This window comes from Terrapene carolina, unplaced genomic scaffold (genome assembly GCF_002925995.2).
Source record: "Terrapene carolina triunguis isolate 2854851 unplaced genomic scaffold, T_m_triunguis-2.0 Scaffold137, whole genome shotgun sequence".
Classification (NCBI taxonomy): Eukaryota; Metazoa; Chordata; order Testudines; family Emydidae; genus Terrapene; species Terrapene triunguis.
In genome coordinates this window covers 2,042,377-2,146,956 of record NW_020664488.1, presented here as the reverse complement: position 1 = coordinate 2,146,956, position 104,580 = coordinate 2,042,377, and the positions used below count along the sequence as shown (strand labels likewise).

At 48.9% G+C, this 104,580-nt stretch overlaps 4 protein-coding genes across 8 annotated transcripts in view; 3 read left to right on the top strand and 1 right to left on the bottom strand.

Annotated features, from left to right (window-relative positions):
* Window positions 1–38,055: 38,055 nt before the first annotated feature.
* AIFM1 (apoptosis inducing factor mitochondria associated 1) lies at window positions 38,056–75,960 on the bottom strand. Of its 5 annotated transcripts, none has more exons than XM_024197259.1 (18): window positions 75,824–75,960; window positions 62,676–62,818; window positions 56,761–56,851; window positions 55,671–55,700; window positions 54,752–54,784; window positions 54,026–54,150; window positions 53,753–53,883; window positions 52,783–52,873; window positions 52,095–52,179; window positions 49,443–49,519; window positions 46,613–46,721; window positions 44,773–44,880; window positions 42,678–42,766; window positions 42,446–42,586; window positions 41,704–41,846; window positions 40,166–40,290; window positions 38,788–38,984; window positions 38,056–38,313 (listed from the first exon to the last, which is right to left on the bottom strand). In XM_024197259.1, the coding sequence occupies exons 1-18, from the start codon at window positions 75,912–75,914 to the stop codon at window positions 38,242–38,244; spliced, it is 1,881 nt and encodes a 626-aa protein (XP_024053027.1). In that variant the 5' UTR covers window positions 75,915–75,960; the 3' UTR covers window positions 38,056–38,241. The 5 variants fall into 5 exon arrangements, with proteins under 5 accessions (XP_024053027.1, XP_024053035.1, XP_024053043.1 ...); XM_024197267.1 differs by having other exon boundaries at window positions 54,752–54,781; XM_024197275.1 differs by lacking the exon at window positions 62,676–62,818 and adding an exon at window positions 61,020–61,147.
* A 162-nt stretch (window positions 75,961–76,122) lies between these two features.
* MARS2 (methionyl-tRNA synthetase 2, mitochondrial) lies at window positions 76,123–79,596 on the top strand. Its single transcript, XM_024197028.1, has 3 exons — window positions 76,123–76,374; window positions 76,607–76,941; window positions 78,371–79,596. Exons 1-3 carry the CDS (start codon window positions 76,149–76,151, stop codon window positions 79,553–79,555), a joined length of 1,746 nt encoding a protein of 581 aa, XP_024052796.1. The 5' UTR covers window positions 76,123–76,148; the 3' UTR covers window positions 79,556–79,596.
* Window positions 79,597–89,759: 10,163 nt separating this feature from the next.
* RAB33A (RAB33A, member RAS oncogene family) lies at window positions 89,760–95,701 on the top strand. The gene is given in 3 exon segments (XM_024197305.3): window positions 89,760–90,091; window positions 90,093–90,179; window positions 95,131–95,701. Coding segments are annotated over 3 exon segments (759 nt in total). The 5' UTR covers window positions 89,760–89,872; the 3' UTR covers window positions 95,584–95,701.
* Window positions 95,702–104,329: 8,628 nt separating this feature from the next.
* Window positions 104,330–104,580, top strand: part of RBMX2 (RNA binding motif protein X-linked 2) — a 12,759-nt gene continuing 12,508 nt past the window's right edge. The window contains exon 1 of the mRNA XM_024197318.1: window positions 104,330–104,402. Coding sequence (XP_024053086.1) covers window positions 104,398–104,402 — 5 coding nt within the window. The 5' untranslated portion in view covers window positions 104,330–104,397. The remainder of the gene's footprint in view (window positions 104,403–104,580) is intronic.

Here is a 104,580-nt window from a genome sequence, read left to right as displayed (position 1 = left end):
CCCCCCCCCCCCCCCACAAACCCCCCCCCCCCCCCCCCCCCCCCCCCACCCCCCAACAAAGCCCCCCCCCCCCCCCCCCCAAACCCCCCCCCCCCCCCCCCCAGTGCCGCCTGCCCCGCAGAAACACAAACCCTCCTTCCCCAGCATCACCCCACCGAAACAGCAGTATTGGACCTCGGTAGTATGTTATAGCGGGCCCCTAAGGTAATATAATTAAGGTAAAAGAAAAATGTCTTTTTGCTAGAAGTAGAATAAGATCCTCCCCGCACTTTGTAATCAATTGCCCTGTTGACTGAATGAGGTAGGCATGGAAGGCAGGCACCTCCAGACAGCTGCAACCCTTGGAGAGGGGATGGGAGCCAGACCAGATCAGTAGAACAGGTCAGCCACCGATTCGCCGCTCGCCTCCTGAGCCCCCCACCCCCACGGCTCGCCTACTTACCCCCCGCCACTGCCCGCCCACTCGCCTCCTCGGTCCCCTCCCCCCCCGCCGCCGGCTCACCTGCCCCCCCCCGCCACTGCCTGCCCGCTCACCTCCTCAGCCCCCCACTCCCCCTGCTCACCTACTCACTCCCCGCCACTGCCTGCCCGCTCGCCTACTCAGCCCCCCTCCCTCACCCACCGTTTGCCTACTCACCCCCCGCGGGCCGCACAGTGAGCCCACGCGGGCCGCATGCGGCCCCCGGGCCGCATGTTGTGCAGGCCTGCCCTAGATGCATGGTCAGCCAGGGTGGCCCTATGTGCTGCCCCCGCCCTGAGGGCTGGGTCCACAGCTCCCATTGGCTGGGAACCACGACCAATGGGAGCTGCGGGGGCGGCGCCTGCGGGTGCAAGGGCAGTGCGCGGAGCCTCCCTGGCCACCCTCGCAGCTCCCATTGGTCGCCGTTCCCAGCCAATGGGAGCTGCGGAGCCAGCCCTTGGGGTAGGGGCAGCGCGCGGAGCCTCCCTGGCCACCCATGCTTCTAGGGGCTGCAGGGACCTGGCGGCTGCTTCCCAGGAGATGTGGTAAGTGCCCCTGGACCCTGCACCCCGAATCCTCTCTCAGACCCCAATCCCCTCTCTCGCCCCCTCCTACACCCCAAACCCCTCATAACCAGCTCCACCCCAGAGCCCACCCCCCCCGCCAGAGCCCTCACCCCCCCCGCACTCCAACCCCCTGCCTCAGCCCGATGCCCCCTCCTTCACTCCAAACCCCTCATACCTGGCCCCACCCCAGAGTCCACACCCCTAGCCAGAGCCCTCACCCCCCCTCCCACACACCAGCCCTCTTCCGAGAGGGAGGGGGATGGAGCGAGAGGGCGCAGGGCCTCAGAGAAGGGGCGGGACAGGGCTGCGGGGCAGGGGTGTTCGGTTTTGTGCGATTAGAAAGTTGGCAAGCCTAGGGGAGAGGTGCAAGGAAGGAAGACATGCAAAGCATACCCTCTGCAGCTAGGGTTGCCAGGTGTCCGGTTTTCAATCAGAATGCCCGGTCGAAAAGGGACCCTGGTGGATCCAGTCAGCACCACTAACCGAACTGCTAAAAGTCTGGTTGGCGGTGCAGTGGGGCTGAGGCGGCTCCCAGCAGCAGCTGGCATGTCCGGGAATGGTGGCCAATGGGAGCTGCAGGGGCGGTGCCTCCACTTAGGGGCCGGACATGCCGGCCACTTCTGGGAGCAGTGCGGAGCCAGGGCAGGCAGGCAGCCTGCCTTAGCCCTGCTGGGCCATTGACTGGGAGCCGCCTGAGGTAAGTGCCGCCCGGCCGGAGTCTGCACCCCGAATCCCCTGCCTCATGTTGGAACCCCCTCCCACACCCTAACTCCCTCCCAGACCCCGCACTCCAACCTGCACCCCAACCCTCCTGCCCCAGGTCAGAACCCCCTCCCACCAGGGCCGCCCAGAGGATTCAGGGGGCCTGGGGCAAAGCGGAGGAGCTGTGGCGCTTGTATTCACCCGGCGGCAGTCCGGGTCTTCGGCAGCATTTCGGCGGCGGGGGGCCCTTCAGTCGCTCTGCGTCTTTGGCAGCACTGAAGGACCCGCCGCCAAAATGCCGCCGAAGACCTGGAGCAACTGAAGGGCCCCCCGCCACCGAAATGCCACCGAAGACCCGGACCACCGCCGGGCCAGGGCTCGTGGGGCCCCTGTGAGGCCTGGGGCAAATTGCCCCACTTGCCCCCCCCCGGGCGGCCCTGCCTCCCACAGCCTAACTGCCTCCCAGACGCCACATGCCGTTCCGCATCCCAACCCCCTGCCCCAGGTCGGAACACCCTCCCGCACCCTAACTCCCTCCCTGAGCCCACACCCCACACCCCTCCTGCACCCCAACCCCCTGCCCCAGCCCTGAGTCCCCTCCCGCACCCAAACTCCCTCCCAGAGCCTGCACCCCACACCCCCTCCCACACGCCAACCCCCTGCCCCAGTCCTGAACCCACTCCCCCACTCCAAACCCCTTGGTCCCAGCCCAGAGCCCCCTTCTGCACCCCCAACCCTTCAAACCGAGCCCCAGCCCGGAGCCCTCATCCCCTCCTGCACCCTGAACCCCTCATTTCTGGCCCCATCCCAGAGCCCACAATCCCAGCTGGAGCCCTCACCCCCTCCCACACTCCAACCCCCTACCCCAGCCCAGTGAAAGTGAGTGAGGGTGGGAGAGAGTGAGTGACAGAGGGAGGGGGCTGGAGTGAGTGGGGGTGGGGCCTCAGAAGGGGCAGGGCAGAGGATGGGGCAAGTTTTGTGCAATGAGAAAGTTGGCAGCCCTATCTGCAGTGTGGATCTCATGGGGGGGCAAGGAAGGGAGACACATGATACATGCCCTCTGCAGCATGCATTTCATGGCGGAGAGGGAGCAAGGAAGGGATTTGGCTAATGCAGAGGTTCAGGTAACAGAGGAGAGACCCCAGCCAGGACTGCAAGGAGGAGGAGAAGGACAAGCCACCAGCCAGGGGGAGACCACCCTGCTGCTGAATGGCTCCTCCAGCAGCACAGGGAGCCCTCTGCAGCCCTGCTCTTATGGGAGTGAGTGAGCAGAACTGTGTAACAGTAGAGCTGCAGAGGTTTCCTGTGCTGCTGCAGGATGGATGACACCAGATCCCTGCAGGTACAAGGTGCAGGGAAGCCTGCAGTCCTGATGGGCAGAGCAGAGTCCTGGCCAGGGGTCTTTCCTCTGCCGCACCAGAAGCACAACTTCCTTTTTCACCTTGAGCTGGCAGGGATCAGGTGCCACTGGCTCTGCAGGGAGGGAGTCCTCTGCAGTCCTGCTGTCACAGGAATGAATGAGCAGGGTAGAGCGGAGACTCCTAGCCAGGACTGCGGGAAAGGCCACCCTATGGTTGAGTGGCTCCTACTGTCTTGATTAGCAGAACTCCCGATTAGCCAAATAAAATCAGTGTCCCCCAGACTATTTGGACACCTGGGAGTGTATCGTATACCTTATCTGAGCACAGAACCGCTCTAGCTGGCAGTGCATTAAAGTCTCTTAAAGAGGGTACATCTTCAAGTATCTCTCTGGGGTGGAAGCTCTGTAACCAGTCACTATCTGATACATGATATGCATCAAAGGTAAAGGCAGCCTAGCCAGTGCCAGAGAACAGAAACAGAACGAAAGCAGCAACAAAGGCTGCAGGGTCGCTCTCACCAACATGCCAGAGAACTTCAACTTCAGGAAACTTCAGCTTTGACAGACCTTCACAATGGACAGACTGGAAGCAATATTTTGCAAAATTTCACGTTGAAACCAAACTCCACAAGAACACTGGAGACATCCAGGTATGCTCCGTAAAGTATGTTATGAGGGAGCTGGCAGAGCATTTACCTCTACCAAAGACAGTCACAAAGATGACTGGGAAAGGGTTCTGGTTATGTTTGATGCACACCTTGCGCCTCAGAGAAATGTGGTTTATAAAGGGGCACGTTTTCATCACAGAATTCCACAACTGGGGAATCTGTTGAATCTTTTATCAGAGCTTCACGTGCATTGGCTGAAAACTGTGATTTGAGGCCTGTAAAATATGAAAATATTAAAGATAGATTGGTTATTGGCTTTACAAATGATAGTCGGTCACAGCAGTTACAATTAAAAACAGACATAACAGACATTACAATTAAAAACAGACACACAGCTATTCAAATAGCAAAGCAAACTATGAACTTGTGGCAGCAAAACAAACTTGACAAACCAGAAACTAGCTTAGAAGCAGAAAACAAGCAGCTAGAAGTGCTAGAAGTCATTATCATAAAACCCCTGAGGCAAGGAGGGAGAAATTCCAGGCTAACTACAAAGACTTTCAGACTAAATGCACAAACTGTGAGAAAATTCATAGCCCAAGAGATGTATGTCTAGCCAAAGGTGCAAAATGTCATAAATGCATAAAATATGGACATTTTGCAGCTGTTCCCCATACTAAGGTAGTCAGGAAGATATTGTTCCCGGGCTCTATCATGTGTGATGACACAGAGCCTACCTGGAGAGTGAAACTAAATATTCATGGCAAGACTATTGACTTTAAAATTGACTCAGGAGCACATGTCACAGTCATCTCAGAACGGACTTCCAATCACCTTCAACCCCTCCCAGAGCTGAAGTCACCTGACACAGCTCTGACTAGCCCTGGAGATATTCTGAACTGCATGGGCCAGTTCACCACAGAAACAACTTAGAAGATAAAAGCTTTACATTCAGAATGCATGTGATCAAAGGATCAAAGACCAACAACCTTCTCAGCATGGCAACCAGGATGAAGAACTCAACGGAGTTCTTCAATATTTGATGATATTGGACTTTTGAAATTAGATCCAGTACAAATAACCTTAGTAGACAATGCTGAACCATAGAGTGGACTATTTTTCCAGGTATGTAGAAATAATGTACATGAAATACAAAATATGTTGCAATGGTATCAAAAATCTGAAGGGCACTTTTACTCACTTCAGTATTCCAGAACAACTAGTGACAGTCAATGGAGCACAATTCACTGCAGCAGAATTTGTCATTCCAAATGAAATGTCATTTTGATTGTATTACTAGCAGCCCACATTACCCGCAAGTGAATGGAGCGGCTGAGAGAGCTGTACAGACTGCCAAGAAAATCCTACTGCAGGACGATCCATTCCTTGCTCTTCTGATACCAGCTACTGGATATAGTCCAGCACAACTCCTAATGGGGAGACAACTCAGAACTACGGCACTGACTTCGGAAAAAGACCTAGCTGCAAAGTGCCCAGACATGAAGAGAGTAGCCGCATCAGCTAAAAGGGCAACAAGAGTTTCTGAACACGTTAATAACACGTCACTCAGCAACCTGCCAAGTCTAGAACCTGGTGACCATGTTCGTGTCAAACTAGAAGGAGAAAAAGGATGGACAAGTCCAGCTGTCATAAAGAAAAATAATCACTCAGATTATGTGTGATTGAGACAAACAGTGAAGAGTTCAACAGAAACCATTGACATCTACAGTTTGTTCCTCCTAAAGAACCATCAACAGAGCAAACGCTTCCGATGGCGGGTACAGAACAAGAAAAAGAGGACTCAAAGATTCCAAATCGACCAGAGCCAGTCGTTACAACTAATGGACAGACAGAGGACCAAGTTGTTATTCGTTCAGGTCTTGTCATTAGAAAACCCTTACGATTCAGAGACACTTAGACTGATACCTCCTGAACTTCAAAGCCAGCGAGAGAGTGTAAATTTTGAAAATGGTGGGGATGTAGAACTTAAAGGGGAAGATGGAAGGGAATGTTTAACTGTGGCGCTGTGTGTCATATATGTTATCTGAGCAGAGAACAGCCAGAGTAGGCAGCCCATTCAAGTTTCTTAAAGAGAACACGTCTTTATTTCTCTCTCTGGGGTGGAATGTCTGTAACCAGTCCACATCATGACACCAAGCACACCTGTGTAAGCAGGTAAGCCAGTACTCACAGCATGCTCCCTCCAGAGGCCTTCAGCTGTGACATGCTGAGCTTTGTCCCCTTGGGAAAGTCACAAAGCCTAAAGAGCCCCAGGCCCAGCTGTCTGGAGCTCTCACCCCCTATGATGCCCGCATGCTTCTCTTAGGAGTCTCTTGCACACACACCTGTTGCACATTATACACCAGTATTACATAAAAACACCGCTACTGCCCCCTGCTCAGCCCTCATGGTGCACGCGCCCTGAGCCCCCTGCTCAGCCCTCGTGGCGCATGCGCCCTGAGCCCCCTGCACAGCCATCGTGGTGCACGTGCCCTGAGCCCCCTGCTCAGCCCTCATGGTGCACGCGCCCTGAGCCCCCTGCACAAGCCCTGAGGCCCCTGCTTTGCCCTCATGGTGCACGTGCCCTGAGCCCTCTGTTCAGCCCTGGTGGTGCACGTGCCCTGAGCCCCCTGCTCAGCCCTCGTGGTGCACGCGCCCTGAGCCCCCTGCTTAGCCCTTGTGGTGCACATGCCCTGAGCCCCCTGCACATGCCCTTGTGGTGCACACGCCCTGAGCCTCCTGCACACACCACTGCCCATTGATATTTTTCTCTATTTTTAATAGATTCCTGATTTTCCGGCTTGCTTTTCCTTGCAGGATCTGTGCCCCACAGCTCCAACACTATGGCTGAGAGGAGCCCCGGAGGAGAGCTGACTCTGTGCAGTGCAGGCTGGCATTGTAGGGTTCCTCTCCTGTTGGAAATGTAAGTGCAGTCCCCAAGTCTGTGCTGTAGGAGTGTTTAAGGCAACTGCCCCCAGCACTCTGCTGCCTGCACCCCGTGCACCAGATATCACCAGGGCACCCAACACGCAGACCCGAGAGACAACGGCAGGACCTGCCAGACAGGCCTCAGCCATGCTAGTAGGGCCCAAGCTTGGCGTTTGGCACCATTTAATAGAAATCAAAGCTCTCTGGGCCCAGAGCAGGGAGCAGGGACTGCACAGGTCAGGTTCTACCACACTTCCATTCTAAGCCTGCTCTCGCCGGGTCTCCTGGGACACTTCAGGGACTGCAGCTCCAGGGGGTCCCTGGGGAAAGCTGCCATTCACTGACAAGCCGGGGTTTGAGTTCTAGAGCTTAAAAAATGGCAGCATCTCTTTCTGGGAACGGCTCTACCACAAGGCCTGGAAATGGCTGGGAACAAACTTCACTGACCCTGCAGGGGCCTCACTCAGCACTTCTGGAGCCACTGGTCCTGTCCATGTGAAAACCATCGTCTCTTCCAAAGCTCATGTGACCCATGTGCAGCACCTGGCTGCAGCTCATTTCTATGGCAGGGCCATTCCTCAGACCACTCGGTGACATTTCTTGATGTTCTTTAGAAAGCACCAGTAGGGGGTGACAGTTTTCCATGACCCACACCTCGGGAGCTGTGCCAATCAGAGCTCATGGGTGCGGTTAGAAATGCAGGAGTGACACTTGCTCTGTGCTATACCCCATGGAACAGCTTCAACAGAGAGAGACCTGCCCACGAGTGCCCCATTGGGCAAGGGGCTCACCTAGGAGACAGGAGACCTAAGTTACTGTCCCCGCTCTGACTCGGGCAGACTGGGAATTTGAACCTGGGTCTCCCACATCCCAGCATGGCTTGCAGAGGGGCTTGGTGCAGGGGCTGATTCTGTAGGTGTGCCCCAAGGAAGCCTCCTTGCTACTGGCTGGGGCTCTGCAAGCCAGCTAGGCAGAGGAACCTCTAGTTTGAGGATCCCACCAGGGCTTAAACACTGGGCAGCTCAGTGGCAGCAGAATTTAGGTAGCTTTGTGCATGCCACCAACAGAAACGTAGGTGCCATGGGAATTTACACACCTCTAGGGCAAAGCAGCAGCTGAGCAGGGGTTGTGAGGATCTACATTTTGGACTTAGGCTCCTAACATGGCAATTAGGCCCCTAAATCCTTTTGTGGATCTAGCCTTGGTGGCAGAACAGTGGTGTGAGACCAGAAGAGAGGTTTGCAGATGTTCCCCGCCGTGCATTTAGCCAGAGTGTTACAAAGAGTCTTTTCCATCAGAGAATCAAACTGAAAAAATTATCAGTGAGCACTGCTTTGGGACACTGCTGTAATAAAGATGTGGCTAGGCCACACCGCAGGAACAACAATTCTTTTGTGTGAGTGAGGATCACGTCATTGGAATACCTAGCTCCTCGGTGGTTGAGATGAGAGGCAGAGTTAAGGCTGATATAGGAACTTTAACTTCAACAATCTAATGGTTTCCTAGATAGACTGTTTGGGTTATGTTGCGATTTTTTCTGAGGGAAATAGATTGTCCCGCCTAACTGACAGTATTTGTCTCTGAATAGTTTCCAGTTTTAAAAAGCCAAAACAGTGGGGCTTCTATCCCACTCTCCCAAGCAGGAAGCCTCCCCTTGAGATTCAGCGGCATGTTCATTTTCTTGATTTCGTCTCCTTGCTCCTAATTCTGGCACCTACTTACTGTAGTGATGGGTCCATTAGAAACACTACTGCCCAACTGCCTTGTATTGCTTCCTTTTCCGCATTGATAGCCTTTGGGTAGCCAGGTTGAATTCGCTTAGTCTCTCTGCACAGATCAGAGAAACTAGGAGTTCGTCACCCTCGCATTCCCACTAATTCGCATGGGTTGGTTTCTGGTTCTGAGAGGGGCAGTGACACCCCAGCTGGGACTCTGGCCACCCTGCTCCACGGTAGGCAGTCTCTGTGTTCAGCATGCAGCCTAGAACCACAGTGATCTACCTTAGCACCCACACTCACACCATGGATTTGTGTCCAGCTCTCCTGCCACTCCTGTTCCCCCCTTTTCTGCCCTGCTGAATAGCTGGGTCTCGGGTTACTTTTCTCCCAGGCGGATGGTAACAAGTTGCATTTGTCTAGGATCAAGCATTTAAAACACATGTTGTGAGGAGTGGGTGCTGCAAGAGATGAGGGCTGGGCCTTTCACCTCCACAGGGCCCTTCAACTCAGCCTGGCTCAGGGGCAGCTCAGAGATGGGGTAAGAGCCTTTCACCTCTAGGTCAGCCATTCAGGGGCCTGATTCAGGGACCTAGGCTGGTGCAGAGGGCTATTCTCCCATCCTGTGAAGGGCTCTACCTCTGACCATTGTCCTTTGCAGCTCCTTCAAGACAACCCCACATGTACCATTGTTATATGCAGGAGATCCATGCCCCCAGCCCATCTCTCATGTCAGGGACATGCATTAATGGAGGGAAGGGCTGGAAGCTCCATGGCTGGGTTTAAAAGAGGGTTTACACGAGAGACACTAGAAAATGTACCGTGAAGAGCAATGCTGCCATGGCCACTGGAGAATGGGCTGGATGTCTCCCTAGACAAGGGCTTTTCCAGCTCTAATTTCTGTGATTCTGGGGGCTTGCCCTGACCACCTGTGGGACTGAACTCATCCTTGGGGGGCAGGATGCAAAGTGCCTGGCAGGACCTTACATCGCTGCTGCAGAGAGGGTCCCAGGGGCTGTGCAGCTGTTTGAGTGCAGCCCTAAGGCATCCAAGCACCAAGCCAACCCATTGCTTCTGTCAGCGGCGGGCATGACCATGTGTGAAGTTCTGTGCCAAGCCTCCAGCTGACAGCACTCACCTATGCCTCAGCTGCGGGATGTCTCCCCTGCTGACCACACACACGACGGCAAACTCCTTACGATGATGCGCTGTGTTCCTGTTGGGGAGCCTTCAGACAGGGCTGTGCAGACCAGGCAGGAAGAGGCTCAGAAAGAGGCTCAGCCACAGCCCTTTCCTCCTGCACAGCCTGTGCCGTGCAAGCTCCACTTCTTGTGTGGGAGAGGAGGGCCTGTGCAATGAAATCCCCATTTGGGGGGGCCAGACTGTCTCTCAGCTGGGAGAACTCCCAGCAGATCTCACCCCAGAACATGCGGCATGCGTAGGGCCATGGTAACTTTACAGATTGTCAGTGGTAGATGGGCTGGGGGGGGACGACACGTGGCTGTTTCTCACAGAAACATGTGGCTCTTCCATCCACTGAGTCTTGGATGTAACACAGCAGTGAGATCTCTGCATGGGGCACCCTCGCACCCCAAGAATCCTCCCTGCTTTGGGAACAGCTCTTCCAGCCTGGGGGTCAGACCCCCTCCCCAGTCTGGGAGAAACCTCCCATCTCAGAGCATACATTGACCAACCCCAAATTAACTTTGCCACTGTCTGTACCTGAGACATGTGAGATGTGCATCTAAGGCAGTAGAAAAGCGTGCATCTAAAATAATCTGTGCCCCTGTAATTACAGACTGTACTATACTGCGTACACAGAGTAAGGTTGTGTGTTCAACCTTAACTTTGCTATCTCCTGATTTCTGAGTACCCAGTTGTACAGCCTTAAATCTCATAGTGTGAGATCCTGGCCTCATTGAAGTCAATGGAAACCCCCCATGAATTTCCAAAAGGTCAGGAATTCACCTAGAGATTTTAAGGCCAGAAGGGCTCATTATGATCATCTAGTCAGACTTGTCTATCACAGGCTAGAGAAGTACACCAAGGGATTCCCGCAACAAGCCCCTCATGTTGGGTTGAACTAGAGCAGAGCTTTCAGAAAGAGACACTCAGGCTTGATGACAAGACTTCAAGTGATGGAAGATCTACCACATCTTTAGATGAGTTGTTCCAGTGGTTGATTCCTCTTATTGTTAAACATTTGCTATGCCCCATTCTAGTCTGAATCTGACTAGCTTCAGTTTGCAGCCACTGGATCTTATTCTGCCTTTGTCTGCTACATTGAAGAGTCCTCTGCTCTCAGAGATCTCCTCCATATTTAGATACTTATGGATCAGGATCAATGTCAGGCTAACTCATCTGTAGTTACGCAGATCATCCCATTTACCCTGTTTACATACAGGCATGACATTAACATTTTTCCAGTCCTCTGGCACTTACCAATATTCCAAGAATTGTTAAATATCACTATCGATGTCTCAGATGCTCCTTTGCCAATTCTTTTAAAACTCTTGAGTGTAAGTTATCTGATCCTGCAGATTTAAAAATGTTTTAAGTTCAGTAGTTGCTGTTTAACATCCTGCCTAGTTGCAATTGGAATGGAAAGTAATTCATTGTCACTGTAAGGTGTACATCATCTTGCTTCTTTCTATAGACAGAACTATTTATTGAACTCTTCTGCCTTTTCTGCACCATTAGTGACAATTTTAATGGCCTTGTCCAGTAACAGTTCTATAGCATTTCTTAGGTTTCTTTTGTTCCTGATGGATTCCAGAAGTTCTTTCTTATTGTCCTTCAACCCACTGGCTGTAGATTTTTCACTGATTCCTTTGGTGTTCTTTGTCAATTATCTGCATTTCCTAACTGCTGATTTGTACTCATTGCTATCAGAGTCCTCATTTTTCCATTTGTTGTATTTTATTTGTATTTGTTATTGTTGCTTTCACGTTCTTTCTTAATGAGGACTTTTTTTAATGGAAGAGGCTTTATGTGATAGCAGAATTGTGATCTTTTTGGGCATCTAAAAATTGTTTTATACAATTCCTAATTATAATTCATATTGTTTTGTCTAATTTTTTCCCTCACATTTGAGTGACAAGGCCAACCTTGGTAAACCTCCTGGACTTAGGTCCTATTTACATTTTGATATGAATCATGTATTTTTAAGTGATCCTTGGTCAGTTTTGACCACTTTGTTTCTTTTTCCTATCTGTTTCCCACATCACACCTAATCTTTTACCTTTCCTGGTCTTCCCTACCTCGCCCTTTTCCCCTCTCCCTCATGTCCCTGGGATGGAGAGAGGGAACCCAGATATACCATGCCTAGACATGGAGCTAACAATGGCCCAAGCAAGGACACAATTCAGGCACTTGAGAAAGAAATATTTGACCTAATCACTCCTTCTGGCTAATATTATAAATTGTGTTTCGTGGACCATCTAAGGGGTGAATCACCTGATAAAAAGAAAAAGAATTATCACCCACCTAAAGACACTAAAAGCAGATATGATCATCCTCCAAGAAAGCCACTTTAATGACTGGGAGGCAGAGAAATTTAAGAGCGGGTGGATGGGGGTAGCAGTGTTTAACAATTTCTCCTCTGCAGCCAAAGGTGTGGCAATATCGTTTCACAAAAGACTCACTATACAAATTCTATATGTAAATAAAGATGAAGAAGGTAGATTTTTGCTGATGAGAGCTAAGATCTCTGACTCTGTGTATACCCTGATTAATATAGAAGGACCCAATAAAGAGGATCCAAATTTTTTAAAACAAGTTTTTGCCAAATTAATTAATATCCCACTAGAATCACTCATCATAGCAGCAGATTTTAATAAGATGTTGGACCATTTTTTAGATAAGTGAGGCAGACTCTAGCATACACAATCCCATGCTAGAAACATACAAGATACATTATGCAATAATTAGGGTTTAAAAACGTATAGCTGTTGCAGAACCCTGCAACAAAGGCTTTTACTGGTTTTCCTTCCTACATTCCACATATTCATTAATAGATTTCTATGAATCTGGTGGACTCAGTACTTAATAATGAAATCAAGTGTATCATGGTTTCTGATCATGCAACAATTATACTAAATTTTTCCACTGCCAAGACAAATTGGACTTGTAAAAGCTGGAGACTGAACTCCTTTCTTTTGAAAGATAAACATTTATGTGTGATGGAACACCCCTGTATTCACATCCTCCTCACTACTGTAATAATCTTTGTACAAAGTATGCCTTGTAAGGTATCATTTGAAAACTGATAATTTGCTGGATGTATTGTCCTGGTAAAACATATGTGGCAACATTGTATGTGAAGTTATAGGATTCCCCTGCATGATGTTATTAACACATGTTCCAAACCCCACAGCCCTGCCCAAACACAAGTCAGCAAACAGGTCTGCCCTAAAGAAAGGAAGGTGTGCTTGCCTTAATTTGCATTTATGCAGTAAGCAGAGACTTCAAGCAGGAAGGGAAGACAAAGGCAGCTCAAACAGGTGAAGAAGAAACAGCAGGGAACATCCTTCCACATACATTCTTTGTCTCCTGGATCTCATCTGGAAATGTTTTTCAAGAGGGGGACTGAAACTATAAAAAGGAGGGACAAACACCCCAAGGCACCCCTCTTTCTCTCCCCACCTATTGCATTCCCTGCACCTCAAGAGACAAAGGAAGCAGCTGTTGGACTCTGGGGGAAGGGTCCTGACCTACAGAGTTTAGTCAGTAAGACTGTTGAAAGCATGTGGTGAGAAACCTTTGCTTTGAATTTCATGTAGTTTGTTAAGTTAGGCATGAGTGTTTTATCTTTATTTTTCTTGTAATCATTTAAGAACATAAGAACAACCATACTGGGTCAGTCCAAAGGTCCATCTAGCTCAGTATCCTGTCTTCCGACAGTGGCCAATGCCAGGTGCCCCAGAGGGAATGAACAGAACAGGTAATCATCAAGTGATCCATTCCCTGTTGCTCATTCCCAGCTTCTGGCAAACAGAGCCTAGGGACACCATCCCTGCCCATCCTGGCTAATAGCCATTGATGGACCTATCCTCCGTGAATTTATCTAGTTCTTCTTTGAACCCTGTTATAGTCTTCGCTTTCACAACATCCTCTGGCAAAGAGTTCCACAGGTTGACTGTGCGTTGTGTGAAGAAATACTTCCTTTTGTTTGTTTTAAACTTGCTGCCTATTAATTTCATTTGGTGACCCGTATTTCTTGTGTTATGAGAAGGAGTAAATAACACTTCCTTATTTACTTTCTCCAGGCTAGTCATGATTTTGTAGACCTCAATCATATCCCCCCTTACTCATCTCTTTTCCAAGCTGAACAGTCCCAGTTTTATTAATCTCTCCTCATACGAAAGCCGTTCCATACCCCTAATAATTTTTGTTGCCTTTTTCTGAACCTTTTCCAATTCCAGTATATTTTTTATGAGATGGGGCGACCACATCTGCATGCAGTCTTCAAGATCTGGGTGTACCATGGATTTATAGGTGTATCATGGATTTATTTCTGGCTTTTATGTCTCATTACTTGTACTCACTTGAAATCTCTCTCTTTGTAGTTAATAAATTTGTTTTACTGTTTTGTCTAATCCGTTGTGTTCAAGCTGAAGTGTCTGGTTAACTCCATTTGGGGTAACAAGTTGTGTGCATATTATTCCCTTAAAGGAATAATGGATTTAACATGTTTGTACTGTCCAGGAGAGGACTGGGCAGTACAGGACATACATTTATGGGGGGAAGATCTGGGACTGGGGATGTGTTGGGGTCACCCTGTAGCATAACCCAGGCTGATAAGAGCCAAGGTTTGGCTGTCTGGCTGCCGCACACACACAGACATGGCTGGGAGTGACTTACATGCTGGAGACTGTTTGTGAGCAGTCCAGGTTGGAGGCTTCAGCAGCAAGGCATGGTAAATGGCACTCCAGGTTAGAGGGCAGGGGTGACACAGCTATTCCTTAATCTGGATTGTCACACCCACTAACAGCTTTTATTAGGGGCAGGACCGCTGCCTACTCAGCTGACAGGAAGAGGGCTAGCCAGCCAGGCTAACCAAACAACTCCAGCTCTGGTTTTAGAATGTGCAAACTGCCCCACCCAAGGAAATCTTAAACAATTCACCTTCGGCAGCAAGGAAATAGATCGACTTCAACACAAGCCGAATTTGCTCTTGTTAGACTCACACAAACATACTGGGAGTCCGGGGAGAGAGCAGGGAGCTTTCTCATATACAGATTACAAGTGAGAGGTCAAAGGTCACAAATAGTATGACTCAAAATCAGCACCAGGGCAGGTTACTACTAATCAAAAAAAGATCAGTGATCAGTTTTTGAAATTCTACCAGGCTCTTTACTGTAATGATTTACCACCTGACCCAGAAGAACTGAATACTTGTGTTAAACCTGTTATACTCCCACAAACCTCAGAAGAGGAGTAGGCCAGACTAGCCTCTCCCTTGCAATCAGAGGAAATAATTAAGGCCATGGAGTTAATGAGTCTGAGCAAGACCCTCAGCCCTCGTTCCTACCAACAGAATTCTATCAAAGTCTCAAAGAAATGCTGGCTCGTAAGCTATTCTATATGGTCAAAGATGCATAAAAAGAAAGGTATGGTGCTGCCTTCTGTGAAGGAAGCCCTAATTAGCACTACTTAAAGAGAGTAACAATGTGGGAAAGTGTAATAGCTACAGATCCATCTCTCTAATCAGTACCTATACAAAAATGCTTTCACAAATACCTGTATTGGCTAAGAGACTTGAAAAAGTAATGAATGATGTGGTTCACCCCAATCAAGTGGGATTTATTTTAAAAAGGCCTGGTTTAGGTAACAAACGTCAGTTGATTAACGTTATGGCATTCCACCGGCATTCTAGAAATTCCCACCCAATCATTTAACTCCATGCAGAGAAAGCCTTTGACAGAGTGAAGTGGCAATACCTGTTGCTTAACCTGGATAAATTTGGGTTGGGGAAATTCTTTATTTCCTGGATAAAGGTGTTATATTCCAATCCCAATTCTTGTACTCAAACAAATAGCATAGCGCCCCCGCCCCCCCGCCGCCGCCTTGATCTGTTTCAGGGAACCAGATATGGATGTCCCCTCTTCCCCTCCTTTTCAATTTAGCATTAGAATCACTTGCAGTACTAATTAGGGAATGCCAAGGGATCAAATAAGGGTCTCAGGAGACAAAAATCCTTCTATATGCAGACGACATCTGGATCAATCTATTCCAAATATCCTAAAAACAATACATAACTTTGGAAAATTCTCTGGCTACCAGATCACTTGGGATAAGTTGAAAGTAATGAAGATCTCATTGGATTTAGTTGGAAGTGGATCTCCTATAGGGACATTTAGGTGGCAACAAACAAACATCAGCTATATTGGCATCTGTTCCCTAAGGAAATTAAAAACATAGTCCAGGTTAATCTAGCCCCATTAATCATGCAGTTAGCAAATGATTTCAGCAGGTGGCAGGTACTGCATCTCCCCTTTTGGGGACAAACCAACATCATTACAATGAATGGCCTGCCCAGGATCCTTGTGATTCTGACCTCCCTCCATAGCCATATTCCCTCCTTTTATTTTACCAAAATCCACACCAGGTCCAGGCCCTTCTTTATGGGGTGCTGGCAACAAGCCCAGAATTTCCTTACACAGATTACAGCTCCCTGTCAATACAGGTGGGTTCAGATTTCCCAACTTTACACTTCACCATCAGGCAATAATTCTTATCCAAGCAGCACAGCACCTCATTCCCTCGTACTGTGGAGCCCCCGATGGGCTCCAGCTGGAAATTGAATTGGTCACTCCTTAACCCCTTTCCAGTGCACTGCACTAGGATTATGACCGATTCCCTAAAGAGCAACTATTACCAACCAGATTACAGCAGCCAGAAACACTTGGTGTATGATGTCTGCTGAAGTTAAAGATCACCCCCTTCTACACACCAAGGCCTCTATCAGGGGTAACTCAAAACTCTGCCTAGCAGGCAACCCCATCATTCAACCAGATTGGATTAGGAAAGGGATTTTGACCATCAGCCAATTTATAGAAAATGATACCTCCCTCCCTCCCTTTGACAATATGAATGGCAATACATCCATGCAATCTCTCATTTGTTTGGCCCCCATCCCTACGCTACCCCTAAGCCACCTGAACGGCTTTCATTTCTCCAAATATTGTCCATATTGCCAAGTCCTATGGCAGGGGTAGGCAACCTATGGCACACGTGCCGAAGGCGGCACACGAGCTGATTTTCAGTGGCACTCATACTGCCCGGGTCCTGGCCACCAGTCTGGGGGGCTCTGCATTTTAATTTAATTTAATTTTAAATGAAGCTTCTTAAACATTTTAAAAACCTTATTTATTTTACATACAACAATAGTTTAGTTATATATTATAGACATATAGAAAGAGACCTTCTAAAAACGTTTAAATGTATTACTGGCACGCGAAACCTTAAATCAGAGTGAATAAATGAAGACTCGGCACACCACTTCTGAAAGGTTGCCGACCCCTGTCCTATGGTAACACTATGTATAAACTTGGCCAGCAAATCTGAGTTAAACCCAGATTCTCTAAAAAAGAAATGGGAGGAGCAACGAGGCCAATTGTTCTTTCCTAATCAATGGAAACAAATTTTAGCCAATGCTCTGACCTATTCCTTGGATCTCCGTTTAAGCTTAATCCAGCACAAAATCATATAGAGGCTGCATTGCACCCATCTCTGACTGTTCAAAACCGGCGCCACTAAGCCAGGCAAATGTTGGCGCTGGTTCAGCAGGTGCTAACGTATCCCATATGTTCTGGGAATGCTCCTGCATCTGTATGTTTTGGGCAGAAATTAATTGCAGTTAATTTTTTCCTATCAAATAAAATTGCCTTATAAATTAAACTTGTTATTTTAAATCTAATGGATGTTAATGGGAAGCTGAATAAATCTGAAAAACTTTGGCTAAAAATTGCTTAAGGACTAGTACTACAAAAATAGAAATCCAAAAAGCAACCAACAATTGAGGACTGGATCATAGGCCTAAGATAGGCCGCCATGGAAAGCATCGTATACCGTAACAGAAATACCCAAGAAAAATTCTCAGAGACATGGGATGCTTCCCTGGAAGTATCTGAATGACCCTATTAAATGCATGCCACCCCCCTCGCTTCACCCTCCTCTCAGTCCACTTTATTTCCTCCTCGGTTCTATCTCCTTCTGAATGTTGCTTCTATTTTTTATCTTGATTTAATAATTTTTCTTTAATTAGCTGGCTTTTTATAAACAAATTTTGTTCATGTGCAATACAAATAACTGATTTATATTTTAACCTTTCATATTACAGATATAATTAACTGTTTCAAATATAGCTAAGGTTAGTTAGCAAATGGTTAATATATTATGAGACATTTCTGTATAGTTTACCTTTGAGGTTTTTTTTATATATATATATTTTAAAAAATTGAATAAAAAGTTAATAGAAAATGTTTTTCCTCTCACACTCAATTTTGCTTCCAGCATTTGAAAACTGGCTCTTTTCAAAGATCCAATATATATATATATTGCCTTAACACAGTTCTTTGCATTTGATTTCTTAGGTTTCAGAAGGAAGAATCCAGTCTCCAGTCCCAGGACTGAGCCCTAGGGAAACACGCAGACATCAACAGAGTGTCCACACTAGCCTTTACCAACATGTTACCTGCCTCAACTTAACTGGCAAACGCTTAACCAGAGGTAGAAAAGGCCAGCGTAGACAAACCTTGGGAACTTAGGGGCTCTGCTCTGTTCTATTCAGTACAGACACTCCATCTCTCTGAGCACCAGCCAAGAGTGCATTGCATCCCATGACTGGCATCTGCCATGTGTGGTTCTCTTCAAGGAGAAGTTGGGGGCAGAGGTTAATATATTCTGTGTACTCTGTGCCATGTCGCCAATCCCAAGTGATCAAACATCAAGAATTAGGCCCCAAAAACTCATGAGCCTGTCTTTAAAATAATAAATGTTGCGTATTTCTCTTTGCCTTCTGGTATGTGAGCTTCAGGCTGCTCTTGGGTCACGGTTTCCAGCTTTTCTCTGCAATCACCAGGACTAGAAACTGACTTTCTAATGCAAGCTGAGATTTTTAGTTTCACCTGAACCCAGGAGCTGGGACTTTAAAAAAAACATTCCGTGTTCCTGCCTGTGCTATGTGTTTATATTACCCAATGTCAGAGCCCAGCAGAGCAGTTCACCTTTGGCAGGAAAGGTGCTGAGGTGAGGGTTGTGGGGATTCTTAAGGTTGCCCTGTTTTTGATCTGGAAAATGTGGGCCAAGATGTGAATGACAGCACAGAGGTAGAGGAGGACCAGCTCTAAAGGACGGGAGAGGAGGGCAGCCAGTGTGTGCTGTCAGAAGAACCTTGCTCTAAGCACGGTTCTAGCTAGGCTATTTACAGAAGGGCAGGCAGCCACGTGTTTTTCCTCACCGATGGGGCTGGTTTCGGGTTTGCATTTTGTGGTAGAAGAGGAGCATGGTTGGTTTCATTTCTCTTTATGGTCACTTGGAGCCAGACTTTCACAAGAGCTCAGCTTGGCTGCCCACGGGTGCTGAGCTCTTCTGCCTTGGGACTTTCTGGCCTAGCACAATGCTGCGGCATCTGGGCTGCAAGCCCCACAAAGGGAGATATTTTCCCCTAAACACAGAGCTGTGTGCACTGCTGTCGCTGAAAATCAGCAGCCCAGCTATTTCTATTGCTCTCAGACTCCACCTTGGGGGCTTCGCCTGCCAGGCTGCAACCCCAGAGGCGGCAAGTTTCACAGCAGCCAGAGGGAGGGATGCGTCCGCGATGGCAGGTTTGAGAGTGTCTGGACGCTGGTGCATGGCCATATGGGGCAGGAGCATGTCAAGGTGTTAGTAAATGCACCGTATGCAGGCAGTCTGGGCATGTGCTCTGTGACTCCCTCACACACCCCAGAGAATATCCAGGGGGCAGAGGGCCCAGCAACCACTGATTAACAGAATTCCAATTAGGGTTCCAGAAGAATTACAAGGGGTGCACAAGAGACTATTCAGTGAGTCTGCTACCCTGCTACCCTAAAGCCCCTGCCTGCTCTGGCACCATAACGGGGCCTTTGAGGTAGCAGGTCTCGCCCTCCCACTCAGGAGAGCCCAGGCATAAGGGACTCCTCAGCGAGCACGTGACTGGCAGCTGGTCTCTACACTGCCCCCTTCTACTCCCAGGAACCGCGGACCAGACTGAGCACAAGGTAGAGCCGCTCGGAGGCTGAGCAAGCTCTGGCTGCCCAAGAACAGAGGCAGCCCAAAGGTGGCTTGGGCAGCCAAGGAGCCTGCAGAAGGACTGGCTCAGGGGCTGCATGTGGCACATGGGGATTCCCAGCTCACTCTGGACGTGCAGGCAGCATTGCCTTCCATTGCTCCTGACCTGTCACTGCTCCAGCTGCCCAGTGCGTTTGAGCAGAGTGGAGAGCGCCTCCTGGTGGCATTTAACATCAGCACAGTGTGGAGCTCCTTGCCCTCCCTCTTTTCCCCCTCCTTGCTACTCTGCACAAACCTGATCGGCTGTGAGGGCAGTGCCAGCCAACCCCGCAGAATTAACTCTGACCCGTGGGGGGTGGCACCAAGGAGCAGACTGGGCGGGACGGGGAAGGGTTGAAAGAGGAGACACAGGAACAGGAGGGAAAGAAGCTGGCGCCCTGAGCAAGGGCAGGAAGGGAGCGGCTGGCAAATGGGGACTTTCATAAACTCATCCTGGAGATGAGGGAATGTAACCAACCCACCATCCTGAACTCAGCCCACCAAGCAGCACCTGGCTTGGACTGACCCGGGACGGGAGGCATTTGCATTGGTGCGGGGCAGAGAGTCCATGTGTGTCTAGCTGGGGGCGAGGGAGTCTGTGTAACCTTTCTAGAGATCCTGACCTGGCTCTGCTCCTGGCGTGGTCTGAGTTAGATAAAAGGGTGGTGCTTGTTCCCAGGGCTACCACTGCCCCCCTAGGAGGGAGGGCTGGGGTTTGAGCAGAGGTGCATGGCTAAGAGCTGGGACCCCATGGAAAGGCTGCTAGGCCTGGGAGCCCCATTCTGAGGGATACTGTGTTCCCACAGAGCGGCTTGTGAGATGGCCTAGAAGGGGAGATGCTCTCAGAGTAACAGACTCTCAGATCTCCAGGGAGCTGCAGGCCAACCTAACAGCAGAGACTGGCTCCTCTTGCGGCCAAGTTATGGTGACGGTGAGCGTGTGTGGACAGGAGCAGCCACCGCACATACAACACAGGGGAAATCCTGAGTAGGCCGGACCTGCTGGCGTTCCAGCTGCTTTGTGCTGCCGGAGTGCACCTGGGAACTGGGCCCCTGCCATAAGAGCTGAGTGCCTAGATTGGCAGCTGATGTGGATGGCTGGGCTCATGGACAGCTTAGGCCATACCATCTGCAAAGGTCCATGCACAGAGGGGAGCGACTGCATATTGTGGTCTGCGCCGAGGGCAACAGCAAACCTCGGAGCCGGGCTGTGAGAAAGCCCCTGCCCCATGCAGTCAAAGTGAGCAAGCTCAGCCAAGACGCTGGTGCTAGTGGCCACGTTTGGTGGGGGATTTGGAGTAGCTGTACACTTGGTATGGCACTGTGGATGCAGCACACTGCTATACCTGTAGGGGCGGCTCTGAGACCCAGGGCAATGAGCTCTCAGCTACTTTGCGGAGCACAAGTGAGGGCTCCTCCCACGCCTCCCCTTAGCTGCTGCACCGGGGCTCGGAGCAGTGTTGAGCTGGGAGTTTGCTGCTGCAGGACTGTTGCCTCACGTCACAGCTGTGGGATTTCAGACAGACAGTGCTAACGAAGGAGGAATTGATCACGCACTCAGCGCCGCCAGCACTGCCTCACATGGGCTGGACTCGACCACACAGGAAAAGGAACGATTCCAATCGGGCAGCAGCTCCGCTGCCTCCAAACAGCAGAGCCAAGCCAATGTCTCCATCCTAGAGCCAGGAGTTCAGAGCCCAGCTCCTGTACGGATGGCGAGGAGTGAGCAGGGACTGGCCCTGTGTTCTGCCCTCCACAGCCAGCATTAGGGGAGTGGAGGAAGCAGGATAGTGGTGACCCTGCGACTGTGCTGGGGACACTCCAGGCATTTGCTGTGTGTTAGCAGCGGGCGGCGGCTGAGACAGCGCCTAAGGCCGAGGAGTGTGAAGAGCACACCGTGCCTGGCTGGGAGGGTGTTCCCATTGTGCTCTGCGGGGAATGTGGAGTCGTTACAGACAGCGCCTCCCTCTGGGGAGAGGGTCACAGAGTGGGAGTGAAGGAGCGGGCTGGGGAGCAGCCAGCCCTGTTTAGAGATGAGCCCAGCAGGCAGGTGCTGGGAATCAGCCCCCGCAGCAGGACAGCATTGGGATAGTTCAGTCCAAAGCAGGCTGTGAAGCGCTACAAAACGATCTCACAGAACTGGGTGACTGGGCAACCAAATGGCAGGTGAAATTCAGTGTTGATAAATGCAAAGTAATGCCCATTGAAAAACACAATCCCAACTATACATCTAAAATGATGGGGTCTAAATTAGCTGTTTCCACTCAAGAAAGATCTTGGAGTTATTGTGGGTAGTTCTCTGAAAACATCTACTCAATGTGCAGCAGCAGTCAAAAAAGCGAACAGAATGTTGGGAATCATTAGGAAAGAGATAGATAATAATACAGAAAATATCATAATGCCACTATATAATGCCATGGGAGTGGGGGGCTGCACGAGGCAGAGTGGGGGTGGGGGGCTGAACGGGGCAGAGTGTTAATCATGGTGGGGGGATGGGGAGCTGCACGGGACACAGTGTTAATGGGGGTGGAGGGGAGCCATCTACGCTAGGGCTCCTATCGGTGCTGGCAGCAGTAGGCTGCTGTCAGCACCTCCCTGCTCAAACCACAGCAAGGCATGAGTGATGCTAGCTGCTGTAGGGGGCTGGCTGCAAGATGTTGACACTGCCTGGAAGCCATTACTAGGAGGTACCTGCCTTTGTTATGTTCGGGCCTTTCCAGGGGCTGGCTGGAGGGAGTCCTTCTTGCTATCAGATGGAGGAGAAGGCTCGTGTGCAGCAGAACTGCTGTTGCTGCTCCCATCCAAGGATTTCTGGCTAAGAAGGCTCTGGAGCCAGAGCCACTCTGCCCTTGAGTGACGGCTCCTACCCTCCCAGCTGCTCACGAGCTCCAGGCTGGGCTCAAAGCTAGGCCCGGTGCAGCTAGGGTGACCAGATGTCCCGATTTTATAGGGCAGTCCCGATTTTTGGGTCTTTTTCTTATATAGACTCCTATTACCTCCCACCCCCTGTCCCAGTTTTTCACATTTGCTATCTGGTCACCCTAGGTGCAGCCCCAAACTCAGCTCTGAAAGCAGTTGCGTCCAGTGCCTGGGACCGGAACAGCTGGTGCTGGGCTGGGCTGCTGTGCAGGTGGTCAGTGAAGGCTCCGGCCATGTTCGCTGGGAGGGTGCTCAGCAGCCCCTCAAACAAACAAGGGACCCTAGCAATGCCAAGAACAGCTGCAACAAGCCACTCCCTTAGACAACAATGGCAGGGCCCTGCCCGGGCAGCCCCAGCCCAAGCCCTGCTGGGCCCAAACAACTGAGTGCATATAGCCCTCGCTGGGCTCTGAGGGGCAGAAACACGGCACTTGGTTCCCATACAACTGCACGAGGAGGAGAGGCTGAGGCAGGCCTCAGCCAGACTCGTTCATCCTCTACCCCGCTCCAGAGCCGGCTCACTGCATGGGGAAGGGACTCCCCAGCTCCCAAATACAAGGTGAACGGCCCTCCCGCCTGGGGCGCTGATTACAGTGACTGACTCAATGTATTGTCAAACATTAACCCACAGGAGGGGCAGGCTGGGTGCTCCAGCCAAGCAGTGTCCCTGTGAACATACAGGCCAGCTAATGAGGCTGCAGCATGTGTGGTGGGGAGCGCAGGTGAGCACAGGGGTGGGGGAGCAAGGCTGGCAGGTGCCCGGGGGGTGAGGAGGGAGCATGCCCATACCCCTGGGTGTAGGGAGTGAGACTAGGACAGTGAACCCAGGTGTGTGGCTGTCCTGGGGGGAGGTGGCCTGCTCTGAGGTGAGTTTCCTCAGGGCTGGAGATGGGTGAGGACCCACATGCTAATGTTCTGAGTGCCAGAGGCTGCAGGGCGGGTTGTGTCACTTCCTGGTTAATAGCAGGCTCTGCCCCAGGCAGGGCACATGAGCAAAGGATCCCAGCCACATTTGCTATACTTGGCCAAGTGCCCCCAAGAAAGCCCTGCTGGCCGCCCACGCTCCCAGCCTGTCCCCACCTCAGCACCTGCCCCCATGGCACCCTTCACACCCAGCAAGGTCTCAGTGGAGCAAATCCCGCCCGCCTAGCGCTGTCTCCCAGCCATGTACCTGAGGGCACGCGGCCATGCTCCTGTGCGCAGTCCCTGGAGCCCCAGAAGCTGTGCAGGAAGCGAGGGCTTCCCTGAGCAATCCTGTCCGAGCAGGATGGGGAAGTGGTGACATTCAAAAAGGAGAAGTACAACTTGGGCTTGTGCAAGTGAGTCAGCGAGCCGGGCGTGTCCCCGGGGCCCGCCTCCGGCTCCCCTCGCCAATGACAAGCACTGCAGACATGCAAATACCAGGTGAGCCGGATGACTGTAATCCACAGCGAGGGAAGGAGAGTGCAATGGGGAAGCAGCCCTAGTCACCCAGCTGCAGCTGTCATCATGCCCAAGAGCTAGTGCCCTTAAGCTGCAAACTGAGTGTGGGGGACCAAGTGTGCAAAACAGAGGGGTGGGGGACTCAGCATGCACAGTGAGTGAGAGGGCAGAATGTGCACAATGCACCCGGCCCCCTCACAGAATCTCTGCACACAGCAGCACAAAACCCAGGGCTAAAGCAGAGCTCCAGCCGAGTCAGAGCCGGAGGCCAGAACTCTGAGCTACGTCCTGCACACGCTGCAGGGCCCTGTCCTCTTGAAGCAGGAATGTGCCCAGGTGAGCCCCTAGGGTGTGATTAGAGGGCAGACCCTCTCTTCACATCACTAACATCTCCACCTGGCTGGGTTCAACTCCATCCCAGTGTGACTCTGACTAGTTCTCGGAGGCGTCCATGCTGCTGTAGTAGGGGCCATGACGTCTCATGGGCCCCATGGAGGTTGCAGGGAGATGCTAACGTGGCTGGGGCAAAGGAGACAGCCTTGTTGGACCCCACCAGTGACAGCCCTACAGCCACTGCCCAGCTTGATCCCCAGGGGTTGTTTGGATGCTGGATTTGAAGCAACCCAGTGCCCAGCTACCAACTCTCTGAGACGTATCAGTAGCAGCGCCTGGCCAGCTGTAGGGGCAGAATGCACACTCATATCTGACTACCAGCACACGGGAGCCCACATCAAGTATTGCTCTGTTCAATGCAGTAGCACTGGATCCTGTCAGCCCGACTCCTGCCCTCTTCGCTGCTGAGAGCCAAGGCCTTTAAGCCATGTGCCTTTCTTCCCCGCTCCTGCACCCCACCCAATTCCCCACTCTGACCAGCAAAGGCTATTGCAAAGAGTAGCAGCATGTGAGCAACACGGGCAGCCAGAGCACCTAGAGCACGATTGCGAGGGGGGAGCAGACACGAACCAGGGCAGCAAGGGAGCCGGAGAAAGTAACCTCAGCGAGAAGGGCATGAATGTCACCAAGAGCATTAATGGGCAAAGGGAGCTGGAGCAAATCCACAGTCTGGGCTCCTATGTGGAGCAGGCACTGGCATGAGTAGCTGACAGATTCTGTGCAGGCATATCAGAGAGATGCTCTCTGTGGGGCCATAGAGGGGAGAGTCCCAGTCAGGGCAGGAAGACAGCAGGTAGCAGGCTCTGTCCATGCTGTTTGCACTGGGCCAGGCCTTGCGTGTGTGGCAGGGGGAACACGACCTTGGCCATACCAGAACACCACAGAAAGAAGTGTCAGGGTCGAACTAACCACACACTGCAGTGTGGCTCCCACCTGTCCCCCCCTTCCCTTACAGGTCCACATTCCTACTTAGCCCCCAGCCCCTGTTCATGGCTGTCCAAGCCCATGGAGCTGCTACAATGAGGGGAAGTGGGTTTACTGGTGTGGGCTGGCTGGAAGTGGGCACTGCCCAGGTGAGCTGGATTATGGGAGCCTAATAAAGTGCCAAGCCAATGCTGTTTTCAGGGTTTCCGCTGCTGCTGCTGCCTCTGGTCCCTGCAGGAGCCCATCTACCTTAGGATCTGCCTCACCAGTCACAGGATCTGAGCACCTTCCTGGAACATAGAGCGACAACAGGGAAGGCCTGCGTGGGCTTCCTGGAGGCTGGGGCGGGTGGGGTCGGCCTGTGCTGGGTGAGGGGTGAAACCTCCGGCTACTGCTGCCAAGGCTCTATCAAAGAGGGAGGCCTTGCAGTGTTCCTCGAATGCCAAGACGCCTGTTTCCCTCTGGAGGTTGGCTCCAGAGCCGGCTCCCCTCTGGAGAGAATGCTTTGCCCTCACAGCTAGGCCTCGGTTCCCCTTGTGCTGCTGGCTGGTGTGCTACCGGTAGAGAGCTGGGGCTGTGCCAACAGAACCTGCAGCTGGGGGGCCTCTCAATGGGTAGCCGGCTCGGCTAGTGAGTGAAGTGTCCCACCTAGAGGTGAAACGCGGCACCCCTCATGACAGCACTGCCCCAGGGAAACCCAGCCTGAGGCCCTGCTCCAGCCACAGGACAGTCTGGTTCATTCCCCGGAGCTGCTGGCATACAGCTCCTGGGCATGCGGGCTCATTATATTTGCACTGCTTCCCGGGCCCTGGGGCATTATGGGGTCCCATTAGTGGGGGGGAGCTGGGTATTTTGGGGCCCCTCCCACCACCCTAGGCACTCCCCTTACGCTCCCTGCTGGCCAGCCAAGGCCCTCAGTTGATGGGTCCATCCAGCTTCCCCGCCCAGTCCCCGGTGCTGAGGAGCAACCACTGCCATGGTACACGGCCTACCACAGAGCAGGTCCTGGCTCCTGGTCACAATGCACTCCCCCTCCCGGGCGTGTTAAGGACTCAGGGTCTGAAGTGCAGGTTTTTAAAAGTGGGAGGGCAGGGCCCCTCCTCCCTTGTCTCCAGCACCTATGAGTTCAGGGCCCCTTGAGAATAATTTGGGGTGGCAAGTGCCAGGGGGAAGCTCACCCAACATCATCTTTGCTTTTCTGCAGCCTCGGCTCTACCAGCTTTGGAAGCAGATCCCAGCTCCAGGGGCACGTGGCCAAGTGGCTTCCTGACCAACACCCCCTGTGGTGTTGTCCTGAACTTGACAAATGAAGTCCCCTTAGACTCATCAAAGCTGCTGCAGGCATGGCTAAGCTCCACACTCCTGCGTCACTCTAGGACCTCACCCTCCTCTTGCTCTGACTGGGGATGGTACACACCATACAGAGCAGCTGAGTCACACATGGCAGCTCTATTGGACAAGCCTGTGGCTGCAAAGCCCCTCCTTGCTGGGCTGCACAGCATACAGCCAGCACTCTAGCTGTGTCTACATTGCAAGCAAAGTGGTGTTCTTCACTTGGGTTAAAATAGCAGTTAGCTTTTCATTTAGGTTAGCAGCTCCTGTTCAACCCCAGGCTTCCTCATAGGCAAACTTGGGTTGCAAACTGTAGCCCATAGAGCTAGCTGTGGTATTTATTTTATTTAGCAGTAACACAAGGAACTTACAGGCCTGTACTCTGTAAAACATCGGCTTCAGCAGTTAGCGTAAGGCTTGAGGCCTATGAAGTCTGGCACAGGTAAATGGCCTAACGGTCACCCCTAAGTTTTGGGGAACTGGAAACAGTGTGTGTAAGGGGGAAGTTTGTCCATAACGACACCAGCCAACTACAGGCACATGAGCCAACACCAGCTTTTAGATATTTTAGAATGGGAACATCTGCAGATGTTTGACCACAAGAGTGCCATGGCAACAAACTGACATATATGAGATCATTAATATACTAACCTATAGAAGGGCACCCCAACATTAGTAGGGTGAGGAAATACAAACAAGGAAGAGGGGAGAAACCCCTACTGAATATGCATTACATAGAGTGGCATCAGCATAACATATTATACAAGTTGTAGCCCATCCTATGTGCAGGGTGAGAGAGAGATGGGAGGTGCCAGGACGATGGCCACTGGTGATGGTGATGAGGAAGATAATGGCTAACGTTTCAGGTTGTTCTGCAAGGGAAGGTGTGAGTCTGTGGATGTTCAGATGGACATTCTGTATTATCTCTACCTACCTTGCTGGGTTAGAGAGTTTGGGACTTTGCTAAATGTATTAAACTACTGTAAATATAGAGGGACTCCTAAAGTGTGAGTGTTGGAGCTGTGCACAGCAGGACTCCCCACTGAACATTGAGTTAAAGAATACTGATGTTGGGCCAAGAACCTGTCAAACCTCAGAGCGATAAAATGGGGAATTCTTAAGTAATCAATAGAATTAATACATAATCTGTAGATTGGGTCACAAGACAGCCCCTCTGCTGCAAGCTGGGGCTTTTCACAGCTGATTGACTTAGGGGCCAGAGATTTCACAACTTTGGACTAACAGCACTTAGGGATCCTCTCTAAATTACAGCACAGCAGCAAACTGAAAATGCAGTGACCTGCAGCTGGAGAGTCCCTGGAAAAATACACCCAAGAGCAACAACCCAATGAGCCCTGCAAAGCACGCACAGTCGCATTTGAGCATCTGCACAATCTACTGTGAGGAGCATCTCCTTCTGGGCTGTCATGGGGTGAGGTTGGGGACAGTATCGCTGCTCCCGCTCTCCCCTCCTCCAAGCCCTGGTTAATTTCCCTGGTTTAGTTTGTAACACTGCTCGGGGCAGAGGACTCCACTATCCTGTCTGCATTCCACTCCATCTACCTCACCAGCAGCTCCTGCCTCCCACAGCCGGGCCAGGGGTAAGGGGGAACTTAGCTGCGCAATCACCCCGAGGTTTAAGGGGAGGTGGGGTGGGCAAAGCCATCCACCCACCCCTCTTGCCTAGGGCAATGGGAACACAACATGCCAGGCTGCTCCAGCAGGTGTCACTCTAGCTCAGCATTTCTCAAATGCAGCCACCAGAGCCTTTTCTTGCAGCCACAGCCTCCTGGGCTGTGACGGGGGGGGGGGGGGGGGGGGAGGGCAAAGCAGCGGCCCCACCCCTTCTCTGTTGTTCCTGGATGCACTTCCTTGGTGTTGGCTGCTGGGGGTGCAAGCTGGGGTTGGGCTAGCAATAAATAAATTACTATGATTTGGACATGTATATGTGTACATTTATTTGTTTCTCCTAAAGCTAATTAAGTATTTTAGGAAAAAGTGTGAGAGTGGCTACCAGCAAGAGTTGGTGGCCTCACTCTGAGGCTACCAAAAAATTTGTCCTGAGAACCCCTTCTCTAGCTACAGGCCTGGGGTGGCAGACTGTCTTGAGTGGCCTCTGGCTGTAGCAGCACTTTGCTGCCTGCCTGCTGGTGCCCTGGGCATGGTGCATGCAGAACCCGTGCCAGTTGCAGCATGGCAGATTCTTTTACATGTAAAGTGAAAAACAACTCAGTACGTTGCACCTGGCAAGACAAAAAGTGGTTGGACCCTAAACCAGGAGGCCCCGTAGCTCCGCAGTCTATGTCCCCACTCCACAGTTCTGTCAGTTTCTAGGGCTAGCTGCCAGCCGGCTCTAGCCAGGATCACACTGCTTCCCTTTTCTGAGAATCAGAACAGCTGCTTTCCTCGAGTTAGCTGCCACCTCCCCTCTGGCTCAGGAGCTTTCACAGAGCGGTTCTAAGAATTTGGCAGCTAATTCCCTCCATGACCAAACATCCCTGTGTGATGTTACACCCCATAATGCTTTATAGAAATATGCTTATGAGTGTGAATATAATGTAACTGGAATATTCTTCATGCAAAATGTCTCTTGTAAGGTATCATTACAAAGCTTATAATCTACTGAGCTTGGTCATCCTATTTGTATAAATGTATAATTCTTGTATCTGAAACTAGAAATATGAAGTATAACTCTGAGGTCTTATTGTAATTATGCGAAGTGTGGGCCATTAATAGTGGCTTGGAATCTTGATGGCTCCCATTAACCAGGACAATTGATTGTAAATGGTCTGTTTACTTGTAAATTCCCATATACCTGTGTGCTGGCAAGCGGATAATGAAGTCTTACAGTGACATGGGATCATGTCACCTGAACTGGAATCCATCTTTAACCTGGTGCTTTTCCATTAAGAAGGAGAGGTGGGAACCCAGAGAGGGACAAAGGATTCCCGCCTTGCGCAAAAGATATACAAGGGGGCGGAACAGAACAAAGGGGGCAGCAGTCATGAGAAATCCCCTAGCTACCACCTGAGCTAGAACAAGGACTGTACCTGGGAAAGGATTGGGTCCAGAGCAGAAAGGAGTCTAGTCTGTAAAAGAAGCTTATTGGAACATCTCTGAGGGTGAGGTTTCATCTATAACCAGTTTCTTACTGTATTGGGCTTAGGCCTGTGTGTTTTTGTTTTATTTTGCTTGGTAATTTACTTTGCTCTGTCTGTTTTTACTTGGAACCACTTAAATCCTACTTTCTGTATTTAATAAAATCACTTTTTACTTATTAATTAACCCAGAGCAAGTAATTAATTCCTAGGGGAGCGAACAGCTGTGCATATCTATCAGTGGTATAGAGGGCAAACAATTTATGAGTTTACCCTGTATAAGCTTTATACAAAGTAAAATGGATTTATTTGGGGTTTGGATCCCACTGGGAGCTGGGTGTCTGGGTGCTAGAGACAGAAGCACTTCTTAAGCTGTTTTCTGTTAAGGCTGAAGCTTTTGGGGGATGTGGTTCAGACCTGGGTCTGTGTTTGCAGCAGGCTAGTGTGTCTGGCTCAACAAGATAGGGTACTGAAGTCCCAAGCTGGCAGGGAAAACGGGCTCAGAGGTAGTCTCAGCACATCAGGTGGCAGTCCCAAGGTGGTTTCTGTGACCCAACCCATCACACCCTGTGAACCAGACACGCTCCTGTCTGACATTCCTCCTTCCCAGGTACCCAGTACCTGCTCTCTCTCACTAACGTAGCATCTCCCTTCCTTACCAAGCTGGTTATGTTGCTTGTCCAGCTTGCTGTGGAAGAGTATGCTGAAGAGTTCAATAGCTCAGCTGTCCTGGGTCATTAACGACAATGACAGTGACAAAATCTGCAGGTTCCCTTCAGTCTAAAACCAGAAAAATCACCAACCAGAGAGGAGATTAAACTGAAGCTACAACTCCTCAGCCCTAATTACACCCCAGCCTCCCCCAGCAACTGGGTACAGCGAGAACAGGCTGAGACTTTGGGTGTCGTAGACCAGGCAGGGAAGTGAATTGGTAAATTGAGGGTCCCTGGCAGCGAGGGCCCTGCCAGCAGAGCAAAGGGATTCCAGCTCAAGCTCCTGTATAGCAACACATACATTCAAAAGGGGGCAAATGAAGGTTAAACAGGCAGCCTTAATTCCAGCATTTCCTACCTTGCAGGTGCTTGACTTTGCAACCTGAATGTTCTTTTAATGTAGAGCTTTTGTTTGGCTTGTGTGGGGAAATTCCTAGGTTTTTAAAAAGCAAACTGAAAAAATAAATTCCTTCAACAGGGTTGGAACCTTTAGATCCACCACATTGACATGTGAGCTAAAGCAGTGGTTCTCACCAGGGGTACGCGTAACCCCTGGGGGGGTACGCAGAGGTCTGCTAGGGGGTACGTCAACTCATCTAGATATTTGCCTAGTTTTACAACAGGCTACAGAAAAAGCACTAGCGAAGTCAGTGCAGACTAAAATTTCATACAGACAATGACTTGTTTATACTGCTCTATATACTATTTACACCGAAATGTAAGTACAAGATTTATATTCCAATTGATTTAGTTTATAATTATATGGTAAAAATGAGAAAGTCAGCAATTTTTCAGTAGCACCATACCATGACACTTTTGTCCTTTTATGTCTGATTTTGTAAGCAAGTAGTTTTAAGTGAGGTAAAACTTGGGGGTACGCAAGACAAATCTGTCTCCCGAAAGGGGTACAGTAGTCTAGAAAGGTTGAGAGCCACTGAGCTAATGGAGCAACTGGGTAAAAGGGTAAACAGGATGACCTGGGTAATTATAGTCTTGTCTGTCTGACATCAATAGCTGGCAAGATAATGACATGGCTGATACAGGGCTTGATTAATAAAGAATTTGAGAGTAATATAATTACTGCCAATCATCATGGGTTTATTGAAAATAGATCCTGTCAAACTAACTTGATTTTTTTTTTTTTTTAATGAGATTACAAATTTGGTTGATAAAGGTAATAGGGTTTATGTCATTTACTTGGACTTCTGTAAGGCATTTGACTTGGTACCACAACATTTTGATTAAAAAATTAGAATATAAAGTTAACAAGGCACATATTAAATGGATTAAAAGCCGACTAACTGATAGGTCTCAAAATGTAATTGTGAATGGGGAATCATCATTGAGTGGGCATGTTTCTAGTGCAGTCTTACAGGGGTCGGGTCTTGGTCCTACGCTATTTAACAACTGTGTCAACGACCTGGAAGAAAACACAATCACAACTGAAGTAGTTTGCAGACAACACAAAGAGTGGGGGAGTGGTAAATTATGAGGATAGGTCGCTTAGTAATCTGGGAAAGCAAACAATATGCATTTTAATGGCTAAATGTAGATGTATATATCTAGGAACAAAGAAAAAATTGTTACCTACCTTTCTGTGATTGTTGTTCTTCCAGATGTGATACCCAGGTCCAATCCACTGTAAGTGTACACGTGCCTCATGCAGAGTTAGAGAACTTTTCCCCTCAGCGGCAGCTGTCAGGGTGGCTTGGCGCAGATATAAGAGGATAGAGCCACCCCAACTCCCCTCAGTTCCTTCTTACAGGATAGATTCAATAGAGAAGGGAAGGAGGGTGGGTCGTGGAATGGACATTTGCAACACACCTCAAAGAACAGTTATGGAAAGGAAGGTAGCCACTTTTAGTTTGCGTGATTGCATATGTCCATTAAACTGTAGGTGACACATGAGCAGCTACACATGGAGGCAGGCTTAGAGTCTACCTGAACAGCAATTGTTGCTCTCTGAAATGCTGCCGGAAACTGGTGGTGTTGCTGGACTGATGGGAAATGGCATAATGAGCAGCAAAAGGATACACTAATGACCAAGTCACCGTTTTGCCAATGTCTCAAATAGGTACGTGCACCAGGAAAGCTGCCGAAGCTGCTTCCAATCTAGTGAGATGACCCTAGCAGATGGTGCGACGTTAATTAGTAACACATACAAATGCAAGAAGAAATCTAGGAGGAAATCCTCCGAGTGGAAACCAGTTGGCCTTTCACTCTGTCGGCAACTGCAATAACTGTGTTGAGAATCTAAAGGACCTGGTGCAGTCCAAGTAGAAGGCTAAAGCTCTTCTCACATCCAACAAATAAAGTTTCTCCTCATCTGTGTGTGTGTGAGGCTTTGGGAAGAAAGTTTGCAAATAAACTGCCCAGTTATTGTGGGAAAAGGAAACCATAGTTGTCAGGAATTTTGAGTGAGGGCAGAAGTAAACTTTATCCTTACGGAGAACTGTATAAGGAGGATTTGAGAAAAGGGTCTTTACTCACTCACTCTCCTTGCTGAGGTTATTGCAACCAGAAATGGTACTTTCACAGAGAAATGGAGTAGGGAGCAAAACGCAAGAGTTTCCAAAGTCCCGTTAATTTTGCTAGCACCAGGTGGAGATCCCATGGGGGAACAGGTTCTTGCACCTGTAGGTATAACGTGTCTAACCCTTTTAGAAATCTGATAGCTATGGGGTTGGAAAAAAGCAGTCTATTACCTACTGAAGGGTGGAAAGCTGAAATAGCTGCTAACTGTACTTTAATAGAAGTGTCAGACCTTGATGTTTTAGGTGCAACAGACAGCCCAAAATGTGGGTGATGGAAGCTTGCACTGGAGAGACCAGACAGAAAAATGTTTCCCTTTGGCCAGGTACGTATGCCTAGCTGAAAGCTTTATGCTACTCAGAAGCATTTCTTAACGGCTTTTGAGCAATCCCTTTCTAATTGGGTTAGCCGTGAAGCATTCACACTATCAAGTGAAGGGCTTGCAGGGTGGGGTGGAGCAGATGGCCATGGTTCTGAGAATCACATTTGGAGCCAACAGGAGAGGCAGCGGAGCTCTCACTGACAACACTAGAAGGGTTGCCAAGGCCACGCTGGTGCTATTAGTATGAGGTAATTATGGTCCTGTTTGGTCTTGAACAAGACTCTGTACAGTGATGGTAATGGAGGAAAGGCATACAGCAGGGAGTTCTTCTATGGTAGCAGGAAAGTTTCTGCCCACGACCCAGGCTGTGTCCCCTGCCCCCTGACAGCAGAACTGATGGCATTTTCTTTTGGCCTTTGTTGCAAACAGCTCCATTTGGGGAGTCCCCCACAGCTAGAAGGGGCTGGCCACATCTGGACATAGTGATTATTCCAGCTGAGTGGAGAAGGACCTGCTCAGGTGATCTGCCGTGTTCTGCTCTCCTGGGAGGTGTAAGCAGCTTTGAGGTGAATAGAGCTGGTGATGCAGAACTCCCACAGTAGAATTGCCTCCTGGCACAGTTGCGATGAACGCGCCCCTCCTTGACTGTTTACATAGAACATAGTTGCTGTGTTGTCCGTTAACACTAGCAGCTTCTCTCTCACAATAGGTGGACGGAAAGCCGAGCAGGCTAGATGGACAGCATGTAGCTTCCTGATGTTTATGAGAGTCCTCAGATCCTGTGAAGACCACAAACCTTGAGTTTGCTGAGTTCCCATGGTTGCATGGAAAGGAAGGGAACTCCCGTACAAACTTTCCAAGTCTGCCAATCCAGGGAGGACAAAACTGGATGATGTCTGCCTAGATAATGTTGATTGGGACCATACACCAATGCTAGCCATTCCTGAAGCCTCCTGAGGCGTAGTCTGGGGTGCTGTACTACGTAGGTACATGCTGCCAGCTGCCCCAGGAGTCTGAGGCAAGTGTGCACTGTGGTAACGGACTGTGCTTTTAGTTCCATGCCCAGGCTATGGAGCGCTTGGAACCTTGACTGAGGCAGAAATGCTTTGGCTTTCGTAGAACCCGGGAGACCTCTGATAAATTCTAATTTTTTGCACAGGTTCCAGAATTGATTTGTCCAGACTGAGCAATCGAAGGTGGATTGGATGATGGTCATGCTAGACACTACTTGAGACTCAAACTAGCCTCTCTTGAACCAGTCGTCCAGATAGGAGAATACGTGATTCCCCAACATCCCAAAGGTACGCAGCTACTACCACCATGCATTTTGTGAAAACGTGAGGGGCTCCTGATGGGCTGAACGGCAGCAGTGTGAATTGGTAGTAGGCTCTATGAACTTGAGAAACTGCTGGTGCCTGGACAGATCACTATATGCAAATAAACATCTTAAGTCGAGGGCAGCATACCAGTCCCCGTGTTCCAAGGATGGAAGCTAGGGTAACCATGCAGAACTTAATTTTCTTCAGATGCTTGTTAAACTCTCTTAGATCTAAGATAGGCTTAAGACAGCCTTTTGCTTTGGGAATAAGGAAATAGAGGTAATAAAACCCTCCCACTGAGGAACATAGGAACTTGCTCTATGGCCCCTGCTAGAAGGAGAGATTGGACTCCTGCTGAAGAATGGTCTCGGGAGTGTGGCCCCTCACGAGGGATAGGGCGGGAACGGGGGATAGAAAGGAAAGGAGCATCTCAGATCCACCATGCTTAGGACCCACTGTACTCCTATCTGGTGAGAGTCCAAGTATGGAGGAAGTGGAATAGACAATTGGTCTGTAAGAGCTGGTATGTTGCCCTCAACAAACTGTCAAAATGTGTGTTTAAACTGGGCCGGTGGTCGAGAGGAACCTGCTGTAGCCGAGGAGAGGGGAGGTCATCGCCTCCTGTAATTCCTGCACCTTTTTCTTGGCAGGTCTTGGGGCCAAGGTATAAAACTCTGATATCTGAGAGCCTGCTGGGGCCAGAACTGCTTCCTCTGTCGCCCATGTACAGATTCCAAGAGATTTCAGAGTTACCCTGGAATCCTTTATGCTATGTAGCCTCTCACTTTCAAAGGGCAGATGATCTTGGATGGTCTGCTGTACTTCAGGAGGGAGACCAGAAGATCGCAGCCATGAACATCTACTCAGAAATATGGTAGATGCCATAGATTGAGTCCGTCGCATCCAAGCTGCCCTGGCCACTAGCTTGCCCTCCTCCACCATCACACTGAACTCCTGCGTGGAGTCCTCCAGTAGCCTGTCTTTAAACTTCATGATGTTTTCCCACAGAGTGAAGTCACAGTGATGTAGAAGAACTTGCTGGCTGGCAATTCTAAGTTGCAGCCCCCATCAAATAAAAAGTTTACGATCAAGCAAGTCCAGTCTCTTCAACTCCTTCCCCTTTGATGTCGATGCTCAATGCCCCTGCCTCTCCCATTCATTAGCTGCCGCCACCACTAAAGAACCTGTGGGAGGGTGAGAGTAGAGGTATTTGAAATCCTTAGAAGGGACATAGTATCTCCTCTCTGCCCATTTTGCCATAGGAGGGAGGGAAGAAGGGGTCTTTCAGAGTGTTTTGATCAGCTCCAGAATTGCTCTGTTAATTGGGAGTGCCGCTCTGGAGAGCCCCATCAAAGTTAATACGTCCACTAGCTTGTGGGATTTCTTGCAGACCTCTTCCGAGTGAATGTCTAACAATAAGGTCAACCTTTTAAGCAGTTCTTGGTGAGCCATGCAATCCTCTAGTGCTGGTGAATCACTCACCATTTCCATAACCTCATCTGGCGATGAAGAAGACACATCATGATGCTGAGGCAATGTCTGATCTGCCTCTTGTGGTGGAGGAGCTGTCTGAGTAAATTCCAGCTGCTCAGTCCTGGTCATCGGAGAATGCTGTCTGCAGAGCTGATGATATTGGTGCACCCTCAAGTAAGTCAATTGATATGGGTGAGTGGAGGTCCTAGCAGGGAGGGAGACACTCCAGTGCCCAGAAACACTGGTACTGAAAGGTTGAGTAGTTCTCTTAGCAGCTACATACACCTCTGCCATAGTCAGTACTGGAATTGGGTCTTGGGTTTGATATCTTGCATAGGAACGTCAGGGGTCGGCCTTGACGGACCTGGCACATGTTCCAGCATCTACTATTCCCTTTCTAGATGAGGAATGCTTCCCCTCAGTCTCTTCCAGAGTCTGTGTTTCTAGATGGCCTCGGTACCATTGATTTTGCTGAATGGGGTACTGAGTCCTGGGATGATTTGTGTCTTTTCTCAGTACCAGAGACACAGAACGAGGTGCTGAAGACATCTCGGGTGGTGTGTGCTGTACCAAAGGTGCAGCATTTGGAGTACGTTCTGAACCTGACAGCTCTGATGGAGAGCAGAATGACACCTCCATAAGGAGACACTTAAATCTTGCTGCTCTCTCTTTTTTTAGAGAGATGTGGGACTTTTGTCACAGATGTGGGACTTCTCCAAACATTTTAGGCAGCTGGGGTGGGGGTCGCTGACCAGCACTGGCTTAGCACAAAGCTGGCAGAATTTAAACCCCCCAGAAAGTGAAGCATGGCTCCAGTACTGATCCTGGTACCAAGATTCTAATTTGGTCCAAATTGGACCTAAAATTAAAACCTATCACAAGCACTAACTGTGCTCTTTACCTAGCTAACTACTAAGAGAACAAAAACAATATACAAAGGGTGAGGGAAAAACTCGCAATAGCAAGACCAGAAGTGCTCCAACAACCATCACTGGTGGTCAGAAGGAACTGAAGGAGAGGAGAGGGTGGCTCTGTCCTCTTATACTTGCAAACAGTGGTGCAGAATGGCAGAGGGCACTTGAGCTGCCCCAACAAGTACCACTGAGGGAAAGAAGTTCTACAATAACTGTGCATGAGGGGCGTACATACCTACAGTGGAATGGACATGTGCAATTACTCCAAGAAGAATGTAGGCCATACTTACAGGATGGTGGACTCTATCCTGGGAAGCAGTGACTCCAAAAAAGATTATCCATCATGGCCCAAATCAGCTGAACATGAGCTACTAGTGCAATCCAAAAGGGCTAATGTGGTTCTTGGATGCATAAACAGCGAAATCTCAAGTAGTAGAGAGGTTATTTTACTCTGTATTTGGCACGGGCGTGGCTGCTGCAGGAATACTATGTCCAGTTCTGGTGTCCACAATTCAAGGAGGATGTTGATAAACTGGAGAGGGTTCCGAGAAGAACCATGAGAATGATTAATGGAAAACATGCATTAGTGTGAAAGATGCAAGGAGCTCAATCTATTTAGCTTAAAAGAGGTTAAAGGATGACTTGTTCCCAGCCTATAAGTACTTGCCTGGGGAGCACATATTTGATAATGGGTGCAGTTACATGATCAGAACTCTATGTTGTGATTTTTAAGTACACATCTGAGATTCTTCTCCCCCTCTCTTACTGCATAAATTCCTCCATCTGAATTTGCAGTAGTTTAGCCAGCATCTCAGGATGGTAGCCTGGAGTTCTAGAAACACAAGAATTGAAGAACTGCCCTCCTAAAGCAAGCGAAGGATGGAAGTGCCAGGCACCCAGGGTAATACTGTGTGAACGTGTACACTCAATCCCAGGTGGTACCTCTGCAGGCTGCTAGAATGTGAACGTTAGGGGAGCAGACAACAACACTGCCTTCACCCTAGTGGAGCAAACAACAAGTGACTAATTTTTCCACAACAACTCAGATCTTTAGGAAAAAGGCCTTGAATTTAGAAGAATCTGGTTTTATTTACTGGTGCAAATGTTAGAGTTCTAGATTACTGGAAATATCCACAAAGTACTCGGAACACAGAGTCAGCGCTCCGAGGCGGGGCGAGCTCTCAGTCTGCAGCATGTGCGTCCCCACTTACACCGATGCATCCCAGCCAGACGGGTCTTGGAGCAGGGGCTCAATCTTCATGGATGTTGAAGAGCTTCGCTACTTCATTGAGGTCAGCATGCTCCTCTCCATCTTTAATTATCTGAGGAGACAGAAGAGGGCGTTGAGGGCTGCACACGCTATGTATGTGGAGTCCACATTTCTAGTCGCCAATAGGGGGTTTCCTACACTTCCTCTGAACCACCTCTTACTGGCCACTGCTGGAAACACTATAACTAGGTTAGATGGACCAATGGTCTGGTCTGCTGTGGCAATTCCTATGATCCATTCAAAAAGACAGTCCCCTGGCAAGAAAGAATGTCTGGCAAGGGATAAAGATAGGGTTACTCTCCCTACAAAAATAGCCTGTCTACCTATTTCCCAGCTGGCTTTAAAGACAGGACAAGACATCGCAGGTGAAGGTACATTAGATTCTAGTACTTAGTCACAATTTCCTACTATGAAAATGTATTCTGCTGCTCTGATATGTACGGTTGCTGCCAACACATGCTGCATACATGACACTTGGTGAACTCAAGTGCCCCAACCACTCATCAATAGAGAGGAAACATCTGACCTTTCGAGCAATTGGCATCCTGTTGAAGATGTTCCATAAGACAATTCCCACCACAACTTTATCCCTGATGTAGAAGATGACTCCTTTGCCATAGTCTTCTCCTTGCTTTGGAACTTGAGGTGTTGAGGGAGAGCTGGCAGAGATTGTAATCTCAGAGGCTTCTGCTTCTGTTTCACTTTCTGAGCGGATGCCAGTCCCTACAGCAAAAAAAAAAAAAAAAAAACCCAGGGGAGAGTCACACACTGGAAATGTCATACAAGAGTGCAGCTTTTAGACTGCAAGGCAAAGCCTGCTATAAGAGCTCTGAATTGCCTATCCAGACCATGCCAATAGCTGCAATGTTGCAAAATACAATGCACCACTGTGAAGAGGAGACATGTCCTGGGTGAAATAAGCTTCTTTACACAAGAGAGTCACTTGTTCGTTAAGTGTAGTCTCTAGAAAGTGCCATACGATTTTGTTTGATATGTAACCATTTGTTTCCGAGACCCTTACTCACTATCTCTGGAATTTTTAGTCTTTAGTGATAAACTTATTCTTGTTTTCAAAGTGCTGTGATGTTAAGCAAAGGGCTGATCCTGAGTGGAATCATGCACACTGGGGTGTACCGTGTTCCTTTGGGAACAGCAGACCTGGTAATTCTGTGAACAGCCAGAGTCAGGGGCTGGCTATCACAGGGGAATGCTTCAAAGGGACTCAGATGCACCTATTGTTACCCTGCAAGCTAAAGGGCTGGCAGAGCCCAGAGGAAAGTGCTTGGATGGCTAGCAGGGAGCTGGCACCCAGCCAAGCACAAGCAAGGCTCCTTGACATTGGAGGCAGGGGTAACAAGGTGGTTCTCAGTCCTGGGTATCCCAAGAGCCGTCACAGCAGCATCCCCAGTATTGCTATCCAACAATTTTTATACCAAGGTGAGCCACTAAACTGCATTCCTACATCTCCCCTCCACCCCCAAAACCTTTGGTCGGAGCTCATCCCCTGCAGCAAAATGACCTGCCTTGTGGTGGACGAAGGTTGGACACTGCTTCCTGCATGAGGCAGAGGAGATTCAAGCTGAAGCTCTCTATTCTTTGTTTAGACTGAGAATGCCGTCCCCAGATGCACAGATCACTGATCTCAACCTGACCAGAGGAGCACCGACATTGCCTAGAACTCACCCACAAGGGTGCTGCTCCCCTCTCCAGAGTGGTGTGGCCAGAAGCACTCTCAAGGCGAGCCAAGTTCAAAGGGCAGGTGTCTCCTGATGCTCAGCCACCCTGCACAGTTCTGAAACCCCTGCCACAGGGGAGTGGAGTGACTGCCTTCAATACAAGACATCCTTCAAAGTATTACCACTCTACAGGCAGCTGTACAACCTCCAGCAACACCGTTCCCCTACCTGACTGCTCCGTTGCAGACTTCGGTGTGTCTTTTGCAGTTGCTTTCGCAAAAACTCCTACAGTGGGCAAGCTACTGTCTACAAGGCCAATGGCTTCATATCCGACGTCAGGGCCCAGGTCACTCCTACCAATAAACAGAAACAGACCGTTGCAGTGTCCCAGTTTGAAACCTTAACTAGCCATTTAACAATCTGATTGATTTAAAAGAAACATGAGGCCACAGAACACTCAATTTCTCCAGAACAGCTTTGTGCCGAGATGGGTTACCTGGTGGGCAGAATACTAGAGGTGCCAGCCAGCACCTGCTGGGTGCTCTGGCTGCACAGCTCTCAATGGACAAGTGTAGATCTAACCCAACAGGGGAGGGAGAGATGACCTAGCAAACTTGCCTGTTACCTCACAGTGAAATATTGCAATGCACCATCCCCCACAGAGCTGCTCAGCAATCAAATGTGCTTCTGGATGGCCAAATACACAGGATCTACACAGTGAGCGCTATGCCATGGTACGCCATGGTACCTGGTCTGGCAACACAGCAAGGGACTGGAGAGTAACTTTTAGCCACCACACTCTGACAAATGCCAAGCAAGACCCAGTCTGGCTCGCCCGTGGGTTAGTACAGTTAAAATAGAATGCTTGTAGGATGCTGCATGTATTAATCCTACTTAGAACAGCTGCTCCCATGGTACAAGGTAATGTTTAAACATTTGCTCAGACTGTAAATCCTCCCAGCCAGGGGAGAAGCATTGCCCAGTGTGAATTACTCATTCACCACAAGAGGTGTTATCCCCTGCCCATCAGGAAGGATTACTGTGTCCAAATGTGTCATTGTGGAATAAGGACTTTGTTGATTGTTTCCCCCACAGCTCTGAGGAGGGGACATGCCCAAGCCCTCATCCCATCGCAGCTTGAATGCTGGGGGAAGGGAATAAAGAGGCTTGTTAAGGAGAACTGATTATTCCTTTGCTGCTTGAACTCTGAGGGGCGAGTTTCTTAGCCTAGGCAAGGAGTCCCCAACAGCTGAGCTTGGGTGAGCCCTAAAGGACATCTCAAGTTTTTAATTACAGAAGTTTCTATTATCATTTGGAATGGAAGACTAACTTGTGTGTGTGTATATTACCTGCTTTAACCTTGTAAATAACTCATTTCTTTTTCTTAGTTAATAAATCTTTAGTTAGTTCATTACAGTATTAGCTACAAGGGTGGTCTTTGGTGAGAGATCTGGGTGCAACTGACCTGGGTAAGTCCTTTGGGACTGGGAGTAAACTGAATATTATTATGATTTTTGGTGTAAGGGACTATCTATCCCAAAGGCAAGCTTTAGACTGGCGTGCCCAAGGGGACTGTCTGAGACTCCATGGTAAGACTAGTATGTTGGGAGTTCACACTTGTTACTGGAAATCTAATTAAAGAACATACAACCAATCTGAGGCTTGTGCCCTGCTCTGTGACAGTCTGCCCTGAGACTGACACTCATACTTGTAAGCCACTCCGGACAGCGTGACAAAAGGTATATAGAAAGAGGGAGTAAAACTACCAGAACATTGACTGATGCCAATAAGGCTTAGCAGCTCCTGTCATGTTTTCTCCAGCTAATCTTCCACTCACAACAGCATGATCATGATGCTCCACACGTCTTCTGCCTAGCTTGATATCGTAGAAGCAGGCGGCATCTCCTGCCTTAAAGAGAGATGCACACAATAAAAAATGGACAAGAGAAAAGGCAAGTTAAAGAGAAAAAGAATGATGGGAAATGTTGCCCAATCATAAAGGGAAAGAAAACAAAGGGTTGCAGGATGGCCTCCGATTTAGCAGGTCTCCATGGCTTCAGCACTTCTGCCAGAACCGGGAAAACTAAGATAGTTTTGTGGTCATGCTGATCACACTTCAAGGAGGTTTGGATTCCCTGCCAAAGAGACCTTTGTGTGTCAACACAGGACTCCTCTGGCATTAGACAAAGAGGTGAGGGGTTACTGGGATATGCCAACTCCTCATGCATACAGTGCTCATACTTGTCAAGTAGAAGTTTGCACACAGTTCTGACTACAGGAACAAGGTGTGCCAGCGACTGTGCATTAATGAGCTATCTAAGATTGCCGGTAAGGCCCCAGACAGCTTCATGGCTGAGACGCTGCTGCTCTCTACATCTTACTTGTATTGTCAGCCCACAATTCACCCATTCACCTAAACTGGGTTTGTAATCACAGTTCTACGTACATGCTTATTCACTGCAACATAAACAGCAGATAAAGAAGAATCTTCCACCTGCACACACTTACAACCCAGATGTTGGAGCGTGCCTGCAGCTCTGCATTCACCCTGAACCCTCCAAAATCAGAGTCCACCTCCAGGCCAGCAGACTTTGCTAACTCCACATTGGGCTCCAGGCCCACTGCTGCCACTATGTGATCAGTCTCCACCTGATGGAGAGAGAAATTCAGACTGGTTACATTACTGGTTCCTTCTCCACATTGCTAAGTGTCTGGCTCGCTACCTGCTCCTGGCATTTACCTTTCTTCCATCCTTCAGTTTAATTATCAGCCGGTTCCCACAGACACAGACGGACTTCACCACAGCATTGGGCATGACATTAACACCCTCTGGAAACAAAACATAGAACACTCAACTGGAGGCCGGGGGAGAAGAGCAGAGATTTCAGTGGAAGCCAAACTGTGTGGTGCAGACACGCAAGCAATGTACCACTTCTTGATTGTACCAGGCAGAATTGCAAATGGCTCAGCAGCTAAGGGACACTGGCTTCTCTTTGTTGTACACAGGATCCACAGAGTCCAGAGTAAAAGTGTGAACAGAAAGGAAACCAACTACAGTAGAGCCTCAGAGTTACGAACTGACCGGTCAACCACACACCTCATTTGGAACTGGAAGTACACAATCAGGCAGCAGCAGAGACAAAAAAAAAAAAAAAAAAGGCAAATACAGTACAGTGTTAAACGTACACTACTAAAAAAAAAATAAAGGGAAAGTTAAAAAACATTTGCCAAGGTAATAAAAATGTTTGTGCTTGTTTAATTTAAATTAAGATGGTTAAAAGCAGCGTTTTTCTTCTGCATAGTAAAGTTTCAAAGCTGTATTAAGACAATGTTCAGTTGTAAACTTTTGAAAGAACAACCATAACAAGTTGTTCAGAGTTACAAACCACCTCCATTCCCAAGGTGTTTGTAATGCTGAGGTTCCACTATAACGAGTCTGAAGAGGATTGTTTAGAAACACAGGAACTACAGCAACAAGTGACTGTCTGTAAGGAGATGCAAATTACATGCACAGAAACATGCAGGGATTGGGTCCTCTGTTTTCCAGTCCTCAGGCACTATAATGGATACATAGGTTAGATATTGCTCCATTCCAGCCAGGTCCACAGACTGTACAAGAGATCTTCCAGGACCAGTGGAAGAGAAGCAGACCAGCCCTGTCAGTCACTATGCCCTGTGGCTAAGCCCCACGCCCAAAAGCCCATTAGCTCTATTCTGCCTCCCTAGCGGGTTGGGTGATCAGTCCACTTCCTTCCTCCATCCCAACCCTCGAGAGAACAAGAACTTATTCTCAATGGAAAATGACAAAGAAGAAAAAGGTACTTCAGACCCTATCAGCTCGACCTGCTAATCCCGTCAAGTAGGGACAAACAGGGCCTTGTTTGCTCAAGATGGGAGGCTGTGCAAGATGTGTTCCCTCTTCCACAAGTTTTACTCCAGGCTAGATGGCTGAGGCACAAAACGAGAGGCAGAATCCCAGGCTGTGGACGTTGTGTTCGATGCAGCTCAGGAGAGGGGTAGGATGTCAAGTCTTGAAGCCACACTTTGCTCCCAGAATGCTGGGGCGACCTGGCTGCTAGTATTGTTCCTGCCACAAATTAGAACAGCCTCAGGGCAATTACAGAGATCGCCATGGACAGGGTACCCCGGCCATGCCCCCTGCACAAATGGTTGGGAGGACGGGTGCCATAGGACCCACCATGCCGGCTCTGTGCTACCCAGGGAATCCTCAAGCAGCCAGGTAAGCCAGCTTTAGGGCTGTTTTGTGCCACCTAAACAGACCAGTTGTTCTAGACAAAACATGTCCTGTTCTGCTCATGGGTTGCCTGGCAGCGAACCTGTGCCTCTTCTGCACCAGAAATCCCCTCTCAGCATTAGGCAAATGCTCAAGCAGGACCCCCTCCTCTGGAGGGAAGGGACATTCCTCAGAGGGGACACAGAGAGGGTCAAAAGTCCAGCCATAGCTCCAGAGCTGCATGCAAAGGAGCGTAAGATCAGGTTCAAGTGAGAAGAACCAGCTAAGCCTAAAACCTAATCAGATTAGAGATTCTACAGCACACGCATGAAAGATGGAATCAGTGACACTACCAAAGGTGTCAGTGAGGACATCAATTCCCATGGAAGGAGATGTCTGGCTAAGAGTTCACTGACAAAAAGGTAGAGGCTCTTCGCTGGGGACGAGCTATGAGACAGCAGTGCTCTACCACCAGGAGGGCTGCTGTCATATACTTTACAAGAGTAATACTGGTGAGGATGGATCTACTCTACTGCTCCCACAGGCTACCTTGTAGGAGAAGGAGCTCTGAAGAAAGGAAGGGGTTAAAGAACAGCTTTACCTCTTTTGACTTTGTCTGTTGTCCAGTTGCTCAGATACTCAGGCAGGACCTTGCCCATGTTGCCGTTCTCTGGGAACATCTGAATCACCTCCAGCCCTGTGGCTTGTACTGTGAAGAGACCCAGAGAGCAGCCCCTTTATACCACATGGATAACGAGGAGCTAGGCAAAACTGTTTCTATGCTTGTTTCATGATAGTTTACACGGCTTAGACAAAAGGAGTTCAAGTCCTTTATTACTGCAATTTCCTAGACACAAGTCACTCTAGCCCTGTGTCCTGGCTTCCAGAGTTCGCTTCACAGGTGAGTAACACAGGGACTGTCTCTGGCCTTTGGAGTCAGACACTGTCTGGATCCCTGACTGGCACCAGCGCACTCTGTGGGATCAGACACTGGATTTACACACAGAGACAAGATTGTGTTTGCCTAAAACAGTCTTAGCGGTGTCCATTTAACTGCCCCAAGGGCGAATTACATCCACACAGAGAGGCCTACTCCTTAGGAGACCTGCAGAAGTTAGGTGAGGAAGATATTCAAGAACGTATGCACACTTGCTAGTGAAAACCCAAACCAGCAGTGTTGGGCTTGTGCTCACAGGCCTTTGGGAGAATTACTGGAGCGGGGCTTCATTTACAAGGCAAACTTGACCTTTCCACAAGGAGCACTGATCTCCAAATGTACTCAAACCCGCCTGCTATTCCAGACAGCAAGCCCACGAGAGCCAGGCTCAAAGAACTGGGAAGCACTTCAAAATACTCTGGGGCCCTGGACTACTGGACCATTAGCTAAGGAGATGTGTGTGGGGCAATGGAGAGCCTGACAAGTCTACCCAGCCAGCCAAGAGTTCATGTGATAATGCACCGGACCACTGCAGGCAGACATCAGACATCTGTTCCACTGGCCAACTGCCTTGACTGGCAGGGAACCCGAGCCCCCGCCTTCCCTTCCCAAAATAAGACCAGAAGTGGGGGGAGAAGAGGGAAGGATATAATCTGAGGGCTTGTTCAGACAAATACGTAGTTAGCAGCAAGCTGGGGTGTAAATCTACCCCGCACTAGCCTGTCGCACAATGAGCGTCTATGTCAGGGGTGGCCAACCTGTGGCTCCGGAGCTGCATGTGGCTCTTCAGAAGTTAATATGCGGCTCCTTGCATAGGTGCTGACTCCAGGGCTGGAGCTACAGGTGCCAACTTTCCACTGCTCAACCCCAGGCCACGCCCCACTCCACCCCTTACCCCAAGGCCCCCAGCCCTTTCCGCCCCCTCCCCTAAGCCTGTTGCACCCTTGCTTCTCCCCCCTCCATCCCAGAGGCTCCTGTACACTGCAAAACAGCTGCTTGCGGTAGGCAGGAGAGATGGGGAGGGAAGGGGAGGTGCTGATTGGTAGGGCTGCTGACAGGCAGGAGGTGCTGGGGATGGTGGTGGGGGGGGGACTGATGGGGGCCACTGATGTATTACTGTGGCTCTTTGGCAATGTACATTGGTAAATTCTGGCTCCTTCTCAGGCTCAGGTTGGCCACCCCTGGTCTATGTGAACCCTGCTGCCATGCACTAAAAGTTCCCTAGTGTACTTTCACCTACCTTACTTTGAAACACAAGTAGGCCAAAGTGCACTGAGGAAGCGTTAATTCGCGTCAGCAGGGTCCACACAGAGAGGCAGGCTAGCAAGGGGTAGAGTCACACCCTAGCTTGCTGCAAACTAAGCATTCGAATAGACAAGCCCTCGGATTTTTCTAGCTGGGGTCTCTCAGGGGTTTCTTGACATATGGCAGTCTCACGTGTCAGGCTCACATGTGCTGCCTCGTGCAAGAGACTGAAGCAAGTGGCCTGGTGCAATCCACTCACCCTTTCTTCCCAGAGCACAGGCCAGCTCACTACCCAAGAAGCCGCCGCCAATAATGGTGATGGACTTGACTTCTCTTGAAATTTTTTCTAGAGCTCTGAAGTCCTCAATCTGTAAGAAGATTTATTTCCATTTCAGATGCCCCAGTCAGTGACAACAGCAGATAGCATTTTGCTCTAGGTCCTCCCTCCAAATGATTTGTGAACACGAAGAAATCAGTCCCACACTCTAATTACAGAAAACACTCTCTGGGCTAAGGGTCAGCTGTACATATTTCCCCTTCTGTACTTTCAGCAGTAACTCTTGAATTTCCACTGCAGTCTGATTTGACCCACCTGCAGCAATCCAGAGCACAGAGATCTTTCCCACTCCCGGGGTGAACCATCTCCTCATAACAATTCCCCTCCAGCCAAGAAGCCTAATCCCAATTAACGGTGCTCCAAATGGGCCTCCACATATCACCCTAAAGCAACCAAGAACCATGTTGCTCACGTTCCCCCTTCCCCAGCTGAGCATGCCATCCCCTCCAGGCGCTCAGCAGGAGTTCAGGACTAAAAGCTGGTCTGCCAATCGGTAGCACACAGCACAGCTCCTTATCACTGGTTCAGTGACTGAACTAGAACAGAGCCCCAACTTCCTCCCATTTAGATTTCAAAACAACACCAACACTGCAGACACAATGCACCTAAACCAGCGAGACCAGCAGTCCACTGAGCCCAGCCTTTCGTCCTCCACCATTCCAGTAGCAGGAAGAGGAGGGACTGCAAACAAACATGGGTATTACTTTTGTACTGTCAACTCTCCACTGAACCACAGACTGACGGCCCTTTCAGTCTATGCCTAGCTGTAATTTCACAGAGCACAAGAACACTGGAATTGCATACGGGATCAATCCAAATGTCCAACATCTTGACTTGACTAGTACCAGATGCCAATAATTTCCTTGTGTCTACACAAGGAAATTTTGTACCTGTTTGCTAGCAATGGTGCAACAGCACCCATACTACTAACAAGGTAAAGTGCTGTTATAGACAACACTCAGGCACTTTCATCAGCCTGTCATTAAACCTACAGGTTTAATTCCTTGCTCCATCCTATCCTTTTATTAGTATCCTCTCTGAACTTTTTGATCTCTCCTCTTGAGGAAATCTCTCCATGGTTCTGATCATCTCCATTGCTTTTCCCATCTCTATGAGCTGGGGTGTCCAGAACTGGACAGCATTCCAGGTTGAGGGATGGGGGGTGCATCAGTTTATATACTTGCATTATAGTACCTTCTGTTATTGTAGGGGGTCAATCTAAAGAAATTTCTGTTCTGACAACAGGGCTCTACCAAATTCATGGTCCATTTTGGTCAATTTCATGGCCATAGGATTTTAAAAATCGTAAATTTCATGATTTCAGCTATTTAAATCTGAAATTTCAGGGTGTTGTAATTGTAGGAATCCTGACCCAAAAAGGAGTTTTTGGGAGGGAGGGGGGGCACAAGGTTATTGTAGGGGGGTTGCGGTAGTGTTACCCTTACTTCTGTGCTGCTGTTGGTGGCGACACTGCCTTCAGATCTGGGGAGCTGGAGAGCGGCAGCTGCTAGCCAGAATACTAGCTCTGAAGGCAGAGCCGCCGCCAGCAGCAGCGCAGAAGTAAGGATGACATGGTATGGTATTGCCACTCGTACTTCCGCATTGCTGCTGGCGGTGCTGCCTTCAGAGCTGGGCACCTGGCCAACAGCCGCTGCTCTCTGGCCGCTCAGCTCTGAAGGCAGTGCAGAAGTAAGGGTGGCAATACCGCGACTCCAATTTGAGAAATGCTGGTCTCCCCCATGAAATCTGCATAGTATAGGGTAAAAGCACACAAAAGATCAGATATCATGGTGGGAGACCAGATTTCACAGTCTGTGACGTGTTTTTCATGACTGTGAATTTGATAGGGCCCTACTTATTAATTATGCTGCCCTTAATCAAGGAAGAACAGAACTGTATATAGGAAAGGCCTCTGCAAGCAGGGATGGGATACTACCCAGGAGACATACACCATACTGGGGCTAAGGAGAGGGAAGCAAGAGCCAAGGAGGTAACGTTCCATCCCCCACCCACATTTAGTCACTATTGAAACTGAAATTTCTGTGCACTTGCGACTGTCTACCAAAGATAGCTGGTCATGTGGTTAGTGGAATCTTCCTAGACTTTTAAATCCTCTGCTCTAATCCATCTGGGCCAGAGAAGACAGGGGCAGAATGCTTTTGTGCTTACTGCACTGGACTGGGAATCAACCAATATGGCTGTGGGAAAATAATTTACGCTTACTGTGCCTAATTTGTAGTTCCAATCTAATCTAAGGATAACCCCACCCTTCCCCTCCTGGGGGTTGGAGGGTGCTCAATTCGTTATTGCTTGTGAAATGCTTGGGAGATACGAGAAAGTCCTATGCAAAGGAAGTGTATAATTACTTGCTACTGCAACCCTAATTTATCTCTTTAAAATCCTGAAGCAAGGGCTCTAATTTCCTGGGGACAAGGTGCTGGGATGCTAACACAGCTACCCTGTCAGCTCGCTTGTGGCCAGCAAAGCCGCATGAGGGACCTTCTAGTTACTGACTGAGGCCAGTCTCTGATGGGCAAGATCTGTTAAGAATCCGAGTTAGCGCAGAGTTAGCACAGGCTGAGGGTAACAAACCCCATCATGCGTCTGACGAAGTGGGCATTCACCCACGAAAGCTTATGTTCCAATACATCTGTTAGTCTTTAAGGTGCCACAGGACTCTCTGTTGCTTTTTACAAACCCCATCATGACAGGCTTTGGAGAGCACACAAGGAAAAAAGCCCCTTAGAATTACCTTACGGAACAGCGTCAGCCTTTGTTGCACATCTTTCCCTGCTCTCTCAATTGCAGGAAGATTCCTTGGGGAACCACCTGATAACAGGAAGAGACACAACTAGCAACACAACACTCAGATGAGAGCACTAGCCTTCCAGGCAAAGCTGCAGAATCTGGGCTTGGGCTCCTACGGCCGCAGAACTTATTCCACCCCTTGCTCCTCCCTCCCACCAGACACAGACACACTCGTGTACATCTCAGCTCTGTTCAAAACACAGGGTTCAGAAGAAATCAATATTGTCAAATGGGACAAGGACAATTGACAAACTCATCAGCGGGTATGAAAAACACTAAAGAGCTCAAAATACTGTGCTCTGTTAAGTGTCAAACGTGGCCAAATTTGATGTATTTACACAGCCTTCAGGACATTCAGAACATGCAGAATCTTGGGGTGGGGGGGGGGAGGGTCATAAGTTTTCAGCCCTTCTGTTTGTGAAGAAACTTTTCTAAATGTGCCTCAAGTGTAACCAATACAGGGATGTCTGCCTGAGTCTGCAGACAGCCTGAAACAAGTATTCAGAGGGATGGACTCCCTTGCCCTCCATTAATCTCATTGGGATGTTACCTGTAGCCCATAGAGCAGAGGTCCCCAAACTGTGCGGCACACCACCTGGGGGGGGGCATGGAGGAAGTGCCACCCACCGGCTCCGCTCCTGACCCTAGCCCCACATCCAGGGCTCCACTCCTGGCCCCGTCCCTGCCCCCAGATGTAGCCCCAGCCTCGACCCTCTTACCCCGTATGTATTCCTCCGTCCCGGAGCCACGTCACCACAAGGTGGGGGGTGGACACAGGTAAGGGGTGGTGTGAGGTAAAAAGTTTGGGGACCTCTGCCAAAGAGCTAGCTGTGGTATTTATTTTATTCAGCAGTAACACAAGGAACCTACAGACCTGTCCCCTGTAAAACATCGGCTTCAGCAGTTAGCGTAAGGTTTGAGGCCTATGAAGTTTGGCACAGGTCAATGGCCTAATGGTCACCCCTAAGTTTTGGGGAACTGGGAACAGAGTGTGTCAGGGGGAAGTTTGTCCATAATGACACCAGCCAACCACAGGAACATGAGCTAACACCAGCTGTAGAGGATGGGAACATCTGCAGATGTCTGACCACAAAAGTGCCATGACAACGAACTGACATATATGATAATGAGATCATTAATATACTAACCTATAGGAGAAGGGCACCCCAACATCAGTAGGGTGAGGAAATACAAACAAGGAAGAGGGGAGAAACCCCTACTGAATATGCATTACACAGAGTGGCATCAGCATACCATATTATACAAGTTGTAGCCCATCCTATGTGCGGGGTGAGAAAGAGATGGGAGGTGCCAGGATGATGGCCACTGGAGATGGTGAGGAAGGTGATGGTGATGAGGAAGATAATGGCTAACATTTCAGGTTGTTCTGCAAGGGAAGGTGTGAGTCTGTGGATGTTCAGATGAACATTCTGTATTATCTCTACCTACCTTGCTGGGTTAGAGAGTTTGGGACTTTGCTAAATGTATTAACAAACTACTGTAAACATAGAGGGGCTCCTAAAGTGTGAGTGTTGGAGCTGTGCACATCGGGGCTCCCCCCTGAACAGTAATTTTAATAATACTGGGGCTGATTTTGGGACAAGAACCTGTCAAACCTCAGAGTGATAACTGAGAATTCTTAAGTAACCAATATAATACATACATCATCTGTAGATGGGTCTATCTAACTCTAAACCTTTACAATGGCACCCTGAATGTCAACATTTAGCCATTTCAGTGCTACCCATTTTAGCGGAAGGGAGTGGAACAGGTTCAGGGAGGAAATTGAAGGGGGAGAAAAAAGAAGGAAAACCAGGAAAGAGGTAGAGAAACTCAGGAAGGAGGATTGGGAAAGAAGAGAACACAGGGCAAACAGATGATTTTCCCACTAAGTAACACTAAAGATGGCAAGGTACTGAACAAATAATAGGTAAGGTAACAACAAACAGTTTAGTTACCACGTTAAGGTCAGTATTCTACACTTACCATGAGGGGTGGGGGGTTGCACAATCATGGTTGATCTGCCATGAACTGTGTCCTAATGTCACACCCTGGCCCACTGACCATGATTAAAAAGGGAATCCAGCCCTCTCCATCAGATGAGTTTGGCAGCCTGGACTAAGAATCATAGGCTATAGCAGCAATGCCCCACTACACTACAGAGGGGATCGGAGTTAGATCCTCCCCCTCACTCCTCAGGTAGGCAGGACCTTGAGCCTTGCTTGGCACTCAGCCTCATGTCAGATTTCAAACAAGAACCTCCTTCCCCATATCTTCTCGAGAGTCTCTTCTCAGCGTGCTGGGCATGGCTTAGCATGCCTCCTCTGCTGTCCTGTGGCACAGTCAGCGGAGAACGGAGACATCCCATGGTTTCCATGGGATGAGCTGGACTGCACTGGACCAGACAGATTCCCATCAGGCACATCCTTGTCCATGTAACTGTCCTAGACAAGGTTGCTCGGTTCAAGTCCCCATCAGCTGAAGGGTTCTGTATTACCGTCCCAGAGAACAAAGAACCTCCCCAACATGGTGTGTGACATTACTGGCAGCCCAAGAATTAACATGTCAGGGGAAGACGACACACCATGGAACTTACCTGTGGCAATTAAACATTTATCATAGGATATCTGGGTTCCATCATCAAGTTTCACCACATTGCCTCGAACATCCATATGCACCACCTGCAAGGCACAATGCAGAGAGCAACTTTTCTGGAGAAAGGGAGCCAGGGAGGGAGCACGGCTTCAGAACTAACAAGAGGTTTTAACTTGGCCGTAGCTCGAAGCTCAGACTGAACCTTCCCTAGGCTTGTCCCTCTCCATGATCGGTGACTCTCAGGGGAATGCAGATCAGGCAACTGCTATGATTCCAGGGACAGACAGGCTCACTGAAACCAAAGGCCGTCTGGGCTCAGCTACCAGGTGTACGAGGGAAGGAATGGCCAGCCAGGTTCACAGGAAGAGGCCAGGCTCCCTACTCACTCCAACCACGAGACTTGCAAGGAGGCTCCTAAAGCTAACTACGCACACCAGCTCAGGGTCAGGTGGTGCTTGGCAGCCTCAGTAACACCCCACTGCCATGCTTCAGAACTGGAGCTCCAGCCCAAATGTCTGCACAGCTGTTTTTAGTGCGTACCACGAGCCTGCACCTGTCAACCTGGGCTCAGACTTGCTGCTGCGGGTTTTAAAATGCAGTGTAGACAGACTCTTAGGCTGTAAGCTCTGCTGTTTGTAAAGCACTGTGTAAATGTATGGTGTTGTAACACTGATTAATGCTGTACCAACCTTCTTGCTGCTGAGGACGGCCACTCCACCATTCTCTATATAAGGCAGATCACGAGCAGGAACGTAGAAAGAAGGCGGCTGAAAATATATACTGTAGAGAAAAAAGTGTTCCAATGTATACAGTATCGCTGGTTTTCCCACATTAGCAGCTACTCAATGACTGGAAGAGCACCCACACATCGAAACGCATACAGGATTTTACAAAGAGAAAAACAACCTCTGATATGTTAACACGCTTCCCCTGCAAATTCCAGAAAGGATTTTGTTTCATGAAACTAGGATGTCTATACTGTTCAAAACCAAGCACTAGTACAGCAATGCTCTGCAATGGAGGAAGCCATACAGGTCTAGTCAAAATTGCACGGAGGTTAGCTTTGCACCACATAATTGCATCAAGTTCTCTATGTTCATTTCTTGGAGGTTATACAGTCCAGCTCCAAAGTGTTCAGTATTTTCCCTGAAGACAGAGAAAGATACAGGCTGTAGGGCAACAGTAAGACACACTCATGCGCTGCACAGGCACGTAACCATAATGGTCTCCAGCACTGCAACATCCTAGGTTTATAGTTTGTTGCTTGGTGCTTCCAATTGACAAGTCTGTGCACAATCTCAGCATTTAAAGCCAGGGACTCGATGCAGTCAGTGTACATAGTGAACTACGCAGCTCAACAGTGCAGCTTGCAGCTGTTATCTTCAGTACGAAGATGTAACTCTTGGAAACTACGTGTACCAGCATACAGTGCTCCTTGAGCAGTCTAGCCACAATGCATGGTGGGATATGTATTCTCAATAGGCTGTCCATCCATAGTGAAGATAAGTGCATGGAAATCTGCTCAATTTTAAGCCCGGAGGTCTTCACGCACCTAAGCAGGCTGCCAGTGACTCCCAGGTGAGCATAGTTTGGTCACTCAAAATGACATTAAGCAATTAATTCAATTCCCATTAATCACTGCATGCAGATGGCACATACCTTCTCTCTTTGCCATTCCACTGTTTGAATCGCAGAGTCTCTGTGACATTCGGATCCTCTGAAAACCACAGTTCTTTGGAAAGAGGAGGACGCATATATGGCAAGTCAGGATCTTCAGAAACAATCAGCACCTTTAACGTGGGAAATCATTAACAACCTCAACTATGTTTACAAGTTGAGAATGGCAGAATGAAATGTACAAGCTCTAAAGGGAGCATGTCATCTGGCTTTAGACATGCCCCACTCTAGAGCAGAGCTGTGCACATCCCTTACCCTAGCCCCAGGATCACGAGCCCGAATGGATCGAGCAGCAGCAAAAGCAGCAGTGCCTCCACCAATTAGCAGAAAAGGAGCATGGGATGGACATTCAGGGCGAGCACTCGGATCTGTCTCTGGAGCTGCAAAGCAACAGATCAGACAGCCTGCTGTGAAAACAGCAACAAAGCTCCACCAGGAACACTGCCTGCCCCCAAACAGCAAAGGGATAACATTCACCCTTGAAAGAATCATGACATCCTTTTGCATTTCAAATACTGGTAACTCTCTTTGGTGGGCTGCTATACCTTAGATATTCACTAAAGGCTGCTCTTTCCCATCTCCTCACCCAGAGGGCTGCTTCTCAAATCCCACATGACATTCTGGGAGACGCTACCCTCACCAAGGAACAGCCTGAAACAATGAAGGACTCGATGTGTAGTTAGCATCAGAAGAGCATCCGAAGAAGTGGGTTGTAGCCCACGAAAGCTTATGCTCTAATAAATTTGTTAGTCTCTAAGGTGCCACAAGTACTCCTGTTCTTTTTATGGAAAAACTGCTTCTTAACTCCGCATACCTAGCTCCCTGTACGTGCCAGTCAGGCCTGCTAAGTTTAGTGACTAAATCAAGTTTTTACCCCTGTTACCCTGCAGAGCCAACACATCTAAGGCACAGCAGAGGATTCTGGACAGAACAAAAGAATCCAATAAGATAGCTTCTATTGTCGGGCTTGTGCTCACTCACCTGCCTGCTCAGCTGTTGTCAACCCCTGCTCTGCTGTTTAAAAAAAAAAAAAAAGAGAGAGTTAGTTAAAGGAACCTGCATAATGAGGCTGAACTATAACCCCATTGGGACATCCTGTTACTAGGCATCAAATGGAGTTGCTTACTCATTTGAGCATTGCTACTGCACTTAGCTGCAGACTGCTATTCAAATGTTCATCAAGGCTCCTGTTATATTTATAACACCTACATTAAAAAAAGCTCTGCTTAAATTCACATAGCTGGGTGAAGCGGCTGCAGCATATTCAAGGACCCACAAAGCTTATTGTTGGCACTCAACATGCAACTTTAAAAGCTTCAGGTAAGACTGAGACATTCTCCTTATAGCTCAGGATAGTAGTTTATTCCAGACAAAGCATCAAAGATTCAATATCTTTGAACCCCACAGGATCAAACAACTGGTTAATGCTGGGCAAGTGAAGTACTGCAACATCTGTGTAAGTCACACAGCCTGCAAAATGCTCAAACACCAGGGAGATGAGGCCACTAAAGCAGCACTTGATCCTGGTAATATCCTAGCACTTAACATAGAGACATGTTTGAAAAATGCCAAATTCCAAGTGGTTGCTTTGTTTAAAACTCTGATGTAGGAAATCTTTACATTTTAAAACCAGAATCACTTAAAGGCAGGATCAAAATTTCGCTCTTGCATTTAGTGCACAGCTTGCAAGTAATCCAAATACATGGAATACTTGAAACCACCAGGAAAAAATCCTGGGGGATGTTTTCTTTTACTCATATATTGAGATGGAGACCAGCTCATAGGAATGTGTTTCTCCTACACACATTCAAACCCTGTTTTAAGGAACATTTGACTATCCTGCATACAGAAATAAAACCGAGTTCAGAGTTACCAGGGCGATTCCTGGATTCCTTCTCACCTGTTGTGGCCTGGGAGGCAGCACCCACTTCTGGAAGAGACAAGATACTAGACTTAATTCAGCAAGCTGCAAACTAACAAGAATGCACTTGGGAAGCCACAATTCAGAGTTAATCTCTGGATTCCTCAGGATCAGCAAGCTCCCCTCAATGAAGGTGGTAGAGCTTCTAGTAACAACCTCTGTCATTAGAAAGCTGTTCCAACATTTAACCTAGAGAGTTCTCTCCCCCAACCCCAGCTCTGGCTTAGATCTGCTGTGGTCCAAGTTATTGGTCTCAATACCAGGGTAACTGGTGAAATTCGCTGACCTGTGTGACTAGATGATCTAATGGTATCTTCTGGCTTTAATCTACAAATGCTCCAAAACGCAGTGAATCTTCAACTTTTTCTTCCTATTGGCTTCATAAGAGAGCACCTCTCATGAACCTACCTCTCACTGCCCAGGACCCACAGTCCTCATTGGCCAGTTCTCAAGAGGTTTCATTCTTTGGCCCAGAAGAAGTCTACGGACCACAGTTTTGAGAAGTGATGCTCTAAAAGATGTGCAGGGGCCTTTGTGTCAAGCTGCCATTTCAGCAGCAGTTTGAGACACTTGACAGTATAAAAATTAAACTGGGAAATGTAATTGTGCAAATATAGTTTCTGAAATGGAAAGTGAGTTGGAAGTGGCTCTTGGACCACAAAGTGTTGCTGGGTTCACAAAGTGATGGAAAGGGATGATCTACAAATTCCAGGAAACTTGAAATATGGTTAAGCTTTTTTTTTTTAAACAGTGCTACCAGATGGCCAAGAAAAGGTGTTTAGAAACTTCCCTATGTTTTCCTCTTGCCCTTTTACAGAGAGCCATTTGGATGGCTAGCGCCACTGTGCATGCTTGAAGGCACAAGGCTGAGTGTACCAAAGGCTTACACACCAACGGGTGACAAGTGCTCTCCTGCCCTAGCGTAGTGCTACCTTGGGCTTTGAAGAGTGTTTTGTCCAGTCTAGTTTTAGATGTCCCAAGTGATCATGATCACTTTTAAGAAAAACCCTTTCTTCTGAGACTCTAAAAACTGGGATATAGCTCGTAGCTATGATAGGCTATTACCCACCAGAGGTGGACTTCACGTCTTGGGATTTCATAGCCATTGCTTCGATGCGGTCATTGAATCTCTCTTTGTCTTCTTTCAGCGTCTTGTACACCTGGAGAGGAGAAAAGTGGATGGCAGTTACGCATCTACCATGTGCATATCACTGCATCAATTTAACATTGTGCTTCAACTCATTGATAGGCTTTTGTCCACTCTGCTCACTCAGAAGAGCCATCAATTAAACAAATGAAGCAAAATGCAGCTCATTGTTAAAAGAGAACACATGCGTGTGTAGGTAAGTCTACAAAATCATGCATGTAGCTGAGGAATCTCAGATTTTTCCACTGTTCTATTCATGAGATGAAGCATCTCCACTGTCTGGGTACATTCCTGATCATGGACTGAGGATTTCTGCAGATGTCTGGGAGTCGGGCTGAAGATTTGTTCCAAGATGGACTGTATTGTATGGGCCTTGCCACAAAGGCAACAGAACCAATACAAAAAGAACTAGGAGTACTTGTGGCACCTTAGAGACTAGCAAATTTATTTGAGCATAAGCTTTCGTGGGCTAAAACCCACTTCATCAGATGCATGCAGTGGAAGATACAGTAGGAAAATATATATACACAGAGAACATGAAAAAATGGGTGTTGCCATACCAACTGTAACAAGGGTAATTAATTAAGGTGAGCTGTTAGGTGAGCTATTATCAGCAGAAGAAAAAAAACTTTTGTAGTGATAATCAGTATGGCCCATTTCCAACCATTGACAAGAAGGTGTGAGTAACAGTAGGGAGGAAAAAAATAGCATGGAAAAACAGTTTTACTTTGTATAATGACCCATCCACTCCCAGTCTTTATTCAAGCCTAATTTAATGGTGTCTAGTTTGCAAATTAATTCCAATTCTGCAGTTTCTCATTGGAGTCTGTTTTGAATTTTTTTTTGTTGGAGTATTGCGACTTTGAGATCTGTAATTGAGTGACCAGCGAGGTTGAAGTGTTCTCCGACTGGTTTTTGAACGTTATAATTCTTGACATCAATACAGACTACCTCTAGGCTCTTTGCAAGGGTAGGCCATGGCAGGACAAGTGACTGGGTCTGCAGAAAGCTATTCTGGAGCAGAGAAGGAAGACAGGATGTACACAAAGCTGCAGCAAGAAAAAGCAGACAGAAAGCAAAGCAGCTCCCAAGTGCACAGCAGAAGAGCACAGCAGAGCCTGGACTAGCTGGATAGGGCTCTAAAGAAGCAAGCCAGAGTCTAACTGGGGAAGATGGCAACGACTGCTGAGTAGGACCATTCATATCTATGATGGAGAAGACCCTTGAGCATGGAACAGAGTTGGGAGATGCCAGGAGACAACTGCCTTGTAACCCCCTCATTTTTGTTCTCTATTTGGAAAGAGAAAGAGGAGAAATTCTGGCTGGAGAACTGCAACATGTACTCTAGGCCAATGGGGTGAAGGAAGAGGACAACAAGGTGATGATGGTTTTTTCCTTGCTTGTGGAGAGACACTGCTCAGTTAGAGATGGAAGAACACAATGAAACAAAAAAATTCACTGTCTTCAGAGGAGGAGTGAAATATTCACGCCGTCCCCAAATACTGTAACGCCTACACATTTAACGCTAGAGACCCAAGTCATCTAAATCCGTCTAGTGGCTTACTACCTGTAAAAATTAGCACCACAAAAAAGCATAGGTACTGAGAGTTTGATCTTCTACAAAAGGAATGATACTGTGATTAAAGAATACTGGTTGAAGCAGCAAAGATGCCCAACTTCGACAGAGCTAAATCCTTGATTCATGGTCTTAACAAGGCAAAAATAGAGTATGTCTCATTTAGGAGAAAACATTGGGTGAAGACCTGGCAGCATGACTGGCTTGGAATGTGCAATGGTCCCTGTCAGTTAGCACTTGGGAGTCATTGTGAGTCTCAAGGAGGGAGAAAAGTATTTTTATAGTTCTTGGAGGAAAGACAAAATCTTCCAGAAAAAGCAGAGCTCCAAGGAACTACTTGAGTCCCAAGACAAGGAAAACTTGTAGGGAATTGAGCCTTGTGTAGGCTAGCACTTAAAGGCATGAGGTTAGCAAGTTTAAATCCTAGTCTAGACAAAGGCCTTGGAGGCTCTGAAATAACTTAACTGTCTTGGCTTAGAAAAGAATCCACATGAGATCTTTTAAATGTCTCTCAGACACTTCCAGGGTCTGCTGCTAAGATGTCAGTGTCAGCACATCCATGCAAGGGAACATGGATTTTTGTCAGGAACTTGATACTAAACACCTGGAACCTCTTTCAGCTGAACACCTTTCCTCACAGGGATTTCCTAAGAAGGCAGCCTGGAATATGTGGAGACCTGAGTAAAAGGATAGGTGAGCACAGACTGTATTCTGGGAGACACTTATTCAGAGAACATATATGGAGGATATATTCCAAAACCAGTTTTCAAAAACTCTCATGTGCATGGGAAGTGGAAGAGAAAGGGACATTCTGGAAGTGGATCATAGCAAGGTATTCCTCCCACACCCACCCACTCCCCACCAGATAGCTAATAAATAAAAGGGAAGCAAATTAACTGTCTGAAGGTATTGCCTAGCCTTGTGTGATTACGTAAATCCCACATGCACTGCATCTCTAGTAATGCTCTAAGGAAAAGCAACTGCTAAAATTTAACATACAATAATTAGACACCACGGTTTGGACCCTTCTCAGAGGGCATTAAAATTGCATACAAACTTGGATCTTTTCAACGTGCAGTGTGCCTATCAGGGCAACTAAAGCTGCAACGGCAAAAAACAAATGACACTGAAGACATTTAACAGTTTTTTAGCAAAATATTATGTGATCCAAACTCTGTTTAAACGGAAGTTAACAATCCTCTTGATGTTTTGGCATCTCTCCTACTGCCTAGACAGTTCAAACTTTACTTATCTCCAAGATTAAGCTTTGCATAGTGAAGCAAAGTAAGGTAAAGTCTCAAATGAAATCCAAATTATTTCAACCTTAATGCAGAACATGAATAAAAAGCAGAGGCAGACAAAAGCATATCTCTGGGATAGAAGCAAAACTTCAAGCATAATAGAAATACTGTTTAAGAAGAATTAGCATAAAACATTTCAAACTGTTACTTGTAATCAACTGTACAAACCCAAGGTTTGTAAACCTACCTCTGTGTTTTAGAGAGAGGTAGAATAGTGTGAAGTTGAGAAATGAGTTAAAAAGGAAGCATACAACAAATCAAAATCTGACCATTTAGGAAAGCAGATACATATAGGTGCACATATTAGATCGAACCACTTCAGGCACTACCTCTGGATAGGTTTTCCAAAGGGACACTGCTAAGTACTTATAATAAAAAAACAAAGCTACTCTCTTAGCTATTTGACAGAAGTGCTTTATTTAATGCTCCTTCTGTAGCATAATTACAAAGGTAGGTAAATGAATTGCCCCCCTTTTTCTAATGGAGCTTGAAGTTAGTGGGTTACTTCCTTATTTGTAAGCTTGGAAGGATTAGATCATCAGTAAATGTTGGTAAACATCAATTTCACCATACAGGCAACCAAAGAAAAAGTATTTCCATAGATAACTGAAATATACAGATAGGCAAAGACAAATGCTGCTTGAGAACTATGAGTCTGATTTAAGGATATTTACTTTGTATACTTTGATGTAATGTTGACAACTTGTGTTTTAACATATATAAAGTTTTAATTTTTGAATATCAATATCTATCATTAAAAAAAATATTGTCTGGGCACCCCATAATTTTGCACAACTGAAAATCTGAAATGACAAAAATTGGGGAAAAAATACTTAAAAATAAAAATGTATATTATTGGTCAAAATTATAAAAAATGAAAATCAAATTTTGCTAAGCCTATTTATTTGTACACCAGCTCAATGATGTCAGCATAAATCTGGTAATGTGACTTGTTAATTAACTTTGCTTCCCTGCTGGCTATGAAGAAAAGCAAAAGACACAGTCAGTCCTACACAAGCTCTGGCTATTTTGACTTTAGATATTCAGTGTCAAAAAATTAAACTCAGCAGGAAGTTTCCCCATCAGAGACTTGAATTGTGTGGACAGATCAAATTTGGAGTTGTATACTATTTGACAATGTCCCTTTAAATAAAACCCCAGAGAGGACACTTATCATAGGATTTAGTTAAGTTATTATATGACTAACTTGATATTAGACATATGACAGGCACAAAGATTTAAATCATGCCAGGGTATCCCCCACCCACCCGCCCACTAAAATGCATTTAGTTCAAGCATCTTACATAAGCTCCTGCCCCAGTGACTGTTCCTCCTACAATTAAGTAGTACACTAGGTTGTTGCCATCTTTCCCAGGAACACCTGTAGACGTTAGAGATCTAGATGGGGGTCTTAGATGATGACACTGCAAAACTGTAGGTGAAGACAGGCAATGAAAGAAAAGAGAAGGAAAGAGTACTGAATATTAATGAGGACACTTCATCACACAGCTCTTGGCAAAGCAGGATTCGTTTTCAGTTACCTTGTTGGTCAAAAGAAGTGTGGCTAATACATATTTATCGTTTCAGGACTTAAATACTATGAAAGCCTCTTCCCTTTCTTATGGGCATATTCATTTCAAAGTGGACATAACATCTTCTAACCAGAAAGGCTCCGCTCTGATGCAATGTCTGCTTTCCTGTGTGCAGCTGGGGAAGGAGATGGGCATGTGTATGTCTCAAGGAAGATGAGTTCACACACCGGGCTCACTTTATAGTTGGATTCTGATTTTTACTGAAGTTTTCCAGCAGGAAAGGAGACTAGGCAGGCAAGCAGCTTACCCCCCAGGCCACACGCTTGTCCATGGTTTTTCCACATTAGAACATGGGTCTTACTGTTCCCAGCCCTTTGTTCTAACAACTTTTCCACAGTATTTCCTTGCTAAATAAGTCCTCCTAGAGGAGCACACAATTTAACATGTGGTTCTGCTCCCCAAGGAAGCTTTTCACATTCAGGAAGCTCCTGAGTGGCAGACTTATTTATTCTAAAATTTGATGGGGAGAATTATTTCTGACCTTTCCCCACTTAGGTGTTCTACTTCCTGGCTGCAGATCCATGACAGAGGTCAGATCACATTTGCCAGGCAGTTGGAGCTGGCATCTCTGAATTGGGGAGGAGGGTGGCAGAGCACACCTGAGAGCCAAAGGAATAGGTAAACCACATTTCTCCCCCAAATGTAACAAACAAACAAAAGTTCTATTTCCCAGGCTCCCCATCTATGTGAAGAGTTTCATTAAGGTAAAATCAGGGCAATAGCCACACTAAGTATTTGGAATACTTGTGTTTGATGTTTTAAATCAAGACTATCAACTGTAGATAAAAACATACACAATGCTTCTCTGTAAGAAACAGAACTTCAAAAGGGTAGATTCATATTCCTTAAAATGGAACTTCTCCATTACCAAATGCTATTTGTGTCTTGAATTCACTCTGCCTTAGAACCTGATTTACCACCTCAGCCTGGCTGAACCATTTTGCTCTTTTTCCATTACATAAAGGGAGGTTAAAAGAGGTCTATAAATATCAGATTGGGACAAATACAGAACTTAAACTTAGAAATGAAAAAAGAAATTTGGCAAGCAATGGCCTGATTAAGTTTGTTGCTCAAAGGATAAACCATCAGAACTATGTTCTAATTATCACATACAAGATAACAGACAGAGCTGTGGTTAATCACAGGATATAGAAAATAATGTTTTTCTAGTAAAGATAAAAGGTAACTGAAATGACAAGAGAAAATATTGGTTAATTTGCAGCCAGTTCCAGTTTGGACATTAGATTCCTAGAAAGTTTTCCAAAGCAGGAAAGAACAGCAGAGGTAAGAGGCAAAGGAGGCAAGAGAAAGTAATCATTTAACAGGAGCTGTGTTGCAGCTTCTTTCATGAACCGCCTTTCTACTTACATATGCACCTGCTCCTAACGTTGATAAGCCCACAATAAGGACAAAAACAGAACTATCGCCTTTGCCCCCAGGTGCACCAGAGCTAGCCATTTGTCTGCTCATCTGTAGTTTTAAGGGAACATTCCATCGCTGCAACAAGTTGCCTAAGGAACACAATGTTTTTAAACAAAACACAAAGTATTGTCAATACATAGTAATATTTTAAGGTATAGCAATTAACTGTATTATAAAGCCAAGTAAATCAGCTACTTGTTTGAAGAGCCCAACGCCACATTTGACTGATCCTAGTGAATTACTTTGTGCTAAAGCGAGACCACTACACTAAGTTTGAGATCCCACCTCCCCTCCTTCAACAGCAGAAAATGGAACTGCTACTGTACTCAGTCTTTGGAATTTGTATTCAAACTCCCCTCACAGCCCCCAGTTATTGAATACAGTACTGCCCAAATAGCTTGTTCACAGGAGAGGAATTTCCAGCACAGTTTAGACCCTGTCCATACTGGGATCAAACTCTTAGCTGCAACTGTGTTTGCACATGCTGGGGGTCAGCAGGGTTCCCCTGCAACCGGTGAGTATTTCTGTGAGAAGTCAAGCTTCCCCCTGAGCTCTCTAACAACTTATAGATGGTTCTAAGGCCTGGTCTACATGCCAAAGTTAGGTTGATGCAAGTCACCTTGTGTCAACTTATTTGTGCATGTGTCTACCTTTAAATTAGTCTCCAGCTGACATCAGCACCCCGTTACAGTGACACAGTAAGACCACCTCCCGGTGTTGAGCCATGGTTGAACTATTGAGGTTGATGACACTGCATGAACTATGTTGACCCTAACAGTCCTCCATCAGCTATCCCACAATTCCCCATTCCCTGAAACAGTGATCACCCTGGTCACAATTGTAAACTCCACTGACCAGGGGTCAGAGACCAAAAGCCACCACCCTTAAAGCCCCCTGCATATTTCTGAAATGCTTTTTCCTGATAGCCCACCTTGGCAAGTACACCTAGCAGCTCCCCTTGCTCTATGCAACTGCCCAACCAACCATGCTGGCTCCATGCGCCAGAGCCACTCCTGACTGGAGTACACGGGAGGCATTGCAACTCCTGCACCTATGGGGAGAAGAGGCTGTGCAAGCACAGCTATGGACCAGACACAGAACTGTGGATACCTGCAAAGAGAGGCACAGGGGTTTGCAGGCAAAGGGGTATGGCAGGAACTGGCAGCAGTGCTGTGTGAAAGCAAAGGAACTTTGCCAGGTGCACCACAAGGCCAGGGAGGCCAACAGTTGATCTGATGCTGAGCCACAGACCTGCCGCTTCTGCAATGAGCTGCATGCCATACTTGGCAGAGGCCCCAGTAGTGCGCCACAGACCACAATGGATACCTCAGAGGAGCCCAAGACAGAGCCCCCTGTCATGAACAGCAAGGAGGAAGAGAGGAGTCAGGGGAGATGCAGCTGAGGAGGAGCCTAGCCATGTCATGAGGCAGGACCTGCCTGAGACTCCACCCCAGTCTAGCCAGTCCTGCCAGCCAAACATGGATGAGCCTGCTGAAGGGGAAGGAACCTCAGGTAAGCATGGGGATGTATTTTTCCTTACAATGTTTAAATTTAAAGATGGCGCCCGGCCCATCCCCAAGTCAAGACAAAGGTATCAACTTTTCATTGTTCTACTCAGACGAGAAGAGTTAGTGGCACAACAAACAAACAGGTAGAATTGGCATCTGCTTTTCATTCCCCTGTTGGGGGGGGGGGGGGGGGGGGAGGTAGGGTGAGCCAGGCAGGGCAGTTTGGTTTTATGTACATAGGGATGTCCCTCAATAAAACTTTCACAGAGATGCTCTGCAATCCTCTGCCGAAGGTTTCTAGGGATGGCTGCCTTATTTCTTCCTCTGTGGTAGGATGCTTTCCCGCACCACTCTGTGATGAGTTCAGCTGGCACCATTGCAGTAAACTGGCTAATAGCATACAGACCCAGGTGGCTTCAGGATGCCAGTAGCAGCCGCTCCCTCTGTTACGCTCTGCAGTGAGATACCAGCTAAAACCTCCACTGCTTGTGGAAAACAGGACCAGTACTCAGTGCCACTGCTCCATGCTCCCACCCTTAGAATAAGGACTGAAATTTTATTGTTTCATGCAACTGAAATTCCTTCCCCCCCGACCTGCCATCTTGCCCTGGATGGGCCATACTCACCATGCCTAGGGCTGGAGAGTGGAGCTGTGCCCAGGCACTCTATAGCTGAAGTGTCAATAAGCATGTCTTATTAAAAGTGTTTATGGGAATAAGGGAAGAGAGTTTTGAATCTCTCTCTTCCCGTAGTGGCTCTAAATCCTATGGCACATCTGACTATTGTTATCAGCAGATTCTGGCATGGAGGCTTTGCGGGCTGCCCCCTCCACTCCCACAGAACGCCTGACCCTGACAAGGAGGAGAAAGAAGAGGACCAGGAAGGACATGTTCAGCAAGATCCTGCAAGCCAGTGCTGCATCAGACTGTGATAAAAAGGGCCTGGAGGGCCAACGTGGCAGACAGCAAGAGTGGACAGGAGAAAGGCCCGAGAGTCCCAGCAGGAAAAGGAGAGGGAAATGCACGAAGGTGTAATCGGTCTTCTCAGGCAGCAAACCCAAACGCTGCAGATCCTGGTGAGCTACCAGTCCAAAAATCCCAGAACTCCAGCTCCAGCTCCCTACATACCATATGGAATCCTGGGCCACATCCTTATCCCTGCTACTCCATGCCGGGGGACAGCAAGGGAAACCACAACTTCAGATACTCTAACCGGAGAGACCCACGCCTGGTGTATATGTAGTCACAATCGACTACATTTGTGCATTCAAATGCGCAGAAATGTTTGCTGCCATTCCAATCTTCAAGTTCCATTCCATTAATTTACAATTAACGTTTGTATTGCCTCACATGCTTTTTGCACATTGATTTTTCCTGTGCTGTTGGTGCAATTCAATAAATTTCTGTTTTTTGAGAATGAGATTATTTTTATTACTTCACACCACATGCGTACTTCACACCACAAGCACACAGTACTTGTAAATGTACAGGATCACAGTGCACGCACATCCTGGCAAACAGCCAGTCCTATTTATAAATAGACAGCAGGCACCACCCAATTCCTAGCAGCACCCACAGCTCGAGGCTAGAGAACACTCCAGAATAGCACCCTACTGCAGCACTTTCAAAGCAACCCTCACTAGCTCCATGCCCAGCTCTTGTGATGGCCCCTATGTCTGTCTGTTCAAAGTCAGCAGACAGCCACTCATGACAGCTTCCCCTCCCCTTTGCCTCACAGATCTTATGCAAGACACAACAGCCAACTATAACCATTGAGATATTTTTCTCAGTGAGATCTAATCTAGTGAGTAAACACCACCAGCGTCCCTTCAATCCACCACAAGCATATTCAACAGTCATTCTGCACCTGCTGAGTCTTTCCTTAGTGGTCTTGAGGTGGTCAGCGTAAGGTTCATGAGACAGGGGAGCAAAGAACAGGCTGGGTCCCGCAGAATCACTACTGGCATTTCAAAATTGCCAATGGTAAGCTGCCAGTCGGGAAAGAAAGGCCCTGCTGGCAGCTTTCTGAGCAGTCCTGTGTTCTTAAAGATGCAAGCATCATGCACCTTCACAGACCAGCCTACACTGGCATTGGTGAAGCGTTCCCGGTGACTGACCAATGCTTGCTTAACCACAGAAAAGGAACCGTTTCTGTTGACGTCTCTGTTGCAAGGTGGACTTGTGCTAAAATAGGGACACGTGTGGTCTTTTGCCCCACCACAGTTTGGGAACCCCTCACTGCCTAGCCATCCACCATGTCCCGCACATTGCGAAAAGTCACAGTCCTGAGTAGCAGGAGATGGTTAATGGCCCTACACTCTTAACTGACAATGGTCCCCACTGTGGATTTTCCAACTTCAAAATGATTTCCCACTCACTGGTAGCAGTTCAGCATTGCAAGTTTCCAGAGTGAAATCACCACTCTTCTCCACTGTCAATGCAGCTCTCATTTTGGTGTCTCTGTGCTGGGGGTCTGGGCACAGCTCAGCACACAGATCCAGCACTGTGGCCTTTTGTATCCAAAAATTCTGCAGCCGCTGCTCGTCTTCCCAAACCTGTATTATGATGCGATTCCACCCAGTGCTCATTTCTTGGGCCCAGAAGTGGTGCTCAGCTGTCTGCAGCTGCTCTTTGAACCCCACCAACAATCCTGAACTGTTATTCGCTACATCCCTTAGCAAACGGTCCTTGAAGAAATCCTCATGTCCCCCGTTGCTGCAGTACTTCCTGTGGGTCTGTAACTACAGGAGAATTGTGCCTCCTGTATTTGCAACATTCATGAGAATAGCACAGAGCTCTGTGGGCTCCATGCTTCTGTCAGAGCGGGCAGACACCGAAAGTGCCATGCGGGTTGGTAGGATTTTTTTTAAAAAGGCACAACTATAGGCTATGAATGGCATTATGCGATGGAGAAAGTTGCATGCTGGTAACTTGACTCCTAGCTCCCAAAGGTCTTACGCGACTCATTTCTACCCCATACACATTGCAAAAAGTTCCCAAAAGGCATTACACCCCAGACGGCGACATGCAACATAAGACTCCTGGTGAGTATATACAGTGCAGATGCAAGCAGCCAAGCATGCATTCGCACGAGCAATACACAAACTGTGGTCATTGTACAAGAATGTACACCTCTACCCCGATATAACGCTGTCCTCTGGAGCCAAAAAAATCTTACCGCGTTATAGGTGAAACCGTGTTATATCGAACTTGCTTTGATCCGCCGGAGTGCGCAGCCCCGCCCCCCCGGAGCACTGCTTTACTACGTTATATCCAAATTTGTGTTATATCGGGTCGCGTTATATTGGGGTAGAGGTGTACTTTGTGTCAACGACAGTTTGTAGTGTAGACATGTTCTGAGACCCAAGTCAAGGAGAAGTTACTAGAACCCAACCAGCAAAAAGGGCCTTGTCTACACCAGAACACTTTCCTATAGGGTCCTACAACTGATACCCCGAGTGGAGTCAGATCAGTGATATCAATAAGCATGCTCATGCAAACTGTGCACCAACAGTCACTGGCATTTTAAGTATTGTCATGCTAATCTGCTCTGAATGCTGCGCTTAATGCAATGGGCCCCGGAGCCCTGCTTACCCTAGCTCCCAATGTTGCTACCATTGGTGGTAGCAATGGTGAGAAATTTTCACAAACTTCCCCCCAGTGTAGAAACAAATGATGGTGATTAAACAGTTACAGCTTGCTACGGCAGGCTGGACAGAGTCTCATGATGCCTTCCCTACAGTAGACTTGCATACTGCAAGTGAAAATCATTACAAATGAGAACTCTGACATGCTTCCACAAACATTAATGCCAGATGCTGTATATTACCCCAGATTATCTCCACATGAAAACCAATTCCAAACAGAAGACAAAGAAGATACTGTCTAGAGTGAAGGGGGATTGTTACTCGGACTAAATGGCAATGGCCCTCATTCTGGTGATCCAAACAGCTACAGTCCCATGTAAGGTGTCAGCAGGAACTGTCTTAATCTCAGAGGAGCAGTGTACAGCAGAGGGGCAAGGCATTTGTCTCCCTGACAGAGCAGTCCCTGCTAACTCAGGAAGTTTGCTGTTGGTGCATGGGGGTGAGGGGAGAGACCAACTTGATTAACTCAATCAACTCTCTCAACTTCAAAGAGAGGCCATCGGAATGCAATTATTTAGCATGGTGGACAAAGCCTGTATGGTGATCCCCTTCACCTGTCTGGTTTTCGGTTTGTGTGTCCCATAACATGCTGTTCTAGCACAATATTTCAATTGAAGTCAATGGGAGCTACAGGTGCTAAGCACCCCTGAAAATCTGGCCTCAGGTACCCGACACTGGACTTGCAACAACTGAGACCCCTAAAATCAGTGGCCACTTTTGGAAAATTTGGCTGCATCTGGAAAGGCCTAACTGCAACAGAGGTGAATGGAGACAAGAGAGAAAAGGACACAGAAGAGGGTGCTTGGGAGGGTCAACCAACAGTTCTGTGAATCAAACACATATCTATTATGTTTTATATTGAATTTGAAATATTACAAAAAATGGTATTCACACTATACCACAGTTAAGATAATAAAACATCAGGAAATTCAAAAGGTAACTTGGCCATATTACACATACAGTATGTTTTCATAGTCTGTACTTCTAGGAACCTAGATATTTCACAAGAGAGAAAGAGAAAATAGTACTTAAATGCAACACAGCTGAGTAATGTTGGAATATTCGGATCACATCAGTGAATGCAGCAGTCAATTATGTATTGTTAACGTTGCATTAACACACTTCTTTCCCTTTAATTTTAAGCTTACAGAGCTTGTAAATTCTTTTAATAAGAGCTACTAGACTAGCAAAATTTCCAATCTGTGCAGACTTCACAAGCCGCACCATAAGCACTAGCTGTGAACTTGCGAACAATCCATGTTTCCTGAGTGTGCATATGGAAATTTAATTTTCTCTTGTGAAGGCTTAGCAGGCAATTTTCAAACTATTTTATTCAATCAAAACTAAGGTATTTTATGTGTAGTACAGGCACTACTTCTCAAGGAGGACTGTCCCTATGCCAAGTTTAAATCTTCAGCCATTTTTCATATAGCTCTCTTTAAAAAAGTGGCTAGATTTTCTTAATACAGGAAAAAGGAATTTTTCAAGATCAACTGAAAGAATTTTGCTCCAATTTATGAAAAGGCCACTTTTAGGTAGAGATCAACATGCAAAATTTAGGAACACAATAAGAATTTTCCTAAATTTGTAAGCATGAAAAATAGGGGAGTAGAAGGGAAACTTTTGCATAACAGTGACCAGTATAAACATTAGCAACTTTCAAGGACGTGTGCTGCTAGATTCTCCAATGGCCTTCCAAGGTCATTGCTACACTCCTGCTGAAAGCAAGGCACTGATCCTTTGGAATTCCTTTTACTTGGCCACCTATAGAACCTGGTCTACATGACACACAGTGATTGTCTGAATAGGGCTTTGAAGAATTAAATTAGCTGACAGGATAGTCCAGGAAAAATGTGTCAGCTAACTCAATTTTTCACCACCACATTCAAACACAGCAACAATCTGTAATGTGTACAAGACCTAGAAGACCTCAGCATGTCTGATGTGCCTCAAGACTTGCTATGAGCACACTAATTCAGATTTCCCAAAAAGCTGCCATGCCAAGAACAGCCACAAGTGAGACTCTGCCTCTGCCAGAAGAGGAAAAACTAGGGTTAGAACAGTCAAAATTCATCACTACAGATATCAGAGGGACCCCTACCACTACCCACACTAGGTGTCTAATACCAGAGCACATGGCTCTTCCTTGTAGCTCCTGCCCTCCAACTAATGAAGAAATCCATTTCAGACCTCCCTGCTCCACTGTTTCCATTACATTCACAGGGAGACCAAGCTTCCTAACCAAGAAGCTCTCAACACTAGAGCAAGGGAACATTCAAACAAATTGAAAGGTGCCAAACTCAAAATGGACAACAGAAACTATCTTTTCACACATCTACTGTGGAACCCACTGTCCCAGGATATTGTTGAAGACAAAAGCTTATCAAGACTCAAAAAAGGACTGGACATTTATAAAGATATCATCTGAGAATAACAATAAAAAAGAAAAAGTGTGGGAATTGATATCAAACCTCCTGCTTTGGGATTTAAACCAGTTTCTAATTATTAGGGTTTAGGATGGACATTCAAGGGGAACATATTATCCCACACCTACCTACTGCATGGTTTCTTGCACCTTCCTTTGAAGTACATGGTGCTGGTGACTGTTCGAGACATGATACTAGACTAGATGGACCATGGATCTGACGCAGTCTGGCAAGTCCTATGTAGGCGCTTCCCTCCACAGTCTGCATTTATCCATGATGCAAGAAATTTGGAAAGCATCCTAAGGTGACCGGTTCCTACCTGGCCAGCCAATTCAAAGTCACACACAAGCTGTGTCTATACTAGAGAAATTTTCCAAAAGGTCTTGCTGTAGCCAGGGCCGGCTCCAGGCACCAGCCCACCAAGCTTGTGCTTGGGGCGGCACCTGGAGGGGGGGCGGCGCGGCGCTCCGGCCGCCGGGGAGAGCGGGGCCACGGCTGGGCTCGCCGCCCTCCCCCTGGTGCCCTCCCCCCGGCCGCCGGGGGGAGAGTGGAGCCCCCGCCGGGGCTCGCCACCCTCCTCCCAGGGCTCCGGCCGCCCTCCCCACCAGTGCCCTCCCCCCGCCCTGCGGGGAGGGAGAGGGGGGGGGCAGAGGCTTTTTTGCCTGGGGCGGCAAAAAAGCCAGAGCCGGCCCTGGCTGTAGCTACCATCAGTTCATCTCCACAACAGTTTACACTGGGGCTCCCAACTTTGTTAACAGATCACCAGAGTTTGTAAACCATCACCTGATCTTGTTCACAGCAGGTCTAACAACACTGTGCTGAAAACACTGGCAGCAGTCCATTTACACAAGAGCTCTCAGAACTGCAGAGGGGAGGACCTGAACCAGTGCTGGCAATCATGGAAAGCATTTGCAAAATTTAGGCAGGGCTTGAGACCAAAAGTTACCTCGTAATATTTACTCCCAAATAAGAAGGTTTGGGGGGATTTTTTCCAACACAGGAGTTAAAGTTGAAAGTGTGCTTTAGAGTCCAGCTACTACCCAAAAATTACACCCTCTTTATAAAAACCCTACACCTTTGAACAGTCTGGGAAGTTAACATTTAAGGGATCCTCTGTCATATCTTCTCCATCGTTCTGTCATCACTTACTATCTTACCTGATTTACACCAATAAATGTAAGTTGTTTTCTTTGGCTGCTAGGTCTATGTTGTTTATTCAGTGGATAGTAAATATTTCAAAGTGTAGAGTCTCAGGTACATTGTTACATCCAAGTTCCGTACATTTTCTCAGTGTGATGTATTGGTGGAACAGAGTGGAAACACGACTGATCTGTGGCGTCATAAGATAGGCTGACTCTATGGTGTTGAAGGGTTATATAATTGTGGGTATAGCTTGCAAGTTTGTATTTTTAACTCCATTAACAATAATATGTAGCAACTAACAAATGCAAGTTTTGTAGCGAGTAGTGTTGCACTGTGTCTCTGCTATACTACCATAGAAATGGAGTCTGAATAAGAAACAGGATTTTATTTGTCATTTTGACCTTTGCACAAACTTCACTAGTTTTAGAGGGACAGTTAAAGATGGTTGGGTGGTGTAAAACGGGCAGTGTGAGAGTGAGGTGTGAATCAGTTAAGTTCCAGAATTTTTAATTTTCTGGTTTTTCTAACAGTGTCAAATTTTGGTCAAGATTTATTTTGGGAGGAGTCCACTGGAACACACTTTCAACATTAACTTATTAAAACAAGCTTTGTTTGGGAATTTCCCTGATTTTAAATGAGTGCCAAGTTTAAGTTGGGTTAGCATATAAAGCCCAGAGGAAGGACCCCACGCCTCCTCCTCTCATAGATCATAGCAACTCAAAACAGGGTTTCCTCTCCTGCATGAGGGATACATAGGATAGCGAACAATGGAGGAGGGACAAGCTTTTGTGCACACGGGAAACACTAATTTTTATGTCCAGAAAATTCAGTGTGGATAAAAGAACACTTGGCCTCTCTCTGTCCTTTCCAAGCACCAGTCTGCTTTCTCCTACAGAGCCACCTCCCAGCCCCTCATTCCAAGAAGCTAGGCACAGTGCTTTTCCTCTGATTTGCCCCACACCTCCAAACCATGACTATCTTGGTTCCCTGTCAGCTCCTCCTGAACACTGCCCCTCTGCATTTGCCATTAGTGCCATACCCATTCGCCCCACTCCATACCCCTCACCTCTGGCTCAAGCCAGCAGCTGCAATAGCACAGCCTGGAATCAGCTGCAAGCCAGTTTACAGTTCTATATGAATATGGCCCAGGTTGTGACTGTGGGTCACAGGAAAAAAAAAGAGGAAAAACAAAGAAAAATCCCCCAACTCCTGCATCCTGCAGTTAGTACACAGGGATTTCCCAGCCTGGCCCATTGCGTGGGATTCAGCATCATCAGACTTAAAGCAAAACAGCAAACCAGGATCATTTGCTTCAGTCAGGGGAAACACACACAAGTCTCCTACAAGAAACTGCAGAAGCAAGAGTCAGTTTCCCAGTTCATCCTTGGTTCCAAGTCTGACTATGGGCCCAAGACCTTCCTGGGGCTGTTTCATTGTTGAGCTGAGAAATAAGAAGAGAACATCATTCTTCTTCTCCTCAGAGACTCTCCCCCAGCTTTCCACGACATATTCTTTCATTTGTCAAAGTAAATTCTGCTGAATTTCATCCTCACTGCCCTTGAACTCACTCAATTGAAACTAAAGCCCTGCTCTCCCTCCCTGGCAGTATTTCACACACTCAGGAATACTAAAGATTTTTATCTAGTCTGAAGCATCCACAAAGAGCACTAACAGTCTTGTTAGGCAAGATCACTTACGCTAAATGACGGAATCTGCATCTTGCAGTTTCAAAGTTTAAATAAAAACTGTAGCTCCTTTCTATGGAACAACGACAACATACATATAAAAGATATTTTAGATAGGAAAACTCGAGTTTACCAGGCTACTGGCAGCAGCAGAATATCAGAAGTGGATTGGCTGCAGTGCATGGAAAGCAGGACTATGGCCAGCTGACTATATTTGTGTCCATTTCCCTTCATTATCATCAAAGCAAACTTCACATCCTTTGCACTGTAAGGCTAGTCTTGAAACCTCTGCTGCACCTTTTCCACTTAGAGTTCTCCAGTTTACATGCTTGCAGTAAGAGTCAAACTTCAAGACGGGGAAAGTGAGAAGGCAACATTGCATAGTTCTTATCTCATGTCATGCACCTCAGGAAGGAAGGGGGTGGGGAATAAAGAAAGCTGAAAGTTCAAATCTGTCACCCTTTAGAGGAGGAATGGGAGAAAAAGGCAACAAGATTCTAAAAAAATTATAGATTTATTATTTCAGTAGCTGTTAGAAAACATGTCCACTCTTCAATGAAAAGATAATTAACAAGATTCTCTGGGCTATTAATTTGGCAATGCTCAGGAACTACTACAATAGGCCACTCATCTTAATCGGTGACCTGAGAGGCGCAGGGCAAATCTCTTCTACCAAAAGATATGCTGGAAGAGAAAGAATATGCCACTTCCTTAAAGGTTAACATCTGATGTTAAAAGTAAATGGAGAACACAAGGACAGATAGTGTAGAATAACCTGCTTCCATGCAAGGATCTGTCATAAAAATTTTTGCTGGCATTTTCATTTCACTGCTCATGCAGACCTCTCTGAATACTTTAAAAGTCCCCAAAAACAAAACCAAGAGAAGATGAATTCAAGCCAAGAGATCTCTAAGCACCAAGGTCCAAAGGCCTGGGCATCGCTTAAAGGTGAACAATGAAGCCTAAAGTCTCCTTTATTATGTTCAAAGACAGATGCAAGCCCTCTCCCCCCACCCTAGAACAGTTTCCATATTTGAAACATCAGATTCTCCCTTCTTTCTTAAAGGGCTCCGGAAAGATCATTGGAGGACCAGATTATTGACATAGAGCAGGGGTGGGAAGACAAGAGAGAAAGCTGATTCTTAGACCACAAACAGTAGTCTTAGGCTGTCAGTTTCCAGTCTGAGAATCAGCATTCCTTCCCCACCTCATTTTGGAGCATGGGGAGCTGAAGCTGAGGTTATAGCCTTGTGTGACATCAGTAACATCCTCCTCCAAGGAGCTTGCCAGAAACTGCTAACAAAGAAGGAAATGAGCAGATATTGATTCCCAATATGAAGGACAGACAAGCAGAACAAAGTCTGAGATCCTCTTCAAGTCCTTCTATCAAAGGAGGAGTAGAAAGCAAATGCACACTGTGTGTGTTGCTTCATAGTTCATTCGTAAGGAAATAGCAATCTCACCTCTCAATCCTAGAGATTAAGATGGCCTTCCTACAACACAGAATTAGATTAATGGAATGGGAAGTTGCACAGGGGACTTCATTCACTGATCTCATGCTCTGAAAGCTCAAAATTACATCCTTAAACAGCCCTCACACCGAGATGTCACAAACTCAAGGACAATAAACAGTGATAAACACAGTAGTGCTAAGAATCCATTTAATGGTGCCATGGAAGCTATTTTTCACTACCCACATTCTGATGCAAAAGATCACAGAAGTGGGTAAAAAGCAACACAGCTAAGAACCTCTAACTTTTACCATTAAACCCCATTGGTTTTATTTCTGTTCTAGACTCAAAGTGTCTAGGACTCACACCACACTTAAATAACTGTTTGAGGACTCACTCACATCCTGTCTCTCTTCCACTAGGAGGTACTCAACTCGAAAGCCATTCAGCAGGCAATGCTGCAAGGAGCTCTAGCAGACTGTCACTTCACACCTAAAATATTTCTTTGGAGGCCCAACTCCTTCTAGTCACCATCCTCAGCCCTGCTGGCTGACAGCAATGAGATCGGGTTCCAGGAAGGGGTAAGAATACAAGAACTGCCATTCAGTCAAACCAATGGTCTATCTAGCCCAGTATCTGGTCTCAGACAGTGGCCAGTACCAGAAGTTCAAGGGGAGTGTACAGAACAGGGCAGTTGGATTGATCCAACCCCACTTCCCCTCCCAGCTTCTGACAATCAGGAGTTCGGGTGTCTGGAGCACGGGTTGCATCCCTGACCATCCTGGCTACTAGCCACTGATGGACCCACCCTCCATGAACTGATCTACTCCCTTGGCTGCCTCTGCTTAACTCATTCTGCCTTGGTGCCCCGCAGCCGCCTTGTTCAGCTAGTAGCAGTGTCCAGGCGGACACTGGCTCCTCCCCACCCGCCGTCCGGCTTTCACACACCCACTTCCCCGGAGGCCCCAGGCAGCTCCCGAGGCCCTGGCTCCCGGCATAGCGCCGGGCTGTACTTCTCAGCACCGGCCTCAGACCAGGCAGGGGCGGGGCTCGGCCCCGCTCGACTCCCCAGGGCGCGAGGGCTCGAGGGACTGGCAGCGCCCTGCTCCCGCAAGCAGCGGGGTTCGCCCCGGAGCCGCTGTGGGGCGGGATCTGGCCCGGGGGCTGATCGCGACCATGCTCGGACAGGCCGGTGTCTGGGCGGCCGGGAACGGGGGTCGTTCACCCCGACCCACCTGCCGCCGCCCGGCCCCGCGGCTTCGGGGTCAGGGAGCGCAGGCTCCGCGCCAGCTTCTCCACCACGGCGGCCACTCGGCAGCGGAACATGGCTGCAGCGTGCCCCAGCCTCCACTCCGTTCTGCACTGACCCCGGCCTGCCCTCGGCGCATGCGCCGCCCGCAACGCCGCGCCCCGATTGGGAGATCCCTCCACGCACGCGCAGAGCGCTATGGTCCGCGAGGGGAGACGTCTCGCGTTGCGTCACTCACCTCTCGCGAGCGGGCCGGGCTGCGAAGTGTCGCTCTTGCCCCCCGTCTCTATGGTGCGGCCGCCGTTCTGACCATGCTGTCGTTACCGGCGCGCTGCCTTCTCCGCCCGCCGCGGCGTCCGCTCCCGGCCCCTTCCCGGCGGGGAAGCTCCGGGCCCGGCCGCCGCTGGCTTCTGTCCACCCCGATCTTCTATGTGAACGGGCCGCCGCACATTGGGCACCTCTACTCGGCGCTGCTGGCCGACGCGCTGCACCGACATCGGGGCCTGCTGGGGCCGGGCCCGGGCCGCCTCGCCACTGGTGAGCGGGAGGGAGCCGGGGGCGGTGAGCGGAGGGAGCGCGGGGGCGGGTTAGGGGCGATCCCGGGCCGGGAGCGGATCCCTGGGGCGGCAGCGGGTGCGGGACTTGGCAACTCTCCATCCCTACCGGGCAGGCGGTGCCGTGCTCGCTGGGCAGTGCCCACGAGAGGCGGATACCCCTGCCCTGCAGCCCCCCTGGCCCAGCACCCAGCTGCCCCGCTTGGCTGTTCCAGGGACGGACGAGCACGGGCTGAAGATCCAGCAGGCGGCAGCAGCGGCCGGGACGTCTCCCTCTGAGCTCTGCGTGCACGTGTCCGGCCTGTTCCGCGACCTTTTCTCCCGGGCTGCTGTCTCCTTCACCGACTTCATCCGCACCACGGAGCCGCGCCACCGCCGGGCGGTGCAGTGCTTCTGGGCGGCGCTGCAGGGCCGCGGGCTACTCTACAAGGACTTTTACGAGGGCTGGTACTGCACCCCGGACGAGTGCTTCCTGACCCAGGGCCAGATCACCGAGCGCCCCGATGCCCAGGGCCGCCCCTGCAAGGTCTCGCTGGAGAGCGGCCATCAGGTACAACACTGAGCTGCGCTGCCTTCCTCCCTGCCCTCCTCTTGGCATAGCCCGATGCTTCCCTGCCTCGCTGGCCAGAGCAGGTGTGCAGGTGCTTTCTCTTCTTCCTTCCCACCCTGTGCTCCCCTTACGGATGCTCAGCAGACCGCCTGTTTAAGAGAAACAATAGCAGTTCCATAGTTAATGTAGCAAGAGAGAAGCTGAAGTTTCAAATCTCTCTAGAATTTTCTTGTATGGTTAGATCAGCTTGAAATTTGGTGTGTCTGTTCATGGGCTGGAGCAGAGTTAGCTGTCTAAATACGCACTCATTTAGTCAAAGGATTTTGGAGATGTAGAATACTCTAAAAGGAGACGGTTTTAAAACCTCAACCTTCTTATACCAATCTCTGGGCACAAATGGGGACAAAACAGAGGGCAATAACCACATAAATCACATGTCACTTCACTGTAGGTATTGAGAGCTAGCATTCAGCACCAAGAAAAGCCTCCTATATGTAAAAATTAGGGCTGTCAAACAATTTAAAAAAATTGTAATTAATCGCTGGATTAAAAAAATAGTCATGCTTAATCTCAGTTTTGATCACACTGTTAAATTTAAATTGGTATTCTATTACCGTTATAAATATTTTTGAATTTTTTCTACATTTTCAAATATATTTCTTTCAAGCACAACACAGAATACAAAGTGTACAGTGCTCACTTTATATTATTTTTATTACAGATATTTACATTATGTAAACAAAAAATAGGTTTTTTTCAATTCACCTCATACAAGTATTGTAGTGCAATCTCTTTATTGTGAAAATGCAACTTACAAATGTAGAATTATAGAGTCTACAAGTCGAAGCATGAAGGGGCACACGAATGTTTAACATATTTGGCACATAAATACCTTGCCAATGCCAGCTACAACAGTGCCAGGTGAACATCTGTTCTCACTTACAGGTGATATAAATAAGAAGCAGACAGCAGAGGGAGAGGTGCAGTCCTTGTAGTAGAAATGTATGGGGACCATGGCCAGGGGCGGCACCAGCGCAGCAAGCGCAGCGTGTCTGTGGGAGGTCCGCCAGTCCCGCGATTTTGGCGGCAATTCGTCGGCGGGTACGCTGAAGCCGCGGGACCAGCCGATCACCCGCAGAAACGCCGCCAAATCCATGGACCACCCGCAGGCGTGCCGCCAAAGGCTGCCTGACTGCCGTGCTTGGGGCGCAAAAAACATAGAGCCGCCCCTGACCATGGCTCTGCAGTTCCTGGTTTTCCAAGGTTCGAATTTTGAGAATTAAGCTCTTGTGCAGTGGGGGGGTCTAAAGGGCACCAAGCACTGTTGGATGTCTACAACCATAACTCCATGTTAACAAAGCTATGGGTGTCTCTTGTAGAACGTAGTGAAGGGTATTGGTTGTAATTCATTTTTCTCTCTCACTCTCAGGTGCACTGGACCAAAGAGGAGAATTACATGTTCAAGCTGTCTGAATTTCAAGAGCCGTTACGGAAGTGGCTCCAGGGGAATCGGCATGTCATCTCCCCTGAGCCCTTCTACCAGGTGGTGCTCCGATGGCTGGAAGAGGACTTGCCAGACCTGTCTGTCTCCCGTGAGAGAAGCCGATTACAGTGGGGTATCCCTGTCCCTGGTGACTCAACACAAACCATTTATGTGTGGGTAGATGCCTTGGTGAACTATCTGACTGTAGCGGGTTACCCTGATGCACACCATGCCTGGTGGCCGGCTGCTCACCATGTTGTTGGCAAGGACATCCTCAAGTTCCATGCCATCTACTGGCCAGCATTACTCATGGCTGTTGGGCTTGATCCCCCAGAGCAGATCTATGTGCACTCCCACTGGACAGTCCATGGGCAAAAGATGTCGAAAAGCCTGGGCAATGTGGTGGATCCAGTGGCATGTTTCAAGCAGTACACGGTGGATGGCTTTAGGTACTTCCTGCTAAGGCAAGGTGTCCCTGAGCGAGACTGTGACTATTATGAGGAGAAAGTTATTAAGCTGGTGAATTCTGAGCTGGCGGATGCGCTTGGGGGGCTTCTCAACCGCTGTACAGCCCCTAGCATCAACCCCAGTGGGATTTACCCACATTTCTCAGAGTCGTGCTTTCGAAAGGGCTCTGACCACATGGATGTGGAAGCCTCAGGTAGGGCTTTGGCTGAGGACTACGAGCTGGTAGCATCAGTTGATTGCTTGCCTCTCCAGGTGACTGATTATTTTGAACACTTCCAAATATACAAGGCTTTAGAATCTGTTGTTGCGTGTGTGAGGCAGACCAATGGCTTCTTCCAGAGACACGCGCCCTGGAAACTGTGCCGAGACAACCCTGCAGAGAAGTGCTGGCTTGACACAGTCCTTCATGTGACTCTGGAATGTCTGCGGATTTATGGGATTCTGCTGCAGCCAGTGATTCCAGCCACTGCGGACAAGTTACTTTCCAGGCTGGGTATTAAGCCTGAGGAAAGGGCTTTCACAGACTTGACCTTTCTGCCTCGCTACCATGGAAAGCCATGTCCCTTTGAAGGAAGAAGACTTGGCCCTGACACAGGGGCCTTATTTCCTAGGCTGGAAACACCAAGAAGGCGTCAGCTGGAAATCAAAGGCCTTAGACCTTGACAAATAACTGCTGTGAATAAAACCTCCAGGGACACCCAGAACATCTGTCTCTGTTTAAGTATGTTTTAAAAAAATGTTAGCAGCTCCTTGGATCAGACATCAGCTGGGTGGGTCTCATGCAGCCTCCTCCTGGCTGGGATGCCCTTGCCAGAGCGGGAGGCCTGAATACCTCATTGTGATAGAACCCCAGGAGCGTGATCCAGGCCTGTTGTCTTTTGTGGGGTTTTGAGTGGAGTGTTCTATGATGGTGTCGCTGGTAAACATCCTCAGCTGCTCTTTGATTCAGTCAGCATGGGGAGGGTGAACTGGAATTGCAGCACAGAGCTGGAATGTTGCTGCTGTTTGCTCTGCTGTGCGGGTGGGACATGAAAAGGGATTAGGATAATGCCGGACTCCTTTTTAAAAGGGTAGATCTTTGCTGCCGGCCCTTTCTAAATAATATTTGGGCTCTGAAAAGTTAACCCCACCCCCACTTCTTACCCAGTTAGTTTCCTTTTCCATCCCTGTCTGCCTCTCTCATTAATGTGAGGAGTTGGGTGGTCATTCTACTAATGACATCTGGGCAAGAGCACAGCAGGCTGTCCCCCTGAGTGGCCTCTCCTCTTCTGGGGTGAGATCCCTCCCTGCTAACACCTCTATGCAGAGAGGACCCAGAGCCCTCGGGGGCACTCAGACCTGCTGGCTGACTTAGCAGGTCAGGGGTGTGAGAGAGAGTTGAAGTGAGAAGGGCAAGGGCTAATGACTGGGTAGTGAGGGGAACTGGGGTTGGTGTCAAACCCTATAGCCAGCTGTTCTGCACAGGGCTTTGGATGCTGAGGCTTAAATCATAGACTATCAGGGTTGGAAGGGACCTCAGGAGGTCATCTAGTACAACCCCCTGCTCAAAGCAGGACCAATCCCTAGACAGATTTGTTATCCCAGTTCCCTAAATGGCCCCCTCAAGGATTGAACTCGCAACGTTGGGTTTAGCAGGCCAATGCTCAAACCACTGAGCTATCCCTCCACCCCTGTGCTGGGCTCAGTGCCGAGGCTGGTGCCTTTGCCTGCTGGCATCAATGGTAGCAGTGATAGCTGCAAGAGCGCTCTGTTGATGGCTGTAGAATGTGAGTTTCTTTTGTCCTCGGGATACAATGGCCCCTACATGTGTTTAGTAGCTTCATCCTCCTGCGTTGGGGGTTGCAGATGGGTTGGAGCGCATGCAGTGTAGATTTTCTGCTGAGTCTGACCAATTGCCCTGCAGAGCTGTGGGATGTTATGCTATGGGAGGGATGCAGGAAGGTACCATCATCGTACAGCTAATGAAATTGTACTCTGGGGCAATTGCTCATCTGTCCAGAGGCCATGTGCGGGCAGGATGTTAGTCTGTCACTGCTGCTGTTCAGTCTGGACGTGAGGCTGCTAGGAGGATTGGATGAAGCCTAGTTTCCAGTGTCTGTTGTCATGCTCTGTAGCCTTGGCCAGGCTGCAGTTGTAATTGGCCTCTTCCCCTCCCTCCCTGTTGCTCATGGATGTGCTGCCCTGCACCACCACCCCCATCGCCCCGGACCCCCACTGCCTTTCCTAGCCCCGCATCCATCTCCCCACCCAGGGCTTAATTTGTCCTGGGGTTCGCTGAGAAAAGTGATATTAACAAACATGCAAGTATCACTTCTCACAGCAGACTTACTAGCTAGTTGGGAGGCAGTGATGATACTTGTATGTTTGTTAATATCACTTATAGCAGCTTCCCAGCTAGCTACTAAATGTGCTGTGAAAAGTGATACTAACGAACATACAAATATCATTTTTTCACATCATTCTTTTTATCGTGTCTGCAAAAAACAAACAAATCCTACATCAATAAATTACAATGATTTGGGCGTTTATATTTATTTGTTTTCCTAAAGTTAATTAAGTATTTTAGGAAAAAGTGTCAGTGCGGCCACCAGCAAGAGTTGGTGGCCGCACTCTGAGCCAGGGATTGATAGAGACATGGCTGCTCCATCCTTCCACCCAAAGAGGGAGGGGCCTGCCGCTACTCTCCTGAGCGGGGCAGGGGGAGTCTGAGCAGGGGCAGGGTTAGTCCCACTCTACCCTCTAGAGCCACAATGGGTGGTAGCTGCTCCCCGTGGGCCATTGGCCTGGCAAGAACACACTTTCTCTTGAGAAGATTGCCTTGTAACACAGCAAAATCCCCCAGAAACAACCATCCCCTTCCCCTGAGTGCAAGAAGAGATCCTGGCTGGGAGGGTGCTCCCTGGGCCCTCCACCTTTGCTGCCTTTCCCATCTCCAGCTTTCATTTAAAGGCCTTGTCTCATGCAAACCATTGTGCTGCTGTCCCTTAACCCAGCCTGGCAGGAAGCTTCCTCAGCAAAGCCAGACCTCTTCTCATTCCAGGAAGGGGTGAGTGCAGTGCCTAACTTGGACCATTTACATACCAATATTAAGCACGAGCCATTTTTTCCTTCTTTGACTGTCCCAGCATTTCTTCCCCCTGCGCTGTGGGGAGAGCTACCATTCAGGGTTCAGCCTTGTATTGGCAAGCAGGTCTCCCAGAGGTCCTGCCAGGACCCTCCCACACAGGGCAGTGAGAACCTGAGACTCCATGTGTGGATAAGCTAGCAAAGAGCAAAGTCCTGATGTTCTATAAGGATAGGAAGGGGCCCTGCTGACAGGGTTGCAGTTCAGTTTGCAAAGGGTGTCTGAGGGAAGAGGACCCTGTGGCAGGGAGCAGGCTGCCATGCAGGTGGGGTATCAATGTGTGCATATGACTACCTCATTCCCGCATTGCTCGTGCCTCTCAATCCTGACCCACGTGCCCCCTGCTGTTTCAGGGCTGGGACCCCAGGCAGCTCTGCTAATGTACCCCAGTCATGAGGGGCACAATCCATCCCTAGTTTGCTCCTGGGCTTGCCTCTTGCACAATGCAGTGATTTAAGAAGGTGCACAAATTGGAATTTGAATGAGACCTTCCAGACTCATTTCACTTGTGGCTCTTTCCACAGGTGAAGGGCGAGTGCAGCTGTCCTGTGCTGAGTCCTGTGCACTGCTGAGGTTCTCCACTTTCAGTGCAGGGGTAAGCCAGTCAACCCTTGATAATGATTGGAGATTCCTGTGTATCTCCTAAATCCAGACCTGGTCTAGGACCATCACTGGCTAATGGGATCCCCCTGAAAGAACACTGTTATGCTTCTTGCTGAGGTGGGAAGATGCCAGAAGGGACATCCTCCCCAAAAGTTTTTCTACTCACCTATTATGGTAGAAGTGTTGGGGACCTGGCTGGGCATGTGGCTGGATTTGCTGAATCTCAGCTTTCATTTTAAAACAAAAAGTAAGTCTCTAGCCCTCCTCAATGCAGGGAAGTTTAAAAATGTGACCTCTAATGGCTGAAACACAGAGGCAAATCAACAGGACCACAGCTTTATTAGTTTTTAAAATCTCATGATTGTTAAGCCAAACTTATGACTGTGTGAGGTCTGATTCATGGTTCTTGAGGGCTGGGGGTTGGCAGTACTGCATGGGAGATCAGAAAAACATGGTGGAGAGAAATCCAGAGGAGCCCAGCCAGTGCTTAATTTGTAATGAAAGAGGTGCTGGGGTCAAGCAATTTTTTTTACTTTCATAACTGATGTGGCAAGCCCAGAGGTGCCGGAGCTATGAACTCACAAGCCTAGAGGTGCCAGGGCTAAGCCCTGGCATAAATTAAGTGCTGGGCCCAGCCAGTTCCCCAGGTCAGAGTAGGGCCATGTCCTGTAGAATATTCACCAATTGAAATGACTCCTGACAGTGACCTGGCAGGAACACGTTTCCATGCTAGGGCTTCCGTCTCTGCAGCCTACCAGTAGAAAGGTGTCTTCTGATTTCAGCTTGTATTTTCCCTTTCATCATCCTCGCCCCCCCCTTTCCTCCTAATTCTACTCCTTTGCCCTACACTAAGCAGTCCCAGTATTGCCTATCCCTGTGCTCAGCAGTTGTGAGGTTGGCTTACAACTCATAAGGTTTGTGCTTACCCAGGAAACAAACCCAAAGGTGGGATTCTGTTTCTTTGCCTTTTGGTATCTGAGCCTGTGGGATCTTGTTTAAAAACTTTTCTTCAAAACAAGGACTGTAAAAGTGACAACAGATTATTCCGTAATTGCCTGACTCCAGGATCTGGGGATTTAAGAAAAACACCAAATATCATGAGATTTATGATCAAATTGTGAGAGTTGGCAGAATCTGGCTGGCTTATATCCGATACCTTTAGGGAACTGTTCCCTAGCTCTACAGATCTAGTTCTTTTAATATCTCATCACAAATTGCTCCCTCAAGATCCTTCGTGTTGGTGTTCTCTCAATTTCCTTACAGTCTGTCAGCATCTTTCCAGAATTGTTAGATTCCCCCTACTTCTTGAAGCCAATATAGCATATTGTTGACTCATCAGAGTTGTAGTGTGAGGTGAGACCTCTGCATGTGCAGCCCAAAAGTGCAGATGGGGTCTTGTCCAATGAAGCATCTACCTCACAGCTTTCAGAGTAGCAGCCGTGTTACTCTGTATCCGCAAAAAGAACAGGAGTACTTGTGGCACCTTAGAGACTAACAAATTTATTTGAGCATAAGCTTTCGTGGGCTACAGCCCACTTCTTCGGATGCACAGAATGGAACATATATTGAGGAGATATATATACACATACAGAGAGCATGAAAAGGTGGGAGTTGTGTTACCAACTCTGAGAGGCCAATTAAGAGAAAAAAACTTAGCCCAGTACAGATAGTTTGATAAGAAGTGTGAGAATACTTACATGGGGAGATAGATTCAATGTTTGTAATGGCTCAGCCATTCCCACAAAAGCTTATGCTCAAATAAATTTGTTACTCTCTAAGGTGCCACAAGTACTCCTGTTCTTTTTACCTCACAGTTGTGACTGCACACCACAAGCCGTCCCAGAAGCATATGGAAGTGCTCCAGCCGCTGCCCTGTCCAAGCCTCATCTGGGCTCGTTATATAACTAGACCCTTCTTGTTCCTGCTGGTTTGTGACTCCTTTGGCTCTCAGGGTATGACTATACTGCAATAAAAATCTACAGCAATGAATCTCAGTGCTTGGGTCTATTGACTTGGGCTTGCGGGGCTCGGGCTGCGAGGCTAAAAATTGGTGTGTAGATGATTGGGCTCGGGCTGGAGCCCAGGCCGTGAGACCCCTCACACACACCCTGGGTTTCAGAGCCTGGGCTCTATCCAGAGCCCAAACATCTACACTACAATTTTTAGCCCTGCAACCTGAGCCCCACAAGCTTGGTCAGCTGACCTGGGCCAGCTGAGGCCATGCTGTGGGTCTCTTATAGTGGAGATGTACCCTCAGCTCTCCCAGTGCAGTCTGCAGTCAAAATCTGCATCAAACTCCCCTGGGGCGGTTAGAATCCTTTGGGTGTGTTTCTAATGCACAGGTCACCAGAGTACTCAGATATTCTCCAAGGGAGGGACTGGAAACTTCTAAATTCCTCACTGTCGCTGCAAACAAAGAATGCCTTAAAGCATTTTCGCCCATCCCCTTCTTAGCTGCACTGTCTTTTTCACCAGCATTTTCTGGGGTGTACATCCCTTCAGCAGCGGAGTGCCTTTCGACAGCCTGCTCCTGTATGCATTTACAGTCCTGGCCAGGAGAATCCTCCTCCTAGCTACAGCCATGACTACTAGCGGGGTTCTAGCATGGTTTCCTTGACTACAGTGAAGGGTGTTAGAGCCATTCACAAAGCCACAGGGTTGAGGGGGAAGGGCTGCAGCACTATCTGGCTAGCACAGTTTGCAGTGCAGCCTGCGTGCACTGCTCCAGGAAGTTATGCTAGGCCCCTACGGGCAGCAGTCACCACTTAGCTTCACCAGTGCTAATAGAGAGCAGCTGCTGTGTCCCCCAGAGACGCTGTGGAGGGAAAGGCAGGCAAAGAGAAAGGAACAGGAGATTGAGGAGTGAAGGAGCACTGCAGAGACTCCTGGGCACTAAGGAAGACCCCAGGATAAAAGAGAGGGCAATGGAGGATGAAATCAAAGGTCTTATCTGCGCTCAGCTTTGTCTCGGTGCCAGCCAGTGGTGCAGGCAGCAAGGCCCCTAGGAATCAGCTTCGCCGTGTCTGCAATGGCAGTTTGCACTGGTGAAGATACGCCGGCACTGGCTGTAAGTGAAGTAGATCCCCAGCGTAGGCAAGGCCAAGGAAGGAAGAGAGGGAAGAAAGAATAAATTAATCGTGTGAAACAGAGTGAGGGGGAGGGGAGACAAGAGGCTGTGCAGCTGGGGGGAAAGCAGCAGTCCTGCCAAGGGAGGGGGCACAGGTGACATTAAATGTTCCAATACAAAGAGAGCTGGGGCCAAGGTGTCCAATGTGAGATACCTCTCCAGGTATCAATCATGCTAGACTGAGAATCCAGCTGAAGGCAGAAGAGTGACCCTACCCAGGGCACAAACCCAGAGGAGCGGGGCAGAGGTGGAGGGACTCTTCCTCACATACCAAGGAGCGGGAAAAAGTTTCCCCCAAACTATCTGAAAGGATCCAAGAACAATGATGGAAATTTGAGCCTACAGTGGGAAAGGAGAGAGGGCAGAGACAGCATTGTCCAGGGAAGCCACCTGCCAGAGGCAGGATCAGACTTGGGGCTTGTCTACACTCGAAGTACTGTGCCACTGTATCGCGTCTGGTGATGACACTACGCTGATGGGAGAGAGCTCTCCTGTCAGCCTATAACTCTACCTCAGTGAGAGATGGTAGCTATATCAGCGGGAGAAGCTCTCCCATGGACAGCGATGTCCACACCGGCACTTAGGTCGGTATAACTTATGTTGCTCAGGGGTGTGTATAAGCCACCTCCGGGAGCGACATAAATTACACCAACATATGTGGTAGTGGGTACAAGCCCTCAGATGCCCTATGTGATGAAGTGGGAATTTTCTGTAATATTTTTTAATTCCTATGTGACTCAGTTTCCCTATGTACTTGCATTGCTACCCAGTAGGTGCAAAAGGGGAAAAAGCTGCTCTTGGCACAGAACGGGATACGTGAGATGTAGTGTCATGTAACTGTCTGGGATGGAATTAATGGGTCATTAAAGGACTGGCTGAAATTTACCCGTATCAATGAAGGGTCCACAAAAAGGGACTGAGCAGTTTATACTTATCCATGGGACTCTCTGGCAGGCGATCTCGGTATGGCTCTGCAGGAGCTGGACGATGGACTGAAAGGTATCGGGTGGCTGGTATAATATAGTGTTAGTGAGAGAGGTGGGAGCTCTCACCTGGGACTGAGGAGAAAGGGAGAGTGACAGAGAGCCAAGATGGCTTCAACGGCAGCATGGCTCAAGGGAGCCCTGGCCTGACTGTGGCCAGGCTGAACTCTATCTTAACCTTTTCCTCTCTCTGCTAACCGCAGGATTGTCAGATTCTGTAGCCAAGTGACTAATAACTCATTGCCTTTGTTTGAAAAGGCTGCCTGGTGTGGCTGCCAATACTCACAGAGAGCATTGAACCCTGAAGTGGCACAGTACAAGCCTTCTGCAAGAGTCTGGCTTGGCTGGAGTCATGGAGAGAGACAGGGATTGCTGGTGCCTGAAGGCCTAGTTTCTAAGTCTTGGAGGCCATAGGCCTGCCCCTGTGGAAATGTGGGTCCTTGAGGCCCAGCAAATTGAAGGGGTCACTCTCAAAGGACTGGTTACAGGCTGGGGCATAGACTAGACCAGGGGTGGGCAAACTTTTTGGCCCGAGGGCCACATTGGGATTGCGCAACTGTATGGAGGGCTGGGTAGGGAAGGCTGTGCCTCCCCAAACAGCCTGGCCCCTGCTTCCTATCTGCCCCCTCCCACTTCCCACCTCCTGACTGCCCCCCTCAGAACCCCCAACCCATCCAACCCCCCCTGCTCCCTGTTCCCTGACTGCCCTGACCCCTATCCACACCCCCGCCCCCTGACAGCCCCCTTGGGACTCCCACCTCCTATCCAACCACCCTCTGCTCCTCGTCCCCTGACCACCCCCTCCCAGGACCCCCCCGCCCCTAACTGCCCCCTGGGATCCCACCCCCTTATCCAGCCCCTCCTGCTCCCTGTCCCCTGACTGCCCTCCCGACCCCTATCCACATCCCCGACCCCTAACAGGCCCCCGGGACTCCCATTCCCAACCCTCCCTGTTCCCCATCCCCTGACCGCCCCTCCCCCCCAGAACCTCCACCCCATCCAACCGCCCCCTCCTCCCTGACTGCCCCCCAGGACCTCCTGCTCCCTTACCCAACCCCCCCAACCCCTTACCAGCAGCAGCAGCTTGCAGCCGCGACACGCGGCCAGAGCCAGCTGCGCTCCCCACGCTGCCCAGCAGGAGCAGCGGGCCAGAGTGCGGCCCTTGTGGCTGCGGGGTGGGGGGACAGCAAGGGAGGGGCTAGGGACTAGGTCCTCAGCCGGGAGCTCAGGGACTGGGCAGGACGGTCCCATGGGCCGTAGTTTGCCCACGTCTGGACTAGACCCTGTGGCTCCATGACACCTATCCCAGGCATGTGCTGATGGTCCCTCTAGCAGAGACCCAGCATGTGTGTCTGTCACAGGTGTTGGCAGTGCCCAGAATGAAGTCCTGTATTGGATGCACACAGTCATGTCTGTACTTTGGTCTGCTGTAAATGTCACTTCGCTCTCTGTCCTGCATGTAACCCAGGGAGTTGGGGCCCCCTAAGCTTCGTGATTCAGGTCAGCCTTCCCCCGGCCACAGACCGCCTCTTATCTTGCCTACCCTGCTTCTGCTTCACTTGAGCGGGAGAGACTGGGCCTAGAAGAGCAGGTAGGGGTGCCAACTGGTATGTGCTGATGGTGCCAGCCCACTGCTGGCTAGATGCCATGCTGCTGTGGTCAAGAAGGCTGTGCACATGTGGCTCTGTTCACCTCGCTCCAGCCTGACTGGTCCCACAGCAGCCTGCAGAGGAGGTGGAGGGGAATGCTCAGGGCCGGTGTAACCACTAGGCGAACTAGGCGGCTGCCTGGGGCGCCAAGATTTGGGGGTGCCAAAAAGCAGTGCCCCAAATTTTTTTTTTCACTATTGCTTAGGGGCAGGTACCTGTCAGTCTCCAGCGCTCGGCCCATGCCAGCAGCCTCTTCACCTCGGAGTCTCCCCCGCTTGGCCGGGGGTCGCTACTACTCTCGGGCTCCCCGGCTGCGGCCACCCGGGGGACGCGGGTAGGGGGCACCGCCATGGAGGAGACGCAAGGGGCTGGGCTTGGCTGGGGCCCCGCACCTGCCGGCCAAGAGCAGCAGGAACCGGGCACCGCTCGGGGGGAGCCGGGCGGCCCGAGCCCAGGGCGACAGCAGCCTCCACGGCAGCAAGGCCAGGCAGGGAGTGTAGCTCACCATGGGGCAGGAGAAGCCGCACTGCTGCTGCTGTTTCCCGCCTACAGCCGTCCTTTGTGCAGCGCGGCAGGGCAGTGAGAATCTTTGTGAGATGTGTGCATGGGTAATATTGAAGGAATAATGTATTTACCTTAAAAGTCTGCTTTATAGACTTGGAGTAGAAATTAGTCACCAGGGGATAATAGCCCTTTAGGGCAAGGGGGATTTGTCACCCTGCCTAACCTGGCTGGTGATGCAATGCAAGGCTGAATTGTTTAGCTTTGCACAATAGTAAGACTTTGAATGGGACACCATCAGAGGCAGTGGCAAACAACTGAAACGCCTTAAAGATAAAAAAGAAACATTACAACAGCCGTTACCCGTTCTAACAGGCTGTTTATAATGCAAAGTTTACTAGTTTTTGGAGGTTGGGGGCGGGGGGAGCAAGGTGAAAGTTTCGCCTAGGGCGCAAAATATCCTTGACCAGCCCTGGAATGCTGCCCTTTCCTGCTTCCTGCGGGGCTTTGGAGAGATCTGGAAGGGAAGGTACTCTGTGTGCCCCATTTGGGCTGCTTGTTTCCCCGCCAGTGTAATCAGGCCTGCCTGGGCTTTGCTGGTGGGCTGGGCTGGGAGAGCCAGAGCGGGGCCCTGGGTGGGAGCTCTTCTAGCTGGTCAGCAAAAGAGTTTTTCTCCCACCTGGGCCTTTGATTGCAATATGTGTGCACAGGGCCCGGCCCACAGCATCCCAGCGCCCGCGGCGGCCCTTTGCTGGGCTGGGCTCCCGCAGACAGAGGCCCTGGCCCTGGGAAGGCGCAGGCGGGGGCGTGGCAGTCCGTGCCAGGGGCCGCCCCTTGCTCCGCTGGTGAGCAACCAGTGCCCGGTGTCCCTGCGCCCCGGGTGCCCGGCTGCTGGCCCGCAGGCAGGCGCTGCGGGAGCGCGTGGGTCAGGCGAGCCCCGCGGCCGGCCCCACCCGCCGGCCGGCCAGAGGGAGGGTCTCCGCCGCGCTGAATATGCATCAGCCACCTGATCCGCCGCGCTCGGCAGCTGCCTCCTGCCTTTGTGTGCGGGCCGCCGCCCGGCTCCGCACAGCGCCCGGCATGCAGCCCTCCGGGCCGGCCGCCGCCGAGCTGGACGCCTCGCTGGAGCAGTACCTGCGGGTCCGCATCTTCAAAATCATCGTCATCGGCGACTCCAACGTGGGCAAAACCTGCCTGACCTTCCGCTTCTGCGGGGGGCGACTTCCCCGCCAGCACCGAGGCCACCATCGGCGTGGACTTCAGGGAGAAGACGGTGGAGATCGAGGGAGAGAAAATCAAGGTCGCGGGAGAAGCGGGGAGGAATGGGGAGGAGGATGAGGAATGGAAGGGGAGAGTGATGGGGGAGCAGCAGGGGCAGTAAAGGAGGAGGGAATTGGGGGAACAGAGCAGTGGGGGAGGCGGGGAATGGGGAGCAGGGGCAGTGAGGAAGGAGGGAATTGGCGGGTTGGGGTGGTGAGAGGAGAAGCAGGGGGCAGTGGGGGATGGGAATGAGGGAACGGGGGGTGGCAGCGGATGGGAGTTCGGGAATGGGGGAGCAGGGCGTGGTCGTAGATGGGGAGTGGGGAAATGGGGGAAGCAGGGGGCATTGAGGGAGGATGGAACTGTGGGGGTGGTGTGGTGGTAAGAGATGGCGTCAGACGGGATGGGGGAGCAGAGGGCATTGGGGGGAATGGAGGAGGAGGGGATGGGGGCAGTGAGGGATGGAGAGTGGGGAATGAGGGAGCAGGGGGTGGTGGCAAATGGGGAGTGGGAGAATGGAGAAGCAGGGGCAGCGAAGGAGGAGGGAATTGGGGGTTAGGGTAGTGGGGGATGGGGAGCAGAGCGTAGTGGCGGATGGGAGCAGGGGGGAATGGAGGAGCGGGGGGCAGTGGCAGATGGGGATTGGGGGGAATGGAGGAGCAGGGACAATGAGGGAGGAGGGGATGGGGGCGGTGAGGGATGGGGAATGAGGGGATTGGTAAGGATGTGGGGGAACAGGTAGAGAACAAGCAGGAGGTTGGTGACACAGGAAGACATGGGGCAGAGAGAGGGGGATGCTGGAGAACAGGTGGGGTTGGTGAGGTACAAGGAAATGGGGGCACAGCACCGGCAGCAGAGGGAGAGAAGGGGAACAAAGAGAGTGATAGGGGGGCACTACAGGTGTGAGACATCCATGGTGTGCATAGGCCAAAGAGCAGGCGTGGGTATAGGAAGGGGCAGAAGGGTGGAGGTGTGTGGCGAGAGAGCTGGAGGTTGGCTGCGGTGTGTGTGGGAGAAATGGAGCGGGGAGCTAGGTGGTCAGAGAGGTATGGGGGTAGTGGAGGTTGATGAGGTATGTGGGGGTGTCAAGCTATGAAAGTGTCACTGGGATGAGGGCAGTGAGAAAGGAGGTCATGAGTGGAGAGGGGGACAGAGGTGGGGAGTTAGAGCAGGGGCAGTAAGGTGCAAAGGCATTGGGGTGGCAAGGGCGTGTGGGAGAGCAGCGAGTGGAGCAGCAAGTTATAGGGGTGGGGGCTACAAGGGCACTGGAGGGCAGGAGGGGTCGGGGAGGTACGACAGCACTGGTGGGCAGGGGAGTGGAGGTTGGTACGAGGGCACTGAAGGGCAGGAGGGGGCGGGGAGGTATGAGGGCACTGGAGGGCAGGAGGGGGGTACGAGAGCACTGGAGGGGGGATATGAGGGCAGGAGGGGGCGGGGAGGTACGAGAGCACTGGTGGGCAGGAGGGGGCGGGGAGGTACGAGAGCACTGGTGGGCAGGGGAGTGGAGGTTGGTACGAGGGCACTGGAGGGCAGGAGGGGGGTACAAGAGCACTGGAGGGGGGATATGAGGGCACTGGTGGGCAGGGGAGAGGGTATAAGGACACTGGAGGGGGGATATGAGGGTAGGAGGGGCACGGGGAGGGGGTATGAGGACACTGGAGGGGAGGAGGGGGCGGGGAGGTATGAGAGCACGTGAGGGGAGAGGTGTAGGAGGGCACTGGAGGGGGCGGGGGGATATGAGGTCATTGGAGGGGGGCTACGAGGTCATCCAGGGGATTGGGAGGCCTGAAGCCATTGGTGAAGCATTCTGTGGGGTGGGGGGGGGGGGGGGGTATAAGGGGATGGGAGCATGAGGGGAGGGGGGGATGAGCGGGGAGGGAAGTATGAGCGGGCGGGGAGGTACAAGTGGATGAGAGCGGTTGAGGGGGGGGGAACTATGAAGACATGGGGGGGCTGGGGAGGGGAGAGGTACAGGAGACCAGGAGATGTATGAGGGTTTGGTAGGGAGGGAGCATGCTGGTAGGTGGGGAGGGGCAGAGAATACTGGATGTGCTGAGGTATGAGGGCATTGGGAAAGTGGGGGCCATGTACCAGCCCCCTGGGAGGTTCCAAGGTCTGTGGAGAAGGAGGAGGCGGTGGTGAGAATGCTGTGGAAAGGTCCAGTATGCCCAGATTTGGATCAAGGGAGCTGCGTGGAGGAGTACTTGTAGGAAGGAGCTGGTAGATGCTCCAGACCCTGCCACTGAGGAAGGTGGGGCTTTGTGGAGCTGGGGTGTAGGCCCAGGAAAGGGCAGTTTGCAGAGCAGAGCTGTGGACCCAGCCACTTGCTGTGACTGTGGCTCGAGGCCTAGGGCAGGGTTAGTTGCTGCAGCTTGTGCATGCGACTGGCAGCCCAGTGGGATGCTCCTTGCTGTGTCTGTCTTTAATGGCTACGCTGGGAACAGGCCTCGAGCAGCTGGCTCTGTGTGGGTGCCAATCCCCTTTTCTTGCAGCTTGCACCAAACTTTCTCCATAGGAGATGACCATTCCACTATCACAACCCCAAATATTCCAAAATCACAAGCCAGGCCCCCAAATCATGAGAATTTAAAATCTTGGAATGCTTTTTTTGTTTGTTTTTGTTTTTTTGACGCCTGGTTTCTGAGCCTTTAGGCTGCACTCAGGTGTTTTCAGACTTTCCTTTGCAAATGTGTGGGCTAGAAACTACCTTTTTAAATGAAAGCTGAGATTCTGCAAAATGTTAACTCGTCTCGAGTCCACATCCATACAGTACATGGACTGGATCTGGCTGCCTGCCCAGGGGGTTGACACTAGTAATCCAAGCTCGATGGTTAAGGCTGGTAAACTTTGATTTGATGGGTAAGGTAACAGAGAGCAAGGGAAGATTGGTAGGCTTGGCATGCTGCAGCAGGAGTGACCCCTGGAGGCTGAGCAGTCTGAGGGCTTCTGAAGGGGGAACAGCAGTGCAGCCAACTCTGAAAGGCTCAGAAACCAAGTGAGAGTCATAACCACTGAGCTGTCGTGTCCCTCTCTCTGGCCTAATGAGTATTTAATTACTTGTACAAAGTGAAACACTCCAACAGGAGACACTCTACAGCCCAGTGGTCAGGACGCCTGCCTGAGATGTGGGAGACCCAGGTCTCTGCTTCTAATTGGGCAGAGCAGACATTTGAACCTGGGCCTCCCATCTCCCTGGGGGAGTGCTCTGCCCACCGGACTGTGGGCTGTTCCTGGCTGCTCTGCATCTCAGTTTGACTGGTCCATCCTGGCCCAGGGAACCATTGCAGTGGTGATAAAACAGCATCTTTCGACAGGAAAAAGCTTGGTCAAAATGTTTGCAGTCAGCTTTGTTCCTGAGCCCTGTGTTCTTGCTAGTGCAACTTACACCCCATGTTGGCCTGAAGCCAGTGTTGCTGCTCCAGGCCTGGGAAGTGTCCAGCCTGCTGTTCTCCCCTAGCTGCTTACACTTGAGCAGTGAGGGGAGATGGGTTAGTAGCCCAGGCTAACCTCCTGTCAGAGGGGAAAAGTGAGGCTTAGGTAGCCTGAAAAGAGGGGGTGTGAGAGGGTGGGGACAGGAGGGTCTGAAGGACAATGAGCCCAGAGCAGCCCCTCCTTTCCATGCTGTCCCCGTGATTCGAGTGCAAGGGGGAACTGAATGGCAGAGAAATGAGGAACAAACATGCTTGCTTTCCGCCAGCGTGTGCCCAGCTTGAGACTCCCCTGCTGCAGATATTGGCACTGGGTTGACAAGGCAGCTGGATGGTTTCAGCATCAGTCTGCAGCTATTGCAGCTTTAAAAAAGAAATAATCAAATCCCAGGCTTCAGGGTGCACCTGCAGGGGTCGGGAAGGAATTCTACTATTTTTTCCCCCTCCAGATTCACCACTGTACAATTGTCTGGGTGCATTACAGGGTTCTTCACTTCTTCTGCAATAGGATGCTGGCGGCAGGGCTGTCCCTAGGGGGGTGTGGGGCCTGGGACAAATCAGCCTCCCTGCTAGTCTCCTCGCTGTGTGCCCGCCCCCTCAGACACACACCCCGCCTGTCGCTCTTGTCCTTGCTGTCTCCTCGCCATCTGTCCAGGGTGCTCCCCCATCCATCGCTCTCCTCCTCACCATCTGCCTGCCTCCTCCCCCCTGCCTCCTCGCTCACCACTTGCATCCCCGCTAGTCTCCTCGCCGTCCATCTGGTGCATGCCCCCCCCCCCCATCTGCTGCTCTCCTCCTTATCCGCCCTTCGCCTCCCCGTTCACCTTCTTACCCCACTCACTTCACCTGAATATCGGGACAAATGGCATAAATCTGTCGGGACGTGGGACAAAGGGCTAAATATTGGGACAGTCCCGATTTTATTGAAGCACGGGGCCCCTCAAAGCATGGGGCCTGGGGTGGTTGCCCCAATTCGCCCTACCCAAGGGACGGCTCTGGCTGGTGGAGGTGGAGTAATGCCTGGTCTGGTGTTGAAATGCCTCTGAAGTGCCAGGTGTTTTATGCACATTATTGCTATGGTGAAGATGGCAATGAAATATGGTTAGAAGAGGAAACACTCTTAAAAAGCGTCTCACAGGACCTGCCAGATAGGTGATGAGCAAGAGTGATTGAATCCCAGACAACCACTTTGCCTGGAGCAAACCATGCTCAGTACAAGGACAAAGGAATCCAAGGCTTCTGGGCCAGAGTACAGGGACCATTTGCAGGTAAAGCAAAGGGCTGCCCAGGGAGGGACTTCTCTCAAAATGTGCTGGACTCAGCAGTGTCAGTTGAGGTGAAGGGGAATTAGCTATGTGGAGCTCTGCAGTTGTCTAGCCTCACTAATCAAGCTGAACAAGGGTTATGTACATATTGAGAATGATATAGACTAGGAGGAAATGCCTTAAGTCTCTGTGCCCCCAGCCTCTCCCAACAAGAAACTGCCTGTTCCTGGGATCCAAGGCCTGCGTTGGGGTGGACTACATCTTGGCTGCCTCAGGCACACTGTGCTTTGTTTTCTAGGTGCAGGTCTGGGACACAGCTGGCCAGGAGCGGTTCCGGAAGAGCATGGTAGAACACTATTACCGCAATGTGCATGCCGTCATCTTTGTCTATGATGTCACTAAGATGGCTTCCTTCACCAATCTTAAGATGTGGATTGAGGAATGCAATGGGCATGCTGTGCCCCCTTTCGTCCCCAAGGTGCTTGTTGGGAACAAGTGTGACTTACGAGAACAAATTCAGGTGCCATCCAGCGTGGCCCTGAAATTCGCTGATGCTCACAACATGCTTTTGTTTGAAACGTCAGCCAAGGACCCCAAAGAGAGTCAGAATGTGGAGTCGATTTTCATGTGCCTGGCCTGCAGGTTGAAGGCCCAGAAGTCCCTGCTCTATCGGGATATGGAGAGGCAGCAGGGAAAAGTGCAGAAACTGGAGTTCACACAAGATGCTAACAAAAATTCCTGCCCCTGCTGAACGGAGGCTGTGCATTCTAGGTTAATATTGTGGGGGGAGGGTTTTGTGCCTGTATAAGACTGACACCTGCTTGTTTCACTATAAATTAATGTTAACAAAATAAAATTTGTATCACTGATGTCTGTTTTGAGTCTTTCTTTGCCTATCAACAGGGGATTCAGAGTAATTATATGCTTGTAGAAATGGGGTCTTGGCTCTCAGCAAAGCCTCAGGCTGGCTGGCTGTTCATCTCACTGTGTAAAAGATTAATCATAGGTAAAGTTTAAAGGGCATGTTGCTGTCAAGCCCTGAGACTTGATTCCTTGATGCTGTGGTGAGAGGGATCCTTGTAGCTGTTCTACAACAGCTGACTGCCCTCTCTGTGTAGGACGGGCTGACTTGCACGTATTGCTCTGCCTAGGATTCCTGTCAGGATAAAATCTTCAGCTTCTTTCTGGTTCTGCATGACATTGATTTAAAAAAAACAATCTAGAATGATATTGTGACATTAAGAACAGCCCTAGGGCAGAGGGAAAGTGGCATTCTGCTCTCTAGCAGTCAGTTTCAGTTGGCCTGACCAGCCCAGTGTACCCCAACTCATTATTGTTACTACAGGACACCTTTTAGATACAGATGGTCATTTGGATAGCTCATAACTCACTGGTTAATAGTGTAATGTAGGTGCAAGCAACTGATGCAAAATTATGGACATAAACTAAAATTATAGTTCTTCAAATGTGTTTGCTAGTCAAAGAGGAGTTACCCTAAACAAAGGAATGTGGTTCTCCATTGGATATTTATTTCCAAAACACTTTGAAAGATAATGAGAACATATCTCCCCTTGTAAGTATTCTCACACTTCTTATCAAACTGTCTGTACTGGGCTATCTTGATTATCACTTCAAAAGTTTTTTTCACTTACTTAATTGGCCTCTGAGTTGGTAAGACAACTTCCACCTGTTCATGCTCTCTGTATGTGTGTGTATATATATCTCCTCAATATATGTTCCATTCTATATGCATCCGAAGAAGTGGGCTGTAGCCCACGAAAGCTTATGCTCTAATAAATTTGTTAGTCTCTAAGGTGCCACAAGTACTCCTGTTCTTTTAATGAGAACATAGTTACATATCACGTAAACAGTCATCAAGCTAACAAGGGGTGTGAGGTTTGCCTCCACATAACAAGCAGGAGAGAAGAGAGCCTGGCATCTACACCCATCAGAGGAGAGAAGCTTGGTCTGGGTTTTACTTTTCAAAGACTACATTGCAAAGGCTTACTGGTCTATGAAGACAGGAGGGCTGAACCTCAAGTGATAAGCAACTGATTGTATACAATATTACTATATTATAAATGTGTATAGAGTGAAGTATTTTCTGAAAGCTGACACACCAGTGATTAATATTGTAAACTGTACATATTAACACTAAGGAATTATGGATACTCATTTATATTAGGCTGTACAGTTTGCCCAGACAGGAGGGAATGTCACAACTATTTACCAGTATTCTATGTAAATCAAGCATAGTGGAAGCCCTATTTACATACGGGGCATAGGAAGCCCACAGAAAGGAAAGAACAGCATGATGTCATCCTGCCTCCTGAAACATCACTGAAAAATATAAGCAACTCAGAAGCCACCTTTGGCAATCATCACTAGATAGACATATGGAAACAGAGCTCTTGTGAGATGAGAAAGATGTGTCCTTTAACTAAGGGGAGAGGGTAAAATCTCTGGGAATTGAATAAAGGTGAGAAACCTACTTAGGCAAAGATTGTACCTTGCTAGATTGTTTTGGACTTTCAGAATGAGGTTTTGTTTTACTTGTAACTCTATCTTAATTCCTTGTATATGAACTCACTTAATCCTAGGTATTTCATTCTTACCATAAACCAACTCAGCCCTGTGTTTAAAGGGAAGGGTGTATTCACTCCCAGTTAAGATAGTAAGCTGTGATGTGGTTCTCTCTCTTTACAGGAGCAATGAACCTCATTATTTCTCTGAGCTGTCCAGGAGAGGGCTGGACACTTCAGTGCACACAGTTTTTGAGAAATTCAGGACTGGGAGTATGTTGGGGTCATCATGCTAGTTGTAAACAAAGCTGGTAGAACTCAGAGTGTGATTGATTGATGTGTTACTGCTGGGGTCAGAGCTGCTGGACCAAGGCTATAGCTACACACAGACACTCAGGGTGTGATCTGCATGGTTGTAGGCTGGGTGGGGGCATCCCAGGTTGGGAGCTACAGCAGCAAAGCAGTGAGGAACCCAGTGTTACAGGACAGGTGGTGACACACCCCCTCACTGGTATGGATTATACCCCTCACTGACCAGACCATCACAGATATAAAAATAACGTGGCAGGTTTCAAAATGGAAACTGGAAATAGGGAATCATCCAGTGGGTATGTTTCTAAAGGGGTCCTGCAGGAATCTGTTCTTGGCCCTATCCTATTTGATATAATCAGTGACCTAGAACAAAACATAAAATCATCACTGATAAAGTTTGAAGATGACATAAAAATTATGGGAGTGGTAAATAATGAAGAGGACAGGTCACTGATCTTGATTGCTGGGTAAATGGGCACAAGCAAACAATTTGCATTTTAATACAGCTAAATGTAAACTTATACATGTAGGAACAAAAAATGTAGGCTATATTTACAGAATGGGGGACTCTATCCTGGAAAGCGGGGACTCTATCCTGGAAAGCAGTGACTCTGAAAAAGGGTTTTTGGGGGAGTAGATAATCATCTGAACATGAGCTCCCAGTGTGATGCTGTGATCAAAAGGGCTAATGCAATTCTTGGATGCATAAACAGGATAATCTTGAGTACGGGTAGAGAAGTTATTTTACCTCTGTCTTTGGGACTGGTGTTACAGCTGCTGGAACACTGTGTCCATTTCTGGCATCCACAATTCAAGAAGGATGTTGATAAATTGCAGAGGGTTCAGAGAAGAGCTACAAGAATGATTAAAGGATTAGAAAACATGCCTTATAGTGATAAATTAAATAGATTGAGCTCTTTGAAACTAACAAAGAGACAGTTAAAGGGTGACTGGATTACTGTCTATTAATACCTACATGGGGAACAAATCTTTAATAATGGGCTCTTCAGTCTAGCAGAAAAAGCTATAACATGATCCAATGGTTGGAAGTTAAAACTAGACATTCAGACTGGAAATAAGGCATAACTTTTTAACAGTGGTGTTAAGGCTGATTCCCCACTCTGGCACTTCAAGTGCAGAAGGTGGAAGCCCACAAGTACTCTAAAAATTAATACTGGCCACTCCAGGCTTGTATTAAACTCCCAAGATTACAGCTTTTCTCTGACCTTGGATGGGTAGATGCTGCCACCACCCAAGTGCAAAAACCCTTTGAGGACCCAGGAAGGCGCACTTGGAAATTCCTTCCTGTGGAGTACCCTCAAGCCCTTTCACACACCTCTGCCCCCCGGGGAAGAGCTGAGAAAGAAAAAACAAAGAAAATCAGCTGTTGCCACCAGATGATAAAAAAAAACCCACACGCACAAACCTTTTAAGATACAGAACTCCAATCCTGTTCTTGAAAAAGGTAAATTTTATTAAAAAAGAAAAAGAAAATACATCTGAAAACTCAGGCTATTGCTAGATTTAAAAAGAGCAAATACAAGAATTAAGCATTAAAAATAGCTCTCGAGGTCCAGCTTAAAGGTTACAAGCAAAACAAAAGCACCTAGGGTTAGCACAGAGTAATACACAAGCCATAAAAAATAAAAGGGATAAACCTAATCGATCTTTTTAGACATTTCCTAATCTACTTACATATCTGGGGTTTTAGATGAGTAGTTTCTAAGTATGATACTGATGATTTTTCCTACCTGGCCCAAAGCTTCTTACAGCATTGCTGCTCCCTGTCTGCTTCTCCCCAAGAACAACAGACAGACAGAGACAAAAGGGGAGTCTTGTTTTAATTTTAAAAAGTTCCAGCCTTCCCATTGGCTCTTTTGGCCAGGTGCCCACTCACTTCCTTTTACCTATGCATCACAGTGATGCTTTTAACCCTTTACAGGTAAAGCAAGTAGAGAACAGTTACTAAGAGGGATTTTATAGCTAACTGGGTCCATATGCATCCGAAGAAGTGGGTTGTAGCCCACGAAAGCTTATGCTCTAATAAATTTGTTAGTCTCTAAGGTGCCACAAGTACTCCTGTTCTTTTTGCGGATACAGACTAACACGGCTGCTACTCTGAAATCTGGGTCCATAAAAGGGAGCTACCCCTCCCCCTTCATTTACCACAAGTGGTAATTAACCATTGGAACAATTTAACAATGGCCATGGCAGATTTTCCATCACTGACAATTTAAAGTCCAGATTGGATGTTTTTCTAAAAGATCTGCTCTAGGAATTATTGTGGGGGAAGTTCTCTGGCCTGCACTGGTGGTCAGACTAGATAATCACAATGGTTCCTTCTGGCCTTGGAATCTATGAATTTAACTAATGTTCCCTTTCAGTTTTAGATAAATACAAGGTTCTTCTTTACTTCCTATCCTGTACTGTTGCTGCTACACAGCTGCCCATGTTCCAGGCGTCCCATTTGTTGCTGTGGAGGGTGATTTATTCTTTTCTCTAAAGCATATGGGGGACATCTTTTCCAATTGAACGTTGCTATAATAATCTGAATTAAGATATTTCCTGCTTTTCTGGAAAAGTGTTGTAGCCGTGTCAGTCCCAGGACATTAGAGAGACAAGGGGGGTTAGGTAATCTCTTTTATTGTAACAACTTCTGTTGGAGAGAGAGACAAACTTTTGAATTACACAGAGCTCTTCCTCTGGACCTGAGGAAGAGCTCTGTGTAGTTCAAAAGCTTGTCTCTCTCATCAACAGAAGTTGGTCCAATAAAAGATATTACCTTACCCATCTTGTCCCCCTGGAAAAGGACAGTCTAGTGACCAAAAATGCTAAGCCCCTAGCCCTGCACATTGTAGAGAGGAAGTTACTGCTTTCAGGTTGAGCCTGGAGCTAGCCCCTGCTGCTAAATCAGCTGTGCTGTGGAGGAGCGTTCTGGGGAGATCAAGCAGACTGAGCAATCCCAGTAGCATCAGAACCTCAGTGTCTAGGGCTATCAGTGCTAGGAGCCAAGCACAGGGGCGGTGCTGCAGGTCCCTGGTCTGGTGTCAGTCACATTACTCACAGCTTGGTGACTCAAACACAGCAATGGTGAGATCATCACCTGCTAAAAATAATGAATCTGAGGAATAAATCTCTGGCCTCAAAATCTGTTGTGGTTTTTTTTCAGTCTGATTTTCAGTGCAGCTGCTGTCATCTACATCCATTATCTAAAAGCATCACCATCACCCCATCTTACAACCTCTCCTGGCATGTCAGCAACTAAGAATCCAGTGCTCAGTATTAACTGGGGGACCTTAGATATTCAAGGTGATTTTCAAAGCTGCCCGAATCCCATTACATCTAATGAGAACTGGGTGTCCAAATCCTGATATGCTACACCAACCAGACAAATGCACCAATAGGGCCTACATGGGTTCACAGGGAGGGCTTCACTAAACAGCCACTGCCATGTTTTTGTAGTGCTGCTAATCAACAAGCCAAGGAAACTAGAGCAAAGTAGCTGTGTGGTGAGAGGGTATCTGGGGCAATGGGGCCTGGAATGTTGATGCTCTGGTTGGCTATTCGGAGAGAGAGGATGCCTGTGGAGCAAGGGGGCCAAGAAGCCCCCTGTCTGGGTACACAGAAAGAGATCAGTACCTGTTGCTATGTCCATTCATCACAGGAAGGTCTCCCCAGCAGGCAAACACAGTATCATGCACAGAAACCAGGTCTTTGCCTGGCCTGGGGCAGCGTTCCCAATTTAGCGAATTTGTCACTAAATCTAGCAACTTTTTAGTTCTCATGAAGATTTTTCAATCTTTACTATGACAAGTTGCTAAACTGCAACTTTTCAATAAATCTGTCAATATTCTGGAGACTTTTGCTTTTGTCACAGCTTCAGTTCCCGACAGCCAGCCTTGCTTGGAGTTAGGGGGCACTGGGTTTAGAGGGAGGGAGAGGATGGTTGGTGCGGTCACTCATGCAGCTGTAGGCAGCGGCATGTGTCAGCCACAGACTAGCCTATTACTTTTGATGCTCGGGAAGCAGCAGAGCAGATGTTGGAGCCTTCAGCTGCAATAGTCACACTGGGCTCGGCAAGTATGGGATAGGGCAACTTGGCAGAAGAACCAGGGGTCCCAGCCTTCCCTGGCCCTCTGACAGAGAGGGGAGGGCAGGGCCTGGTTGGTCCCAGTTTCTTTGGTGGGGTGAGGAGGGGAAGGAGAAACTGGTTTGGGTCTCACCAGTGGGAGGTGTGATAACTGGGCCTACAAATTTACCCTAATTGTGAGTCCAAATGTAAGAAGTGAATAAGTTCATAAATAAGTTCATAAAAGTCACAATATATCAACAACTGTTGATAGGAAAACATGCAAAGGACAGACAGCAAGACTGAACTAATCCAAACAAAAAAGCCTGTTGTTATAACTCAGACTGTGTTAAGATCATGCCTAGTAAACAAGAACAGCAACTTGCAAGAGACCAAAAATCAATGCACTAAAACTGCTGCACAAGAGATTAGACCTACTTGATGGACAAAACAATGAAAGGATGCAAAAAGAACAGGAGTACTTGTGGCACCTTAGAGACTAACAAATTTATTACAGCATAAGCTTTCGTGGGCTACAACCCACTTCTTCGGATGCATATGAAAGGACGGGCTATTCCATCAATCACTCCCTTCTGGCGTCCTTAAAGAGACTTTGGGGGAGAAAAATTGGCTACTGGAGTGAACTTCACCAGCCCAGCTGCCACCCTCACTATCTTCTGAGATGCCAGACCTTTATACCAATCCTGAAAGATGTCCTGATCAGACCAGGCCAGCAGGACCCAGATGACATCACCACATCCACTGGCTCTGGCTGGGTTGTAAGACTTTGTTTTTCTGCCCCACAATGTGTCCTTTTCCTTCACTACCTTATTTCTTTTCTTTCCTATCCCTCTTTTTTTCCTTCTGTCTAATGAGAGTCTGGCCAAGCCAAGACTGTATATGTTACATCACTACTGTGAGCCAGTGACCAGAAAGAGGAAGCTAAAAGCAATGCCCTAAACAGTCCAATGCTGTTACAAGTCAGAGGCAGAAGCTGCATTGTCTATCTTTGCTGTTCTTTTCTCTCCTCTTTTGTATGTTTGTCATGTTTTTTCTTCTAGGAAATGGGATCAAACTTTAACAACATCAACAACCCCAGCCCATCTCTAACTAACTTCTTTTTTTCCCCAAAAAGGAGAGTAATTGTCATCTTCAAAACCCCTAAGAGACTGTCAAATAAGGGGGGCAGGGGATTCCTGCTAAAAACTCTCTCCAGCTATAGGGAAAAGGGATGGGGCTAAGGTATGCTGTTAAAATGAAAGCCTTACTTGATACTTTACATTTCAAATGCTTTAACTGTTTTTCCTTTTCTGGATCTTTAATAAAAGTTTACAAGGCTGTTTAATGGCATGTTTGCCCAGACACTAAGCAGGCTGATGTCTCTGTATACCAAACCCCAAACCGTGTTTAACACTGCTTAATGTTGGACAATGACAGATCATGTCAACATCTCTGACTCTCTGGGCCTATATATTCCATCTAAGGGGTTCTCAACCTTTCCTGATTACTGTACCCCTTTCAGGAGTCTGAAACCCGAGCCTTGCTGCCCAGAACTTGAAGCATGTAATTGAGCTTTGCGTGGAGCCTGGGACAATTGCCCTACTTGCCACCCCGTAACGCCAGCCCTCCACTTGCATCATCCCTAAACCCATCCTGCGACCCCCCTGGGAGTCACAACCCCCAGGCTGAGAACCACTGATCTAGATGAGTTGATGTACCCCCTAGAAAACCCTGTGTATCCCCAGGGGAATGCATATCCCTGGTTGAGAACCACTGATCTAAATTAATACAAGGGGGATGGGAAGAGAGTTTCTAGCTGGTCCCGGTCTTTATGATTGGAGGGGAGAGATCTCAGCTAGTTTGGGTTTCTGGTGGGAGGAGAGGGGATGGGGGAAGAGGTCTCACTATGCTGGTTTCTCTGGTGGGAGGGAAGGAGAGGGGAGGGGGAAGGTTGGTCATGGCAATGCAAAGGGGGGAACCCATGCCTCTCAGCCCCTCCCCCCTTTAGGAAAATTCTAGTTGTGCCCCTGTGGCTGGGCACCCAGTACTCACAGGGCTGTGTAGGAGTGAGAGTGAACCAGGGGTACCACTGCCTCCCCACTTCCCACAGGCACCCAGCACCCACCTCCAGCACAATCTCCTCTGCCTCCCCCAGGAACAGCCCCCCGAGCCGCCTGCTTCCCAGCCAGACACCCACCATCCCCCCACACCCTCTCGATACCCAGCCCCCGCAATCCGCTCGCACCCCTCCAGGGGCACAGTCCTGTGGGCCGCGTGGCGCAGGCTTCGGACAGCCATGGGACATGGCCCAGCGGGACGCGCTGCCCACAGGCGCTGCGGCGCTCAGCCCTTGTCGGCGCCATGATCTCTGGTCGGCGATGACTGGCCCTGGGCGGCCCCTGGGAACGCAGCGCTCCAAACGCGCTGAGGAGCCTGGCCAGGCCCTCGGCCCGGGAAGAAGCCGGCGGAAAACCGCTCGGGGTCAACCGCCCCCTTTTCGCTCCCCTCCCCCACCCAGCAAGCGGCGACAAACAAGGGACCGCGCAGCTCGGCCCAGGGGCGGGGCTTACCGCGGGGACTCGGGTGCGCGCTGTCTCACATCCCGGGCGGGCTCCCCGAGAAGTGCGCGTGCGCGAGAGTTCGGGGCCTTGTAGTTGCCACGATGAAGTAGGTTTGGGGGGCCCGTTCTCCCGGTGGGGCCGCTTGTGGGGGCTACATGGGGGTACACGGGAGCTGTTTGTGGGCGCTGCATGGGGGTGGGAGGCAGCGTAGAGTGTGCAGGGCGGCTGTTTGTGGGAGGCTGCATGGGGATATGTGGGGGCAGGGAGCTGCATAGGGGATACGG

Coding starts and splice junctions, on each gene's coding strand:
- AIFM1 (XM_024197259.1), bottom strand. CDS start 75,914: ATGTTCCGCTGCCGAGTGGCCGCCGTGGTGGAGAAGCTGGCGCGGAGC. Junction 55,701..56,760: donor AGACGTGAAGTCCACCTCTG/GTGGGTAATAGC, acceptor TGTCTCTTCCAG/AAGTGGGTGCTGCCTCCCAG. Junction 53,884..54,025: donor CTCGTGATCCTGGGGCTAGG/GTAAGGGATGTG, acceptor CCCACGTTAAAG/GTGCTGATTGTTTCTGAAGA.
- MARS2 (XM_024197028.1), top strand. CDS start 76,149: ATGCTGTCGTTACCGGCGCGCTGCCTTCTCCGCCCGCCGCGGCGTCCG. Junction 76,375..76,606: donor CCCGGGCCGCCTCGCCACTG/GTGAGCGGGAGG, acceptor TGGCTGTTCCAG/GGACGGACGAGCACGGGCTG. Junction 76,942..78,370: donor CGCTGGAGAGCGGCCATCAG/GTACAACACTGA, acceptor TCTCACTCTCAG/GTGCACTGGACCAAAGAGGA.